Source organism: Oryctolagus cuniculus, chromosome 1, assembly GCF_964237555.1.
Source record: "Oryctolagus cuniculus chromosome 1, mOryCun1.1, whole genome shotgun sequence".
NCBI lineage: Eukaryota > Metazoa > Chordata > Mammalia > Lagomorpha > Leporidae > Oryctolagus > Oryctolagus cuniculus.
The window spans coordinates 216,890,576-216,995,440 of record NC_091432.1 but is presented as its reverse complement, the minus strand read 5'-3'; the positions used below and the strand labels follow the sequence as shown (position 1 = coordinate 216,995,440).

General features: G+C 52.8%; 6 protein-coding genes across 18 annotated transcripts in view; 4 read left to right on the top strand and 2 right to left on the bottom strand.

The window, feature by feature from the left end:
* Positions 1 to 256: 256 nt before the first annotated feature.
* ALAD (aminolevulinate dehydratase) lies at positions 257 to 10,406 on the top strand. The gene is made up of 12 exons (XM_002720421.5): positions 257 to 409; positions 4,947 to 5,137; positions 7,055 to 7,105; positions 7,546 to 7,642; positions 7,994 to 8,129; positions 8,240 to 8,323; positions 8,416 to 8,504; positions 8,770 to 8,825; positions 8,912 to 8,999; positions 9,087 to 9,173; positions 9,519 to 9,648; positions 10,248 to 10,406. The coding sequence occupies exons 2-12, from the start codon at positions 5,025 to 5,027 to the stop codon at positions 10,307 to 10,309; spliced, it is 993 nt and encodes a 330-aa protein (XP_002720467.2). The 5' UTR covers positions 257 to 409; positions 4,947 to 5,024; the 3' UTR covers positions 10,310 to 10,406.
* Positions 10,407 to 19,184: 8,778 nt separating this feature from the next.
* On the top strand, positions 19,185 to 23,377 carry HDHD3 (haloacid dehalogenase like hydrolase domain containing 3). Of its 3 annotated transcripts, none has more exons than XM_008273421.4 (2): positions 19,185 to 19,313; positions 20,757 to 23,377. In XM_008273421.4, the coding sequence occupies exon 2, from the start codon at positions 20,891 to 20,893 to the stop codon at positions 21,644 to 21,646; it is 756 nt and encodes a 251-aa protein (XP_008271643.1). In that variant the 5' UTR covers positions 19,185 to 19,313; positions 20,757 to 20,890; the 3' UTR covers positions 21,647 to 23,377. The 3 variants fall into 3 exon arrangements, with proteins under 3 accessions (XP_008271643.1, XP_069922440.1, XP_017205566.1); XM_070066339.1 differs by having other exon boundaries at positions 19,213 to 19,313; positions 20,305 to 23,377; XM_017350077.3 differs by having other exon boundaries at positions 19,214 to 19,313; positions 20,761 to 21,788.
* A 593-nt stretch (positions 23,378 to 23,970) lies between these two features.
* Positions 23,971 to 42,751, bottom strand: BSPRY (B-box and SPRY domain containing). Its single transcript, XM_051842893.2, has 6 exons — positions 42,479 to 42,751; positions 39,228 to 39,326; positions 35,108 to 35,338; positions 32,148 to 32,173; positions 26,770 to 26,894; positions 23,971 to 25,259 (listed from the first exon to the last, which is right to left on the bottom strand). The coding sequence occupies exons 1-6, from the start codon at positions 42,719 to 42,721 to the stop codon at positions 24,733 to 24,735; spliced, it is 1,251 nt and encodes a 416-aa protein (XP_051698853.2). The 5' UTR covers positions 42,722 to 42,751; the 3' UTR covers positions 23,971 to 24,732.
* A 9,029-nt stretch (positions 42,752 to 51,780) lies between these two features.
* On the top strand, positions 51,781 to 70,205 carry WDR31 (WD repeat domain 31). Of its 8 annotated transcripts, none has more exons than XM_070066306.1 (12): positions 51,792 to 51,921; positions 55,372 to 55,465; positions 60,353 to 60,427; positions 60,541 to 60,690; positions 61,121 to 61,250; positions 63,176 to 63,250; positions 63,959 to 64,103; positions 64,202 to 64,302; positions 65,388 to 65,455; positions 66,402 to 66,543; positions 67,796 to 67,958; positions 69,396 to 70,205. In XM_070066306.1, coding segments are annotated over exons 3-12 (1,137 nt in total). In that variant the 5' UTR covers positions 51,792 to 51,921; positions 55,372 to 55,465; positions 60,353 to 60,425; the 3' UTR covers positions 69,557 to 70,205. The 8 variants fall into 8 exon arrangements, with proteins under 8 accessions (XP_002708198.2, XP_069922407.1, XP_069922402.1 ...); XM_070066301.1 differs by having other exon boundaries at positions 61,118 to 61,250; XM_002708152.5 differs by lacking the exon at positions 60,353 to 60,427 and having other exon boundaries at positions 51,781 to 51,900; positions 61,118 to 61,250.
* A 17,710-nt stretch (positions 70,206 to 87,915) lies between these two features.
* RNF183 (ring finger protein 183) lies at positions 87,916 to 94,104 on the top strand. 4 transcript variants are annotated; one of them, XM_008263668.4, is made up of 2 exons: positions 87,916 to 88,112; positions 93,006 to 94,104. In XM_008263668.4, the coding sequence occupies exon 2, from the start codon at positions 93,032 to 93,034 to the stop codon at positions 93,614 to 93,616; it is 585 nt and encodes a 194-aa protein (XP_008261890.2). In that variant the 5' UTR covers positions 87,916 to 88,112; positions 93,006 to 93,031; the 3' UTR covers positions 93,617 to 94,104. The 4 variants fall into 4 exon arrangements, with proteins under 4 accessions (XP_008261890.2, XP_008261466.3, XP_008262383.2 ...); XM_008263244.4 differs by lacking the exon at positions 87,916 to 88,112 and adding an exon at positions 88,129 to 88,659; XM_008264161.4 differs by lacking the exon at positions 87,916 to 88,112 and adding an exon at positions 88,731 to 89,864.
* A 3,657-nt stretch (positions 94,105 to 97,761) lies between these two features.
* Positions 97,762 to 104,865, bottom strand: part of PRPF4 (pre-mRNA splicing tri-snRNP complex factor PRPF4) — a 16,711-nt gene continuing 9,607 nt past the window's right edge. Inside the window, exons 7-13 of the mRNA XM_070055761.1 lie at positions 104,332 to 104,502; positions 103,817 to 103,940; positions 102,430 to 102,519; positions 99,637 to 99,759; positions 99,421 to 99,528; positions 99,212 to 99,330; positions 97,762 to 98,729 (exon numbers count right to left, since the gene is read on the bottom strand). Of these exons, the coding sequence (XP_069911862.1) occupies positions 98,536 to 98,729; positions 99,212 to 99,330; positions 99,421 to 99,528; positions 99,637 to 99,759; positions 102,430 to 102,519; positions 103,817 to 103,940; positions 104,332 to 104,413 (840 nt within the window). The 5' untranslated portion in view covers positions 104,414 to 104,502 and the 3' untranslated portion in view covers positions 97,762 to 98,535. The remainder of the gene's footprint in view (positions 98,730 to 99,211; positions 99,331 to 99,420; positions 99,529 to 99,636; positions 99,760 to 102,429; positions 102,520 to 103,816; positions 103,941 to 104,331; positions 104,503 to 104,865) is intronic.

Genomic DNA, 104,865 nt, shown 5'->3' with positions numbered 1-104,865 from the left:
GTATCTTCGTCATCAAATTTTTCTTTCAACAACTAACCAGCGCCAAGTTTGCTCCGGGCTAGGACGAGAACCCCCGCCAAGCTCAGCCCGCGCTGGGACTGCCTTGGAGGCAGGCTCTCACGCACTGTCCAGCCAGCTCGGGTCAGGCGCTCCCACGTGGGCTCTCCCCGCCCAAGCGCGGGCCCTGCGCCGGCCGAGCCCGGGAAGGCGGGCCGTCAGGCCCCCTCCACACCCGATTGGCCAGCTCTACTGTTGTGGGCGGGTCCTCCCCGGGGCGGGGCTGCCCTAAGGGGGCGGGCCGTGGGGGTGCTGCTTCCGGGTGAGCTGCCCCGCCCCCACGTGGGCCCCGGGTACTAGAACGTAGAACTGCGGTGGCAGGAGCCGAGTCCGTGATCTCTCCGGGAGGCAGGTGAGCTGAGGGTCCCACCCGGGGAGATGGCGGACTGGGAGGGCGGCTCCGGGGCGCGATGGGGGCTGTGGCACCAAGACTCCCTTGCTCCCGAAGCGCCGCCGGCGGTGCGGCGGGGAAGCGGCTCTCCTGGGACCCCCATCTGGGCTGCAGGGTCCTGCTGCGGGCTCCCCGTTTCGTCTGGGAGATCGCTGGGGCAGTCTCCGTCAGCCCCGAGCCCGAGGCGCTTCGCAGCATGGGGGAGGGAGAACAGTAACAGCCGCTTTGTGCTCGCCGTTGCATGCGTGCCTTGGCCCGAGAACCCCCTATCAGGAGCCCGTTGAGGTCGCCTCAAGCCCTCCCGTTTACCAAATGAGGAAACTGAGGTCCCGCAGCCGGGAAGAGACAGAACCAGGATTTGTGTTCGTCCCACTCCAAAGCTAAACCATCCTGTGTCAGGGTTCCCTCCCCCGCCGCCAGCCCAGCTATGGGGAGCAACTGTGGAATGTGTCCTTAAAGTATCAAAAAGTCGTGCTGAGCATTGAGGACTGGGCTGCTGGAGACAGATCCGGTCTGAATGCAGAGTGACCCCAAGCCAGTGTCTGCCCGTCTCTGAGCCATTTCATCATGTCTCAGTGATGTGCACAGCTGCCTCTTAGCCGGGACGTTCTAAGAGTCTGTGCAGATGGCAGCTCTTCCTTCCAGCTCCAGATGGCTAAACCCAGAGCAGATCAGGCTCATTCGAAGCCCCCAGGACAAAGCCAGAGTCTTGTTTTTCTCTTTAGCTCCTGTGTCTAGCGCGGCACCCAGCACACAGGGTGCACAGTCGGGAAGTGCAGGTGACTGAACAGGCTGCCCAGTCCGCCGCTTCTCAGAACTGTCCAACAGCTGCCGTCCTAGGCCCTCCTGGGAATCTGGGTTTGCTGGCCCCGGCCACCTTCTCCCTAGCTGGCCTCCCAACTGCCTCCTCCGCAGCCAGCGGCAGAGCCTGCCAGAGTTGGCAGCAGCTACCAATCCTCCCTGGGCAAATGCACAGAGTCTGGAATCCTCAGCAGGGCCCATGAGGGCTCAGCCCACCTGGGGCAGCTCTCAGGGCCCGAGTTAGCTGCTGTCAGGTGGGGGATGTAAGGGAGGAGGCACAGGCAGTGTGGGAAACACTTCCCTGCCCCCTGTTCTGTGATGCTGTCCTTGAGCCCTAGAGACAGAACTCCCTCCCACCGCACCAGGGCCACCCCTCTACTCCACGCACTGGCATCTCCTCCAAATAAAATTAGCCACACGTTCTTGGTGCCAGACACATACCTCCTCGCTATCTGTAGTCTTCCCCACAGCCTTGCACATGGGATCTACCCATTTTATAGATTGCATAGGTCGCACAGTGAAGGCCAGTGAGCTTGCACCGAGTTGCACCGCACAGCCCAGCCCAGACCTGGGACTGACTGGCCTGGAAACAGTTTTTCTGTACCGCGTTCCTCTGCTTTCCCGCACCACTCACCTGCCCTGACCGGACCGAGCAGAGGTGCAGGGCCCCATGAGGCTGGCTTCTGTCTTCACTGGGCGCCACAGGATCTTAGTTGGGGTTTGGAAGCCTCCTTAGCTGGGGAGCGGTGCCCTCCCTGCATGTGAAAAAATCTCCCAAACTTCGAGGGACTTTTCACAGAGCAAGGCCCCAGGCTGGACCTGGCCCAGCAGGACAGAGGTGTGCCTTGGGAAGCATCTGGCCGCTCCCCAGGTGTTACTTGAGCGCCTGTGTGATGTGGGTGACAGAGCACTGGGCTAGAAGGCAGAGCCTCAGGGTCAGTTCCCGGCTGTGCACCTCATTGTGTGATCTCAGAGAAGGCCCCCTGCCTCGCTGCACCCCGTTTCCGCGTTCGGATGCAAAGGGCCGAATAGGCTCAGTGTTGTGGGACTTTTACAGCTCTCACCCCCATTTCTGAAATTGCCTTCTAAATACTAGAATTAAAAAATAAATAAATAAAAGGAGTCCTGGTAGATGCTGCTCCCCAGAAGCGCTCTGGCGAGCCCTCCCCAGTTCTTCCTTGGGTGAAATGTGTGAAGCCAGACTGAGACCAGTGACAGGCATTTGTCCTCTCAGCCCCCTGGAAGCTGATGGTGGGGAGTAGAGGCCCCAGGGGTCCAGAAGCTGCGAAGGTTGTGCTCTGGGAAGTGAATCCCAGGCCTGGCTTCAAAACCTGACCCGACTCCAGCAAAATGACATGGACCCCATCACCGCACCTCTTTGAGCCTCCATTGCTCTGCCCCTAAAAGGACAATTCTTGCAATTCAGTGAGATCATTGAAGCAGCCAGTCCAGGGCCCTGTGCATAACAAAACCCTCAGTGTGCTTTTCTGTCACCCAGAGTGGAGACAGTGTGGGCAGTGAATCAAGTGTTTAACCAGCATCAAGGCATATAGTACATAAAACCCTGCATTTGGCATCTAGGACCAATTCAGCTGCTGCCTCGGTCGTGAGCCAGCTGGGTGATCTTCAACAGGCGACCTAGCCCCTCTGAGCTGGGCTTACTCCTGCCAGATGTGGGAGCGAAATCTTACACAAAATGGGCAGTCGGGACCCCCCTGTCTGTTTAGGAGCAGAGACATCTCTGGGGAGGCCCACCCAGGGGTGTGGTAGTAGGGTGGGTCCCCGTGGGGCTCCTGATAATGCCAACCCCACCAAGGAGGAAGACCAGATAAAACGGGGCCCCTGGGCTGGTCGGGGGTCCTGAGAAACAGGAGAAAGTCAGATCAGGGCACTTCTAGAACACAGCAGGCCTCTGGTCCTGCTGTTTTACCCTCTAACTTGCTGGGCGACCTTGAGTAAGTCCCTGCCCATCTCTGGACCTTGAGGTCCCATTTGTACAAAGGAACATCCGGACTCGGGCCTGGCTGCCCGATTTTCCGCTTCTCATTTTCGTTTCCCTCCTTGACTACTGAGTATTCCTTAGGCATCTCCAGAAGGGAGACTCGAGACACAGCTCTGCACCGCCTCTCTGAGCGTGGTCACCCCCCCCCCCCCTTCCTGTCCTTTCATGCTGCCCGGGCCTGCAAGCTCAGAGCATCCGCCCTAAGAGACTGCCTCTTGGCCCTGATAAGAGGGCCCTTCCTCTCCACCCCCACTGACCCCCAGGCCCTGGGCTCACTGCTTCCTGGCTACTCTGCAGTGCTCCATCTCCAGGATTCTTCCTCCAGGCAGGTTTTGGCTAAGCCACGCCTCTCCCTGCTCAGGAAAATTCCCTGGGCTTCAGTCCTGAAGCTCCCCCTCCCTCCCACCCACACACGCGCTCACCTGCTCCTCCCGTCTTCCCCATCTGGCCTTTTCCTTCTCTGACTGCAGGAACCCCATTCTCTTTCCCTTTACCAAGCTAAACCTACCCATGCTGCAAAGCCAAGTTCAAGCCCCTGCCCTCGCCTTCTGGCGTAATTCACACAGGGGAGGGGCCACGGTACATTTGTGGCTGGGCTCTGTCAGCCTGACCTCCCAGGCCTGGAGCACAAACTCAAGAAATCTCAAACTCAAGAAATCTGCATGGCCTGGCACACAGTAGGTGCTCAAGATGTAAGCGCGCACACCCCGGCTCCCTCCTGCTTATGTCACTGAGTTGGCGTGCAGAGCATGTTGTCTTGGGCTTCACGTGATCAAGTGTTTACTGGGCGAGCCAGATAGCCTGGGGGCAGAGTGCAGTGGGGGAGGGGACCTGAGCTAAGCCTGGCCCCTGCCCTGCAGAGGCTCTGTCTCCTGCCCCCAGATAAGACAGGTCTATACACAACTGTTATATAAGAGAGGTTGGGCAAGGAGGATGCCTCCGCAGGGAGGGGAGAACCTGGTAGAGTCGGGTACGGGGAGGTTGTGGAGAAATCACAAGTCTTCCCGGTGCAAGAACCAGGTGGGCAGAGCAAGAAGGTGTAGCTTGTGCTTTGGATGATGCAAGGAAGCTTCTTTGGACTGGAAAAGCTGCAGCAGCCCCGCTGGGTGGTGGCAGGGGAGGGCGCATGCGTGCAGGTGTCTGCGCATGGTGCTGGCTTGTCTCTTAACGTGTGTGGTGCCTGACAGAAGTCCATGTGCCAACATGTGAACGGTGCTTCGGGGGAGAATCACAGGGGAGTTTTCTCTTCCTGCTTATCTGCACTTGCGTCAAGTTTCTGCCTCGAACATGGGTACTTCCCATGCAATAAATAGAATTTAAATGGTGGGTAGGTCCATGATTCTCCGACTATGCATAGGGAAGGATCTGTTCTCTCTCTCTCTCTCTCTCTAACCCACTGAAGCTTTGCTAAAATAAATTACAAGGAAAAAAGTATTCTTTTTTAACAAGCAGTCATATAAAATTTTATACCATGAGATTGTAATTGCTATGAAAGCTTCTACATTAGGCTTACCTTTGTTTCTCCAGTCGTCTGTCATAGACCAGCAGGGATCAGTGAACTACAGGGTGCACAGCTAGACTGGGCTAGAAAGAGGGGAGGCAGGCATCTTGGGAAGACCTGTCTTCCAGGTGTAACCATCTCCTGGGGAGAGGGACCTTGTCTCAAGTGTTCCCCCACTCCCCCTTCGCCGACAGAGCTGAGCAGGCAGCACACGCCCCAGGAGCCTCGTCCCAAGCAGCTGAGTGTCCTGGGCCCCTGCCCCGGCCCACGCCATGCAGCCCCAGTCCGTTCTGCACAGCGGCTACTTCCACCCGCTGCTCCGGAGCTGGCAGACAGCCAGCACCACCCTCAGTGCCTCCAACCTCATCTACCCCATCTTCGTCACGTGAGTCCCCAGGAATGGGCCAGGCCCGTGATGGGGGGGGGGAGGCCCCCTGGAGTGGGCATCGGTATTGCTGGGCACGGTGGGGCAGGGTGCAGTGGACTGTCAGCTTGAAAGTCAAGGTATCGGAAGTGGCCTGCTGGTTAGGGGTAGGAGTCTTAGGACAGAACTCAGGCAGCCCATTTGAAGAATCGGAACACTGAGCCTCACGTGCCATCCCGAGCTTCTGCAGTTACGACAGAAGCTGAGAAGACGCTCTGTGGTTCTAAAGTGCTGTGTCCGTGAAGAGGTGACAGTCGGCTGCAGTGATCAATAGCACCAGGGTACTTCTAATGGTTTGCGGGAAAGGGAATTAAAAAATAAGCTGAGGGGCTAGCATAGATACTGTAGGTTAGGCCACTGCTTGCGACTCCGGCTTCCCATTTGGGAGCCCCAGTTCGAGTCCTGGCACCTTCTAGTCCCATCCAGCTCCCTGCTACTGCAACTGAAAAGGCAGTGGAAGATGGCCCTACTACGCGGGCCCCTGCCACCCACTGGGAGACTCAGGTAGAGTTCCTGGCTTGTGGCTTAGGCCTAGCCCAGCCCTCGCTATTGCAGCCATTTGTAAACCAGTGCATGGAAGGTATTCATTCTCTCTCTCTCTCTCCCTCTCTCCCCCTCCCCCTCTCTCCCCCTTTCAAATAAATAAAATAAATTAATTTAAAAAATGGTAAGTTGAGAGGCAGGCTTGTGGAGCAGTGGGTTAAGCTACTGCTTGGGACACACGAATCTCATGTCACAGCGGTAGGGAACTTTTTTTCTGCCAAGAGCCATTTGGGTATTTATCACATCACTCGCAGGCCATATTATCAGCTTAAACTTTAGCCTGCTCTAGGTTTACTGTATTTTAGGTCCCACCTGTAGTTGCCTTGGCAGGGCCAGACCAAATGATTTGGCCAGCCTTATGTGGCCTGCAGGCCGAATGTTCCTCCCCGTGCCAGAGTGACAGTTTGAGTCCCCGTTACTCTGCTTCTGATTCCAGCTCCCTGCTAATGCACCCTGGGAGGCAGCGCATGATGGGTCACGTGCTTGTGTCCTTGCATGGGAGACCTGGATGGAGCTCCAGGCTCCTGGCTTCAGCCTGGCCCAGCCCCGGCTGTTGCAGGCATTTGGGGTGTGAACCAATGGACACAAATCTCTCTCTCTCTCTGTCTTTCTCTCTGACTTGCCCTCTCTCTCTTTCTGTTGCTGTACTTTTCAAGTAGATGAAAAAAAAAGTTTATTTTGGTACAAAAAATGTTTAAATCCATGCATACAATGGCTCTTTTTTTATGAAAAAACTATCTGGATTTCAAATTTTTTTGCACCAAAGTAAACATCTTCTTGTTTCGTTTTTCCACAAAACACTTGCTGAAGTGCTTTCATGGCAACCACAGGTGTTTCTGAGGCCTTTGCGTGCCAGGTGCTAGGCAGGGCACCCGTATCCAGTCCCGTTCCGTCCCGACAGCAGCCGCCTGAGAAAGGTGTCGCGCTGATTCCCCCTAGAGGGTAACTCATGCCGGAGGGATTTTGTCTGTTTTGTCCGCTGTTGCACCAGCAGAGCCTAGGACAGTACCCGGTGAAGGTCACTCACGAGCGGCTGAGATAGGAAAGCAGGCCCTGCCGACTGCAGAGGCCAAGCTCTCAGCCACGTGGCTCCTTCCTGTGCTTGCTGTTCTTGCGGGTGCAGTTGCTCTTACCGCCACTGTGATTCTTGTTCCTATTATTATTTCAGGCCCTGGGCTTGGCCGGGCAGGGGAGCCAGACACTGGATCCCACCCTCCTCCCGCCATCTCCACCCCCATACTCCTGCCCAGCTTCCCATCCATCCCCCCCAAGTCACCCGCTCGCCACCGGTCCCTCCCACGGCTCCCGATCCATAGCCCACCCCCGCTCTTGCAGGGATGTTCCCGATGACGTGCAGCCCATCAACAGCCTCCCAGGAGTGGCCAGGTAGGAGACGTGGGGGCTGGGGGGCAAGGGGAAGGCGGCGGGAGGGAGAGATTTTGCAGGTGCAGCTGCCAGGAGGTATAAGATGCCAAGAGGCAGACTTCAGGTCAGTCAAGAGAAGGCTTCCCCAGGGCCAGAGCTCTTCTACCATAGGAGAGGCAGCCAGAGGCAGCCTCATAGAGTAACGAGCCGCCCGTCGCCAGAGGCGTGGACGCACAAGGGAGTGGACCTTCAGGTGGGAGGGGAACCTGGGAGGAGCCTGCCCTGGCTGAGTGCCATAGCTCTGCTCCTAGGGGCCGCAGTGCCCCCTCCAGTGCAGTGGGGCATTCCCATCACAGCCTTTCCGGTGGGCCCTGAGTCCTCCTGCTGCCATGTGCACAGGGGCCAGGGGACCCTTGCCCGGCACTTGGCTGCCTTCAGCCTCTCACCCTGCCCCGGCCTAGGTACGGAGTGAACCGGCTGGAGGAGATGCTGCGACCCCTGGTGGAGGAAGGCCTGCGCAGTGTCCTGATCTTTGGCGTCCCCAGCAGAGTCCCCAAGGTGAAGAATCCTAGGGATGCAGGGCTAAGAAGGGAAGCCGGTGGGGCCCAGCCGAGGTTCCACACTGGCCACACCGTGTGCTGGCCCTGGGGCCACAGGTGGAAAGACATGGCCCCTGCCCCTAAGACAGCACCTGCGTTGGGTCAAGAAGCCAAGTAGGGCTGTGACACCCTGATCGGGGAGGCCAGGCTCCCGCTCTGTCCCCCCTGCCAGTAGAGCCAGCCGACTGTCCCTCCTGGGGTGGGTCCTATGGTAAGGAAAGAAATGGAGAAATGGGCCCCTGGCGGCACGTCCCGGTGTCTGCCCGCCGTGCCTTCCCAACACACACTGCGTTGTCTGCCCCACCCCTAGGACGAGAGGGGCTCTGGCGCTGACTCGGAGGACTCCCCGGCTGTGGAGGCTGTCCGTCTGGTGAGGAAGACCTTCCCCAGCCTCCTGGTGGCCTGTGACGTCTGCCTGTGCCCCTACACCTCCCATGGCCACTGCGGTGAGCCCCTTCCCTCCACCAGCCCTTCCACTCCCTCCACCCACCCCGCCACTGCCCACCTCTCCCCAGGGCCCAGGGTGCCCCTCCAATGGCAGCCACCTGTCCTGCAGGGCTCCTGGGTGAAAACGGAGCATTCCAGGCGGAGGAGAGCCGCCAGCGGCTGGCAGAGGTGGCCCTGGCCTACGCCAAGGCAGGTAAATGAGCCCCCTGGGGGCCGGGCACCGCAGGCACTGAGTGGCCACTGGGGGAGGCCCCAGCGCTCTGAAGGCCACCCTCTGCCCCTCAGGGTGTCAGGTGGTAGCCCCGTCAGACATGATGGATGGACGCGTGGAAGCCATCAAGGAGGCCCTCCTGGCACACGGACTTGGCAACAGGGTATGGGTGGGGAGTGCACGGAGGGGTGTGGGGAGGCGGTGAGGGACCCTGGAGCGGCCCCGCCCCCTTAGCCACAGAGAGTCACTGAACTGAGGACAGGCCTTGGGGAACCCCGTCAGCTACTGACCTCAGAGGGGGAAATCGAGGCCCAGAATACAAGGCTAGGCACTGTGCTTGCCGGCCTCGGCCCCCTCCCTGCCTGTCACATCACACTGGGACACCGGAGGAGGGCTGGCTGAGCCCAGACCGCACTGCCTCCTCACAGGTGTCAGTGATGAGCTACAGCGCCAAGTTTGCTTCCTGTTTCTACGGACCTTTCCGGTGAGTGGGACGGGCCGGAGCTTGCAGTGAAATCCCCAGCCCCGTAGCCCAGAGCTGGAGCCCACCCTGCGGCCTCTGCCTCGCAGGGATGCGGCTCAGTCAAGCCCAGCTTTCGGAGACCGCCGCTGCTACCAGCTGCCGCCCGGAGCGCGAGGCCTGGCCCTGCGAGCAGTGGTGAGTGACCGGGCCTGGATTCCCAGCCGGCCCCAGCACGTCTCCTTCCTCGCACTGCCACCGCCACGCCGTTCCCTTCTCCCTTAGGACCGGGATGTACGAGAAGGCGCCGACATGCTCATGGTGAAGCCGGGTATGCCCTACCTGGACATTGTGCGGGAGGTGAAGGTCAAGGTGAGCAGGCAGCAGGGACGGGGCCTGGGAGGGACAGGACAGTTGGGCCACAGACTCGGGACCTTAGGCTGAGAGTGGGGGACCTCAGAGTTGGAAGCGATGTGCCCCTGCCCAGGAATCCCCTCCTCCCTGTGCTGCCCAGGAACTACCATGACCTTTTGGGGCATGACCCACGGGAGCCTTTGAACAGCTGTGATTGATCAGTCCAAGGATGGGGCCAGACTGCTGGCAGCTGTGACTAGGGGCGTGGGGCCTAAGCAGGTCCCAGATTGGGCAGGCAGGGCCCCTCCAGAGGCTCCCCCACCCTCTGCGTCCTGCCGGGTGCTCACCGCGGCCTCCCTGCAGCACCCTGAGCTCCCGCTCGCCGTGTACCACGTCTCTGGAGAGTTCGCCATGCTGTGGCACGGGGCCCAGGCCGGGGCATTTAATCTCAAGGCAGCCGTCCTGGAGGCCATGACCGCCTTCCGCAGGGCAGGTAAGCAGGCAGGGGACGGGTTTCTGACCTGTGCCACAGGGACTGATAGGCACTTTGCCCAGAGAAACAAAGTCACAAGACATCCTGGAGCCTTATGCCTGGAGATTACAGTGCCCAAAGCAGACACAGTTTGACATAGATTGAGGGCAGGCTGTGGGCGACAGAACACGGAGCAGTCAAGAACACAGAGCCCTCTATTACTTTTTCTATGTAAGGGGTTGGACAATCCTCATGTCCTTGTCTAGGAGCTGGGAATGAGATCCCGGGGATGTGGTAGCCCTGAGGATTAAATGAGATAATATGTACATACGTGTGTGACTCCATCAGGGGACACGGGTTTAGTTAGTAGAGTATACCAGCAGGGGAGACAGACTGGCAGCTTAGCTGCTTCCCCCACTGTGCGTTTCCGACAGGGACAAACCGAGGCCCGGAGAGAGAAAATGACCTGGCCAAGGTCTAGAGCAGGCCAAGGCAGGCACAGTGTTGTATTGTGGGCTGCCTGTGCCTTCTTCCTCCCCACCCGCCCTCAGCTATAGACGATATGCGCTCGGCGCCGACACCTGCCTCTCCCCCCTCTGCCTGCCTCTCTCCCAACACAGGGGCCGACATCATCATCACCTACTACACACCGCAGCTGTTGCAGTGGCTGAAGGAGGAGTGACGGAGCAAGTGTGCCAGACCCAAGAACTAGAACTTGAGACAGTTCCCGGGGCCTTGGCAAAGTGGAAACCAAAGTAAATGCTGCTTTTAGAACTGTGCCCTTGTGCCCTCTTCCTGCTCGCATGCTGGCGGGGGCACAGTGGCCCTCCGTGGTTTCTGCCAGGCGCTGCTACCTCTGACCGCTCCCAGCCACATCCTCACCCTACCCTGCGTCAGCCAGCGCTGGGGCTCATCTTTGCCATCCCAGCTCTTCCCGCTGTATGGCTTCAGCTTGAAAGCAGCCATGAGTCCCGGGCTCAGGCGTGGTGGAACCCGGGAGAGGGGCTTGAAGCTTTAGGGGAAGAGGATTGCAGCTGGATCTGGGGTGCTGAGAAGCTCCGGAAGGCTTGGGGCGTCCGGCAGCAGAGCTGGGTGCTGGCACTTGAGGCCTGGGCAGGTGTCCCGCTTAGAGTGGAGCTTTGCTGCAGTCCCGCTGGGAGGCGGTTCCCCACAAGCTGCCCGAGATCTCCACTTTTCCTCCCAGCCGTCAGCCCCGAGGAGAGTCACTCACTAGCGAGCAGAAACATTGAGCACAAAATCCAGAAGCGAAGAGGGAGTCCCTGCATGCTGGAGACGCCACCGCCAGGAAGGCTTTGTCTTCCGGAGGCTGAGGACCTGGGCTCTGTGCCAGGCTCGGTGCTGGGCTCCGGGGCAGAGCAACACAGCTCTGTCTCGGTGGGATTCACATAGAGAATGGGGGAGAGACAAGAAGAGGGCAGACTGAGGAAAGCAGGTGCAAACAGTGCTGTGCTCTAAAAGAAAGCAAAGGTCTGAGACGGAAGCGGGGTTGGGGGGTGGGGCTCTTCTCAAGAGGTGGCCGGGAAGGAAAGACCCTTAGAGAGGAGGGAGGTGCACCAGAGGCTGCGCAAACCCCCGGACAGAACCCCAGGGCGGCTTGTGCAGAGACCCTGCAGTGGGAGGGGCTTGGCAGGGCTGTGAAGGCAGGATGAGGAAGAGGAAAGCGGGGACCAGGCCGGGAGGGCCGGCCAGGCCCAATGCCGCACCTTGGAGGAAGCTGCGATTGGGTTTCGCATCTGCCCGGAGGCCATCTGCAGGACCTCAGCCGGGAGTTGGGCCTGCCCCAGTTTCTCTTGCGTTTGGCTGCGAAGGTGGCAGTGACGGGAAGAGGCGGGTATTTCCAGGACACGTTTGGGAGGCAGAATTAGCAGATATTGCTGACTCGGCAAATCCAGGTGGCGGTTAAGGGGACAGAGGAAGCAAGGCCGCGTGCCTCTCTGGCTTTCTGGCTCCAGCAGCTGGAGCAGGGAGGGTGGTTTCAATTCTTCCAAGACTAACACAGGCATAACATTTCCCCCTAGTGAAAGGTAAGATCCAGCTAGCAAGGGGCCAAGTGCAAGTCCACCTGCCAATCTGCAGAGTGACAGCGAATCCGACCCTAGGGCCAAAGGAACTTCAGTTTGGACCTTAAAGTAGTACAATCCATTTTCCAATTACAATTGAGAAACTCTTGGCAGCTCCTGTACTCAGACCAGTGCCCCCCAGGGCTGTGGCCAGCTCACTTTTAAGAATGATTTCACCGTGTCCTAAGCCTTCTGGAAATAGACCAGCCAAAAATCAGGGCTCAAGGCGACCCAAAACTTCCCCTTCCCCAGGGAGCCTGGGCCTGGTTCTCCCACCCGGCGGCCTGAAGCACACAATGGAGACAAGCTGTGAGGTCGACGGGCCATGGGAAGACCAGACCAGAAACCTGAGCCGTCTTAGCTTATGGACCCTGAACTCTTTCTTGCTGAAAATGGTTAGGTTCTTCAGAGCCATTCCCAGACTCATTGCGGCCAGGCAAATACAGGACCCAGCTCTGTACTAGGGACACTGCCCTGCAGGTACACACCGAAGGAAGCAAACAACTCTGTATCTGTGCCCCTCAGGGAGCAAGTAGTGGACACAGCAGAATGAGGAGTTTCCCTGACCTGAGTGGGTGGGAAGGCATTTGAGCCCAAAGAACTGGCATTTGCCCCCCGCCCCCAAGATGTGCTTATGAAGTGCACTCCAAGCAGAGGAAATGGGTGGGCACGGACTGGGGACTAGGAGGAACTAGGGGAATACACGGCTGGTGTGGCTGGAGCTGATTGGGGGCAGAGACCAGGGCCGCCCTACACAGGGGCTCCAAGGCCACAGCAGCCTTCTGAGACTATTCCAAGAACGAGTGTGCCACGTGAGGATTTGGCTCATGTCACTAGGCCAAGGGCACTCAATAAGTGTGCGACCATGGTGTCCCCAGCCACCATACCATCATCTACAGTGACGGAGCTGAGAGGTCAGCCAGGTAACCTGCGCCCAGAGATTTGCTGTGAGTGATGGGACAGAATGGATCCCTGTCTCCAGGATCACTAAAGCCTAGGATTACGGGGGCTTGTGTTGCAGCCAAGTGGCGAAGCCCACCTGAGAGCAAAGCCGGGCTGACGCAAATACCCAGAGCTAGGAGGGAGCAGTCCTCCCTGAGAGCCTTTGTCCTTGGCCCCAGCCACACCTGTCCTTATCACAATCCAGTTCCGAAAACCAGTCATTTCCTTCTCCACCAGTGAGTTGGTGGAAAATGGCAGAGCTCCCAGAACCTCAGTATGGCTTGCTGTGAGGCCCTGACAGAGGGAACTGGCAGAGTGCACGTGGGGCAGGGAGCAGGTCAGGAGCTCCTTTCCCCACTTGGGAAATTGGTGACAAGCTGTAGTCCAAGCTGGTACCGCTGAGGGGGGAGTAAGTCCAGTCTTGTTCAGTCTTCTAGCTGTGATGCCGACGAGCCTCACCGGATTGTAAAAGCTGAACTCTGCCCAGGGATAAAATCACTACTAGCAAGAGCAGGCTGCATAGCAGGAGACAGACTGTGCAGGAACTAGATCCCACAGGACTACTCAGACCCTTCCAGCCATTACTGTCTCTAGACAAAACGAAGACTGGAGCCAATACCAGGCCAGCACCCCAGGTGCCAAGTCCCCACTCCAGAGGGCCACCACTCCCATAGACCATGATGCCTGAAGGCAACTGGGCCCTTAGGTCCTGGTTCCCATTCCTGGAGCAAATCACAGCATGATGTTACACCCATAATTTTGCTACTGCTTATTGCGAGCTGGTGTGGCACCGTGGTTTAAGTCAGGGGTCGTGGGAGTTGGACTGTCTGGGATCTGACACAATCAAACAGCTGCAGAGTGCTGGCAAGGTCTCAGAGCCCTTACACATGCTCCCCCTTGCCTGGAACGTCTTGCTCCCGGGTATGTATCCGTGTCTTTCTGTTAAGATCTCAGCTTAAGTGTCACTTTCTCAAGACTCAACACTCAACTCTAAAGTCACTCTCTGTCAAGATTCAGGTTTGTTAAGTTAAAGTAACAATAGCTCAATATGCAAATTTAATTCTAAGCTCTACAGGGCTGATTGGTCAGCCACATCCGGTGTGTTAGGGTGGCGTGGGGGGAGGAGTGTCTTAGCTCCTACCCCGCAGTTCTGTTATTCTCAACACATCTTGTCTTCCATCTCATGATCAAAGATGGTGGCTTCTATTTCCTACCACCAGGTCCTCTGTTTAGGCAGCAGGAAGGGGACAAACTGGAGGGCATGACCCTTCTTAATATGGGCATGATCCGAAAGTTACATCATCTTTGTCACATGGCCACACTCATTGTGTATGGGAAGTTGAAAAATAGTTCAAGAGGGCGGCCATAGACTCAGCTACAACCCAGGTTCATTCACTAAGGGAGAGGGAGACGATGGCTCTCCAGGTAAATGGTCATCTCCACCACATCGAACTCCTTGGAATCTTGGGAAGGAAGGGATTATGAAGGGACTGTCTTGGGTGGACTTTAGCTTTATACGTATATGTGTTATCTCTATACATGTTATATATAGCAGGGATTTAGTCATGTGTAGTTGTATAAATAAACGAATCTTGGCAACACACATGAAAAGGTGTTGTCTTCATTAGTCGGTGATGAAATTAAAATTAAAGCCACAGGGAGAAAAATACCACAATGAAAGGCCAGTGTTGTGGTTGGTGCAGCAGGTTAAACCACCACCTGCGATGCTGGCATCTCTTATGAACACTGGTTCGAGTCCCGACCCAACTCCCCTCTACTAATGAGCCTGGAAAGCAGCAGCGGATGACGGAAGTGCTCGGGCCCCTGCCGCCTATGTAGGAGGCCTGGATGATGGGCGTTCTGCGCTCCTGGCTTTGGTCTGGCCCAGCCCTGTATTTTGCGGCCATTTTGGCCATTTGAGGAGTGAACCAGCAGATGGAAGATTTCTCTATAATTCTGCCTTTCCAATAAATAAATAAATCTTTAAGAAAAGTACCATCAGAATGCCCAATGTTAAAAAAAGAAATGGCAATTGTTAAGAATGTGGAGAGACCGGCACCGCGGCTCACTAGGCTAATCCTCCGCCTGCGGCGCTGGCACACCGGGTTCTAGTCCTGGTTGCTCCTCTTCCAGTCCAGCTCTCTGCTGTGGCCCGGGAAGGCAGTGGAGGATGCCCCAAGCGCTTGGGCCACTGCACCCACATGGGAGACCAGGAGGAAGCACCTGGCTCCTGGCTTCAGATCGGCACGGTGCACCAGCTGCAGCACACCGGCCTTAGCGGCCATTGGGGGGAGGGGGTGAACCAACGGAAAAGGAAGACCTTTCTCTCTCTCTCTCTCTGTCTACTCTGTCAAAAAAAAAAAGAAGAAGAAGAAGAAGAAGAATGTGGAGAAACAAACTCAGCGATTATTGGCTGCACCACTTCAGAAACTGGCCCTTTACTGAAGGGGAACATCTGCGAAGCTGACGACAGTGATTTATCCAACAGAAACGTGGACACCTAGGTATTTATGTAGCTGGAAATATACAGGTCTGCTCAACAAGAAACATGCTCAAGAACGTTCATAGCAGCATTTTGTAATATGTGCAATAACCAGAAGCTAGAGCTAACCCAAATGTCCACCAGCGGTACAATGTGACCTGTTCGTGTAATGGAATATTACTGGTATGCGAAGGAAGGAACTGCAACCACACAGCAACACGGACGAATCTTCTAAACAAACTTTGAGCTAAAGGGGCAGGCGATGGAGCACAACGGGTTGAGCTGCTGCTTGGTTGCCTACATCCCTATCAGAGTGGAGTTTCCAGTCCAGCTTCCTGCTAAGGCTCCCTGGAGGCAGCAGATCATGGCCCAAAATTTTGGGTTCCTGCCACCCATGGGGGAGACCTCAATGAAGTTTTTAGTTCTTGGCTTTGGCCTGGCCCAGTCTTGGCTATTGTGGGCATTTGGGTCTGTGTCTCTCTCTGCTTTTCAAATAAATAAATCTTAAACAAACAAACAAAAAAATGCATGCTGTATTGAAACTATGGAATGAGAAGCCATTGAAAGCAAACAGCTCCAGGGTGACAGAAATATTCGTTCTCAGGCCAACACTGTCCCATAGAAGATTAAGCAGCCGCCTGCAGTGCCGACATCCTATGTGAGCGCTGCTTTGAGCCCCAGCTGCTCCATTTCTTTTCTTTTCTTTTTATTTTTTACAGGCAGAGTGGACAGGGAGAGAGAGAGACAGAGAGAAAGGTCTTCCTTTTGCCGTTGCTTCACCCTCTAATGGCCGCCGCGGCCAGCGCACTGCGGCCGGCGCACTGCGCTGATCCGATGGCAGGAGCCAGGTACTTCTCCTGGTCTCCCATGGGGTGCAGGGCCCAAGGACTTGGGCCATCCTCCACTGCACTCCCTGGCCACAGCAGAGGGCTGGCCTGGAAGAGGGGCAACCGGGACAGAATCCGGTGCCCCGACCGGGACTAGAACCCGGTGTGCCGGTGCCGCAAGGCGGAGGATTAGCCTAGTGAGCTGCGGCGCCGGCCCCAGCTGCTCCATTTCTGATCTAACTCCCTGCCTGCGCACGCAGAAGATGCCCCAAGTGCTTGGGTCCCTGCCACCCACATGGGAGACCCTGAAGAGGCTCCTGGCTCCTGACTTCAGCCTCACCCAGTCCTGGCCATTGTGGCCATTTGGGGAGTGAACCAGTGGATGGAAGATCTCTCTCTCCCTCTCCCCCACCCTCCTTCTCTCTCTCTGTCTCTACCTTTAAAAAAAAATTAAAATTCTTTTTTTGCTGTGGGTGCTGCCTGTATGGGATGTATACTTTTTTGCTTTTTTTTTTCTGTGTACTTTTAAAGTTAACAAAAGTAAATAAATGGAAAATTAAAAGTAAAGAGAGATATGTGCCTGGAGGGTTCAGCCTGGGCTTAGTAGTGCTTTCAATATAAAAATCTGAGGGACTGGGGCCGGCGCTGTGGTGCAGCAGGTTAACCCCCTGACTTGCAGTGCCAGCATCCCATATGGGAACCAGTTCAAGTCCCAGCTGCTCCAATTCCGATCCAGCTCTCTGCTGTGGCCTGGGAAAGCAGTAGAAAATGGCCCAAGTCCTTGGGCCCCTGCACCCGCATGGGAGACCCGGAAGAAGCTCCTGGCTCCTGGCTTTGGATCAGCACAGCTCCGGCCATTACAGCCAATTGGGGAGTGAACCAGTGGATGGAAGATATCTCTCTCTCTCTCTCTCTCTCTCTCTCTGCCTCTCCTCTCTCTGGGTAACTCTGACTTTTTTTTTTTTTTTTTTTTTTTTTGACAGGCAGAGTGGACAGTGAGAGAGAGAGACAGAGAGAAAGGTCTTCCTTTTCCATTGGTTCACCCCCCCCCCCCAATGGCTGCTGCGGCCAGCGCACCGCGCTGATCCGAAGCCAGGAGCCAGGTGCTTCTCCTGGTCTCCCCTGCGGGTGCAGGGCCCAAGGACTTGGGCCATCCTCCACTGCACTCCCGGTCCACAGCAGAGAGCTGGACAGGAAGAGGAGCAACTGGGACAGAATCCGGCGCCCCAACCGGGACTAGAACCCGGTGTGCCGGCGCCGCAAGCAGAGGATTAGCCTATTGAGCCGCGGCGCTGGCCCGTAACTCTGATTTTCAAATAAATCTTAAAAAAAAAAAAAAATCTGAGCGAAAATATCCTTATGTACTAATCGTGGTTTCCCTAAGAGAAGTCACTTAAGCCAGCATCCAGAACGGGAACAGGCCAGGTGTCTCCAGAAGCAAGCAGCAGGCCACACCCCCATGAAACACATCAAGGGATGGCACCTGCAGAAGATCGGGCACCTCTACGGAGGAAAACATGTCCAGTAAATGTTCCCACTTATACACTGGCAAATGACAAAGCAGGTTGTTTCTGAGTAGTGGAAACTTGTCACTGACTCCTGTGCTACACAATGTTCATTTTACTCTGCTCAACAAGTTACCCAGGTAAAATGACAAGCAAATCCTGGAGAACGGGGTTAAATCAGGGCCACGCATGGAGGGGGCACCTTCACAGGGAAGTCCTGGAAATGCTGCCTTCCTGGAGGTGGCCCTGGGTCGAAACACTATGTGGCCTTGACCTTAACCTGTCAGGAGTCTCCACTTTCTCATCCCAAAAGAGTCAACATTTACTTCCTGAAGAGCTTTCCCATGTGAGTTCATTGGATACTGATGTAGATATCCTTGTACCCTATTTTCATACTGAGAAACTGAGGTTTGATGGGCAAAGTTAATTATCTTAGAAATTAACCTAAAAGCTCGCCTGAACTGTAGGTGGAAGTTCTTTTGTCCAGTCCCTCCACTTTGCACGTGGGGAGCCCGAAGCCCACAGAGGAAGCATGGAACAGAGGCTTCACAGAGGGTCAGGTGGCAGATCTGGGCCCAGAACCCAAGGGAGGAACCTCAGAAATGCAGATGGACCCCTGGCCTCCCCGTAGTCACCCTGCCCAACCCCCACTCCTGAGAACCAAGCCTGGGGCACAAACCAGTTTGGCAGCTGAGTCCCCCAAGGTCTGAGACTCCACACTCCCAGGCCTGAACCCAGTCAGGTTCCCCCAGAGGTTGTCCCACTGAAGTGAACCCACCCCAGCCTTGGGAGACACAGAAAGGCTCTGTTTTTCCAAAGGGAGGAGTAGGGGTAGAGAGGATGAAGGAAGAAAATCATGTACCTGTTTGTGCGCTTCTAGAAAAATGTCTCGGGCCCCTGTGGCACAGTGGGTTAAGCCCCGGCCTGTGACACCTGCACCTGTGACATCACCTGCATCCCATATGAGCAACAGTTCGAGTCCCAGCTGCTCTACTTCCCATCCAGATCTCTGCTTATGGCCTGGGAAAGCAGCAGAAGATGGCCCAAGTGCTTGGGCCCCTGCACCTACGTGAGAGACCCAGAAGAAGCTCCTGGCTCCTGGCTTCAGATCTGCTCAGCTCTGGCCATTGCGGTCATTTGGGGAGTGAACCAGCGGATGGAAGATTTTTCTCTCCCTCTCTTTTGCTCTGTAACTCTGCCTTTCAAATAAGTAAAAAAATATTAAGAAAGGGAGGGGGATTTTTTACAGCATACATTCATGTCACAACCCCTGGGGAGTGGAATAGGGGTGGAGAAGCCTTGCTTTCCTCCCAGCCCCATGGCCTTTGCTCTCAGTAACCAGGCTGGGGCTCCAGCCCTCACTGTCAGTTGCTCACCTGGAGTACTTGTCCCTTGATTTTCCCCTGCTGCCTCCTTATCAGATCTCTGGTCCTCTCCTGCCCACATCTCCAAGAGAGCCCCACCCCCACCCCGTCAGTCTTATTTACTTGATTTTGGAATGTTTTTGAGACGAGCATGCATTATATTGCAAACAAAACCCAAATCATTTTTCGCCCCCAAAGGGAAAAACAAAATACATCTGGGTAACTGCAGAGGACTCCAATATTAGCAAAATGTCTCCAACTAAACGCAATTCCCTCCTACCACCCTCTGGGGATTGTGAGACCAGAGTCCCGAAAGCGCGCGGATGCGGCAATGAGGAGGCGGGGCCCCGAGGGGGCGGGGCGCCGGGGGCCGGGCCCCGCGGCCCACGTGACCCCGCCCGGCCGAGGGCCCGGTGCGCGCGGGGAGCGCCTGCTGGAGCCGGCGTGCAGCGCGGCGGCCTTCCTGACCCGTTCTTTGCCGGCAGGTGAGTTGAGTTTTGGGTTCAGGGACAGGCGCCGGGCCGTGGGAAGGGGCTGCAGCCGAAAAGGCCGCCCAGGAGCCCGGGCCCAGCTTCATTCGTTGGCCGCTGCGGAGACTGCGTTCACTCAGGGTTACCTGGACTTAGCGTCCGCCGAGCCCAGGGAGGGGGGTGAGCCGGTCGGGCCTGCAGCCCAGGGCCCCCAGCCCCGGCTTCCAGAAGTGGGTTGGGAAGCAGAGCCCTTTGGTGTGGTCTGGGCCGCGCCTGTGACACCCTGAGTGACTTGGAGCAAGTCCCCGCCCCTCCCCGACCCCTCCCCCGCTTCCCCACTTCTGCCCACCTGCAGAACGAGGGGGTCTTTGGCTCCGCCTCCCTCCCTAAGTTGCAGACGGACGGAAACTCATCTGCTTAGCGCTGCTTCTAACACTCAGCGCCAGATTCACCAGCCCCGGTCCGCTCTGAGCAGCACGTCGGCTGCACCCTGAACCCCGGCCCCTCAGGTTCAGCGGGCCGGCAGGGGCCTGTCTGGAACCAGCTCCGGCTGGGGAAGGAAGCCGCAGCCAACTTCTGGACCCCAGGCTGGGAACTGTTTCTTTGTGCTTGGAGTCCAAAATCCCTCCACTGGGGCTCCTCCCACGCATGTGTCGGCCCCTCCAGGAAGGACCAAGAGGCTGGGGACAGCGCGGAGCCGGCTGCTCTCTCCGCTCTCTGGTCCTCACCGAAGTTGTTGTTGTTGTTGTTGTTGTTGTTTTTAATGTCGAAGCGTTTAGAGCAAGGGAGTCCTGGCCTTCCCGGGACTCTGGAAGTTTGGGTTCTACTCCTGGCTGTGCTGGGACTCACTTGTGACCCTAGGCAAGTACCTGCCTTTGTCTGGCTCAGTCTGCCCTGTTAAACAGTCAAGACGTTGTTCAAATGGCCTGTAATAGTCCCCTTATCTTTGACATTACTAATAACAGTAATAGCAGTCATAATTGTTTCCTTATCTTGATTTACAAAGGCTGCCTGAGTTGGCCCCGCTCTATCCAGGACACTGGCCTCTGCCCTGCCTCAGGACCTTTGCACTTGCTATTTCCACTACCCACCTCTGCTTCCTGCAGCTCCATTCCTTAGATCTCCACTGAAGCTTCTTCACTTGCTTGGGAAATTCTCCGACAACAAAGACTGGATTGGGTCTCTGGATTCATATCCACATGGTCCCTTCTGACTTCATTGGCTTGCACAGTGCTTTGTCTAATAGCTGTATCTCGTACTCTTGCTTGCCCGCGAATGCCGTGAGGTTGGACATCTCCCATTCCCCAGCATCTAGCTCATAAAGGGGCTCAGAAACCGAGCGCTGTTGGAATGAATGAGTCCTCTTCCATGAGACAGGGGTTCAGAGAGGGACTGTCCTGGGCTCACAGAGCGGGCAGCACCACAGTCGGAACCTTCACTGGCTGTCTCTCATTCCAGGAAGACGTCCCCAAAGGTCGCATGTCAGCCAGCAAGTCTGACCCCCGACGCCTGGAGAGCAGAGACTGGCAGGCCGTGGAGGAGTGCCACTGTCCAGCTTAGCTTGCTTCTGGGCCGTGGACTTGGCCTGCCCCATGGCTCGCAGGCTGCAGATCCGGCTGCTGACGTGGGACGTGACGGACACACTGCTCAGGCTGCGCCGCCCCTTGGGGGAAGAGTATGCCGCCAAGGCCCGAGCCCACGGGCTGAAGGTGGAAGCTGCAGCCCTGGGCCAAGCCTTCAGGCAGGCCCACAGGGCCCAGAGCCACAGCTTCCCCAACTACGGCCTGAGCCAGGGCCTCACCTCCCGCCGCTGGTGGCTGGACGTGGTCCTGCAGACCTTCCACCTGGCAGGCATCCAGGACGCTCGGGCCGTGGCCCCCATTGCTGAGCAGCTGTATGAGGACTTTAGCAGCCCCTCCAACTGGCAGGTGTTGGAGGGGGCTGAGGCCGCCCTGAGGGGCTGCCGTCGGCGGGGTCTGAGGCTGGCGGTGGTCTCCAACTTTGACCGGCGGCTGGAGGCCGTACTCACGGGGCTGGGCCTGCGGGAGCACTTCGACTTTGTGTTGACCTCTGAGGCTGCCGGCTGGCCCAAGCCGGACCCCCGCATTTTCCAGGAGGCCTTGCGGCTGGCTCACGTGGAGCCCGCAGCAGCAGCACACGTCGGGGACAGCTACCGCTGTGACTACCAGGGGGCGCGGGCTGTGGGCATGCACGGCTTCCTGGTGCTTGGCCCGGAGCCTCTGGAGCCTGCGGTCAGAGATTCCGTCCCTGAAGAACACATCCTCCCCTCTCTGTCCCGTCTCCTGCCTGCCCTGGACCGCCTAGAGGGCTCCACCCCAGGGCTTTGAATGTGGTGAGGGCCGTGGTCCTAGGCCACTGGAGACGAGCAGTGCCTCCTTCCCCCCACTCCTGGACTCTGCCCCCCACAGCCTGTTCTGCCTATAAACAGTGAGTGCTGGCTTTTAGCCCTGCCCGCTGCCCGGTCCGGGACTGTTTGCTCATTCTCTTTCACACCTGTGTCCCTTTGCCACCATGCATCCTCCTCCCCTCCCCCGAGATTCACCCAGGGCCAGCTAGCTTTGAAAAACTGGGCATCTTCAGATTTTGTTTTAGCAACAGGGTCCCTATGTCGGGGGAGAGCTGAAATGCAAAACCCGAGACATGGCTTGAGTCAACACAGGAATCCCAACGGAGGCCTCTCCTGTAGCCCCTGCGACGCCATCTCCCTGGATGTGAGAGGTCAGAGCTGCCTGAAAAACCGGGGTGCAAAAGCTGGGCTGTAGGGACCCCGTCCACAGCCCCCCAGTCTGAGCAGATCTGAGGCAGAACATGGCCCGGCACTGTTGACCTGGCCTGCCCTGTGTTTGCGTGTTCAGTTCATGATAGGCGTACGTAACCCTCCAAACTACTAAGGCACAAAAGTGCGCCTCCCGCTTTGCAAATGAGAGATCCAGGCTTCACTGCAAAGCTCCAACGCAGTGGAGGTCCTGAGAGAGCAGGGAAAGACACCCCCGTCTTGGGGACAAAGATGCGCCCAGGGTGGCAGGAGGGGCAGGTAGGGGGAACAATGAGAGGTTAAAGCCGTGGGGTGGGTTTTAAAGATGCCAAGACAGGCACACACAGTGCATGTTCTAGTGCCTGCAGCCAGGGGGAGCCCTGGAGTGGACCCTGAACTGCGGTTGGCTGCAGGGAGTGGCGACGAGATGGGCAGAGAACATCCTGCAGCAGGCCGCTGAACTGTGGACTGACGGCCACTGCGGGGAGGGGGACATGGAGGCCTTCAGGTGCCAACTGGAGGAGCTTGACTTTGAGCCAGACCGCTGGGCCGTGGCTGCCCAGGCAAAGGCAGGGCTGATACATTCAAACTTCACCAAAACCCCTGTTTGTCTGCCTGGCGCCAAAGCTGGTGTCGCAACAATAATTCCTGAGCTTCCAGCAGTGAGGACGCTGGTCACAAGCTGTGTGGTCTCAGCTGCCAGGGCCTCCAAGGTCATTTCAACCCGAATAGTTGTTAACAGGTGTTCTTTATTTTTACTGTTTCTTGGAAAACAGAGACAGAGATATCCTCCAATCATCGGTTCACTGCCTAAATGCCCACCATAGCTGGAGCTGGGCCAGGTCAGAGCCAGGGGCCTGGAACTCAATCCAGGTCTTCCACATGGGTGGCAGTACTTGAGCCATCACCTGCTGCCTCCCAGGGTGTGCATTAGCAAGAAGCTGGAATGGGGAAGGAGCCGGGACTTGAACCCAGGCACTCCAGTACGGAGTGCGAGCATCCCAGGCCGAGTCTTAACCACTGCCCCTCAGTCGGAGTCCTGTGGACTGCAGTTATGTGCCCAGAGTTTGAAATAACTTACTGACCAAACTTAAACATCAAGAGATTTCACGTAAAAATCAGGAGTGTTTTCAGTTTTTCTCCAAAGATCTCTGTTCCTGGCCATTCTGGGTGTGTGTGCCTGCATGGCCGGAAATGACAGGCTGTGGCTGTCCCCATCCTGTGCTGTCTCAGTCACTGACTGTTGACCCTCACCGTCTTATGTTGTGGCCTCCCCTGATTAAACAGTGGTTTCTCTCTTTTTTTTTTTTTTTTAATTTATTTATTTGAAGGACTTAGTGACAGATCTTCTATCTGCTGGTTTACTCCCCAAATGGCCACAAAACCCAGGTTTGGGCCACGCTTACGCCAGGAGCCATGCACCCCATCCAAGTGTCCCACATGGGTGGCAGGGACCCACAGAGTTGACCCATCCTCTGCTGCCTTCCCAGGTACATTAGCAGGAAGCTGGACTGGAAGCAGAGCAGCCGGGACCCAAAACTGCACTGTGGTACGGGATGCCGGTGTTGCAGGCCGTGGCTTAGCCTGCTGCACCACAATACCAGCCCCAAACAGTAGTTTACAAACTGCTATGAGTCTCCCCCCAAAATAGAGTGGGGAGGACTCTGGCTTTCGCCCTCTTTGGGCCCAGGGGCCTGAAGCTGTAGGTGACAGTGCTTTTGAAGACATTCCAGGGTGCACAGCTCATGGAGGAAAACACAGTGGACTTGCCCTTGGTACTTGTAAGGTCTCCAGGCTGTAGCTACATGGACCTGCCGCCCTGAGAGAGTAGACGAGAATCAGGAAGACAGGGCCGGCACACCGTATCTACCCAGTGACCAACAGCGTGGAAGAAACTTTCAATCTTTTGAAACCTTTAATGATGTCTGTGATCCATAAGGCCAGCCCTCGGCTCTGTCTGACCTGGAGCCCTCATCTCGGCTTCCACTGTCGGTGGGGACTCCACTCAGCCGCCAGGTCTGAGGCCCAGGCTGATGGCACTCAGACCACCTGTTAATGGGACACTTTGGTCCTCCGCCTCGGCAGAGGACATGACCGCCAGGCCAGCCCTGTGTCCAGCCTGTCCTGTGAGCTACACAAACATTGCTCTGCATGCCATGTTATGAAAGAAGCCCGGTTTTGTGCTTTGCATCCTAAGAGGCCGGAGGCATCTGCCAGAGAACCTCTTCTGCTCACTGACGCTGGGGCGGGGATTCACAGTGCTACCCCGGAGCCTACCACGTCCCCCAGTCACTGTGCAGCCCCACCTCCCCATCTGTCCATCCATCCATCCATCCATCCACTCACCTCATTCTTCCTGCACTCTACACGCCAGGCACCATGCGGATGCCAGAGATAAACAGCCTGGGAGTGGCAGGTGCATGGTGGTTTTGGAAGACGAAGACCCAGGAAGCAGCAGGTTCTCCCCGGGTACCCAGCACTTAAACACTGGGTCCAGCTGGGTCACATCGTCACCCCTCCCGGAGCTAACCAGTGGGCCTGGGCCTGTTTCCCTTAGCCACACACACACACACACACACACACACACACACCATTTGAGAAAGAACAGTGCCCCGAAAGGGTGCGGCGAGGAGGAGCTGGCCTCCCTGTGGCCAGAGGTCAGTGCACGAGGGAGATGGTCTGGTCGGCCACCGCGAAGACGGGGAAGAGGGGCGCGGGGAAGGCGGCGCGGTGGGTGTAGAGCACAGCGCCCGACGCCGGCTCGTAGAAGAGCAGCTCCTGCGCCTGCAGGTCCAGCAGCACGCCCAGCTGGGCCGGGCCCCGCAGCAGCCCCAGGGGCTCGTGCTGCCCGTTGTGGGAGAAGCGGAAGTCCTGGTCGTAGCGGGAGAAGACCCAGGAGAAGGTGTTGTGGCCCAGACGGCAGTCATTGCCAGAACCCTTGCGGGGCAGCTGGCCCGAGGCCACGCCCACCTTATAGGCGCAGCTGCTCTGCACGTTCACCACCCAGGCGTGGAGCCCGGCCTGGAAGGAGGTGGCAGCCAGGGCATTGGGCCAGTGGTCAAAACGCTCCGGGCCGTCTGCACAGACCTTGGACTTCTTGGTGCTGAAGGTCAGGGTCCTCCGGTCATCTGACAGCTGCAGGAAGGGGCTGACAGTCCGCTCATCAATCCGTATGTCCTCTGTGCCTGCCGGAAAGAATTCTCCGAGTTGCCTGGGCCCACGCTCAACCCAAACTAGTCCTGCCGGGGGGCACTCACTGGTGCAGCGAGACCTGAGGCAGACCATTTACTTTCCCTGAGCCTCCGTTTTCCCATCTGTAAAATGGAGCTCACACTAGGACTTAGTGCAGTGTAGACATGAAAATTAAACAAAATGATACATGTTATGTGCCTAGCATAGAATAAGTGCTCAGTACACTTATTGACCCTCACCTGTAAACTCTGATAGAAATACGGCCCAGAAAGGACTAGCCCCAGACTACCCACTGAGTTGGTGGCAGGATCCAAATGAAGACCCATCTTGTTGCTGCAGTATGACCACAGGTCATACTGCTTTCTCGCTGTCTTATCTGTGGCCTCCATACTCCTCCCAGGGATGGAGGCCCTGAAAGTTCAGAAGCGTAAGATAGACACTTGCCCGCAATTAACTAAGCGGGGTGCTGATAAACCAGGCACCATCTGATGCCAGCATCTAGTGTAAGCAAGCTGAAGCTTGTTCCGAAAGTTTAAGACTAGGCAGGGGAGGGTTAACATTGAGGGGGGGGGAATCAATGTGTTAACCCCGCTTTTCCATGACTTGTGCCAAGTCTACCACATGGAAGCTTCCATGCAGCCAGGGAAGAGCCTGCTTCGAGAACCTCTGTACGCAGTGGGAATTCCCGGAGGCAGGAGACCGGGTCATGTTCACCTCTGCAGCCCTGGCGTGCAGCACAGGGCCAGGCCCACAGGCGGCCCAAGCCAACATTTATTAAATGAACGAGAGAGGGCACTCCAGGCAGCTTCATTCTGGGTACAGAGCCGCTCCGGTTGTCCTCCATTACTACTTTTTTTTTTTTTTTTTTTTTTTTTGACAGGCAGAGTTAGACAGTGAGAGAGAGAGAGAGACAGAGAGAAAGGTCTTCCTTTTGCCATTGGTTCACCCCCCCAATGGCTGCTACGGCCGGCGCACTGCGCCCATCCAAAGCCAAGAGCCAGGTGCTTCCTCCTGGTCTCCCATGCGGGTGCAGGGCCCAAGCACTTGGGCCATCCTCCACTGCACTCCCGGGCCACAGCAGAGAGCTGGCCTGGAAGAGGGGCAACCGGGACAGAATCCGGTGCCCCGACCGGGACTAGAACCCGGTGTGCCAGCGCCACAAGGCGGAGGATTAGCCTAGTGAGCTGCAGCGCCGGCCCCATTAGTACATCTTCTTAAAGAGAAACTCGAGGCCTCCCAGAAATAATCCTGAGCTGTCCCGGGAAGGCAGGACGTGAAGAGGATGTGATTTACAGGCACGAGATTTATCCTAGACCCAACCTCAGCAGCGTGCTGTGGACGGGAAGGACTCGGCCCAGCTTCACAGGCTGCGTCCAGCATCACTGGCTGCTTCCACTGCCGTCCCTGCAGCACAGGTGCCCGGTGGCACCCAGTAGCGAACCCCACACAGACAGACAGGAGCCCGCTTGCTCCTAATGGAGCTAGGCTCTGGCAGCTCCTAACCTGAGAGGGAGCCAAGAACGGCCGTCGCCCAGAGTTGGGTCAGTAGTGGGCTCTCGGTGCACTTCTCATTGAAGTTTAACTTCTCTGAGTCCTGGGGATCCAAAATGCCCTCTGCTTCCTCCGACCTTATGCAAGGGGAAAAAAAATAGAGTCAGGAAGGTTCTAGAAATATATCTGTATCATTAAATATGGAAATGTATTTAATTATATTTCATATATTTAAAATTAACACAATAAAAGAACCAAAAAGGGGTCAGTGTTGTGGCATAGCAAGTTAAGCAGCTTCTTACAACACTAGCATCCCATATTGGAATGCTACACAAATCCCAGCTCCTGCACTTCTGATCCTGCACCTGGAAGGCAGGGGAAGCTGGCCCAAGTACTTGTGTCCCTGCCACCCATGTGGGAGACCCGAATGGAGTTCCTGGCTCCATTGTGGTTGTTTGGAGAGTGAACCAGCAGATGGAAGATTTCCTTTCAAAAAAGATTTATTGTACTTATTTGCAAAGCAGAGTTATGGGGTACTGGGGAGGGAGATAGAGATCTTCCATCTGCTGGTTCACTCCCCAAATGGCTGCAACAGCCAGGGCTGGGCCAGACCGAAGCCAGGAGCCAGGAGTTTCAAGTAGGTCTCCTCCGTGGGTGCAGGGGCCCCAAGCACCTGGGCCATCCTCTGCTGCTTTCCCAGGTGCACTAGCAGGGAGCTGGATGGGAACGGAGCAGGTGGGACTGGAACAGGCACCCATATGGGAGCTGGAGTCACAGGCAGTGGCCTTACCCACTATACCACAACACTGGCCCCTAAATGAGTGATTTCAATACCTCTCTCTCTCTCTCTCTCTCTCTCTCTCTAATAAATAAATAAGTGAATCTTAAAAATAAAAAAGAACAAAAACAGATCTCTGGCAGAGCCCCACTTTGCCCTATATCCCTTTGAGATTTCATTTCATATCAAGGAAAAAATTATGCTGCGTGGTGCCTGTGCTCTGTCCTGGGTTTATTCTGTTTTTACATGCAGGCAGGACTCGATTCCAGCTCTGCTTTTCGACTGAGTGCCTTCTCTGAATCTCTGCTCTCTCCTGTCAGATGGGATAACTGCCACCTCCCCCCAGGTTATAGCAAATTTTAGTTGCAATTCCATAGAGCAAACAGCAAGCCCAGGGTCTGGCTGCCAGGCCAGTGGCGACCCTGCCCTTCTAGGCATCCCATGTTCTCAGCTGGCCTCACCCACGAAACCCAGTCCCCAACTCTGGGTTCAAAGTGGGAGGGAGTTTCGGGGAGCAAAGTGCTAAGACTAATTTGTGGCTGGGGTGATGGCTGATGAGCCCTTCCTGGGGGGTGACCCCCCAGGGTCACACCTCTGCATGCTAAGAGCAGAGGAGTAGCTCTACCTGCTGAGCAAACCAAGGGAACATTACTGCTCCAACAGTTCTTGCAGAGAGGCGAACTGTTTCCCGGGCACGATGATGGAGTGAGGAGACTGGCACAGGGGCCTCCAGGGGGCTCCCAGAGGCCCAGGTCCCGGTCCTGGCTCTGCTCCGTCCTGACTGAGGGACACTGGCGAGTTGCTGCTCCCCTCAGAGCACAGCCCCTCCTGCTTTAATACTGGCACCAAGTACACCCCTCCCTGTAAAGTGTCTTCGATTGGCTGGATTCAGGCTGGTGGGGGACACAGGAATGCCCACCTTCCCTTTTAGCTCAAGCCCCCTTTAGCAGCCCATGCATGGGGTTGGCTGCCAACCCGGTGTCACCCTGGTGGAAAAGGATTTTACTTATGTTCTCTTCCTCTCTCTATTTGAAAAGCAAAGAGATCTTCCATCTCCTGGTTCACTCCCCAGAGTCCACCACAGTGGGGTCTGGGCCAGGCCGAAGCCAGGAGCCAAGAACTCAATCAGGGTCTCCCACATGGGGAGCAGCAATTCAGATACTTGAGCCATCACTGCCGCTTCCCGAGGTGCGCCTTAGCAGAAAGTTGGAATTGGAAGCGAAGCCAGGATTTGAACCTAGGCAGTCTGATATGAGATGCGGGCATCCCATGTAATATCTTAATCATGGCACCGAATGACCACCCCACCATGGAGTTCTGCAGCTGCCTGCCATGGGTCCTGAAAAGGAGCTTTCTCACCGCCTCTAACCCCAACGATAGCTTTGAGATCGGGCAGCAGTGCTGAGTACACTCTGTCTCCCCAGACCTCATGACTGCCCACAAATGAATCCAAGGACAGAAGGTGGGGCATGTCCCCTGGTGGAGGCAAGCTCTTTGTAAGACTGTCACCAACTGTCCCAGCTTGGGAGGAATGAGGTGACCAGGGCTGGGAGCAGACTCAGGAACAAAGGCACTTTATGATGAGGACAAGAGAGAGTCTGTTGGGATCTTCTCAAAGCACAGTGAAGCCCCAGCCAGCGGGAGGGGAGGAAAGAGGAGCCAGTGTCGGCAGAGCCAAGTGTTCATCCTGGGCACATCTGAGACCGAATGCAGACACCAGGCTCTGCAAGAACCAGCTGGGCTGGCCACTCCAGGGTGCAGAAGAGAAAACCCATGACCCTGCAGGAGTGGGAATCAAGTGGGGTCCGCATACAGCAGGGCCGTGGCTGGGATCAGGGTGCCCTGTCTGCAGCAGGATCTGTTGCCTCGTGGGTTGGAGCTGAGCCCAGCTGTGGATGAGGAAACAACACTGGGGCCGACAAAGGCATTTCTCGGGGTTCCACAGCAATGAGCATATGCACCCTCAGCCTGTGGGCACAAGAAACTAGAGACGAGTCTTAACTGGACTCAGTTTTGCCAAGAGTGGTACGGGCCTAGCAATTCTCAAACAACTTTGTGTAGTGTTCGATGCAGCAAACGAATTATATATCTCTGCTTACTGGGAGCCAGGGTTATCACTGTAAAAGTAGAAAGATACAAGTCTGGAATGGGGGAAAGCAAAGGAAAAGCCCTCTGGCATTTGATTGGAATTTTAAGTTATAATACAAGCTCGTGCATAAGAAAGTCACACACACACACACACACACACACACTTCCTAGCCCTGAGTCCACCAAGAAGGCCTGAGTGCAATGCACTTTAGTAGCAACAGGCACTTATATTTTCCAGGTCTTGGCTTCCATATATCATTCCCGATTAAAAGGAACCAAGAGCCCTTGGAGAAACAGCTGATTCCAGGGCTAGGGCAGGAAAAGAATGAGTTGGGGGCCGGCGCCGCGGCTCAATAGGCTAATCCTCCACCTAGCGGCGCCGGCACACCAGGTTCTTGTCCCGGTCGGGGCGCCAGATTCTGTCCCGGTTGCCCCTCTTCCAGGCCAGCTCTCTGCTGTGGCCCAGGGAGTGCAGTGGAGGATGGCCCAAGTGCTTGGGCCCTGTACCCCATGGGAGACCAGGAGAAGCACCTGGCTCCTGGCTTCGGATCAGCGCGGTGCGCCGGCCACAGCGTGCCTGCCACAGTGCGCCGGCCGCGCCGGCTATTGGAGGGTGAACCAACGGCAAAAGGAAGACCTTTCTCTCTGTCTCTCTCTCTCACTGTCCACTCTGCCTGTCAAAAAAAAAAAAAAAAAAAAAAAAAAGAATGAGTTGGACCTGGGATATCTTTGTGTGTCATAAAGTAAGGAAGTGCCCAAAGAATGACGGGGACCTGCTCAAGGGATACACCATCCAGCTGGAAGCGTCTGGCCAAATCTGGGACAGTCTGAACATCAAAATTACTGATGGCAGCTATAGCTTATAATGCACTGAACAAAATAAGAACCCACGATAAATGAACCCAAATAAATGAATGAACAAGCAAGCAAATAAACAAATGAATAATTCAGGCAGGAATTATAAATGGAAGCTAACCCTATTGAGTGAACGTTTAAAGGAGAAGAGGATATACACACCCAGGATGTATCTGCTCACAAATTGTTCATTCCTTGTCAGAGGAGAAATATAACTTTATAATGAAGAAATCTCGTAGACACTTCTTTGTTCAAGTGATCGGAATTAACATCCATAAGGGGCTAGAGTGATATCCTGGGCCACTAGAGGTTCCCAGATAGGAGAGATTGAGAACACTTTACTCACAAGGTATTCCTATCAAATACATCTAGCCCAAATCCAATCATGAGCTGTCATCAGACAAATTCAAAATGAGGGACAGCCTGGAAAACTGGCCTTGACTCCTTAAAAATATTAACAACAACCAAAAAAGCTCAGGAACAATTCCAGATTCAGAAAGACCAGATGAATGAGGAAAAACCAAAACAAAAAAGCACTGGCAAGATCATTGTGAGCGTAACTGGCAACATCTAGCTATTAGATATTAGTGTCATATCAACATTAAAGCTCTTGAATTTTGTGCTACAGTTACATAGGAGGATGTCTTTGTTCTTAGGGGATACGTGCTAATTTAAGGATGAAAGTGTGTGCTGGGGCCGGCGCTGTGGCATAGCAGGTTAAGCCATTGTCTGCAGTGCTGGCATCCCATGTGGGCGTTGGTTCGAGTCCTGGCTGCTCTAATTCTGATCCGGCTCCCTGTTAATGCACCCAGGAAAGCAGTGGAAGATGGCCCAAGTGCTTGGGGCTCCACACCCAGGTGAGATACCCAGATAAAAGGTTCTTGGCTCCTGGCTTCAGCCTGGACCAGCCCTGGCCATTGCAGCCACTTGGGAAGTGCCTACCACTTGAAACACCTGCATCCCACATCACTGTTCCTGGGTTCAAGTCCCAGCTACACCACTTCCGATCCAGCTTCTTGCTTATGTGTACCCTGGGAGGCAATAGGTGATGGCTCAAGTAGTTAGGGCCCTGCCACCCACATGGGAGCCCTGGACTGAGTTCCTGGCTTCAGGTTGGCCCAGCCTTGGCTGTTGCAGGCATTTAGAGGAATAAACCAGATCTCTCTCCATCTGTCTCTCTGCCTTTCAAATAAAATGAAAATATATTTTTAATGAAAAATTTGAGTGGTCACAGAGACTTAAGTTTCAAAGCTGATTTTATCAGATATAGGGGAAGTGAAGTGGAGGAGACAGTACTGGGGCAGGTGGCAGGTGGTTGGGGCTTAGCCCAGCCCCCTCGCTCTGAGCCTCACAGCATTCTCACTGTAGATGGCAGTGATAAAACCCTGAGACAAGTCACTGTGTCTTTAAATAGGTTCATGTTTAGGAAAGCCTAGGACAAGCCTCCGGTAGTGAGTAATTATGTCCCGACCTCCCGCACGGGGCTAGCACAGCTCTCCAAGCCAGGGACAGGAGGACCCCTGTCCATCAGGCCAGGCCCCAGAGAAACCACACACTGCATGCCCTGAGATTTCTCCCAGCAGCAGTGAGGGCTGATCAACTATGTGGAGGCCAGAGGGGCTCCATGACTGCCCGAGCAAATCGCCTTTCAAGAGGGGGCCGTACTCACCTCTCAAAGATGTCCTGCTCCTTCTCCTGGGAGGAAAGAACAGAAAGTCAGGTTTGGCCCAGAACCCAGCAGGTGGGAAAGACTAAAAACTCATCTCAAAGACTCCATCTGGACATAGATCTAGAGTTAAAACTTCCACTCTTCTGTAAGAGCCAGCTTAAAGCTTTGAAGCTCATTCTTCATACATACACACACACACACACACACACACACCACCTCCATAACACACACACCCCTCCATAACACACCACAACACCTTCATAACACATACACCCCTCCATAACACACACACATCTCCATAACACACACACACACACCTCCATAACACACACACAAAACACCTCCATTACACACACACCTCTGTAACACACAACCCCATAACACACACGCCTCCTTAACACACACACACCTCCGTAACTCACACACCTCCATAAAACACACACACAACACTTCCATATCATACACACACAACACCTCCATAACACACATATCTCCACAACACCTCCATAACACACACACACCTCCGTAACACACATACACCCCTCCATAATACACACACCTCCATAACACACACACACTACCTCCATAACACACACATACCCCTCCATAACACACCCCCACACACATCCATAACACACACACCTCCATAACACACACAAACACCTCCATAACACACACACACACCCCCATAATACACACACTTCCATAACACACACCTCCATAATACACACACTTCCATAACACACACCTCCATAATACACACACTTCCATAACACACACACAATACCTCCATAACACACCCCCCACACCCCTCCATAACACACACACACACACCTCTGTAACACACACACACCTCCATAACACACCTCCATAACATACAAATACCTCCATAACACACACACCTCCATAACACACACACTTCCATAACACATACATACCTCCATAACACATACATACCTCCATAACACACAAACACAACACCTCCATAACACACACACCTCCACAACACACACACCTCCATAACACATACAAACACATACAGCTCCATAACATACAACACCCCATAACACACACACATAACACCTTCAGAACATATAATACCTCCAGAACACACACATACAACACCTTAATAACACACACAACACCTCCATAACACACACACATACACACACAACCTTTCCATTACACACATACACTTCTATAACACACACAACACCTCCATAACACACACACATACACATATAACCTCCATAACACACACAACACCTCCATAACACATGCGCATACCACCTCCATAACATACACACAACAACACCTCTATAACACACACACACACACATACCCCTCCACAACATACCTGCCCCAGTGTCAGGGACAGCATGTACTCCAGACACGGAACCTGGATGACTAAGTGAACGCATAATCTAGGGCACTCATGGAAACTGCCCTACTTGACAAGGCAGTGGGATGGCTAGGTTGTTTTACATGTTCCTGCCTCTGCCTGGCATTTTACAGTCCCCTCAATACTGGAGGCATCCACAGATCTGTACAGAAGACCTTGAGGGGGCCGGCAGTGTGGCATAGTAGGCTAAGCCTACGCCTGTGATGCTGGCATCCCATATGGGTGCTGGTTCGTGTCCTGGCTGCTCCTCTTCCAATCCAGCTCTCTGCTGTGGCCTGGGAAAGAAGATGGCCGAAATGCTTGGGCCCCTGCACCTGCATGAGAGACCCGGAAGAAGCTCCTGCTTCAGATGGGCCGGGCCCAACTCTGGCCATTGCGGCCATTTGGGGAGTGAACCAGTAGATGGAAGATCCTTCTGTCTCCCTCTCTCTGTCTGTAACTCTGCCTCTCAAATAAACAAATAAATATTTTAAAAAATAAAAAAGAAGAAGACCTTGAAAGGCTGCACACGGGGCAGCCCTGGCTGGTAGGACTAAGGATGAGCTCCACATCGTCGCATTGGAGCTTTCACCAGCAGCCCTGAGCACGCTGTTCCTGCCTGCTCTTGAACCCTTTCCACCTCCCCACTGCCTGCAACAGAGCTACTCTTAGCTTTCAGTATCAGCTTCTAAGCCACTTCATCCAGGAAGCTCTCCTGAACCCTCCTCCCTACAGTGTAGACTGCAGGATCCTCAGCTCGGAGAGATTTCCTATGCCAGCACACAGCCTTCCTCATCCTAACTCCCAGGCAATGAGTTTCCCTCGTTCATAAGGTTGGGGAGCGGCTAGCTGCTGTATCCTGTAACTCTACCCCTTAGCGCAATGCTTAGGACCTAAGAGGCACTCAGTAAAGTCTGCTCCCAGTGGAAGAATATTGTTATTGGCTGCCCCAAAAGATCACATACTTTTTATTTGCCTGCATTATGTTATAGAAGAAACTACATGATAATTGGTAACTCGTGGTAAGTGAGATTTTGTTGGGCACCATCACGATAAGTACATGACCACTGCAACAGGGTCTTGCAGTTGGGGACAGAGATTTGGGCTCAGCTCTGAAAACAGAATAGGCAAAAGGGAATTAATTAAGAGCTAAGGAGCAGGGGGCAGAGGAGAGACAGTGGCTGTGGATGGCAGTTACTAAGAGGAAGTATCAGGGGCAAGGGAGATTCTAGCTAAGCTGACCTAGCAGGATTCTTGCTGAAGACAGGCGGAGGAGGTCAGACATCTGATTTGGTAGCAGCTGAGGAACCTGAGCAGATAAGAAGGGAGATCAGATACTGGGGATAGGGGTTCTGGCCACACTGACTCAGCAGAGTTATTTGCTAAAACTGGATTTGGCAAGGAAGTGCACAGATGTTACAGTCTAAAGAAAGGGTTCAATGAAAAGTTTGGCCAAGAAAAGAACTTGTGTCACTTGTCTCTGCTGCAAATGCTTATTTCCACCCAGCTCCTACCACAGACACGGTCAATGTTTTCAAACGTTCGTGACGTCTGGCCAGCTGGGCAAGCCCACACTTACAATCAGCTGCAGGTCATCCAGCTGGGTGAGCATGCCCACCAGGCTGCTGCGGATGGCGTCAAGCTTCTGCAGGGCCTCGGCCCAGTGGACTCGCTGTGTCAGGATGCTCTGGTGGGCCCGCTCCTCTTCACCATGCACCTGTTCCAGTAGCCGCTGCTCCTCACTCTCGCACAGGCTCCTCACCAGACTCAACCGCTGGATAACCAGTTCCCTCGCTGCGCTGGCCATGCTCTGACAAGGGATAAAATGAGGAGTTGAGTCCTGGCAAAGCCCTAGTCAGCATCGGGAGGATCTGAAATCAGTGGGGAGGAGTGTCGGGGTTGATTAGTGATGTCTACCACAGGTATAGTCAGGGGAGGGGAGGTGTTACAGCACTTAAACCATACTTTGACATCCTGCCCTGAGACTTCCCAAATATGGTTTAGGATGTAAAACATTTGAGATCTGGGCAGCCAGGCCGCATCAATCATGGAGCCATGGTCACAGAATGGAAGAGCTGGGCAGAGCTTAGAGATCTGCTGGAATCACCTGCTTATTTCACTACTGGGAAAACCAAGACCAAGGACGCAAGGTCAGAGGATCACAGAGCTATCAGGCAGAAGGGGCCTCAAAAGTCATCGCCATCAGCAGGATCCACACCAACAGTGGTCCAATGGGTAGTTCACCGTGTCCGGGGACCAAAAGCTCATTATTTCTAACACTGTTCATTCAAAAGGGTTCCATGGTAGGAACAGAAGGGGCCTACAATCAATTCCCAGCCAATAAGAAATTAATGAGCATTTTCTTTTAACTCCTAGAACAGTGCCTGGCATATGGTCAAGTTCTCAGCTTCCAAGAGAATGGATGTTTCTTCCGACTTAGCCAAAAATCTCTTGCTAGTGCCCATGTGACAGTGGCTCAGTGACAGAGCTGGGACGAGAGCCCAATCCTTGCCTTTCCATCTAGCACTATTCCACTACATCAGATGCCAACGAGCAATGAATTCTCCCCCAAAACATCTGTCATAGAAGCCACCTGTACTTGTACTCTTGGCAAACGAGACGGTAGAACCGCCTTCTTCACGTTAGAAAGTCAGGGATAGCCATCCACCCTCCCCGTGTCCTGTCCCTGAGGACTGCTTTCTACAGTTCAGGGGGCAGTCGACCCTGCTTCACAGAAGAAATTGAGACCCACGATTGGCCCTGTACAGAGGAAAGAGTAGGTAAGTAACTGGCAAGTGGACCGGCTTGGGTGCAAACCACTCTCGTCTCCCGTCTAGATTCTTACAGTGGCTTCCTAACTGGTCTCCCTGCTTCTACTTTTGCTGCCTACATCACTTCTCAACATAGCATTGTACTCTGCTCAAACATCTCCAGTGGCTTTCCATCACACTCAACAGAAAAGGCCACATCCCTTTGTGGCCAACGAGTGTACAACCCAGCTCCCTACTCTCCTAGGCCTTCTCAGCTGTTTACTCTGCCTCAACCTCACAGGCCTCCTGGCTGCTTCTTCAACATGCCAGGCCCACTCCCACCTTAGGGCACTTGCCATTCCCTTTTTCTGGAATAGTTTTCCCCTAGATGTGTGGTCCATCTCCCAAGTCTTTGTGCAGAAATCAACCTTAATGAGGTCATCCCTGATTGCAGTCATGTAATTGCAACCCCAGTTCTCAACATGCGCTATTCCCCATGGAGCACCCTCTGACACTGTGTGTTTTATTTATTATTATCTCTCTTCCTTGAGAAAAATATAGGCTTCATAAAAACAAGACTTTTCATATTTTTTTAAAGATTTATTTATTTGAAAGGCAGAGTTACAGAGAGGTAGAAGTAGAGGTAGAGAAAGGTCTTCCATCTGCTGGTTCACTCCCCACATGGCTGCAATGGCCAGAGCTGGGTCAATCTAAAGCCAGGAGCCAGGACCTTCTTCCGAGTCTCCCACACGGGAGCAGGAACCCAAGGACTTGGGCTATCTTCTGCTGCTTTCCCAGGCTCATTAGCAGGGAGCCGGCTTGGATGTAGAACAGCCAGGACTCGAACTGGCACCCTTATGGGATGCCAGCACCACAGGCAGTGGCCTTGCCTGCTATGCCAGAATGCCTGCCCCTTTCATGTTTCAGTCACTGTGGAAAGCTTGGCCCATAGGACAACAGTGCCTGGAACGTGATAGGTGCTCAAGAAGGATCTGTTAAATCAATAAATGATGCAATACTGGAAGTTTTCCCCTTAGAGTCAAGATCTGTTACAGAAGCTTCTATTTGGCATTGTATAAGGTCATAGCCAGTCCAGTAAGACAAGAAAATCAACAGGAGGGAGGGAGGGAGAGAGGGAGGGGGAGGGGAAGGGGGGGAGGGGGAGAGAGAGAGAGAGAGAGAGAGAGAGAGAGATATCATCAAGCAAAGTGAAGCTGAGATGGACACAGAAGGGCTGCCTGGACTCCTAACAACTTTCTGGTTCCTGGTTCAACTGGGTTCTGTTCCGTGTAATTAAAAGAACTTGCACTAAGTCAATGCCAAGCTTACTCCATGTACTATGTGGGAAGGACAGAGAGCTTGTGCAGAATTAAGTGAAGACATACGGGGCCAGTGTTGTGGCATAGTTGGTTAAGCCACTGCCTGCAATGCCAGCATCCCTTATGGGTACCAGTTCAAGCTCCAACTCCTCCACTTCCAATCTTGCTCCCTGCTTATGCACCTGAGAAAGCAGAAGATGGCCCAAGTGCTGGGACCTCTGCACCCATGTGGGAGACCCAGATGGATATCCAGACTCTTGGCTTTGGCCTGGCCCAGCCCCAGCCATTGCATAACATTAGAGGAGTGAACCAGCAGATGGGAGATACCTCTCTCTCTCTCTCTCTCTCTCTCTCTCTCTAACTCTGCCTTTCAAATAAATAAATCTTTCTTAAAAAAAAAAAAAGGAATGGAAAGACAAAACAGTGGCAATAAGTCCACCAAATAAAGATCAGAGTGGGATGCAGCAGCAGGAGCGCTGGCCTGGGAGTTAGAAGCTCTGGATCACAGAACAGACTGCCAGGAGGTTGTGGGGCCTTGCGCAAGTCAATCTCTCTAGGACCCATTTCCCATCTGTAAATGGGGATATTACTGCCACCTACTGCACAGGCTTGTCATAAAGCACAAGAATTCTACCACCTTTCTTAACCCAATATACATACCCAAAAAGTCATTTCCTGGTAGAGTCTTCGTACCCAAGAGTCTGGGAAGAGGCTCACTTGAAGAGATGGGAGCCCCTCTTCCTGGACATTCAGCTTTGCTAGTTGCACAATGAGTCTGTGAGGTTGAGAAGGGACCCTGGACTTGTTCAGGCCCCTAGAGGGCTGGGGTCAGATCCTGGGAGGGTGTCTACAGTAGAGGGGAAAGAAGAATTACCGGGGCCAGCGCTGTAGCACAGTGGGTTAAAGCCCTGGCCTGCAGTGCCAGCATCCCATATGGATGCCAGTTCAAGTCCTGGCTGCTCCACTTCTGATTCAGCTTAGTCCTGGCTGCTCCACTTCTGATTCAGCTCCCTGCTAATGCACGTGGGAAAGCAGCGGAGGATGGCCCAAGTCCTTGGGCCCCTGCACCCACACGGGAGACCTGGAAGAAGCTCCTGGCTCCTGGGTTTGGCCTCCGATCAGCTCAGGTCCGGCTATTGTAGCCATCTGGGGGAATGAACCAGTGATGGATGACCTCTCTCTCTCTCTCTCTCTCTTTTTTTTTTTTTTTTTTTTTTTTTTGACAAGCAGAGTTAGTGAGAGAAAGAGACGAGACAGAGAGAAAGGTCTTCCTTTCTGTTGGTTCACTCCCCAAATGGCCGCTATGGCTGGCGCACTGTGCCAATCCGAAGCCAGGAGCCAGGTGCTTCTTCCTGGTCTCCCATGCGGATACAGGGCCCAAGCACTTGGGCCATCCTCCACTGCCCTCCCTGGCCACAGCAGAGAGCTGGACTGGAAGAGGAGCAACCGGGACAGAACTGGCGCCCAACCAGGACTAGAACCTGGGGTGCTGGCGCCACAGGCGGAGGATTAGCCTAGTGAGCCGCGGTGCCAGCCTACCTCTCTCTCTTTCTACCTCTCTCTGTAACTCTTTCAAATAAATAAAATAAATCTTAAAAAAAAGAAGAAGAAGAAGAGGAAGAGGAATTACCACTGCTCTCTGGTTCTTCCCCGGCAGGACCTCGGCCACATACTTGGTTATGCCAGCACTCTGTAACTGCAGCCGCTCGCACTGGTCCACGATCTTGTTCTGCAACACAAACAACACTCATGGCAGCCTGACCCATGTATATGAGCCATCCCCTCCATTCCAATGATTCCTTCCTTTATCCCGCCTGAGCCACCCGCACCCGTGGTCATAACCCAGAGCTCAGCACTATCAAAAATGGTTCCGGCTAGCGCCGCGGCTCACTAGGCTAATCCTCCACCTAGCGGCGCCAGCACACCGGGTTCTAGTCCCGGTCGGGGAGCTGGATTCTGTCCCGGTTGCCCCTCTTCCAGGCCAGCTCTCTGCTGTGGCCCGGGAGTGCAGTGGAGGATGGCCCAAGTGCTTGGGCCCTGCACCCCATGGGAGACCAGGAGAAGCACCTGGCTCCTGGCTTCGGATCAGCGTGGTGCGCCGGCCGCAGCGGCCATTGGAGGGTGAACCAACGGAAAAGGAAGACCTTTCTCTCTGTCTCTCTCTCTCCCTGTCCACTCTGCCTGTAAAAAAAAAAAAAAAAAAAAAAAAAAAAAAAAAAAAGTTCCACGTCCAAAGTCTTCATTTCAAGGACCGCACAACCTTGCAGCTCAGCGACTCATGGGGTCACACACACTGGCTGTCCAGCACCCTCTTTGGTGCCTTCACTTCCTTCCTTACCCTGAGGACCCACGGCCCATCGTTACAACTGCTTCCTTGCGTGCACTGCCAACCTTCCTTCCTTTCCAGCTCCCTGACTCTCCCCACCCACACAGGAGCAGAAGCGGGCTCCCCCACCTGCTCTCCCCGAGTCACCCCCATTCATCACACAGCGCCATCCGTCGGGAGATTCTCTCCAGCCTCACCTACGGGCAAGTCCTATCAGCCCCATCTTCACAGTGTCCACTTCTGGACACACACACACACACACACACACACGGTCCGCTACAGCTGCTTTTGGTAAGGAAATCGAATCAGGTCGTGCCCCTTGCTCCGCGCCCTCCGGCGCCTTCCCAATCCACTCCCAGTGAGATCAAGTTTCCCGCCGTAGGCATTAAAGTCTCCCTGATTCTCCAGCCTCACCTCCTGCCATTCTCCATGCTGACCCTCTCCTTGTTCCTTAAATACACCTGCCTTGTTCTGACTCAGCCTGGGCACCTGTTGTTCCTTCCGTCTCCATGTGTGCGTGTGTGCACGTATGCTATATTTTGCTGCTCCGCTCCATCCGGCTGTCACCTCTCCAGAGAGGCCTTCCCTAGCCATCCTCACCCCCTACTCTTTCACTTCGCCTTATCTGCCCTCCCTTGTGCTTCTGGCTCTCTGACTACACACGAGATGTTTGTTCTCTGCTCTGTGTCTCTGCCCACTGCTGGAGCACCACGACTTTGACTTGTTCTCTACGACCTAGTGCTCAGAAAAGCGCTCCTGCACATAGAAGGCCCTGAATAAATATTTGTTGAATGAATGAACAGCCACCACCGTAGCCATAAGAGGTTAGGCTGTTCACAGCTCCCAGGGCTGCTGGCGGCCCCGTGGAGGAGCGCAGTGGACAGTTTCAGAAAAAAGACAACTCAGCGACCTCTTCCAGGTAACCCCCCACTAAATCCTTACCCATCTCCTCCCTGCTCCCCGACAAGCAGGAATGAGTCTTACACATCACAGGTCCAAATCCAAAGTCACAGAGGTGAATGGAAGCTTCGAGAACTGCGACTGCTCTCTGCGAGAATCCAGGTTAAGAGAGCAGTTGAGCCGGTGCTGTTTTGCTCCCGCTCAGTAACAGTCTTGCCCTGGGGTGAATATCTTTGCTCGCTGGAGGGATGGGAAGGTGTGCACAGAGATAGGATCTCCTCGAAACGAGGCAGGGGGGCACCACTCAGCATAGGCGATAACGTGCGTAGGGCCTCAGTGCGGCTGGGGCAGGCTCCCGGGAGTGCATTCCAGAACAAGCACCAGGCCTGATACCCTACACCCCTCACACGGCTCAGCTCTGGCCTCCACGGCTGCCCTTGAATGATTTCATGAAATTCTCAGTCCCTTCAGCCTCACTTCCTCCCTCCAACCACGGAAGCCACTAGGGGACTTCCTCGTGCCCAGGCAATGAATGCCAGCCCAGCGCCTGAGCATTAAGGATGCTGGCGGTGTCACTGCCTTGTTCTGGGCCTCAGTTTCCTGATCTGTAAAATGAGACAGGCAGGACCTCCTTCCAAGGGTTCGGAATGTGTAAGGTTTCTACCCATGAGGCAAGCTGATTATACCACGCCATCCAAGCTGCTGTTCATAATGACTGTTATTGATAGTAGTAATGACAGGTAGGACCAAACCAGGAGCTTCTTGGTGTCACTGATAACTGAGCCCCTCCTGACTCCAGCACCCTGTAAGGTGTGCTTATTACAGACAGGTAGGCGCACCTGAAGTCCCATTCCCACCCCCACACCTACCCCGGGGCAAAGGCCCTCAAGCACACAGCAGGGCTGAACTCCAGGGTGCGGTTGGAAGAATGAAGCCATTTCATCAAATTACAAGGAAATCCCCAGAGGACACAGCTAGAGGAAGCCCGAGGGGGTGACCTGGACTGTCCCACTTCCGAAGCTCCCCTGGAAGGTGACCGGCCCGCACTAGCTCCAAGTGGAGGTGGGAGGGAAACCCTGAGTGACAGGAGACCTCCCGCTGCCTCCCACCCTCTCCGTGTATCCAATGGAGCACAGTGCAGGCCAGTAGTGCAAAGGAAACAGTTCGCCTTGCCAGGAAGCAGGAGCGGAGGGGGCTGAGGGGTGAGGAGGGGCGGGTTCTACCAGAACTCAGCTTCCACGCGGGCGGGCGGGAGCTGGAGCATACCTTGCACTGAGCACCTGGAGCAGCTGGGACTTTTACTGCCCCAGGCTACCCCAGCTCCCTCAACGATCCTGGGGATCCGCCCCTACGTGACCATTTTACCCATTATCTTACAGCGCTAATAGATAACTGCTATTATTATCAGTATTATTACCCCCAAACACTGAAACCAACGAGGCGCCACAGCGTCACGTGACCCGCGGGGCGGCCAGAAGGGACAGGGATTCGAACTCAGGGTCGGCCTAACTCCAGAGGCCACACCCTCAACCGCCCAGTTCCACGGCCAAGGCCACTGAAGAGCCGGCGCCAGGCTCCCAGGTCCCCGGCGGCCCCCGCCTGGCGCGTCGCCTCGGTTCCGAGCCCCCAGCCTTGCCGCACCCGCTCTCGCTCACCCGCAGCTCCTCGGCGCGCTCCTCGGCTGGACGGATGCGGTGCCCCTGGCAGCGGCCGCCCACCCCCGCGCAGGCGGCGCACACGGGCCGCCGCTCGGAGCCGCAGAACCAGTTCAGAGCCTGGCCGTGCTCGGGGCAGAGCGGCCCCGGCTCGGCCCCGGGCCCGGGTCCCGGCCCTGGTCCCGGCCCCGGTCCCGGCCCCGGCCCCGGCCCCGGCGCCAGCCCCGCACCCTCCGCGGACATGGCTGAGAGCCCGGCGCCGCTCGCTCCACCTGTCGCAGGTGGCTGCTGGGCGGGGCTTCCTTGACCCCGCCCCCGGGCCCCGCCCGGGGGCGCCCTCGCGCCCAGGCCCCGCGCTCGCCGACACCCAGCCCCGCACCCCGGACCCGAACCGGCCAGGATCCCGCCCTCTTCATCAGCCTTTTGGATTCTTCAATGAATTAAACCGCATAGCACGCGTGTTTGTTTTATAACAAGCACAAAGCACCAAATACTGCGACCATAGGAAACTTTATTGAGCACTTATTAAGCGCCAGACTTTGTACGCTTCCCGCATTCTCACAGCAGCTCCGCACAGAGTAGTTGGAGGCTAGCGCGGGCGTGAGGCTGCCCAGACTCAACTCCCACTCAGCCAGACCAGGGCTGAGCACCCCCACCCCACCCCGGGGGGCCTCAGGTGTCAAGTGTCGAGGGGGTGGGACTGAGCACTCAGGACTAAGAGAGGCAGAATCAGAATCTGGCCGTGGCCGTGGCCGCAACAGCTAAGTGGCTGCAGATAGCAGAGGAAGGTATTCTTATGATCCCATTGTTATGGAAGTAATTTGCCAGTTACTAACACATAGCAGAGACACTGAAACCCAAGCAGTTTGATTGAGGTTTACTATAATAATTTTTAATTGCATACTGAAATGAGGAACGTCTGTGGGGGGGGGCGATTGTCCCCAAACTATTTGCATCCAGATGGCTCAAATTTGAATATCTGGATTTTTAAAAACCAATATTGAAAACAGCGATGTATGTTTATTTTAAGAAAATAGACCATGCACATAAGCTCTTGGCTCCATCCCAGGCGAGCAGCCACTAGCCTGAACCCGAGGTGTTTTAGGGACTTTCCCACCAGCAGCCCCTGTACCCAGATGAGCCCAGACTGAACCCTCTGCGGGGCAGCCAGTCCCAGCCATCCGGGCCAGGGAGGAACGCGCTGCTCCCCAACCCGGAACTCTGCCTCTTGGCACAGAACTGAGCAGAAAACTCAGCCAAAGGGGGAAGGGTCCAGGTCCTGAGTGTTGGAGAATGTTCGGAGTCCATCAGAACTGGACACAAAATCTGAAAGCAAAACATGACATCCCGCGACTCATGGGGACCCAGGCACATTGACCCCAAAGCTCCTCTAAGTCACGGTGGATCCCTTCCCTTCTCAGTGCCTTAAGGGGTAAGAGCAGGCAGCAGCTCCGGAGCTGCCCAGAGCAGTGCTGAGTGATGCCATCATCCAGTGAGGACACATTGTCACTCCAAATAGATAAACATTGCCCCGCGTGATAGAACACAGCGTGTGATAGACGTCTGTTCCATGCCAGCTTCACCACTGACAGCTACGGAACCTTTGTCAGGTCTCTTAATCCCTCTGCGCCTCAGTTTTCTCATCTCTAAAATGGGGTCAGGGGTGTGCGTTGTGGCACAGCGGGTTAAGCCACTGCTTGGGACCCCCACGTCCTGTGTCAGTGTCTGGTTCTGGCTACTCTGCACTTCCAGTCCAGCTCTCTGCTACTGCATCCTGGGAGCAGCAGAAGATGATCCACATACTTGCGTTTCTGCCGCCCACATGGGAGACCTGGATGGAGCTCCTGGCTCCTGGCTTCGGCCTGCCCCAGCCCTGGCTGTTGTGGCCATTTGCAGAGTGAACCAGCAGTTAGAAGCTCTCGCTCTCTCTCTGTCTCTCTGTAACTCTGTCTTTCAAATAAATTAAATATATATATATGTATATTTCTTTAAAAAGGCAGCTTCTGGTGCATCCCGGCAGGAGAGTGATGGCCCCAAAAGGACATCTTCCCTCCTCTGGGGTTGGGAGTGGAGATAGGTCGGTAATTAGAGACTGAGGTTAGAATTTTTTGCTCTAAGGAGTGGCAGTGGGGAACTATTAAAGCTTGCGGGGGGGGGGGGGCAAAGAAAACAGGAGGTGCTTTTTGTAGGAAAAAAGAGAAAAGAAAAGAGGCTGTGGGGACCCAGGGGAGGAGGGAGAGGCTGAAGTCCTCAGGGAAAGGGGCCCTTTCTCTGGGTGTGGCCCTGGGGCAGGCCCCAGGAGGCTGGAGCGCACAGCTGCAGCCAAAACCCCAGAGGTGCTTCCGGGCAGAGCGGAGAGCTGGGACTGGAGCGGATTTACTGGTGTAAACGTGGGTTCCTCTGTTCCCCGCTGAGCTGAACTGGAACAGGAAACCCAGCCCTTCCCTCAACGTGCCTCAAGTCCTGCGGGCTGCAGGTCCTCTCTGTGCCCGAGGACCCTCGGCCACTCCCAGGCTGTAGCTCTCAAGCTTGGTGGGACTGCTGAATCGATGGGGTTGCAGGCTAGGAAGCCTCAAAGAAAGGGGGCTGGTCAACCTGCAGACCCTCCTGCAGGCCTCTCATCCAGAGCCAGGGTCTGCATTTGTACAGTTGCCCCTTGATCAGGATGGAAAGAACCCTCCCACCCTTCTAGAACCTCTGCCTTTGGGCAGTGGCAACCCTTTCTTAGGTGGGGTTATCCACTCAGGAGAGGAGAACGGAGGGGAGGGGAGGGAAGAGGAGGGGAGGGGAGGGGAGGAGAGAAGGAGAGGGGAGGAGAGAAGGAGAGGGGAGGAGAGGAGAGGGGAGGAGAGGAGGGGAGAGGAGAGGGGAAAGCAGGAATCGAGGGAGAGAAACAAGGGAGGGGAGGAGAGGAGGGGAGGGGAGGGGAGGGAAGGAGAGGAGGGGAGGGGAGGAGAGGAGAGGGGAGGAGAGGAGGGGAGGATAGGAGGGGAGGAGAGGAGGGGAGGGGAGGGGAGGGGAAACCAGGAAGTGAGGGAGAGAAACAAGGGAGGAGAGGAGGGGAGGGGAGGGCAGGGGAGGAGAGGAGGGGAGGGGAGGGAAGAGGAGGGGAGGAGAGGAGAGGAGGGGAGGGGAGGGGCAGAGAGGAGGGGGGAGGAGGGGGAGGAGGGGAGGGGAGAAGGGGAGGGGAAGAGAAGGGAGGGGAGGGGAGAAGGGGAGGGGAGGGAAAGGGAGGGGAGGGGAGAAGGGGAGGGGAAGAGAAGGGAGGGGAGGGGAGAAGGGGAGGGGAGGGGAAGGGAGAGGAGGGGAGAAGGGGAGGGGAGGGGAAGGGAGAGGAGGGGAGGGGAGGGGAAGGGAGAGGAGGGGAGGGGAGGAGAGGAGAGGGGAGGGGAGGGGAAGGGAGAGGGGAGGGGAGGAGAGGAGAGGGGAGGGGAGGAGAGGAGAAGAGGGGAGGGGAGGAGAGGAGAGGGGAGGGGAGGAGAGGAGAAGAGAGGGGAGGAGAGGAGGGGAGGGGAGGGGAAGGGAGGAGAGGGGAGGGGAGGAGAGGAGAGGGGAGGGGAGGAGAGGAGAAGAGAGGGGAGGAGAGGAGAGGGGAGGAGAGGAGAGGGGAGGAGAGGAGAGGAGGGGAAGGGAGAGGAGGGGAGGGGAGAGGAGGGGAGGGGAGGAGAGGAGAGGGGAAAGCAGGAAGCGAGGGAGAGAAACAAGGGAGGAGAGGAGGGGAGGGGAGGGAAGAGGAGGGGAAGAGAAGGGAGGAGAGGAGGGGAGGGGAGGACAGGGGAGGAGAGGAGGAGAGGAGGAGAGGGGAGGGAAGAGGAGGGGAGGAGAGGAGGGGAGGAGAGGAGAGGAGAGGGGAAAAGCAGGAAGCGAGGGAGAGAAACAAGGTCAGAGTAAGGTGTTTGGTCGTTTCGGTTACATTCCCTGGTATATGGTTAACATTTATGGGAGGCTGTTGCTCTGGACTAGCCCCTTGCACCAGGCCCCATCAGACCAGAGCAAGCCACAATGGAGTCACTCACACTCACGCGAAAGCTCCAAATTATCAGAGTGAAACCCAGTCGTCACCAAAGCTAAATTGTTCATCTGACCATCAGAGAAATCAGAAGGCGGAGGAAGGGCGGGGGTGGGGGCGGGACACAGCCAAATCCCTGCAAAGGGCAGCTTTAGCTGGCAGGGTAAGGAAGCCCTCCCTGTTTTAATCCGATATGGAGAGTAACTTTGAACCTAGCTGATTTATGCTTTCTTCAACCCTTTCCTGCCTCTTAGAAAGCCAACGTCCTCTGTTCAGCTCACTGGAATACCCTCTGTTCTCTAGAATGAGGTGCTGCGTAATTGTAGATTTATTTGTGAAAGCCAATTGGATCATTTAGCTCCGTCGACTGACCTTTTGAACCTGTGCATATATGTAGCCGCTTTGAGGAGAGAATGCATTTCTTTCTGAGGATTATGATCAAAAAAAAAAAAAAAGTTGGAAAACTGCTCAGAGCTCTAAGGGGACCTGGGGAGCTGTGATGGGGTGAGGGTAGCTGCTCCTGCCCCTTGGTGCTGGCCATAGTCCACAGTGCCAGCATCCCATATGGGCACCAGTTCATGTCCGGGCTGCTCCAATTCTGATCCAGCTCTCTGCTAATGTGACTGGGAAAGCAGCAGAGGATGGCCCAAGTCCTTGGGCCCCTTCATTCATGTGGGAGATCTGGAAGAAGCTATTGGCTCCTGGCTCCTGGCTTCAGCCTGTCCCAGCCCTGGCCGTTGTGGCCATTTAGGGAGTGAACCAGCGGATGGAAGACCTCTCTCTCTTATCTCTCCTTTTCTCTCTGTAATTCTGACTTTCAAATCAATAAATCAATCTTTAAAACAAGAACAAAGTCTCCTTTCACACACAAATAAAATAACTGGCTACGTCATATAATGTCAGTGGTGACAAGCGCTATGAAAAAGACTCGAATATTATAGGAAAGGGGGCAGCATGGCGGAGGTGCTGGTCTGGGAAGGATGACCCAACAGGGGCTCAGGGAAGCACGGGAAAAACCACAGCAGGAGAGTGTCTGGGGCGGGAGTGTTCCAGGCAGAGGGGCTGGCAGGTGCACATTCCTTTTTCTGCCATGCACTGTGCTCTCTCCTTGCCAAAGACCCTCACCCAGTTCACACTGTGTGAACACCTGCTCCAAGGAGAGTCACAGACCCTCACGCATACGTTCACCCCAGTGTCAAATCCAGGCAGGACTGTGCTTGTTTTTGTAAAACTGGGGTGATGTGTGCCTCCTGCCCTACAACCTGCCCTTTCACCTGCTATGACACTTGGTTTTGGTCTTTTTAAATTTTTTAGACTTTTTTAAATGCACATTTTGGAAAGTACCATCCTCCCCCAGGCTTCGCTCCCTGGGCGGCAGACCCATCCTTGTCTTTCTGATGGGTGGGGCCCTGGCCCAGCTCTGCCCTGTGTGGCCCCTGAGCCCCGTCTGCCAGCCAGCGTCTCCAGTGTCAGGACTGGAAGTCTCCTGACTGCCAGGGGTAGCAGTGACTGTCAGCACTGCGGCTTCTTCTCTTCCCGTCACTTTTCTGCAGCACAACCAGTTTCAACCATCACCCTGAAGACAAAGTCGGCAGCCAGTCAGAGCAGGCAAACTCAGACCACCTGGGTCCCCCAGGATGAAGTCCAGGCCCCCCAGGACAGAATCTTCTTCTCCGATCAGGTCAAACCGAACTGGATGAGCCCAGATTTTGTCTCCAGAGGGCTCTTAGAACAAAACCACATCAGAAGAAGGGCATTACCAGACAGGGCCATGCCCAGAGAAAGCACTCGACCCAGGCGAAAGAGCCAAGAACAAGGATGAGATTTATGGAAGGCAGAGTGGCAGGCAGTAAGTTTTCTTACTTTAAGAAAAATAAAGATTTATTTATTTGAAAGGTAGATTTACAAAGAAAGAGAAGGAGAGACAGAGAAATCTTCCATCCACTAGTTCCACTCCCCAAATGGCTGCAACAGCTAGGGTTGTGCCAGGCCAAAGCCAGGAGCAAGGAGCTTCTTCTGGGTCTCCCAGGGACTTGGGCCATCCTCTGCTGCTTTCCCAGGCACATTAGCAGGGAGCTGGATCGAAGTAGAGAAGTCAGGACTGGAACTGGTACTGCAGGCCATGGCTTAACCTGCTGGGCCACAGTGCCGGCCCCATATTCAGGAATATTCACTGAGCATCTTGCACTGTCCAATACCATGGCCCCTAGCCTCAGATAGCTACTTGAAGTTAAATTAAATAATTAAAATACATAAAATTTAAAATTCAGTTTTTCTGTGGCACAATAACATTTCAGGTACTTCATAGCTTTGTGGGGCTATTGGCTTGAGTATTGGACAGTGCAGACATAGGACATTTCCATTGTGATGGAAACTCTACGGTAGTACTATGCTAGGCCCTCTGTTAGACATCAGCTGTCCGTGTGTCCATCAGTGATTGCCCTCACGGAACCCACAGTTGGGTGAGAGAAACAGTAAGTGAAAAATCACACCACGCTGGGGACAGTGTGGGGGCAGTGGAAACTCGGAAGGATAGCTGAACCAGTCTGCGGGAGGAGAGGAATGGTTGGGGAAGGCTTGGAGGTGGGGAGGGAGATGGCCTCTAAGGTGAGGATAAGTAGTTAGCCAAAGACAATGAGAGGACATAATGGAGATACACTGGGCAGAGGGGTCAGTGGGTGCAAAGATTCAAGGATGACAGGCAGGCCCCTGACTCAGAAGGTAACAAGTGCATCATCCCGGAGGCAGCGTTGACATGGACTGGAGGAGCCCGCGGCAGGGATGCTGCGGAGGAGATCCCTTCCCTGGGCTGAAAGGTGGACCCGAGGGCCAGCCCTCACACTCTGCGGAGGCAAAACCCCCTCCCCAGAGGTGACAACTAGCACGGTCAGTCAGGAAGCTTCAAGTCGTCTAGACCACTGAACAAACACTCTGTGGGTGGCAGAGGTGGAAGATGAAGTTAAAGGGATGTAGACTGGGCCGGCGCCATGGCTCACTTGGTTAATACTCCACCTGCGGCACCGGCATCTCATATGGGCACAGGGTTCTAGTCCCGGTTGCTCCTCTTCCAGTCCAGCTCTCTGCTGTGGCCCGGGAGTGTAATGGAGGATGGCCTAAGTGCTTGGGCCCCTGCAGCCACGTGGGAGACCAGGGGGAGGCACCTGGCTCCTGGCTTCAGGTCAGCGCAGCGCCAGCTGTGGCGGCCATTTGGGGAGTGAACCAATGGAAGGAAGACCTTTCTCTCTGTCTGTCTCTCTCACTGTCTTAACTCTATCTGTCAAATAAATAAATAAAGAGAGATGTAGACCAAGCCTTATAGATCTAATGAAGGAGTTTGGACATGATGATCCTTGGATATCAGTTGTTTATTGTGTATAGCAAACCACACTGCCGTTTAGTGGTTTAAAACAGGAACTGTTTATTTGCTCAGAAATCTGTGGGCTCATAAATTGTACTGAGCTGTCCTTTCTATGATCACTCACGTTGCTGCAGTCCTTCGATGGCTCATCCAGGACTGGATAGTCTTACTCACATATCTGGCATTTGGTGACAGCTATTGGATGGACCGTGTGTCTCTCAAAGAGAGTAGCCTGGTGGTCTTCCTATAGTGCATCGTTCCAAGAGGAAGATAATAGAAACTGCAAGGCCTTTTGGGACTTAAACCTAGATATCCCATAATGTCATTTTCCCTATTTTCTGTTGGTTAAAACAAGTCAGAAGGCCAGCCCCAGTAGAAGAAGCCGCAAAGAATTTGAAGTCATTTTTAATCAATCACACACTGGGATGATGATGATGGCTTGAAGCAAGTGGACAGCATTTTGTATTTAGGAACATTTGGGAGGCAGAATTGAGACATCTTGGGAATCATTCTCCAACAAGGAAAAAAAAAACCCAAGAAATTACAAAAGACTCCCAGATCTTGGGGTTGCATAGTTGGTGAATGGTAGCACTCGGCACTGAGAGAGAAAAAGAGGAGAAACAGGTTTAGAGGGAAGAGGATATTTCCAGTGTGAGTCACATCAAGAAGGAGGCGTCTGGAGCTAGGTGGGGCTGGGTGGGAGGCAGGTGGATATACAGGTCTGGCTCTGGGAGAGCGCTTCCTGCTGACCCCAGCTGGGGAGGCTCAGGTGCCTTAAGCCTCGAGCCCCTCCCTGGAGGCTGTCTCCCCAGAGCAGGAACACCTGAGGGCAGGGACCTGGCAAGCATGTAGCTTCCCTGAACCTAGCACAGTGACCCATGACAAAGCAGTTAAGTCTACCCTGGTGTGCCTTGCCAGCCTGTAATAGGGAAGAGGGATTAACTTTGCAGAGAGAGCCCTTAGCTCTGAATTTAGGTCAATACTGCAAGGGGCAAAGAGGCAGATCCCAGCTCCCTGCCAAGAGGAAATCTCCCCAAAACAAGGCATGGACTCGGAAAGTAATGAGTCCATCATCATGGAGGCAGTGGCAGCAAGGGCTGGAGGAAGCCATCAGCGGTGCTGTGGAGGGGATGCCCTTGCCCTGCTGCCTGCCAGGGGTGGGAAGGGGTGAGGGGTGGAAGATACAGACACTGGCCAACCCTGATATTCTTTTGTTTGCTTGTTTGATTTTATTTCCAACCCTGATATTCCATGAAGGCAAGCTTCTCTTGCTACCCTCACTCCTCACACAAGCACCCAACTTTCAGAAACTTCACAAATTCTCCTTGAAGAAAGTGTTTCTGGGAGACAGAGCAGAACCACAGGAGGTGCAAAAGAGATATTGGCTTGTCATTCATTCATTCATTCATTCAACAAGCTCCGACTACATACTAAAACCAGGGCTGTGTACCAGGAATACGGAGAGGAATTGACTTTGGAGGCGATGTCACTGCCACCTTAAAAACTGTGCAGCAGCTGCCGTTAGTTTTTGGAGCCTGCTTCCCATTTGGATCCTAAGAAGGTACGAAGACAGTTTCTTGCCGGACTGTAACAGTTTGATGAAAGAATGAAAGGAGCCAGTAGGGGACGAGGGACACGTCCCAAGGAGGGATCTCTCTAAAGGGTTGGAAGCTGGAACGACTTCCAAAGAAATAAGCAATACCTCTAATAATAATTAAAACCATGACATTTATTAATTGTTTTCTCCGTGGCAGTTACGTGGTACTTGCTTGCCTTGGATTCTACGGATGCTTCTAGCAGCGCGGTCTTGAGCACATCCGTCCTGTTCTCTGTACCCCAGCAATGCATTGTTCCAGGAAAGGCGCCCTGGGTTCCGTTCCTGGGAGACTTCGGGCGAACGGAACCGTGGTTCGGCGCCCAGCGAGGGCGCCCGGAGGCTTTTCGCAGGGACTCTCCCTAGCAACGCGCGCCTCGTTGCTAGGGGCGGAGGCGCAGAAGGCTGCGGAGCGCCAGGACTTCGGACGCCCTCTGGCCTCGCGTCCTGGCTGGCCCTAGGTACAGCTCGGCCAGCCCACGGTGGGTCTGGGATCCAGGCGGGAGAAAGGGGCGCGGCAGGCAGACATGGAGATGGAAGCCTTCGCGCTCTCTGTCCGCAGCCGCCCACTTGGCCGAAGCCGATGGAGGGCAGCTGTGGACTGGGAGGCTGTAGGTTTCCATTTCTCATTTCTATCCCTATAGATTAAATAATAATAATAATAATAATAATAATAGGCTGCAGCCGTCGGTATAATGGCAGAGAGAGGGGGCATTCGTGATCTGAAGAGCCAGAAAGGGAAAGTGCTCACAGGTTGTCCTCAGCCCCGGGAGTTCTGGCCTCGTGCTGCCTACCTGTGTGACTCTGGGCGAGACCATCTAATTCCCTGGGCGGCAAGCTCCCAGATCGGTATCTTTAAGGGTCGGAGCAGACCACCCTTCTGGTGCTTCTGCCGGGGCTTGCGTTTCTCTTCTCGTTGAGCGCTGGTTTGGACGAGGGTAGGCTAGCTGTGCTCAGAGGGAGATCTGGAAGAGGAAGGGAACTAGGAAGCCAGCACTTGCAGGGACAGTGGACCAGGGATGACCTGGGAAATAAGGTGCAGCCTACGCAGCTCTGCCCTGTGACCTTCAGCGAGTGCCAGCCCTTGCGTCCCCAGTTTCTTGATGGAATCTGACAGTTGGCTATGTAGTGATGTGTGTGGAACACTATTGCACTGGAGAGTTCAGAGCGAATTCTCTGAGTTCCTCTTTAGAGTGACCGCCGGGTGTCTCCAGGCGTCTGGGAAGCAGACTGGACACGAATGGGCCCTGGATTCAGAGTCAGGCCTGGTTTCAGGAGGAAGCAACAGAGACTTCCAGAACCATAATGGGATTCACAGCCCTCCCCAAACCCTCCGCAGGCCTGAGATCTGGGATGACTCCACTCGGGATGATTGCTCCTGGAACGGGACACTGTGTTGCTGGGTGTTTTAAAGGGCCTTTAGGTGTTTGGGTCTTTTTTTTTTTTTTTAAGATTTATTTATTTATTTGAAAGACAGAGTTGTGCATACACACAGAGAAAGAAAGGGAAATTCTCCATCCACTGGTTCACTCCTCAAATGGCTGCAATGGCCAGGGTAGGACCAGGCTGAAGCCAGGAGTTAGGAGCTTCATCTGGGTCTCCCACATGCGTGCAGGAGCCCAAGCACTTGGGCCATCCTCTGCTGCTTTCCCAGGCACATTAGCAGGGAGCTGCATTGGAAGTGGAGCAGCCAGAACATGGACCGGTGCCCATATGGGACGCCAGCATCCCAGGCTTAACCCACTGTGCCGCAACGCTGGCCCCAGTGTGTTTGTGTCCTTAAAAAGCTCTCCACACAACACACTCTTCCTCTTAGTATGCCATTCATCCATTCCTGTGTACATTCTGCCAGCCCTGCTCAAAGCATAGGTATAGAAATGGACAAGACATCGATTGCTCCTCAAGTATATTCCATGTTCATATATAACATGGTGAAAAATAACTGAATAATATTTTCATAGATTATTCTACTGGCCGGCGCCGCGGCTCACTAGGCTAATCCTCCACCTAGCGGCGCCAGCACACCAGGTTCTAGTCCCGGTCAGGGCACCGGATTCTGTCCCGGTTGCCCCTCTTCCAGGCCAGCTCTCTGCTGTGGCCAGGGAGTGCAGTGGAGGATGGCCCGAGTGCTTGGGCCCTGCACCCCATGGGAGACCAGGATAAGTACCTGGCTCCTGGCTTCGGATCAGCGTGGTGCGCCGGCCGCAGCGCGCTGGCCGCGGCAGCCATTGGAGGGTGAACCAACAGCAAAAAGGAAGACCTTTCTCTCTGTCTTTCTCTCTCTCACTGTCCACTCTGCCTGTCAATAAAATAAAATAAAATAAAATATTAAAAATTTAAAAAAAATAAAAATAGATTATTCTGCTCATAATTTTACAAAAAGATAGACATTTTCCAAGTACTTTGTTCCTGGGATTTGTTATTTGCCTTACTGTATTGCATAATGAGTGCTTGCCCCTATTGTGGTCAGTCACTCCGTTCAGGGGATGCAAGTGGCTTGAGTTTAGTGTCCTCCAGCCTCATAGGTCCAGTAGTGTAAGGTCTCTGTGTGGACTAGCTGGTGTGTATGTAATGCACACATGCACCCCGAGCAGTATGAGTAAGGGTGAAATTGCTGCTTCCAGTGTTACACTGCTAGTGTTGCAGTCGTGCTGGTAACTGCCACGGATTATTAACAGTTGGCTGGGGGCTTCAGGGCACTAGCACTTGTAGATGTGCAGCATAGCAGTGTCTGTGGAATAGGACCGCCTGGATTAGATTAGAGTTTTAACTCTGCAACTTACTTGCTGTGTAAATTAGAACAAGTTCTGTAATGCCTCCTAGCTCATTTTTCTCATCTGCAAAATGGTATGTAACGGATACATACTGGTGTGTATAAAGAATCTAACAGCACCTACCAGTACCTCAGAGCCTTTTGGAATAGATGACATGAGTGAGTACAAAGTACCAGGAGCAGTTCCTGGCACATGTTAGGTGCTAGTTCTGGCTCACAGACGTCAGTGATAGAGTTACTCTCCCGTTTTACACGTAAGAATCCGAGGCTCAGGGAGGTTAAGCAGCTTGCGCAAGGCCACAGTGGGACTATAATTCAGACTAGGAGACTAGTCCTAATTTGGACACTAATGCACTTAAATGTTATTTGCACTATTCTGTACTACTTTTCTTTAAATAAAGAATTATTTTATTTATTTGAAAATCAGTTACACAGAGAGAGAAGGAGAGGCAGAGAGAGAGAGAGGTCTTCCCTCCGCTTATTCACTCCCCAAATGACCACAATGGCCAGAGCTGAGCTGATCTGAAGCCAGGAGCCAGGAGCTTCTTCCAGGTCTCCCACACGGGCGCAGGGGCCCAAGGACTTGGGCCATCTTCTGTTGCTTTCCCAGACCATAGCAGAGAGCTGGATTGGAAGTGGAGCAGCTGGATCTTGAACCAGTACCCATATGGGATGCCAGCAATGCAGGCTGTGGCTTTAACCCACTGCGCCACAGCGCCAGCCCCTCTGTACTACTTTTATTTCTCAATAATAAGGACTTCTTTGGGGGTAGGCATTTGATGTGGAGCAGCGAGGACTAAACGTGTGCTTTAATGTAGGAGGCCAGCACTGCAGGCAGTGGCTGAACTCCCTGTGCCGCAGCAATGGCTCCCGGAAGTACTACAGTATCAGTAAAAGCAAAATGTTGAATGGTGCATTTAAATCTATTTTGTATGTTTAAAAAGAGATGTGTAGTTAACATTGTTGTATACTTTCTCTAATTGTTGAAAATAATGATAGTTATAAAATCTTGTATTTTTGTTAGATATGTATTTCTTTGTGAAGGAAAACGTCGCTTAATCTTTAATTAAACGAGTTCCTTATTTACCTTATAAATCTCGTCAGTGCCAAGTGCTTAGACAGAACGGAGATTAACTGGAGCATCTTTTCACGATTATAGAGATTAGAAGTGGCTGCTGAACTGTTTTCCAAAGGATAAACATTACAAATCATTGACTATGGCAGCTCACTAAGAAGACCCTATTGCTTTGTGGGTAAGTAGTTCTGAAAGTAATCTTTTCTCTAGAATGTCCTAGGACTCCGCTCCATTTGGGAAGCCTGGCTCTCTGGAGATGACAGCTAAGAATCCAATCAGGCTTAGAAGGTCCAGTCCATTTATAGTAGCTGCAATTTCCAGTGACCTAGATCTGTGGATGACATGTGTCTTTAGTGTGATGACAGTGCTGAAAAAAATGGGTTAGTGTGGCATTTAGGAAGCCCCACACCCTCTGTCTATAAATAACACAGGATCCTAAGCTTTTTGAAAATTATTCTGGAATTTTCCCTCTTAGCACATCTTACATGAGCTGTCCCAGAGAGCTGTACCGAGAGTGGCTGAGCTGGAAGGGACCTAGGATCCCTAGCAAGTGTTTCAGTTTACTCTGCAAGCCTCTCGGGGAAGAAGGAGAATACTGAGGGTCCTTTTCCTTAAGGGACAGATAGTCCACCACAACGCTTTTCATCCGGCATCCTAATGTTGCAGAACGGGAGGCTGAGGCCCAGAGTGGGGGGCGGAACCACTGACGGATATGCTGACAGGAGGCAGGGCTGGGCGAGAGCTCAGGTTCCGGATGCTAAGCACAGCGCGCTTGCTACTGCGCTGAGCACTGGTGCTGCTTCCCTGTTCTTGTCAGGAGATCAGTTCTGGCAGCTCCTCAAAACAGAGGCGGGCGTTTTCCCGGAAAACCATCTTTAGTACTGAGGGTATGAATGAGAGTCCTGACGTGGTGGTGAGTTTTAGCTGCTGTTCTTTCTGTAGACGGTTCTTTGGAGAACTAAGCTGCTCATGCCCTCAGGAATTCTTTCAGCAGAACCCCAGGAGAAGTGGGGACCGGGTACTCCCACCACCCCGTTAACTTCCCTCGGCCCTCTGGCATCTCGGGGAATGGCTGGTGGCAGAGGACACCAGACCTGGAGTAGCTGAGCTGGGGCCCTGGTCCGATTCCTTCAGTCCCAGCCAGTATTTGTGCTGGCCACATTTTAGGCTTTGCTCTTTTTCCTTCTGTTTCATGGAACAGGACCTGCACAAATGATGTGATTTGGGGCTGTTTGCTGAGTGAGGGAGTGGATGAGCATCTTTGGAGACATTATTTTTTCTCTTTCCTTTTATTTCTAACCTTGTGAGTTCATGCAGACAATGCAAGTAAATCTGGAAACATTTCATTATTGTTTTATTCTCATCAATATCAAGTATTAACGTTATTTAATTTCTAGGTCAGTAGCTGTCAAGCTTTTTTTTTTTTTTTTTTGACAGGCAGAGTGGACAGTGAGAGAGAGAGACAGAGAGAAAAGTCTTCCTTTTGCCGTTGGTTCACCCTCCAATGGCCGCCGCGGCCGGCGTGCTGCGGCCGGCGCACCGCGCTGATCTGATGGCAGGAGCCAGGAGCCAGGTGCTTTTCCTGGTCTCCCATGGGGTGCAGGGCCCAAGCACCTGGGCCATCCTCCACTGCACTCCCTGGCCACAGCTGAGGGCTGGCCTGGAAGAGGGGCAACCGAGCTGTCAAGCTTTTTAAAATTTTTTTAAAAAAATTATTTACTTAAGGGCCAGCATTGTGGTGTAGCGGGTAAAGTTGCTACCTCCAGTGCCAGCATCCCAAGTGGGTGCCAGTTCAAGTCCGGGCTGCTCCACTTCCGATCCATGTCTCTGCAATGGCCTAGGAAAGCAGTAGAAGATGGTCCAAGTCCTTGGGCCCCTGCACCCATGTGGGAGACCCAGAAAAAGCACCTGGCTTCGGATTGGCACAGCTCCAGCTGTTACGGCCAATTGGGGAGTGAACCAGCAGCTGGAAGACCCCCCCCCCCCGCCTCTCTTTCTCTCTCTGTGTAACTCTGACTTTCAAATAAATAAATAAATAAATCTTTAAAAATATTTATTTGAAAGTCAGAGTTACAGAGAAAAGGGAGAAACAGAGAAAGATAGATCTTCTATTCACTGGTTCACTTCCCAAATAGCCAGGGTTGGGCCAGGCCGAAGCCAGGAGCCAGGAAATTCTTCCAGGTCTCCCACATGGGTGCAGGAGCCCCAACACTTGGGGCATCTTCTGCTGCTCTCCCAGATGCATTAGCAGGGAGCTGGATCGGAAGTGGAGCAGCCCGGACTGAAACCCGTGCTAATCCCTTGCCCTATGGCACTGGTCATTGAAGCTTTGTTTCTTTTTTTTTTTTTTTTAAGACTTATTTTATTTATTTGAAAGGCAGAGTTAGAGAGAGGAAGAGAAATCTTCCATCTGTTGGTTCACTCCCCAAATGGCTGCAACAGCCAGGTAAGGCTGGGCCAGGGTGAAACCAGGAGCCAGGAGCTTTATCCAGTCTCCCATGTTGGTACAGGGGCCTAAACAGTTGGGCCATCTTCTGCTGCTTTCTCAGGTGCATTAGCAGGGAGTGTATCAGAAGTGGAGCAGCCAGGACTCGAACTGGTGCCCATCTGGGATGCCGGCATTGCAGGTGGCAGCTTTACCTGCTATGCCACAACACCGGCAATGAGCCTTTTTTTTTTTTTTAAGATTTATTTGAAAGTCAGAGTTACACAGGGAGAGAAGGAGAGGCACAGAGAGAGAGAGAAAGAGAGAGAGAGGTCTTCCATCCACTCCCCAAATGGCTGCAATGGCCAGAGCTGTGCCGATCTGAAGCCAGGAGCTGGGAGCTTCCTCCAGGTTTTTCATGTGGGTGCAGATGCCTAAGGACTTGGGCCATCTTCCACTGCTTTCCCAGGCCAAAGCCGAGAGTTGGATTAGAAGTGGAGCTGCTGAGACACACTGGTGCCCGTATGGGATGCCAGCACCGCAGGCAGTGGCTTTACCCGCTACGCCACAGCGCCAGCCCCTGTCTTTTTTTTTTATTTCCTTTTTTTAGAAAAGATTTATTTATTTGAAAGGCAGTTGCATAGAGAGGGAGAGAGAAGAAAGAAAGAATGGGAGAGAGAGAGAGAAAAAGAGAGAGACAGAGACAGAGAGAGAATCTTCCATCTACTGGTTCACTTCCCAAATCTGCAATGGCCAGGGCTGGGTCAGGTGAAGCCAAGAGCCAGGAACTCCAAACAGGTCTCCAATGTGGTTGCAGGGTCCCAAGGACTTAGGTTATCTTCTGCTGCTTCCCCAGGCACGTTAGCAAGAAGCTGGATTGGAAGTGAAGCAGCCAGGATTTGAACCAGTGCTCATCAGGGACACCAGCATTGCAGGTGCCACAGCACTGGCCTCAGCTGTCAGGGTGTTTGGCTAAAATTTCATTTCACTCTTAAAAAAATTACTGAGGATTCCAAAGAGCTTTTGTCTATGTAGGTTATAAACTGGGGACAGATTTCTTCCATTTGAGATTAAAACTGAGACATTTAAAAAATATTTATAGTTGGTCCTCTACCTCCATGTGTTCCATGTCCATATATTCAACCAACTGTGGATTGAAAGTATTTGAAAAAAATAAACATGTCTTGACTTTTTTCTTGTTATTCCTTAGTCTAACAGCTAGTTCCATAACACTTACATTATATTAGGTATTATGAGTCATACATATTAGGTACCATAGGTCACTGGAGAAGATTTAAAGTGTACAGGAGGATGTGTGTAGGCTATGTGCAAGGCTATGCCATGTTACGGACGAGAATTGAGATTTTGCTGTCCGTGGGACCCTGAGACCCATCCACTGTGAACACTAAGAGGCAACTGCGCTTACTAATTTATCACAATGATAAGTCTACTCTATTTTAACATAAATAGCGTAATTTTACAAAAAATAAAACAAAAGCAAATTAGTTAGAATGGCATTACTTTGCATTTTGCACATCTGTTTAATATTTGGCTTAAACACAAGACCCTTGTGTTCTCGTATGTGCTTTGCGTTCAGTTCATTGCACTATATTGTTCGGAGTGAAGTAGAACAAAAAAATCAGGTCTTGGCAAGAGACATAGCTGGAGAAGAGGAGCCCTCCTGGGCTCCCTGGAAAGCTCTCGGGGATCTCCCCGAGTCCTCAGATCGCACAGGGAGAACTGCCAGTCTTGGTCATGACTGACATGGTCTCCTGTAGTGTCATTGTGTCTAGTGCTTCCTTCTTGTTACCCAGTCGCTCCATGATCTTGGTGCTCGGATTTAAGGCAGCACCTCAATGAAAGTGTTTAAAAACATCCAGCAAGCAAGGAAGGCTGCAGCCTTTTAGAATAACCAAGGCTCTTTATTTTGAGCAGCTTTACCAGTGTAAATTATTTTGTATGTCAATTACATGTATTTTATTGTAGAATGCATGTAAGATTTGCCATCAGTGATACTGAATACATAGACGGGGCTTTGCAACCATCACTACTGTCTCGTTCCAGAACATTTCCATCACCCCAAAAGGCAATTTCTGTACTTATAAAGTAGTCGCTCCCCATCCTCCTCCTCACCCCAGCTCTTGACAACCACTAGTCTGTTTTCTTCCTCTGTAGATCTGCCAGCTATGGACACTTCTTATAAATGGAATTATATTTTTCTGCGACTCGCTTCTTTTGCTTAGCGTGCTGTTTTCCAGGTCCATCGTGTACCAGTATTTAATGCCTGTTCATGGCTGATTAATACCCATTGCATGGCTAGATCAGAGTTTGTGCATTCCTCCACTGATGGGCAGTCGAGTTGTTTTCCCCTTTTAGCTGGGAACTGTGCTACCAGGAACATTTATGGACAAAATTTTGTGTGAACATTTGTGTTCAGTCCTTTCGCCTGGATGTCCAGGAGCAGGATTGCTAGATTGTGTGTTTAACTTATTGAGGAGCTGCTTAGTATTTTTTACAATTAATTTTTTTGTTTATCTGTTGGTGTTTTATTGGAGGCCACAGTCCCAGGGCCAGAAGAGTGAAGAGGAAAAGCAAATGCATATAATTAGCCTTTTTTTTTTTTTAACACATCTCCAACAGATTTATTTTTTAAAGGAATGAATTGAGAGAAAAAACATGGGGAAGACAAGTATGGAATAGAAAATAAATATAAATGTAAGCTGTTTGCCTAACAATTAGCCTTTTTTTAAAAAAGGGTTTTTAATATAGCTAAACTGTCATTATTGTGCTTCACAAAGTGAACGGCACGTAATCTTTTTCCTAAACAGGGACCACAGCTTTCAGAAGCAGCCGCAAGGGATGCTGTTACGCAGGTGCCAACCCAAACAAAGCCCACCTCGGGAGGTTTTCTGTAGGCTCTGCACCAGGATGGGGAAACTGCAAAGCAAACTCAGACACAGTACCTGTAACAAATACAGGTACGGCGCTCCCACCCCGGCAGCCCGGGTTTACCTTGCCCCATCCCAGCCCTCCGCTAGGGAAAGGAAGGCCCGGAGGGAGTATTGATGACCTCCCTGAACCGCTGGGTCTGTTTTCTCTTGGATAAGAACCAGTCAGCTCAGTAGCCCGCGCAGCCTGCGTCCACTCCCACGCGTGGAGGGGCTGCACATCTTTGGAATTAGCCTCTGGTGGCCGCAGGGACTCCTGGCTTCAAGACTCGGCTTTATCAGACGCCAATCACTCAGTCATCCTGGGGTTTTCTGAGTAGATAGTACCGCTGCTCGCCATGTCCATGGGTCTCCTTCTCTGCTGCGTTTCCCTTTACCTTAGGCCACACAGTTCCTCGCCTCCTTCCCCCGTCCACTCCTGGGCCACGGGGCCTCTCGTTTCCTATCCTGTCGTCAGCAGGCCCGATGGAATTACGGAAGAGAGAGTCCAGACGAAAGCATGTCCAGAGTACAGCCCTGCTCACACAGACGCCGTCTCTGCCGTCGCTGCTCTGAGCTCAGACATTTGTGTCTCCGGAGGAAAAGATAAGGTGGGGTTTGCAGGAAGCCAGCTGGCTGCAGGGAAGAGAAAACACTTTTCCAGGAAGCCTGGGTTTTGTATTTCTCGCAGCAGGGCTGATGGGGGCGAGAAATGCGGCTTTAGAGTTTAGAATCCTGCTCTGCCCGTTCCTGTTACTCTGGGCAAGGCTTGACATATTTTGAGCTTGCGTCTCCGTACCTGTTAAGTGGGGTAACAGTGGCAGCCTTAGTATTAATGACGGTTGTGACGATCACCCGAGAAGACAGCGCTAAGAGCCTAGCGCTGCGCCAGACCACCCCCTTGTGTTTTATGATGGCAAGCATCTTTATTCCTGCTGCTCCCTTTTTACACCTGCACACAGGCACCGAAGTTATGTGTCAACGAAAGGAACTTTCTAGTCTCTTCTGTGCCGCTCTTTGGACAAACTTCTCTAACCGTGTGCATCAGGATTCCTTCTTTTTATATTTTTGCCCTTCTTATGTTGTCATTTGACGCTGATTGCCTTTTCTCCTTCGTATCTGGGTCTGTCATAGCACTCACAGCTACGATATTGCTAGCAAACATGCTGATCCTTTTTGTAGAGATTAATCCTAATAATGCCTCTCATTTTCATTAGGCCTTGGAATCTCCAAGTTCTACTTGCATAGTAATGTATTTCACGGGTTCCATGACGCACAGGTTTTCACTCTAGCACCTCTGAAATCAGGATGCATCTAAGTATCAGTTTAATTGTCAGCATTTTGTCTTAATATCTGGATCATCGTAGATGTAAATATTTTTATTTCGTGCAGTGCTTCCATCTCTGTGAGGGGTAGATAGGGCAAGGATCATCCTCTCCATTTTGCAGATTGCTGGTATTTAGGTCAAGCACAGCAGGGTCTGAGTCCATTATGATAGATAACTCCATGCTCTCTAGCAATGAACCATGGAGACCAGCTGGAAGAGGCTTTGAAAATCCTGTTTAGGGAGAGAAATGCTTACAGTAAAATATTCGAGTGTACACCTGAGAAAGGCCGGAAAACTTTAGCAATGATTCTCTGTGGCAGATGGAATTATGGGTGAGTTCTTTTGTAAAACAACTGTGAAGTGTGCTCTGTTTCACAACAGTGTGAATCTACTTAACGGTACTGATGAGCCGAACACTTTAAAATTGAAATGACCAATTCAAAGACAACTGAAAAAGTACACTCCAGGTTTGTGTTTGGCTCAGCAGTTAAGCTACTGCTTGGGATACCCATATCCCATTTGGGAGTGCCTGGGTTTAAGTCCTGACTGCCCCCTCTAGTCCCGTGTCCTACTAGTGAACACCCTGGGATGCAGCAAATGGTTGGATCCCTGCCACCCCCTTGGAGACCTGAACAGTTTTAGACTCCTGGCTTTGGTCTGGTTCGGACCTGGCCGTGCTGGCATTTGGGGAGTGAGCCTGCAGAGGGGAGATCTCTCTCTCTTTGCCTTTCAAATAAAGAAAATAAATAAAAGGTTAAAAGAAAAAGAAGTAGGGGCCGGCACTGTGGCATAGCTGGTAAAGCTGTCACCTACAGTGCTGGCGTCCCATATGGGCGCCAGTTCGAGACCCGGCTGCTCCACTTCCAATCCAGCTCCCTGCTAATGCTCCTGGAAAAGCAGTGGAGGATGGGCCAAGTCCTTGGGCCCCTGCACCCGCACGGGCAACCTGGAAGAAGCTCTGGGCCCCTGGCTTCAACCTGGCCCAGCCCCAGCTGTTGCGGCCATTTGGGGAGTGAACTAGTGGGTGGAACATCTCTCTCTGCCTCTCCTTCTCTCTTTGAAACTCTGCCTTTCAAATAAATAAAAAAATAAATCTTAAAAAAAAAAATGCAGCAACGGGAGGTGTGGTGCCGAATGAGTAAAGGCTGGTCTCATTAGGTAAACACTTAGGTGAGTGATTGAACTGAAATATTCTAATGCCTCTCCCAGACAGTGGTGGCCTATAATTGGAAAACTGGAAATGTGGTGAAAAGGTTCAAAGGACATGAACGTGAAATCACCAAGGTAATTGTCAGATGATTATTGTTATGCATTCCATGTGTGTCTGTCTCATGGGCTAGACCTCTCTTCAAGGGGGCTGGGATATCTGAATTTATAGCTTAGCATAGTACCCACCCAACAATATAAAGGTGTTATTATTAAGGGAGAATAATGGGCACACTACTTGCACTGTAATGATATACCACATAAAGAGGGGAGAATAGCACAACATGGAGAAAAAGTGGAAATTTGAACTGAATGGGTTTCCCATTCATAGATTCCAAATGTGGGCATTTGAAAAAGTGGGTATGGGAATGTTTGGCCTAGCAGTTGTAATGTGAGGTTGGGATGTCTGAATCCCATATGGAAGAGCAGGGTCTGAGTTCTGACTTCTCACCCGATTCCAGCCTCCTGCTGATGCAGACCCTGGGGAATAGCTCAAGTAGTTGGGTCCCTGCTACCCACATGGTTGCCTTGGATTGCGTTCCTAGCTCCCAGCTTTTGCATGGCCCAGCCCCAGCCACTGAGGCCATTTGGGGGATGAGAGCTCGCTCTCTCTGCCTGCCTCTGTCTCTGTCTCTCTCTCTCTCTACCTCTCAAATAAATTTTTTTTTCCTATAAAGTGGGTATGGGGCACGAGTTAAGCAAAGCCACCATTTTCATTTTCAAGCCTAAAGCTACAAGCACACAATCAGAGTGACTTCTGGCTTGGTTTTGGTTTTCCCTGAGCAGGTAGCCTGCATTCCCAAATCAAACCAGTTCTTCAGTGCCTCTCGAGACAAGATGGTCATGATGTGGGACCTGCATGGCTCCACGGAACCCAAGCAGCAGCTGTCTGGCCATGCCATGGTGGTCACCGGCTTGGCTGTGAGTCCAGGTAGAGTAAAGTAGATCTCCTCCCAACAGCTCTGGCTTCCCCTGCAGCCCTGTGCAAGCCCCATCTCATAGGCTGTATTCTTGCCATTATTTCCAAAGACTCGTCACAGCTGTGCACTGGCTCTCGGGACAACTCCCTGCTTCTGTGGGACGTGAGGACTGGACGGTGTGTGGAGAGAGCATCTGTCTCCAGGAACCTGGTATGAACTCAAGCTTGGCACAGGGCAGGGCAGCGGAAGAGAGCATGAGACAGGGAAGGAAAGGGCTTGGGAGAGAGATCAGGAGACCCACAGCAGGCAACAGAGCCTTGGGTCCTACCTGCTGCCTCCCTACAGCCTTCTGTGAGACCCTGGTCTCTTGGGGTTATTGGGTAAGATGACCCAGCAGATCCTGCCACTGGTTTATATTGGGTTAGTGAGCCAGGACAGTTCCTGTCTTCCAGGGGCTCACAGCTAATGCTGCTGTGTGTTTTTCATATGCCACATCGTGCAGAGAAATAACCTTACCTTGTGCTTTGTGTATAATTTGCTCTGTGTTTGAACAGCAGCCGTTTCTGGTAGCAGATTGGTATTTAAAATGTTTAGCCTTTGGGGTGTCAGTCATGCCTGGCATCAAATCATGGCTGCATCACTTGTTAGCGGTGTACCCCAAGAAAAGAGCCTTAGGCTCTTAAGAGTTTGTGTCTTCATTTATAAAATGGGGACAGCTGTATCGTCTGATAAGGCTCAGAGGGTGAAAGGAGATACTATAAGTGAGACGCCTGCCGTTACGCCTGGCGCACGGTAGCTGTTCCTTTAGGAGCTGTCCAATTTCATCATAATCATCTTTTCTGATTTCAAAGACGACTCTCCGTGGCAGGATGTGTTTGCCCCCTGCCTTCCATATTTGTGGGGGTTGTTGGAAGAAAAGAAAATCCTGTTACCTGGGTTGTTCAGAGAACTCTTCCATGCCCTGCAGTCGGGGCTCAGGGTTAAAGAGGACCCTCCCTCTCTTCCTGCTCCCGTGAGCTTAGAGCTCCAGGGCTCTCAGCTTAGAGAGGGGCTGCCACCTGGCCAGCAGTTCTCTGCCACCTTGCTGGGGCCTCAGGGACTCAGGGACTCTGCCCCATTGCTTCCGAGGCACAGCAAAACTGATCGGCATCCACAAAACATGAAACCACTCTAAGCCAAACTTGCCAGCTCTACATCCTCGAGAAGAGGCAGAGATGGTATTTAGCAGAGTTTACGGGCAGTACAGCGGAGGAATGACTGCTATGGGGACGTTTTAAGAAGTGTGCTTTCTGCAGGTCACACACCTGTGCTGGGTCCCCCGGGAGCCGTGTATCCTGCAGACCTCTGAGGATAAAGCCATCAGGTGGGCTCACCGAGCAGTGGCGAGGGTGGTCCTGGTGAAGGCTGTGGCTCCCATGCTCACGGGACCGTTCCCACTCAGCTTCTCCGCACTGCTGGGTGCTTCCCACGGCCTCCCGTGCTAGGGCCTCTCTGATCAGGTCCCCTGGGTTCGAGGTTGGATGCCAGGGGATCAGCCCAGAAGGAAGCCCCAGTTCTTGATGCTGTCGAATCCACTGATCCGGCCCCTGCCCGCTGCGCCAGTGTGCTCGCTCAAGCCCGGGGTCAGTCACTGGCTTGTCCCACCCTGAGGCCGCCTGGCTGTGCTTGCTCCGCCTCCCTCACTGCTGGTGTTGGTGTGCTCAATCACCAGTCCTTGGCGGGAGCCCTCCCAGGCCAAGCAGGGGGTGGGGGTCAGCCTCCCGGGAGTCAAATGACGCCAGTAGTTCTTAGATGGAGAACACGACTAGGAACTTTGGACCTCAGAGGAGATCCTACGTAACGATAAGAATGGTAGGATAAAGGGATTAAAAAAAAAAAAAAAAGTTCCCAGTCTACCCTATGACCAAGTGTGGCCAAAGCCTATGAATCTTTTGTATCTGATCCTGGAATGATAGCTGCTTCTGTATCCTAAGTATCTTTTTAAAAACTTAAATCCCAGGCACAGAAATATCCTGTCATTAAAGAAATGCCCTGAAGGATTAAATTAGTAAGTTAACCTCTGCCGTGGAGGCACTTGGTCTGAAATCCTATTCACTGATCTCAAAATAGAAAGAACTCAGATGTCATTCACTTTGCTACCCTCTTAACAGCTTTAGATCTCGTCTCGGACGCTGGTGTGGCTTAGAAGGCGTGACATCCCACTGTGGCTGCCCTAGGCAGCCAGGAGCCGAGGCCTTCACATTAGCAGGAGGGGCAGGAGCGTCTCAGACACATTTGCCCAAGCTCATTTCTGCTTCGCCCTCTTTCAGGTTATGGGACAGTCGAGGGCTGCAGGTGGCTCACGTGTTTCCAGCCAAGCAGCACATTCAGACGCACTGCGCAGTCAGTGGGGACGGACACACGTGCATCTCCTGCAGCAGCGGCTTCGGCGGGGAAGGCTGCGAAGCCACGGTAATTGTGCGGGTCCAGGTGTCTGGTCGCTAATGAGCAGGTTACCGCCTCTGGCCTCCTGCTGTTAGAGGGACTACACAGGCTCCGCTCCGCCAACAGCTCAGGCCAGTTTCAAGTGTGTCCTGGGAGTGATCCTTTGCATGTCCATTAACCTGGGGCTCTCTGAATAGGTAGCAGACAAGAGGACTGGGCTGACAGTGAAGAGAGGGCAAAGCCGGACACAGAACCAGCTTGCTGCTGGCACAGCTTAGGAGAGGGGCTGCTTGAAGAACCAGATCCATTCCCACTGCACAGGTGGCCACAGTAAAGGAAGTTCCACTCTTTAGGAAACGGGGCCCTCCCCGGCCCGTCTCGCACTCTCCCCGCAGTTCACTCTCAGGACGGGTTGCCGAGGCTGCTCCCCAGCACCTTACCTCCGCACTCGTGGAGTGTCAGCCAGCAGGAGTGTCTGGTGTCCTAATAGGACAGCTACAGCCCCCATTCTGTCACGCGCTTATCACGTGCCAGACACTGCGCTGAGCACACTACACACTTTCCCATGTAGTCCGCAAACCCCGTGAGTTGTATTCTGTTAGAATTCCCATTTTACAGATGAGGAAATAGAGGCATGGCAGTTGAAATCTCTCGCACAAGACCACCCTGGCAGGTGGTGGATTGGGGGCTGCAGGCTTTGGATGTTGCATCTCTTCTCCAAACTAAGCGTTTCCGGCTCCTACAGCCGGAAACTATTCCTTGAGTGACATGCTCTCCAGCGACTTCATTGTTTTTTGGACACAGTTGCATGAATACTGTTCTACAGGGGTGGTCTGATCTGAATCAGTAAGGGTGGGCTGGCAGGACCCTCGCTCCCCTTGGTGAAGACACTAGGTGCTAAATCACATGTCAGTAGCTCTGTGTACTATGAGAAGGTGCTCTTAATCTCGGGGTCCCCACAGATGCCAAGAGCTGATTTAAGGAAGCTCTTGAGTTGTCTTGGGAAGCAAGTGTTACTCCGTCATGCTGTAGGCCAGGGAGCTGTTACTTCCCCAGCCGGGACTCGGGCAGCAACCCTTCCATCGTATCCTTAACCAGGGCTGTCTGGGACATGGCTGATGCGAAAGTAATCGCTGGATGTGTAGGTGGTTGGGTGTACGGGATGGGAAAGGTAAGGCGTCCATATAGCAGTGGGGGCAGGGGCGGGGGCATGAGTACAATGCACAAAGCATGCGTGGTGCTCAACCTGTGTGATGAGCTGGCTCCTGTTGCTTTGCAGTTGTGGGACCTAAGGCAGACACGGAACAAAATATGTGAGTATAAGGGACATTTCCAGACTGTTGCTTCCTGTGTCTTTCTACCAAGAGCACTGGCCCTGATGCCTGCAATTGCTACCTCATCCCATGACTGCAAGGTGAAGATTTGGAACCAAGATACTGGAGGTAAGGAACCTGCAGCCAGACTCTCTCCTTCAGCTCTGGCTAGAAGCCATCACTGTGTGTCCCCTGGTGCCATGATGTGTAGACACGTTCCTAAGGGCTCAGATGTGTTTAGTTCTTATGCCTCTCCTACCTGAGCCTCCTTGTCCGTGTCTGGGAAAGGGAATAGGAATTCCCTCGGCGCCCGGTGGGGTGGGAGGAAGCGAGGCTCGTCCAGACCCGGCCCTGTTCTGACTCTGTAGGAGAACTTTCAGGTCACCACAAGGTCACGGCGCTTCAGAGCACCAGGAAAGGTGATGTCTGTGGCACTGACTCCCCAGAGGCCTCGAGACTGGAGCCAGCCCCTACTGGCCAGCCACTAATTATTCAGAAATTGTTCAAGCTGGTGTTAAACCTTTGTTAGCTTAAAATATGCTCATGGTGGGACTGTTTACTGCCCCCTTGACACAGGGTTACACCAGAGACAGGGATAGCATTAATTTAGAGAACTCCAAGCCAGATCGGTCCTATAGCAATCCTCCAGAAAATTCAGCCACCACCACCCCCCCATCCCCCTCCGGGGGAGGTGAGGACAGGGTGGGACCGTGGGCAGTGGCACTTTGCAGATGGCTGCAGCCACAGGCAGACGTCCCCAGTAAGACAGCGTGCTGTCCCCTTGCCTGGAGCTGGCTGCTGGAGCTGCCCGGGTGTAACGGCTGCAGGTGGGCGGGGAGAGCTGATGTTAATGACCGTGGCCTAAGGCCAGCAAGAACCAGCTCTGAAACATTGAGCTGACGGCATGGCACCCGTGCCCTGCCAACTGTGGGTGCACCTGACATCCTTGGCAGAGGTGGAAGGAGACTGAGTCAGCTGGAAACCCATGAAGACCACCCTGCAGGTACCCCATCCTCCTTTATCTTGAAGAGAGCTAGCGGCTGCAGGTCGGTCTCCTTAGCTATTTTCCCTGCCCTGGTCGCTGCCTGTTCTCTGGGCAAGAAATGGAGGGCACCTTTTCAGCATGGCCCTTGTGCAGTAAACAGCCTGTTTGGCCTGGGTACCACCCTCTGCTGTAGACATTGTGGGGTTGACCCAAGTTCTGACTTCCCCATGGGTGCGCTTTCCTTTGAGCAGGCGGGGCCTCTCTTACGTGGTTAGATTCACCTTGTGTGCAGCGCTCGCTTTATTTCCTTGCATGGCTCGTGAAGACCTTGTGTTTCAAAATACAGTCAGGCACCATATAATGGCACTTTGGCTAAAAACAGACCCCGTATATAATGGTATTTACCATATAACCTAGGTGTGTAGTAGGCTACACCTACACTCCATGATGTTCGCACAATAAGGAAAGCACCTGATGGTTCATTTCTCAAAATGTGTGTGCCTCTCCCCTGCCAAGGGTTAAGCCGTGGGTGATGTGTTGTCCTCCGGGCCTAACCTGCTGGCTCCGCTCTCCTTCCCCAGCCTGCCTGTCCACCTTGCCTCTGGATGGATCGGGGCCTTTGACTTCCCTGGCCGTTGGTGACACCGTCTCCTTACTGTGTACAAGTTTCAACAGAGGAATTCACTTACTCAGAGTGGACCGCAGCCGAGGACTCGAACTGCGGGAAGTGGCAGCGTTCTGAGACCGAGAGACTCCCTGGACAACAGCGGACCACGGCCCGCCTTCCCCAGTGTGGCGTTGTCTTTTCCCAGTGGGCTGGGGGGAGCAGGTGTAGGGCTGCAGGTCTTTGCTGGTGTTCAGTTGGGCGTTAGATCAGTGGTAGGAGTCGTCTGAGGTCCTGTGGTTCACAATCAGGTATCGAGGTACGAAGCCTGGACCTAATTTTGGGATTACTCTTCAAAACGCTGACCTGTGGGTGTTAAGAGTGGTCGGCCTCTGTCTGAGTCAGCGTGTACGGCCTGAGTCTGTTACTCTGTAAGATGAAAAAAGGTGAAAGCTAATCGGGATGGGGCCTCCATGGAGGAAATGGGTTGTAAACAAGGAGTTTAAGCGATAGTCGCTGCCTGCCAGCAATGGGGAGAATCAGAGTTAGGGCAAGAAAGCGACAGCCTTGGCTCCACTCCAAGTCTTATAGTGGTATACTGCTCCTGGTATGTTCCTAGACCGTGCTGGTGAGCTTGCAGGAAAGGACGCCCTCAGATGGCTTGAAGGGGCCGACAAGTTCAAGGGCATTGCTGAGAATTATAGGAGTTACCAAACCTGTTCCATGGAGAAGAAAATGCAGAAGCTCAGGGATTACGGCTAAAAAAAGAGTTCATTTGCAATGTTAATACTTTTTTCTCTAGTGAAATATTAATTCCCGGGCACGGCCAGAGTGAGACAAAGGAATCTCTGAAATGCCGTAGAGACATAAAGAAAGGGGTGAAGTCAACTAACTGTGCCAGCACTGAGCCCCTTCCGAGAAGGAGGGCCAGGGTGCTCAGGGCTGCCCGCGTGCCCCTGCAGGCAGCCCCCAGCCTGGTGCTCAGCAGCTCCCCCCGCCACCTTCAGACAAACCCCGACACGAGGCAGCCGAGGCCAGGAGAGTCCCAGCCAGGGGCGGCTTGGGTTTGTCTTCCCTGGTCCCAGCAGCCACAGCCACCCGCCTTGTCCCCCTCCTGCTCCTCCTTGAGCCCCAGGGATGGGCAGTCACCCCTGAGCGTGAATCTCCACACCTCCATGTAGCTGGCTGATCTGGGACAGGCTGTGGGGTCGCAGTTCTCTCACTGGAAGCCCTCGGGGGACTGGGCAGAGCTGTAGTAGATGCCAGGCAGGGCAGTGGCTGCTGACTGGCAGCCCGAGCTAATTATTCTCCTCTCTGTCCAAGCCACGGTGTCTTGTCCACACTGCCATCTGCCGGCCCTTCACCCATCCTTCCTGCATTGCATTCTCCGTCCTGTCTGTCATTGTTCATCCTGCCTTTGAACTCTTCAGCTGTGGCTCTTTGAGCTCTGGAAGGGGGGAGAACTAACAGGAGAGGAAGTGACGTCATCGAGCACCAGCGAGGGCTAGTACCTGTATTCTCTCTGCAGTTCTTGGTATTTCCGCTTCACAGGTGAGGAGACCGAGACCCAGAGGCACGCTCTGAGTCATGCACATGGAAGGGGAGAGCTGAGATTTGCTTCTGGTTCTGCCCGACTCAAAGCCACACCTTTCCCTTTCTGCCTTTGCATTGTGTCACAGACCTTCTCTGTGCATTTTAAAAATGCATAGATGATGGGAGCAGTGCTGTGGCGAAGCAGGTAAAGCCACCGCCTGCAGTGCCGGCATACCATATGGGCACCGGTTCCAGTCCCGGCTGCTCCACTTCCACTAAGGCCTGGGATAGCAGTAGAAGATGGCTCAAATCCTTAGGCCCCTGCACCCACATGGGAGACCCGGAAGTAGCTCCTGGCTCCTGGCTTCGGATCGGTGCAGCTCCGGCAGTTGTGGCCAATTGGGGAGCGAACCAGCGGGTGGAGGACCTCTCTCTCTCTCTCTCTCTCTGCCTCTTCTCTCTGTGTAACTCTGGCTTTCAAGTAAATAAATCTTTTTTTAAACATTGTTTGTATTTTTTATTTTATTTTATTTTTTTGACAGGCAGAGTGGACAGTGAGAGAGAGAGACAGAGAAAAAGGTCTTCCTTTGCCATTGGTTCACCCTCCAATGGCAGCCACAGCTGGTGCGCTGCGGCCGGCACACCGCGCTGATCCGAAGGCAGGAGCCAGGTACTTATCCTGGTCTCCCATGGGGTGCAGGGCCCAAGCACTGGGGCCATCCTCCACTGCACTCCCTGGCCACAGCAGAGAGCTGGCCTGGAAGAGGGGCAACCGGGACAGAATCCGGCTCCCCGACCAGGACTAGAACCCGGTGTGCGGGCACCGCAAGGTGGAGGATTAGCTTAGTGAGCCGCGGCCTGTATTTTTGAGACCAGTTCTTCACTTCTTGACTCTAAGGGAGTCCCCGGGCCAGGTGCACAGGGGTAGCAGACACGTGTCTCAGGGAAGTTTCTAGCGTGCGCTGGGTTATTAGTGCTGCAGCAGACACTCTTAGAAGAAGGGCAGGCAGCAAGAGAGGAGCTCCGAGGGAGTGGTTGGGAGGGGTCCTGGGGGAGGGGGCAGCCACGGGGGGGGGGGGGGGGGGGGGATGGGAAGGCACGTTCAAACGAGAACAGAGCAGGTCTCTGGTCAGGTAGGAGGGTTCTGTTGCCAGTGAACTTCCCCAGACTCTGCCTGACGACAGAATTCCTTACCCGCACATTTTTCATTAGAGAAGACATGAAGAAATGCTCGTGTTAGTAGAGCCCCCCCCCCCCACCCCCGGTCTGAGAGGCGCAGTCGGATACTCTGAACACCTGACATCCAGGTCGCTAAAATTCACTCCCTGAACTCTTCATGTCAGTGGCTGCCCCTCCAGGCTCACGCAGGTCTAAAGGAATTTTCCAGAGGCAGCTGACGTCTTCCCAGGAAAGCCTTCGGAATATGGTCTATTATATATGCAACATTTTAGAAAACCCTGTACTCACATGGTTATCACTTACATGTATTTATGTGTTTAAGGAAAATAAGTGGTAATTAGTGGCCTTCACTTTGGCCCAGGAATTAGCCGTAAAATGTTGAATTCAGGTCACTTGGCGTTTTTCATCTTCTGACACCGAGAAAAAAAGAACCTTAACTATTCTTGAGCCGCCTTTTGAAGACATTTAAGCGCAGCTTCGTCCTGAGACATGTGGGGGACCCTTGGTTGTTTCTCTGCAATTGGCACATCTCCGTGGCACAGGCTGTCCAGCTGCACTCCAGGCCCAGCTAGGCACTCGCGAGAGCATGGCGGGGCGAGGGTGGTGGACGTGGTGTGGGTAACCTCCGCAAGCTTGGAAGGAGTCCTCCCCACCGGCCAGAACGCAGACCGCCAAAGCCAGTGTCCGCTGCTCAGCGGCCGTGGCAGCAAGGTGGAGGCAGCGGGGCCCTGAGGAACCCCGAGGGCCGAGCAGCTCCTGCAGGCTCGCTGCCTGCCAAGGAGCAGGCGCTGTGCACTCCTGAGGCTCGGCCTCCCAGCCTTTGTGGGTTCTGCTTTCCCCTTTTGGAATGCTGCCTTGAGGTCACGTCTGGAAGGGGGCCTGGGCCACATGGACAAGAACCGAGCACCCCAAGAACAAGGTCATCGAACAAGAGTACCTTCGGTCTTCCAACCCAGCCAACTCTGCTGCTGAATTCAGGCGTACAGATGATCTCAGGTGCAGCCAGAGGAGAAACCGCATTGCTAACCCACAAAAGCGTGAGAAATACGTCATTGTTGTGTTAAGACACTAAGCTGTGCAGTGGTTTCCTATGCAACAACAGATTTCAATGAAGCAAGCACTCTTATTTTTGGTCAGGCTCCTTTGGCTCAACATGCTGATGAGCTGCATTCATATTCCTGCATGTAGCTAAATACCACTCATTGCTAGACGGGATTCCGCCATGTGGAAATACCATTTGTCCATTCAACTACCGACGGGCATCTGGGTAGTTTCTAGTTTGGGACACCTACAAACAGTGCTGCTATGAACATTCTAACACGGGTCTTCTGGTGAACATATGCCATGTGTCCCTGTTCACTATGCAGTTAGCAAGGGGCCTGCTGGGCCACAGGGTAATTCACATGGTCAGCTTTAGTAGATGCCACCAAAATATTTTCCCAAAAGGCTGCACCAACTTACTTCCCATCACCCGTGCAACACAGTTAATAGAATTTCCGTTGTCCACACCCTTACTAATACTTTATGCTCTCAAACTTTACAACTCTGTTTTAGAGATGGGTGTGTAGATGGGGAGTGCGCATGAGGGTGTTTGCTCCATGAGCCAACAGAAGCTGGACCAACTGGTTTCCGCTTCTACCCTTCTCCCTGACACCTCCAGTTAAGAGGTAAGAACTTAGAACCTTTGTCTACAGTGCCCTATATTTCACACACTGCTTTCACAACCATCATCTCATTGAGTCTTCCAATAAAATAACACAGATAGGCAGCATGGAGAGTATTCTGCCAATAGAAAGAAAAGTGACTCGCCCAAGGTCACATGGTAAGGGCAGAGCCCAGATGGGAGCTCAGGTCTTGGCAGTGCTAAGTTGGTTCTCCCCACCAAAGCCTTCTACTTTAGATGGCACCCTGCTGGTGGTGAGCATTAAGGCTGAAGTGGGGCTGGCACTGTGGCTTAGTGGGTAAAGCCGCCGCCTGCTGTGCCAGCATCCCATATGAGCACCGGTTTGAGACCTGGCTGCTCTACTTCTGATCCAGCTCTCTGCTATGGCCTGGGAAAGCAGTAGAGGATGGCCCAAGTCCTTGGGCCCCTGCACCTGCATGGGAGACCCAGAAGAAGCTCCTGGCTTCAGATCGGTGCAGCTCCGGCCGCTAGGCCATCTAGGGAGAGTGCCAGCGGATGGAAGACCGACCTCCCCTCCCTCCCTCCCTCCCTCTCTCTCTCTCTGCCTCTCTGTTACTCTGCCTTTCAAATAAATAAATAGATTTTTTTTTTTGACAGGCAGAGTGGATAGTGAGAGAGAGAGACAGAGAGAAAGGTCTTCCTTTTGCCGTTGGTTCACCCTCCAATGGCCGCCATGGCTGGCACGCTGCGGCCAGTGCACCGCACTGATCCGAAGGCAGGAGCCAGGTGCTTCTCCTGGTCTCCCATGGGGTGCAGGGCCCAAGCACCTGGGCCATCCTCCGCTGCCTTCCCGGGCCACAGCAGACAGCTGGCCTGGAAGAGGGGCAACCGGAACAGAATCCGGCGCCCTGACCAGGACTAGAACCTGGTGTGCCGGCGCCACTAGGTGGAGGATTAGCCTATTGAGCCGTGGCACCGGCCAATAAATCTTAAGAAAAAAAAAAAAGAAAGGCTGAAGGGGACAAGTAGGAGGTATTTTCACCTGTGGAATAAGCAATGTAGACTTAAAAAGGAACATCTAATCCATTCCCCAGTGTTGTCTCTGCAGGGCCCAGAACATTAATCCCACCTATGCCAGGTCTTGCACACACATGTTGAAGAGGCCACTGTGGGTGATGGGGGTGGGTGCCAACTGGTACTGCAGGTCGATGCCCGACTGTCAGTTCCATAACTGGATACGTTTACATGACGAAGAACCACGCGGATGAGGCTTCCTGGAACATTGTCCATGAGTCACCCCAAGTGGGAAACACAAATACAACGCATCACCATACAGCATCATCCTATCTGGGTAAAGATGTGTCTGCACCTTCATAGACAAAGGCCTGGGAGAATATGGCAAAAATATTGGCAGTGTTAAATCTGGGTATTGAGTTTAAAACTGAGTTTATTTCCTACTTTATGCCTTTCTGTATTAATTTTTTAAAGATTTATTTATTTATTTGAAAGTTGGAGTTACACAGAGAGAGAAGGAGAGGCAGAGAGTAACAGAGGTCTTTTATCCACTGGTTCACTTCTCAATTGGCCACAATGGCCAGAGCTGTGCTGAGCCGAAGCCAGAAATCAGGAGCTTTTTTCCAGGTCTCCCACGCAGGAGCAGGGGCTCAAGGACTTGGGCCATCTTCCACTGCTTTCCCATGCCACAGCAGAGAGCTGGATGGGAAGTGGAGCAGCGAGTCTCCAACCGGCGCCCATATGGGATGCCAGCGCTTCAGGTCAGGGCGTTAACCACTGCACGACAACGACCGCCCCTCTGTATTGATTTTTAAACTTACTTTTGAAATGGAGAATATATTCACATAGTCACAAGTGCACAAAAGGTTACACATTAAAAACTCTTGGGGCCGGCCTTGTGGCACAGCGAGTTAAGCTGCCACCTGCCACGCCAGCATACCCTATCAGAGTGACCGTTCAAGTCTCAGCTGCTCCACTTCCCATCCAGCTCCTTGCTAATGCACCAGGGAAAGCAGCAGAAGGTGGCCGAGATGTTTGGGTTCCTGACACCCACATGGGAGACCTGGATGGTGTTCTGGGCTCCTGACTTCAACCTCACCCAGCCCTGGCTGTTGCAGCCATTTGAGAAGTGAATAAGCAGATAAAAGATCTCTCCCTCTCCTCTCCTTCTCCTCTCCCTCTCTCCTGTCACTGTTGCAGTTATTTGAAAAGTGGACAAGCAGATACAAGATCTCTCCCTCCCCCTTCCCTGTCTCTCTGCCTTTAAAAGAGATAAAGACCCTGCCCTCCTCCCTTGTCTGCCTTCCCTCTGGCTCCCTCTGGAGGCAACAGGTGTGACCAGCAACCGGTTTATCCCTTCGGAGAGATTTTATGTATTTACAAGCAAATGTGTGTATTTTCGTATATCTTTATACAACCAAAAGAGGATAAGACTGTCCATTTTAAAGAAGAGGTTTAGCAGGCTATTTTGTGTTGTAGGAAGGTGATTACGTGGAAAAAAAAGAGGCCACAAAAATGGTCCATAGAATGCAACTGGAAACCATTATGCTTGGTGAGATAAGCCAGTCCCAAAAAGACAGATTCCATCTGTTTTCCCTGATCAGGGCTAACCAATAAAGCACCTGAAATGTGATGTTTTGGAGTGAAATGGACATTTTGAGATTCGATGGTTGTGTACAGCCCTTGTCTCTTCTGTTGAGGAACAGCGTTTTGTTTTGTTTTCTTCTTCATACTCTTTGTTGAACTCTTTTACTTAGTGTAGAGTTAACCTTACAATCATTTAGTAAACTGAACATAGGTCTCTGTAAAAATTAAGAGTAGGAATGGGAGAGGGAGGAAGAAAGGTTGGAGGGTGGGTGGGAGAGAGTATGTTCCTAAAGCTGTATATGTGAAATACATGAAACCTGTATAACTTAAATAAAATGCTTAAAAAACAGAAACATATTCCACAGACTATGGCATTTTATAGTCATGTGTGAAAAACGTTTTTCTGTATTTAAAAGGCAGATAAGCAGAGAGCTCCCATCTCTGGCTCATTCCCCATATGCCTGCAATAGCTGAGCCTGAGCCAGGACAGAGCTCGGAGCTGGGAATTTGGTTTGTGTCTCCCACAGGGGTCGTAGGAACACAATTACTGGAGCTATCATCTGATGCCTCCAAGGGTGCTTATGAGTAGGATTCTGGAAGTGACAGCAGGGGCTGGCCGCGTGGCGTAGCAGGCTAAGGGTCTGCCTGCAGGGCTGGCATCCCATATGGGCACGGGTTCGAGTCCCGCTTGCTCCTCTCTGATCCAGCTCTCTACTATGGCCTGGGAAAGCAATGGAAGATGGCCAAGTCCTTGGGCCCCTGCACTCACGTGGGAGACCCAGAGGAAGCTCCTGGCTCTTGGCTTCAGATCGGCGCAGCTCTGTTTGTTGCGGTCATTTGGGGAGTGAACCAATGGATGGAAAGCCTCTCTCTCTCTCTCTCTCTGCCTTTCAAATAAATAAATAAATCTTAAAAAAAAAAAAAAAAAAAAAAGGAAATAGCCGGCGCCGTGGCTCACTAGGCTAATCCTCCACCTGCGGCGCCGGCACCCTGGGTTCTAGTCCCAGTCGGGGCGCCAGATTCTGTCCCGGTCGCTCCTCTTCCAGCCCACCTCTCTGCTGTGGCCCAGGAGTGCAGTGGAGGATGGCCCAAGTGCTTGGGCCCTGCACCCGCATGGGAGACCAGGAGAAGCACCTGGCTCCTGGCTTCGGATTAGCGCATTGCGCCTGCCGCGGCGGCCATTGGAGGGTGAACCAATGGCAAAAGGAAGACCTTTCTCTCTGTCTCTCTCTCTCTCACTGTCCACTCTGCCTGTCAAAAAAAAAAAAAAAAAAAAAGGTAATGACAGCAGAGTTTGGACTTAAACCCAGGCGCTCCAATATGGGATGTGGGCACATTAACCACTAAACCAAATCTCCACCTTAACATATCGGAACCAGGAAGCCAGAGGCCTTGCCTCTCTCTCCTCTCCTGTCCTCTCTTGGTCTGCAGACTCTCATTTCTATTCCTCTTCAGGCCTCCTGATCTCTCACCTTTCCCAGGCACATTGCCAGGGAGCGAGATAGGAAGTGGAGCAGCTAGGACTCGAACCAGCACACACATGGGATGCCAGCTTCACATGTGGCGGCTTAACCAGTTACCGGAGAAAGAAGGGTTCTTGTCTTCGTGCAAGAAAGAATTCAGGCATGAGACAGAGAGCAGGGGAAAGCAACATAGCAAGATTTACTAGGGCAGGGACATCTGTAAGAACGGATGGGCACCTCTCCAGACAGGACCTGAGAGAGAGTGCCCAGTCGCTCAGACTGGGGGAGAGCAGGGTTACATGGTTAAGTGGAGAGGGTACACCTGGCCGGCCAGGCGGGCAGCTCAGCAGAGAGGCAGAGGGCTGAGCGTGCAGTCTGGTTGAGGCCGGGGGTTTTTAGGGGGATGGGTCTTATCTTCCTGGAACAAAGGACTTTTTGGATGTAAATACAAAAAATTCCTTTCTGAGTTTCCCCCCTGAAGTTATCAGACAGGGGGAAGCCTGGCTGGCCTCGCCCTGGTTAGAGGAAGGATGGTTATCGGGAAGAAGGGGCAAGACGTCTGAAGAGCAGATACTGGGCTGCACCTGGAAGGTTATCGGATGACTTTGAGATGAGGATGCTGGACCTGGATGCCAGTGCCTTAGGCCTTTGTCACATACACATAAGCTCATTTCTGACTTCCTACCTGACAAACCCACTGAGCCATAACACCTGCTCTATTAATCCCTCTGAATGACCTAATCACTTCGAAAAAGGCCCCACCAGCACTCAATACTCTCAAGGGCAATCAGACTTCAACATGAACTTTGAAGGGGCCAAACCATATGGAAACCGTAGCATCCTGACTCTGCTCCTTCCCCAAACTCCTAGCCTCACAGTGAAAAATGCAATCTTTCCACCCTCCAAATTCTTAACTTGTTCAGCACCAATTCAAAAGTCTGAAGTCTGGTCTCTGAGCCTGTGAAATCAAAACAAACTATCTGCTTCCAAAACACAACAGCAGGACAGGCAGAGGGTAGACACTCCCATTCCAAAGCCACAGGAAAGGGGTGACAGGTCCCCAGCAAGCCGGAAATACAAGAGAGCAGGTGCTGAGTCTCCAAACTGAAAGATGAGCTTTCACTCCAAGGGCTGCGCCCTGGACACCCTTGGGCGGTCTCTGAGTTTGGATCCTCAGAGCATCAGCAGCCCTGCCCAGCTGGCTTGGCTGAGTTTGGTCCACGCTGCTTTTCTTGGGTTGGGGTTGTACACTGGAGCCTGTAGCTTTCCCAGGTCAGGCAGGCACATGGCAGGTGGCTCTATCGTTCTTGGAGGCTGACTGGGGAGGACTCTCTGTGACTGGCCCCGCCCCTGTGTCCGGTTTCTGTCTGGCCCCCAGGCTGTTTCACAGCATCCTTTGAAATCTAGGAGGAAGCTATACTCCCACAGATTTTTTTTTTTTTTTTAACTTTGTGCACCTGCAGACTTCATTCCGCATGTACTCAACCAACTTACTGCTCATGCTCTCTGACGCCATGGCATGAGTCACGCCTGAACTCACTTAGCCACAGCTGAGTCAGTTTCAGGGTGTTGGTGCTGAAACACGGGGGCCAGTGTACAAAGGCAGGTGTGGGTGGCCAGCCTGGGAGCCGGTCCCTGAAACCTTGCCACCCTCGCAGGCCCCTGGTCGGGGACTCGAGGCACAGCCTCCCAGATCTCTGAAATGCCTTCAAGGCCTTCTCCCCATTGCCTGATGCATAATCCCTGGCTTCGCTTTAGCCATGCTTGGGTCCTTAGCCAAGGGTTTCTCGGTCACCTTTAGGCATGCTGCTGCTTCTTTACATGGCCAGGAGGCAGATTTTCCACATTTTTGCACTCTGCTTCCCTCTTAATTATAAATTCCATCTTTAATTTTTGATTATTCGAAGAGCAGGGGAAGAGAGAGAGAGCTTCCACCCACTGGGTTACTCTCAGATGCTCACAACAGCCAGGGCTGGGCCAGGCAGAAGCTAGAGACAGAAACCCCATTCAGAGTTCTCACGTGGGTGGCAGGGACCCACTTACGCAGGAACCAAACTCACTTGCTTGGGCCATCATTTGCTGCTTCCCAGGCACTTGAGCAGGAAGCTAAATTGGAAGCAGAGGTGATACTTGACCCCAGGAATTCCAGTATGGGGGGTGGGCAACCCAAGAGGTGGCTGAAACAGCTGCCCCACAGCACCTGCTCCTAAATTCTGTGTTTAAATCATCCCTTCGCTCTGTCATTTCAGTGTTGAGTAGTTCAAAGCAATCATGCTATATTCTGCTTAGAAATTTCTTCTACCATGGGGCCAGTGCCATGGCTCACTTGGTTAATCCTCCACCTGCGGCACCGGCATCCCATATGGGCGCCGGTTCGAGACCCGGCTGCTCCATTTCCGATCCAGCTCTCTGCTATGGCCTGGGAAAGCAGTAAAAGATGGCCCAGTGCTTGGGCCCCTGCACCTGCGTGGGAGACCCGGAGGAAACCCCTAGATCCTGGCTTCAGATCGGCACAGCTCCGGCTGTTGAGGCCATCTGGGGAGTGAACCATCAGATGGAAAACCCCCCCCCCTCTCTCTCTCTCTCTCTCTCTGCCTCTCCTCTGTGTAACTCTGACTTTCAAATAAATAAATAAATCTTAAAAAAAAAAAAAAAGAAATTCCTTCTACCTGAAATCCTCAATGCTCTTGAGTTCCACCTTTCACAAAGCCCTGGGGAAGGAACATAAGCAATCGAATTCTTTGCAGTTGTATAACAAGGACGGCCTTAACTCTAGTGTCGACAATGATGTTTCTTGGGGTGGGCATTTGGTGCATTTTGGGCATTTGATACAACAGTTAATCTGCTGCTGGGACACTCCCAGCCCATATCAGAGTATCTGGGTTCAAGTCCTGGCTCCACTTCCCATTCCAGCTTCCCGCTAATGTGCTGGGAGGCAGCAGGTGCAGGTGACAGCTCAAGTACTGGGATCCTGAGATTGAGCTTGGTCCAGGCCCAGCAGCTGTAGGCATTTGGGGAATAAACATGCAGATAGGAGATCTCTCTCTCTCCCTCTTGGTCTCTCTGCCAAGCACTTGGGCCATCTTCCGCTGCTTTCCTAGGCACATTAGCAGGGAGCGGGATCGGAAGTGGAGCAGCCGGGACACGAACTGGCGCCCCTATGGGATGCCAGCGTTGCAGATGGCGGCTTAGCACACTACACCACAGCGCCAGCCCTACTGAGCTTCCTGTGAAGCCCTCACCCTGCTTCAGTTGGCTTCGGGAAGCAGAAGGGCAAATGCGCATGTGCAGGAGACACAAGCAAGAGAGACTGCACCTGCTTTACAACACCCCCAGCCCTGCCATGAGCACGCACTCACTCCCCTGAGAAAAGCAATAACCCCTCTCTCCTAATGACCTAATCACAAAAGCCCGGCTCCCTCTCAACACTGCTACAAATGGTGATCAGATTCCGGCGTTGTGTTTCAGAGGGGACAAACCCTATTCAAATCACACAGGTCACTTTGCCAGGGCTGCGGGCTGGGCACACAGGAGCAGAGATGGGCTCTAGCCCAGTCGACCTAACGCTGGCGTTTGGGGGAGCTCCCTGAGATCTTCCTGGACGCTCCATTGCAGAGAACTTCCAGCCAAATCGTTGCCAGCGTCTTCCTGATGGGGCTCACCAGGAGAGAGTCTGAAGGGTAGGGGTGAAGACGCATCTGACAGACCCTGGGCCGGCTCACCCCGAGGGCTTTCTGGGGGCCAGGTGCTGCCACCCGCGTACAGTTCTGTATTCTTAACCGTACTGGCCGGCAGGGACGGCGGCACTTCTTTTTTGGTAAATTTGAAGCGGGGAGGGGGAAGTACTCCCACCCGCTTCAATCCCCAGATATGTGCCATGGCTGCGGCTGGACCAGAGCCCAAGCGAGGAGCTGGGAACTCCGTCCGGGTCTCTCCCATGGGTGGCAGGGACTCAGCTACTTGAACCGTCGCTTCTGCCTTCCAGGGTCTGCACGCTCAGGATGCTGGGGTCAGGAGCCAGAGCTGGGAATTGAACGCAGGTTTTCTGCCGTGGAGCATGAGGCCAAATGGCCCCTGCCCTCTGCTGACATGGTGTGGACACTGAGAGGGAAGAGCCCTTGTGCCCAAGCGCTCATGCGCACGGCCCTGGGGCAGGCAGGCAAGGGAAGCACTGGACCAAGAGGCAGAGGCCCGGGGCTCCAGCCTCAGCTCTGATGTGCAGTTTGCTGGGTAAGTGGCTTCATTTTGCCAAATGCAAGTGCTCCTCAGAGAGTCCCATGACCACGCCAGATGTGGCCTGCAGGATCAAAAGAAGGATGTTCGAAGGGACATCCAGGGCCGGTGCCGCGGCTCACTAGGCTAATCCTCCGCCTTGCGGCGCCGGCACACCGGGTTCTAGTCCCGGTCGGGGTGCCAGATTCTGTCCCGGTTGCCCCTCTTCCAGGCCAGCTCTCTGCTGTGGCCAGGGAGTGCAGTGGAGGATGGCCCAGGTGCTTGGGCCCTGCACCCCATGGGAGACCAGGAGAAGCACCTGGCTCCTGCCTTTGGATCAGCACGGTGCGCCGGCCGCAGCGCGCTGGCCGCGGCGGCCATTGGAGGGTGAACCAACGGCAAAGGAAGACCTTTCTCTCTGTCTTTCTCTCACTGTCCACTTTGCCAGTCAAAAAAAAAAAAAAAAAAAAAAAAGGGACATCTAGAACTTAGAGTTCCTGCTAAGTCTGAGGTTAACAAAGGCCAGAAAATACTTCTGAGTGTTTCTAACTCTATTCAACTGACACAGCCTAAAAGTAAGATTATGTAATCCAACAGTCCTCGACCCTTATCCATTGTCTTTGAGTTTGGTGCCAAAACTTGACCTGATCTGGTGTTTTTTTTTTTTTTTTTTTTTATTCTTGCGGGTGTCAATATTCATACTACGCTGCAGAACATCTAAGTGTATAGGATTCCAAGGTGTGGCCTGCTGATGCATCTCTATGCCTTTCCAAAATAGGACCAGTGCTGAATGCTGAAATACATTTGCCACCCCCCCTCCTTTTTTTTTTGACAGGCAGAGTTAGACAGTGAGAGACAGAGAGAAAGGTCTTTCTTCCGTTGGTTCACTCCCAAAATGGCTGCTACAGCCAGAACTACATCAATCCGAAGCCAGAAGCCAGGTGCTTCCCCCTGGTCTCCCATGCGGGTGCAGGGCCCAAGCACTTGGGCCATCCTCCACTGCCTTCCTGGGCCACAGCAGAGAGCTGGCCTGGAAGAGGGGCAACCGGGACAGAATCGGGACAGAATCTGGCACCCCAACCGGGACTAGAACCTGGTGTGCCGGCGCCGCAAGGCGGAGGATTAGCCTAGTGAGCCGCGGCGCACACCCCCCCTTCCCCCCCCCCCCCCCCCCGCCCAGCCCGCAAGGTTTTGAGTAGGGGACTGTGCTTTGTGGAGCGAATCCTGATAAGGCGTGGAGCGTGAGGTGGAGGTGGGTGGATGCCCGTCCCCAGACTGGGGCTCCCCCAGCACTCCCCAGGTGGCAGGTCCTTGGGAAGCCTTCACCTACAGATGAGTAAGCTCAGGGTGAGCCAGGCAGTGGGGGCACAGTTTCCTAAGTCAGTACTCTTCACACTTGAACTTGTCTCCGAATCTCCAGGGCTCCTGTCCAAATGCAGATTCTGCCCCCCTGGACCTGGGATTCTGCATTTCTATCGATCCCAGGAGACACCTGCGCTGCTGGGACTCCCCTGGACGCTGGTCTCAGGCCAGGCTCTGAGGGATGGTGGGTGAACGTCTCCTTGTCCTTGGCCGGGGTTTGCTAAACCCTGACCGTCACCTAATCAAAACCGGATCTAGGCACCGCCTTTTCTGCATCCTCACTGCTCCCCCATCTGCCTGCCTTCGCCTCTTCCTTCCCAGAAGTCTGGCTCACCCTGCGCCTCTGCTCCAGCTCTTGGCTGGCCTCCCCAGCGTCTTATGACTTCACTCGCAGGGTTCCAAGGTCCTGCTTACGTGGGGCATTTTTCCAGCCGGCTGAGCAGCACCGGCCCCCACAAGCAGGAGCTAAATTAATTTAACTCTCACATTCCTGAGATGCCTCACTATCTCTCCTGTGTATCTCCACAGCAAAAAAAAAAAAAAAAAAAAATTTCCACTATTAAAACAAAGCACTCCTTGGCCTTGACCACCCACAGACATTACTGTAATGCATTTACTCGCTAGGCAATGAGTGATCCGGAAAACTGTCAGTGTGTGTTTTATGTTTATTTCACTAGTTGCAATACCCTGATTGATGTCTTTATTGTTATTGTTTTTTTTTTTTTTTTTTATTTGAAAGGCAGAGCAAGAAACAGGCTGAGCTAGGATGAAGCCAGGAGCCAGGAATTCGATCAAGGTCTCCTACCTGGGTGGTAGGGGTCCAAGCACTTAAGCCATCGTCTGCTGCCTTCCCAGGGACATTAGCAGGGAGCTGGATCAGAGGCCTAGGAGGTGGGGCTGGAACCAGCAGTCTGACATAGGATGCTGGCATTGTAAACAGCAGATGGCCAAAACCAGGAGCCCAAAACTCAGTCTGGGTCTCCTACGTGGGTGGCAGGTACGCAAGTGCTTGAGCCATCATCTGATACCTGGCTGCACGTGTATTATCAGGAAGCTGGATGAGAAGTGGAGAAAACGGGGGGCTGATGCGGTGGTATAGTGGGTAAAGCTGCCGCTTGTGATGTTGGCATCCCATATGGGTGCTGGTTCGAGTCCTAGATGCTCCACTTCCAGTCCAGCTCTGTGTTAATGGCCTTGGGAAAAGCAGTGGAAAATGGCCCAAGAGTTTGGGCTCCTGCTACCCATGTGGGAGACCCGGATGAAGCTCATGACTTCTGGCTTTGGCCTGGCCCAATCCTGGCTGTTGGGGAAGTGAGCCAGCAGATGGAAGATATCTCTCTGTCTCTCTCTCTCTCTAACTCTGTCTTTAAAATGAATTAAAAAAAAAAAAAAAAAAACTCTTAAAGAAAAGAAGAAGTGGAAGAGTTGGGACTTGAACCAGGCTCTCTAATAGGGGATGTGGGTGTCCCAAGTAGCAACTCAGCCACAGTGCCAGATGCCTGCCCTGGCCTTTCAGTCTACATGTATTTCACTTTACAAACTCTGGCTCACGTTACATCCAACACTTTGCAAACTGCTGCCTCTCCATTTATAGTACACCGTGACCACTTTACAAGTCAATAAAAATTCTTCCACTACATCATTTTAAATGATCATGTAATTTTCCACGTAAGAGATGGGCTTTGGGGTTGTTATTAATCATTTCTGGTTAAAGTAAAACTGCAGTGAACATCATCACTCAACCAAAAGGTAGCTTGTGGATGCTTCCGGGGAACTGTATTGTTAGGTCAAAGTATATGGACTTGTGCATGGTTTTGCAGCAGCGTTGCCAAACCAAAAAGCTGCCTTCCAAACTCTCAGATAAACAGTGGATCCTTTGGACAATTCCAGAAATTGGTGTCTGGAATCCTTGGTCAATCAGCCTTGAAACTGGAAAGCAGAGACTTCCAGAAGTGGGAGGAACGTGGGGGCCACACCTGTCACATCCCTCCGTTTCCAGCTCAGAAAGAGGTGCAGATGTGCTTAGAGATCTGTTTTGGAGATCTAAAACCGTCCGAAGGCCAAGATTTTATGTTCCCACAATTCTAGGCTAACCTAAAACCTGTAGTTATCTCATCGTTTATCCTCTCGCCCAATATTTCTATATTTAAAATGAAGAGTTTTGGGGCCGGCGCCGTGGCTCACTAGGTTAACCCTCTACCTGCGGTGCCGGGATCCCATATGGGCGCCGGGTTCTAGTCCTGGTTGCTCCTCTTCCAGTCCAGCTCTCTGCTGTGGCCCGGGAGGACAGTGGAGGATGGCCCAAGTGCTTGGGCCCTGCACCCGCATGGGAGACCAGGAGGAAGCACCTGGCTCCTGGCTCCTGGCTCCTGGCTCCTGGCTTTGGATTGGTGTGGCTCTGGCCGTAGCAGCCATTTGGGGGGTGAACCAATGGAAGGAAGACCTTTCTCTCTGTCTCTCTCTCTCTCATTGTCTGTAACTCTACCTGTCAAATAAATAAATAAAAATCTTTTTAAAAAATGAAGAGTTTTGATTAATAGGGTATTGGTTATTACGGTACAGCCAGCCGACGACTATGATACAAGCATTACAATCTCTCTGGGTACCGATACAGAAGGACATCTCAGATATATGTGAGAGAGGCCCGGGCAGCGTCTACAATATACACGTTTGGATAAAGAGGAAGAAAAGGAATACATCGACATTTTGCCATGGACGTCTTGGGGGGGGGGCATAAAACATCTTTGGAAAGGTGCATAAGAAACTGATGCTATAACTTTTCGTTTCCAGGGACATTAGGTGGCTGGGAAAAGAACGTTTTCACTGCAAAACCACACCTTTCACACGCTGAGCCATGCACGTGTATTACTTACTCTAAAGTAAAATAATATTAATTTTTTAAAAAAACATGCATGAATCCTGCAATTTTTTCCTATTTTTAAAAAAGACTTATTTATTTATTTGAAAGGCAGAGTTACACACACAGAGAGAGAGTGTGTGTGTAAGAGAGTGTGTGAGAGAGAGAGAGGTCTTCCATTTGCTGGTTCCAAATGGCCACAATGGCCACAGCTGAGCAGATCCGAAGCCAGGAGCCAGGAGCTTCTTCTGTGTCTCCCGTGTGGATGCAGGGGCCTAAGCACTTGGGCCATCTTCTACTGCTTTCCCCGGTGCGTTAGCAGGGAGCTGGATCAAAGTGGAGCAGCCGGGACTCATCTGGGATGCCGGCGACACAGGCAGCAATTTACCCATTGCGCCTCAGTGCTGGCCCCTAAAATAACCTTTAAGAATCATAAAATGTGGCCGGCGCCGCGGCTCACTAGGCTAATCCTCCGCCTAGCGGCGCCGGCACACCGGGTTCTAGTCCCGGTCGGGGCACCGGATTCTGTCCCGGTTGCCCCTCTTCCAGGCCAGCCCTCTGCTGTGGCCCGGGAGTGCAGTGGAGGATGGCCCAGGTGCTTGGGCCCTGCACCCCATGGGAGACCAGGAAAAGCACCTGGCTCCTGGCTCCTGCCATCGGATCAGCGCGGTGCGCCGGCCGCAGCGCGCCACCCGCGGCGGCCATTGGAGGGTGAACCAACGGCAAAGGAAGACCTTTCTCTCTGTCTCTCTCTCTCTCACTGTCCACTCTGCCTGTCAAAAAAAAAAAAAAAAAAAAAAAAAAAAAGAATCATAAAATGGGGCGGGCACTTCCGGACACTTGATTATATTACCAGCTGGATATCTGCCTGTATTTATTTCTGCCTGTTCTCCAAATGCCATCCAAGAGATCAGTAAAGGAATAAAGAGAGGACTGTCGTGTGGCGAGGCTGTGGATGGGTCACGTGAGCTCACTTTCGGAAGGTGGCGAGGCCGTTGGCACCACGGCACAGCCTGGCTGCCAGCCCTGCTCTCCACACTTGCCTCTCAGGAGCTCTTGAGTAAATAAGCAAACTCTTTTGCATTCCTTTCTTTCTGGGATTTGCCTGATGATATAAAAATAACAGGTGTGGTCAGCATGTATGTTACAGTGTGCCAGGCACCGTGTTCCATCTCTACGTGGATTATCTCATTTAAACTGCAGATCAAGCAGGTGGGTCTTCATGCCCATTTTAGGAGAGGAAACTGAGGCACGGAGGCGTCACCTCACGCGCTCAGGTCTCCATTACTAGTGGGTAGAGTGTGGAGTTGGAGCGAGGTCCCAGCTCTGACCTGGAAGGCTGCCCTGCCGGAGAACCCTGGCTCTCCCTGCTTTTGCCCGACTGTGCATCACCCCCCGCCCCCCCCCCATACACATGAACTTCTGATGGACTGTTTGCCTTTTCTCCGTATTTCCCAAGAACTCTGTGTTCGGGCTGTAGGGACTCTGAGTTGGAAGGCTCCGTCTGGACTGTGGGCAAAAGAGGCCTTAGAGATGCTGGCCTTCCAGTGATGGCAGGTCAGCCCGGGGAGCGGAAGTGATGGCAGCAGGCCGACCCAGCGGAACGGGATGGAGGTCTGTAAGGGTGAGTGCACTCAGACCCCCGCGGAGAACCAAGAGTGACTCACTGGGGGAAGACAGGAGCCCGTAGCTCGCGGGGTGTGGCAGACAGTCCAAAGTCGTCCAAAGGAAGACGAGGTGAACCTGAAACAGAGACAGCTGGCCAAGAGCTGCAAATCAGATCCGCCCCCAGCTGCCAGGAAACCAGAGCCCAAGCCCTTGCTGCACTGGCTAAGGGGAGAAGGAGGCGACTGGAGGGAGCAGGTAAGGAGCCGAGGGGGTCACGGAGGGACCGGTTCTGGGCCCCAGAGGGTGAGCTCCGGGAGGCGGGCCCCAGCAGGCATCTTTGAGCTGTGAAGCCTGGAGTAAGCCACTTCCCCCATCGTGGCCTCCCCATCTGGGAACAAATGGGCACCAAAATAATCCTGCTGGGTACCAAGCACTCGCTGCGTTCTGCTGGACGCATAGACGACTCCTTCCTCACAGTCTCTTTGGAGGAGGAAAAGGAAGCTAAGAGAGGGGCCCAGCTGTTTGTGCAAGACCAGCATGGAAGTTTCAACGCCTGAAGGCTTTCCACTCCCCGGTTCTGCCTCTGGCACAGAGGCGTGTGAGAGGATCAAACAGCCTACGTAAAGAGGAAAGGTGGTAAAAGGCAACATTATCCTCTCTGGATATGCTGCCACACTTAGGTCCTGGCGAGGACAGGAAGGTTCTAGAAATATGCCAGTTCTCCCTCTCTACCAGCTCGGGGTGGAAAGCCCTGGGCTGAGGCTGCAGCTACTGTCTGGTGATGACTCGCTCATAACCCGAGGTGAGGGCTTTGGGGGTGGTGCCCGGAATTCTCTGCAGCTGAGATGTCCTGGCTTGAAGGTGTGGGTGGGAGGGTGGGGTCCATACACAGCCAGAGTCTCTCCTGGAGAGACAGGACTCCAACCAGCTGCAAACACGGGGAGTGCCTGCGGGCGCTCGTGATCATCCCTGCCCTGAAACTGAACCGAACTCTGCAGCTTTGGCCATGCGGCTTCGAGAACGTGGTTCTGATCCGCAGTGGGAGGAGAGACGTGTAAGGGTAGCAAGACAAGCTTGCAGCAGTAAAGTCAGAAATTCCAGAGAAGAGAACTGGGTGGGGGGAAACGGGGGTGCAGAGAAGTCCAAACCTATAATCTTGCCCCCAGAGGTAACCACTGTGAACATCTGGTTGTTTATCTTTCCAGATCTTTTTTCTATTGGGTACATGTTTTTGAAAATTGGATTGTGTTGTAATTTGGTTTTATTACTGGTTCTTTTTCACTTAATGACATTATATTAGAGGCAGATTTCTATGTTAATAGGTGTTTTATCACATCATTCCGAAGGCTGCAGAACGTCTCTTCTTGAGGATGGAGCAGAACCCCCTTGTTAATGCCCGATTATTGGCTAACGAGGTTGTTCTCTGTGCTTCACTGGGCCAGGGCCTCCTTGGGCTTCTTCGTAATCACATCTTTGATTATTTCCATGGCTAGATCCCCAGTGAGGGGACTGCTGCGTCAGGGTTACGTACATGCTAAGGCTTTTTTTTTTTTTTTTTAAAGATTTACTTATTTGTTTGAAAGGTGGAGTTACAGAGAGGCAGAGGCAGAGAGAAAGAGAGAGAGAGAGAGAGAGAGAGAGAGGTCTTCCATCCACTGGTTCATTCTGCAGATGGCCACAATGGCCAGAACTGCGCTGATTTGAAACCAGGAGCCAGGAGTTTCTTCTGGGTCTCCCACGCAGGTGCAGGGGCCCAAGGATTTGGGCCATCTTCTGCTGCTTTCTCAGGCCACAGCAGAGAGCTGGATTGGAAATGGAGCAGCCGGGACTCAAACCGGCACCCATATGGGATGCTGGCACGGCAGGCGGCAGCTTCACCTGCTACGCCACAATGCCAGCCCCATGCTAAGACTTTTGAGAAATATTAGCAGGCAGCTTCTGACACACACTCTGCAATCCAAGTGCTCCTTCAAGCTCCGTGCAGAAAATGTTTCCATGGCTTTGAAGGTAACCGTGACCCTACCTCTCTCTCAAGTCCATTTGCAGCAGTAATGCTGGCCGCCTCATATTTAAGACTTTCCTGGGTGCCAGGCTCTAGCTAAAGGCTTTACCCTCCCTGCTCGGGCTCTATCTAAAAGCTTTATTACTTTTACCTTCCTTTTTGCAAGAGGAAACGAAGGCCCATAGAGGTTAAGTGATGTGACTGGAATCAGTCATAGATAGCCCTAATAAGCAGTGCGTCTGGGATCATGAACTTGGACAACCTGATTCCCAAGAAGCCCACTGCTTCTTAGAAAGTGGTTTTGATTCTGTCTCCAGGGATCTCTTTTGCACCATCCTCTTCTATCTTCGCCACCAACTCCCGACCTACAGACATCATCCATGACCTCACAGCCCTGGACCACACTGCTAGGGCCCTTCGCTGCTCATCCATGTCCACTCTCGTCCCTTTTCAGTCTGTCCTCTGCTCTGCTGTTTTAGTAATGGAAACAGGAGCAGGTCACCCGCCCACTCCCCAGATAAAATCCAGAGAGAAGTCCCTGCACGCACAGGTCCTGCCTCCTACCTCTCCGCCTTAATCCCGAGCCACGTGCCCAGCCCAGTCCCGCTCTCCATGCCTGGGGCACCCCGGCTGCCTTCCGCTTCCTCACCTCTGCCCTTTGTCAGATGCTGTTCCCTGGACCCGAGATGCTCTCCCTCCCCTCTCTGCACCCCTGGGTTCCTTGCATCCTTCAGTCTCAGCTTTCAGGGCACCCTTGGGAGAAATCGTCCCTGGTGGTCTCCTCATAAGCAGGCAGCCCCTCAAGCCTGTTTTCCCTGTGGGCCTTTACAGCGTGCATAACTTAGTACTTACTTATTGTTTAAGATTTATTTTATTTATTTGAAAGGCAGAGTTACAGAGAAATATATATAGAGAGAGAGGTCTTCCATCCACTGGTTCACTCCTCAGACGACTGCTATGGCCAGAGCTGTGCCGATCCAAAGCCAGAAGCCAGGAGTCTCCTCCGGGTCTCCCATGTGGGTGCAGGGGTCCAAGGACTTGGGCCGCCTTCTACTGCTTTCCCAGGCCATAGCAGAGAGCCAAATTGGAAGAGGAGCAGCTGGGACTAGAACCAGTGCCCATATAGGATGCCGGTGCTTCAGGCCAGGGCTTTAACCCACTGCTCCACAGTGCCGGCCCCGCCCATTCCTCATTAAATATCTCCTTGCTTCACCTGACCCTGAAGGGCTGTGAGGTCATGGATGACGTCAAATTTTTTTCCTGGTTTACTCAATGCCTAGCACACAGTAAGCCCCCAGTGACTGCTGCCTGGACGCCTGGTACGCAGAATAAGGCGTGGATCCTGGGTGAACCAAGCTAGCTTTGGTGAGGGCTGTGTCCTCTCCCTCCGCCTGTCTTGTCTCCTTTTCCCTGTTCAGAGCAGTGTCAGGCCTAGAGGAACAGCCCCAGGGAAGAGAGACTGTAAGTAGGTTTTTCTTTAGGGCCCAGGGGCCAGCCACCGCCCACTCCCCGGGGGCACAGCGCCTGGATTCCTCCTGGTCAAATACAGCACTGTCTAGCTCCAAACACGTGCATCCAGCAGGTGCACTGACTTCATGACGGCGGCGTGGAGGTGGAGTAGGCGTTCAAAGGCACAGGGCCCAGTGTTGACCTTGACCAGTTGGGTGACTCTGGGTGAGTCACCTCTCCTGGCCCATCTGCAAAGTGAATATTTAGGAGGAATAAGTGGCCCTAGTTGAATATACCCCCCTCCCACCCCAGAAGCTCAACTCTTTAAACTTTTCAAATGACCGATAAGAGAATCAGATAAAGGTCACATGTTTCTGGGTGCAATGGGGAAGCAGGGATGCAGCGCTCCTCTCCAGCTTCCTCCTCTGAGTCTACAAGTTTGGGGAGATGGCCAAGTCTTGGACTGGACCTCTCCGCAGAAGGGGCCCGGATCAGATATTCAGAGCGTTTAGGTGTTGGAGAACATTTCACAGCAATCGAAGTGCAGAGCAGGCAGCCCCTTTGTGCAAGGAGGAGGCGGCTCTGGCTATCCTAGAAAAGTGATGAGGGCCCAGGAGAGAGGAAGCCCAGAAGACTCACCCTCCTGCCTTGAGAGGAGGAAGTCACTACGCCTACCTCTCAGGCCAGGGATTTCCCGTCTGAAGGGACAGCCCCTGGAACATACAGATAGCTCGGCTTCCAGGTCCCGTGGGTTGCCACGCCCTGGGAGGGACTCAGGTCCCCCACATCCCCACCCCACCACCCAGGCCGCTCCCTGGCCTTGGCTCCAGGTAGGTGTGCTCTAGAGGCTGCAGCCGGGGCCACCTGGCAGCCCCAGGTGCTGTGCGGGTGCTGCCATGGAGACAGCCTCGGGGTTGGTGACGAGAAAGAAAGCAGTTTCCCAAAGCATTGCAGGTTCAGGTTCAGGAGAGGGAGAGGCAAGAGCCCCAGACCTTCAGTGTAGTCTGCCCGACCACTGGAGCCCACGGAAGCCCAGGTGGGTGCCCAGAAGGTTTCTCAGGACAAAGGGATGGAGGGGGTGGGGGTGTGTGGCTGAGTCCAGGGGAGACGCACTGGGGCTGATCTGGGGACCCGGGCAGGGAATCTCTTCAAGGCTTCTAGGTCAAGGAGAAACATCGGACAATGGGTCCCCTTGGCAGGCAGGGGCCCCGGGAGCCAGCTCCGAAGGGTTGCCCCTCTGGCCCTAGGGGCTGAGAGAGAGGGCCTGCACTGGTCCCACCGAGGGGACCAGAAGATTCATGTAGCCCATGGCTGCACTGGTGAGGGATTTAAGGCGGCCAGGAAGGAGCTGACTGTGCCTCACTCCCCTTCTCCCTGGATTCAGAGCGGCCAAGGGCAGACACAGGGAGCTCCAGGGCCATCTCTCTGCATCTCTGAAGTCCGGGGGACATCCGTCTCCTCTCAGGCCAGCTGCTTCCGGTGCTGCTGGTGCGGGTGGCTCAGCCCTGCCCCGGATGCTGGGGAGACTCACTCAATGGCTTAGGAACGGGGTGATCTGGAACAAAACGCTTTGAAGCTGCCTTCTCATCTGTCGCCTGTGGGTAATATCTTTGAACATCCACAGGGTTCCTAGCCTCAGTCAGAGCGCAGGGAGCGCGCTTACCGGTGTTCCTTTGCCCCTTTTTCCTCTCTGCCAGGACACCTGCGGGGCAGTCGCCTGGGCATGGCGGAGCAGCAGGGCCGGCCGCTGGAGGCCGAGTGCCCTGTCTGCTGGAACCCCTTCAACAACACGTTCCACACCCCCAAGGTGCTGGACTGCTGCCACTCCTTCTGCGTGGAATGCCTGGCCCACCTCAGCCTGGTGACTCGGGCCCGGCGCCGCCTGCTGTGCCCGCTCTGTCGCCAGCCCACCGTGCTGGCCTCGGGGCAGCCTGTCACGGACTTGCCCACGGACACGGCCCTGCTGACCTTGCTCCGCCTGGAGCCCCACCACGTCATGCTGGACGGCCGGCAGCTCTGTCTCAGGGACCAGCCCAAGAGCCGCTACTTCCTGCGCCAGCCTCGGGTTTACACACTGGACCTGGGCCCTGAGCCTGGGACCCAGACTCAGGACGTGGCCTCCCAGGATGTGGCCCCTGCCACGGCGTCCGTGCCCATCCCCCGTCCCCGCCGCGACTCCCTGCGCAGGTGTTTCCGCAACCCTCAGTTCCGCATCTTTGCCTACCTGATGGCGGTCATCCTCAGCGTCACCCTGCTGCTCATCTTCTCCATCTTCTGGACCAGGCAGTTTCTTTGGGGGGTGGGCTGAGCCCTCTGCTCCCAGGCAGGAAGCGTTTCTGGGTTGCGGCTGGACAGAGCTCATTTGCTGTCATCCTCAGAAGCATAGGTCGTTTTACAGCCCGGGGAGCCCTTACCCTGGGTCGTCGCTCCTGGCGGGCCCTCCTATGATGTCAGGGGAGAGGCGGAAGGGTTAGGAGACGTGGTGAGACCTGCAGGTGTGACCTCGGGGGTCACAAGGGCAGAGAAGCCGTCTGACTACACAGCAACCCAGCAAGTTGTGCCAAAGGACTGGGCAATGGTACCCGGGTTCCAGACCAGCCCCACAAGTTACATTTCCCACAGGAGCTGCTTTAAACTCAGTTCATGTGTTGTTTTTACTTCGTTCTTTTTTGCTGTGTGTTGCTAAAACATTTGGAAAGTGAGCTTCCGTTCTGTGGGCAAATGTGCCTGTCTCCTCTTTCCAGCACTTTCTTTGGCTGTCTTTCCCCCAGCCCCAGTAAAAATGGTCTGCATTCATCCGTTGACTCCCATATCCATTCTACGACCGTTGACTGGGCTGGGGCTAGAGCCGGAACTGAGGGGACAGAGGAGGAGACTATGAGTATGAGGCTGGGAGCGTCCTTCCCAGCAGTCCCATGGGCATTCAGAATGCAGGGTGACCCTGTGTCAGCGGAGTTCAGAGCCACAGGAGTAAAAAAGTCTAAAGGTCAAAGAATCAGGAGCCAAGGGCTAAGAGAAATCTGGGCTTGCGGGGTGGGGGGTGGGGTGGAGGGAGGTCTTTATCCCTCTGGGTGGGTGCAGAGGCCCTAATAGGAAGGCACTAGGAGAGCTCTGGCTCCACTCCCACAAGCTCTTCACGACATGAGAGCGAAACCCTGGGCAGAGGCAAAGCATTGGCTTCTATCGCAGGCTGCAGTAGTAGGTGCGGGACCACATCGAATCCAGGGACCAAGGGAACGAGATAGAACCTGAATGCTCAGAGGCTTGGCAAGTTGTTGCCTTGGTATTGAACACTTGGATTTCTGCTTCCCTGGTTTTATTTTTCTAAATATTTATTTGAAAGGCAGAGTGACAGAGAGGGAAGGAGGGAGAGGGAGGGAGGCAGGGAGGGAGGGAGAGAGAGAGAGAAAATCTTCTATCCACTAGTTCATTTCCCAAATGCCTGCAAGAGCTGGGGCCAGGCCAAACCAGGAGCCAGAAACTCCACTCAGGTCTCCCACACAGAGACCTGGAATCCAGAACTTGGGCCACCACCTGCTGCTTCCTGGGCGCAAGAGCAGGAACGCTAGATCAGCAGTGGAGTGGCTGGGACCTGAACCTGCGCTCTGCTATGGGGTGCAGGAATGCCACGTGGCAGCTTCAGCTGCTTCTCCACGACACCCGCCCCCGTTTCCCTAGTTTTAACCTTGCCTGGTGGCTCAGGGCTCTGAAACAATCTCAAAGTGGTTAAAACACCATCACATGGGGGCAGTGCTGTGGCTTAGCGGGTTAAAGCCTTGGCTTACAGCACCTGCATCCCACATGGGCACCAGTTCAAGTCTCGGTTGTTCCACTTCTGATCCAGCTCTCTGCTATGGCCTGGGAAAGCAGTAGAAGATGGCCCAAGGCCTTGGGCACCTGCACCCATATGGGAGACCTGGAGGAAGCTCCTGGTTTCTGGCTTCAGATCAGCTCAGCTTTGGCCATTGTGGCCATTTGGGGAGTGAACCAGCAGATGGAAGACTTTCTCTCTCTGCCTCTGCTTCTTGCTAACTGCCTTTCAAATAAATAAACATTAAAAAAAAATCACAATTATTTAAAGATAACCTTTTTAATTTGTAGAATAAGCTTTCAGAGGCCAGAACTAGTTTGTCTTATTTGCTGTAAATAGGAGTTTAATGAGACTAGCTTCCATAAACTCCTTTAAGGGTCTTAATATCATATTCTAAAATAGCTAAGGCATGAATTTTGTATTGAGTAAAACCAAGTGGTTTTAAACTCCAACATACAGAAAATTTCCGATTGCAAAACCGGAAAGTTGCCCACATCACCCACCAGGGGACCGGTGCCTACCTCTCCGTTTGCGGCATCCAAGATAATTACAGTGAAGCTGGGACTCAGCCTCCCCCCACTGACTTCATTCCTTTACACCTCTTTGCTCCTTAACCTTGCGGCAGGGCAGCCAGGCCAGGATCCCATCACGTTCTCTGAGCAGAGGGACAGACGAGAGCTGGGGGAGCCCCAGGAGAGCGCACTCCCCTCTGCACAAGTGCCCCTGCTTCCAGTTACGTGCGCCTCATCCCCACTGCATAGATGAACAGAAGCTCTGTGACCTGGCCCTTGCTTTCTCAAGGTCATCCACTAGGTGTTGTTTCAGTCAAAACAGAATTCCTGTTTGTGGAGTGGTTAATTCACCACGCAAGTAAGGAAAGACTCAGGTCTGACAGCCTTTGGATAGGGGAGGACACACTTCACCCTAACAGCTGTTGTCACTCTCAGATGCGCTAAGCTTGGGATAGTGCCTTCCTCAGGGGGCACTCGTTAAAGCATCGTTAGTACTCAGTCAACAGGGGTCATGCTCCTGACGCTTAAGGCTCTGAGGTCAGGGACACTAAGATGCATGCGATGTTCCATGAGATGTCACCTATCCTAAAATGCAGTTATCCCACTGGACAAACACAACTGGTTCCTCGTAAGGTCACGAAGCAGGAGGAGCTCATCTGCTCCACTTGGCATGAAGCCAAGATGACCTGCCAAAGGGGCAGTGCCTGAGATGGAGTACGGACAGGCTGGCTTACGCAGGGCAGGTCACGCTGGCTGCGCTTGTCTTTTTGCCTGCGTGGTCAACGAACTCGACAGACCTGTGAAATATTTTCATGGGTCACAAATGGTCAGACTGACTGGGGTTCAAATTAGGGTGCACCATTTACTGAGTAACTCTGAGCAAGTTAGTTAACTTTTTGAGCCTGTTTTGCCTGTAAAAAGGCAATAAACTCATGAAAGTGTGAAGGGTCAACACGATGTGTCAATGTGCCTGGAGCAGTGTAAGTAGGTGCTTCGTTAACTGACAGCACGACATGGACGGGCACTGACGGCACTGACCGCTAGGGCTAGGACGTGCAGCTCACCTTGATCGTGAGGCGCCACTGCTTCTCAGCTACCCACTTACAATGACATCTACTTTCTGTGGCCAGGAGGTATCTGTTCTGCCAAAGGCGGGGACGAAACGTTTCCACTCAACTGCTACCTCTTGGAACAGCATCCCAAAACAAACAAGAAAACATGCCTAAGGGAATTAATACGACAGAGATAGTAATGAAAAATAATTTCTGAAAAGAATGAATTCCCTATGAAGGAAAGAGAGCTTAGTAAATGCCATAACATACCCAACAAAGGGAGACCTAGGCCTCAGAAGCTGAGCCACACAGGAAATGCAACCCTTCGGTTATACGTGAGAACAGTATGTTTGATCATCAATTAAACAGACTCCAATAAAGCCAGCCCCTCTGGAACAGTGAATAAAAGGATCTGGGGCGGGTGGTAGGCACACTGGTTAAATTGCCGCATAGGACACTCACATTCCCCATGAGTTGCTAGCTCCAGTCCTGTTTCCTGCTAATGTACCACTTGGGAGGCAGCAGGTGCCGGGTTGAGTGCTTGAGTTCCTGCTACCGCCGTGGGAAACCTGCATTGAGTTCCAGGCTCCTGATTTTGGCCTAGACCAGGGCTGGCAGTTGCAGGCATGTGGGGAATGAACCAACGGAAGAAGCTCTGTCTCTCAACTCAAAAAAGGAGGGGGGATGGTGTTTTAAACATCCAAGGGCAAGTCACCATGTAAATCCTTACTTTTCCTCTACACACGATACTTGTTTCCACCAATCCTTACTTCTGTGTGAACTTACTATGTGATTTTGAAGTTCAGAGGCTGTGTCTTCGTGGTGGGAAGAGGTGAGGGTACTGCTAAATGACTGATGACTGACCGTCAGACACACCTCACTGGGAGCCTGGCCCACATGCAAACAGCCCTCCATTTTATTTAAAACATTGTCCACAGAGGGCTTCCGGAGGAGACAGAATCTGGAGTAATTCATAGGTGAGATCATCTGCTACACTCCAAGCTAAAAAAAAGACCTCTATGGACCAGTGACTGGGATTCAGAAAATATTTAACTGTAGAAAATAAATCTTAAAAGGATAGTTTTCAGAATAGGGTTTTACTCTTAGCCAGTGTGTAATAAAGAAAAAGAAGTTTATGCTTAGGACTAGACATTAGGGATTTTTTTGGTTACTTTGACAGAAAATTCTATCAAAAACATGAAGCACATCCTTTAAATAACCAACAGAAAGAAGACTGTACAAAAGACCCCACTTTGCTTTCTAGAAATTTCTTTGACTCCTGACACAACGGCCTTGCTGAACTTCAGAGCAAAGTGGAAGAGAGTTCCTGACAAGGCACACGTTCAGTTCTGATGCAGCTGGAGCTCCCAGAGCCCAATGGGGTTCTTTACTGCACAGCGGCGCCGGCGGCCCTGTCTCCTGTCTCCCAGAGAGGAGAGGTGCTGGCTGCCAGGCATGGGCTAACCAACGCATGGGGGAGCTTCCATAGTCCAGCCGCCTTGCTCTCTGGGTCACATGTGGTCCTGAAGCACGTACCCTGTTACAGAAAGCCAAGTTTCATGAATTTAAAATGGGGAGAGTCAGTCACAATGCTGAGTGCTGTGAAGGAGGTGACAGGGCAATCGGACCAAAGCTTAATAAGGTCTACACAGTTTGTGCTTTGTGGCAACCATGAAAGGGGTTCAGCTGCCTGCCCACAGCGGGGGCTGGCATGGGAATCCAATTCTATTGAGGGCCTATGCATGGTAATTGGTGGGAAACATGATAGAACAAAATACATCAATTCTTTTCTTTTGAGGGAAATGGCTCCTTAGGAGAGCTTGAACTCAGAGTCCTTTGTCCATCGCCTTGTCTACTCAGCCATCCAGAGCTTGAAGGTTCTGTCATAGGAGCAAGTGGCTATGAGCTGCCCGTCAGAAGAAATGTCTAGGCCCATCACTTTGCCTTCGTGACCAGCCAGAGTCTTCAGCGGGGACCAGCCGGGGTGGGTCCAGATCTTGGCTGTGTTATCATAGGCACCGGTGAGCAAGAAGTTCCCATGGATAGCTGCAGGGGAAGAGGGGAGAGCCGAGGGATCTGAGAATTCAAAAGAGCACAGGAAAGCAAAGGCAAAAAAATCTGCAAAAACACACTATGTAGAAAAAGGCTATTTCTACATCCAGAAAGCTTTCAGATAAAGGGGACAAGCACAGGCAGACGGAGGGGAACTGTAACATTAGTAAGGTCTTTCTGGCTCTTTTCCTGCCAGATAATCCTTAATCCTTTCAGAGTTCTACTAAGGATTCAGCGCTTAGACTGTCCATGGAAGAAAGCAGGAAGCCAAGCATTCATGGGGCCCTCCTCGGCTTTCCAACAATAGACGACAAGCTTTGCCGTGGTTCTAAAGGCCTCAGAGGGAAGGAAGTTTTCTCTTTAACAGAAGCCAAATGCTCTCCAAGGTAAAGCCTAGCCTGTCTTCTACGGAAGTTCAATCCTTGTCTGTCTGTCGTCTGACTGTTGTTTAAGCCTAAAATAAGAAGGCAGCTTACGCTCAAACTTGACCCCAGTCACCAAGTTCTGATGGGCAGGGATGGTATAGACGCAGCGCCGCTGTCGCAGGTCCCACACTTTGCAGGTGTTGTCACCGCTGCCAGTTGCGATGTGGTAGCTGTGGACAAAGGCAGTACTGTAGCTGGAAGCCAAGGGCGCCTTCTGGCCCAAAGCCCTCTCCACCCCCTATGCAGCGAGTTTACTTTACCCATTGGGGGAGAAGTTTATTCCATAGATTTCCTTGAGGTGGCCTTCTAGGAACATGATACACCGTCCTGTGCGCAGGTCCCAAACTCGACCGAATGCATCCAGTCCCCTGACAAAACCATTTATAAATGAACAGTCTGAAGGCAGTGGTCTGTGGGAACAGGAATACCTAAGGGGTGGCCTACCGAGCTGCCTGGCCACGTGGGAGGGGCCTTACCCAGTGCCGGCCAAAGAGCCATCTTGGTGGAAGGCGATGTCGTACACACCCATGCTGTGGCCTTCCTGATGCAGGATCTCCTCTTGGGCCTCCAGGTCCCATAAGCGCCAGGAACGGTCGTAACTACAACAAAAACAAAATGCTAGCGATTCTTCAGCAGAGAGTTATTCAACTTCTAAACAGTACAAAGTACTATCAACAATTGTGGCTTAAGTTATTCTGTTGAAACTAGCCATATAAGCATATCAACAAGAAATTCCTCTCTGGGATAAACACCGCCTCAACTGCTAAGCTTTCTGTTTGGGGCTAACAGGGAAACCAGTGACTATTTTAAGATCAGACTTCTTTAAAAATAACTCAGGAAAGATTCTGTGGTTTTCTTCCTTCCTCCATTCCATTGTTATTTCCCTGCATTCATCACACATTTATATATTTATTGGGCTCTAAACTGGATGTTGGAGCTACAAACAATGTATCACATGCAGAGATGAATGGAACAGAACAGAGAACACAGATGTCAAAGGTTTCAATAGGGCACCAAAGCCCGCTTCAATAATGGTGGTGGAACTGGCTGTACACAGGACATGAAGTCAAAAAAAAAAAGCCAGTCAAAAGCTTCTTGGAAGTTTTTAAGAAGTTCAGTATATATCCACCCCATGACCCAGCAATGTACTCCTGGGTATTTACTCAGGAGGAAGGAAAGACAGACACATTCTACAGAAAGCTGTGCATAATAATGATGGCAGCTTCACCCTGACTAGCCAAAACCTGGAAACAAGCCTGTGTCCACCAACAGAACATAAATAAACCTTAGGACCGTCACACAATCAAATACCATTAGCAATAAAAAGGAACTACTGACAGATGCTCACAAGAGTGAATCCTAAAAACGTTATGCCAAGTCAAAGAAGCTATCCACAGATGAGTTCACATGGTATGGACAGAGTGAACTGAAGGTGATGGAAACCAGATCGGGGCTGCTTTCAAAGTGCAGGTTGATTGGGAAGGGGCAAGAGAGAACCTTCTCAGGCAACGGACACATTCTTGCTACTGCATTTGTCAAGACTGAGTGAACTGCACACTGAGAATCCACTCCACTGTATGTAAGGTACATCTCAATGCAAATGATTCTGGCCTCACAGAACTGAAAGCATCCGAAAGGGAATCTCACTTATTGGCAGGGATTACAATACAATGTGTGGCAAAAACAAACAAAAACCAACCAACAAAGATCCGCCTCTGGAAAAGGTCAAAAAAAGAAGCAGCACTGAAAATCCTAGTTTTCTAGAAAGTAATCATTGAAATTTCAGGGGCCGGTGATGTGGTGTAGCGTGTAAAGCCGCCGCCTGAAGTGCCGGCATCCTGTATGGGCACCACTTCTGATCCAGCTCTCTGCTATGGCCTGGGAAAGCAGTAGAAGATGGCCCAAGTCCTGGTCATCTGCACCCGCGTGGGAGACCTGGAAGAAGCTCCTGCCTTTGGATCAGCACAGCTCCAGCCAACTGGGGAGTGAACCAGTGGATGGAAGACCTCTCTCTCTCTCTCTGCCTCTCCTCCTCTTTGTATATAATTCTGACTTTCAAATAAATAAATAAATCTTTTATAAAAAAAGGTAGGGGGGAGAGGCCGGCTCTGTGGTGGAGCAGGTAAAGCCAACACCTGCAATGCCGGCATCCCATATGGGTGCCAGTTCGAGTCCTGGCTTCACTCCGATCCAGCTCTCTGCTATGGCCTGGGAAAGCAGTAGAAGATGGCCCAGGTCCTTGGGCCCCTGCACCCACGTGGGAGACCCAGAAGAAGCTCCTGGCTCCTGGCTCTGGATCAGCGCAGCTCTGGCCATTGGGGCCATTTGGGGAATGAACCAGCAGATGGAAGATCTCGTTCTCTCTTTGCCTCTCCTTCTCTCTCTGTGTAACTCTTTCAAGTAAATAAATAAATCTTAAAAAAAAAAAAATAAGAAATTTCAGATTAATTGCAGTCTAAAATACACTTAGCCCTAACTATATCACACTCACCTTTTTATTTATTTATTTATTTGAAAGGTAAAGTGACAGGGAGATCCTCTGTCTGTTGGTTCACTCCCCAAATCTGCAACAGCTGGAGGTGGGCCAGGCCAAAGCCAGGAGTTTAGAACTCCATCCGGGTCTCCAATGTGGGTGACAGTGACTCAAATACTTGAGCCATCATTCATTGCTTTCTTAGGGGCATTAGCAGAGACCTGATAAGACTCCAATAAGGGATGCTAGTGTTACGAGTGGTGGCTTAATGTGCTGTGCTACAACACTGGCCCCAGGCCAGTGCCGCCGTAGCTCAATAGGCTAATCCTTCGCCTGTGGCGCCAGCACACTGGGTTCTAGTCCCAGTCGGGGCGCCGGATTCTGTCCTGGTTGCTCCCTTTCCAGTCCAGCTTTCTGCTGTGGCCCGGGAGTGCAGTGGAGGATGGCCCAAGTGCTTGGGCCCTGCACCTGCATGGGAGACCAGGAGAAGCATCTGGCTCCTGACTTTGGATCAGCGCGGTGCGCCAGCCTCAGCAGCTACTGGGGGGTGAACCAACGGCAAAGGAAGACTTTTCTCTCTGTCTCTCTCTCATTGTCCACTCAGCCTGTCAAAAAAAAAACCCAAAAAACAAAAAACAACACTGGCCCCAGACACTCTCTTCTGATTCTGATTTACTGCAGCCCAAGAAAATTCTACTTGAAGATATCTGCTCTAAAAATTTAACTTGCAGACAGCCATAAAGGGAAATAGGATGCCACAGGCCTGGATGGACAGAACAGTAAGAGGATGGCTTACCAGGTGGTGCCCAAGAAGCGTCCTGATGGATGCCACATAACTCGGGCCACACGCACTGTGTGGCCTTCAATATCTGCCACTGGTTCATCACTGGAAAAAGCAAAACATAGACAAGTAAATAATTTTACAGAATATATGATATTCTTTGAATTTACTAGCTGTTGTGCACATACAACCTTTCTGTACAGTTTGAGAGGCTAAACTGTAACAACACTTACAATGTATTAAAACTTCTAGGTTAAGAGTAATTTAAGCTACTCTCCAAAGTTTTAAAACATTTGGGACACGTGCCCACAGGACAAACTGAGCACCACCTCAATTTGCTGTGTTAATAAATTCATAATGCTGTACCACTTAGGATTAGAGGAAAATTAAATATTTCAGCCTGCTAAGTAAGCCAGTCACTCTGCACAAAACAGCGCTCAGATTCTGTAAAGAAAACATGCTTCAGTGGAGATGTAGGTACACATCAGGTAGCTTCGACAGGACTGGGTTACAGGTATTTCTTTCTCCATTCTTAGCCTGTTCCAAGGATCCAGATGGAAATAGAAACCCCTAAAGAGACAGAGGCTTGGGCTCCTTTTGATGGCCGTTAAACTGTAACCCAGCAACCACAGAAAGGTCTGAAACACGGGAGAAAGGAAACAAACATGAACCCTAAGGAGGGCAATTAGGAAGGGAACTTTGTCCGTGTGCATACACAGAACTAACCAGAGCCCTAGGGGAATAAATGCTGCTGAGTATTACCAAAGCCAATTAAAACTATGCTCATACCCGAGACCCTATCTGGCCTAGACTGGAGGACACGAATTAGCTCTATAAAAACTCTGGAATAAAAACCTTCCTGTGTGTTCCCAAAGAAAGGAAAAGCAGCATCGGATTTCAGATGTCTTTCAGCCAACAGGGTACTCCTAAAAGTTCTGGGGGAAGCAGGCGTCATAACCACATTTTCCACAGCTTTGTTGTGGCTGGGAAATCTATCCTAGGTAGGAAACCCCACTGGGAGGAGACAGCCTCACCTTCCTCTCCCCTGGGGCTCTGTGCTAAGAACCAACAGGCTGCCCAGAGGATTCCCTTTACTCCACCAACCAAATCCGGTACTCCTCTTTGTTTATCGATCTTGTAGGAGGTAGGCTGGATCCTTCCAGAATAACTGGAGCCAGGAAACAGTGGCCACTTTGCCCAAAGTTAATGGGGAAGAAAAACCTGGCACAACTCCACTGGTGACAAAAGGTCTAAGAAATCTTCCATGCCATTTTCATGCTAAGTTGCCTTCACTCTTAGAGCAGCTCTGATGTTAAATGCCAGATTTTTAACCCAGAGGTCCCAAGTGCCAACCAATCAAAGGCTGGTGCCGACAGAGTAGACTGCAAAAGAGTAACCCGACCTTTCAAGGCTCCAAAGCTTCACAGAACCATCAGCAGCGCAAGAGGCCAGGTTGACATCTTTTTGGTCTAAGGACACGGTGGATTTGGGATGGAAGACGATGGCTCCTACATTTGTGTTATGGCCTGCAGGAGTGTAAGAGATGAGAGATACTGAATAACACAGTGTGTGCGTGTGTATACATATGCATATATACATTCCATATCAGGGAACATGAGACATAGTAAAGTGACTACTCAAGGATTAAAAAAAAGAACTATGTTAATTTAAATCAATATTTTAGTTACATTAAAAAAAAGGCAAAACACAAAAACTTTGTTTTTTGGTGTAGATTATAAAATGTCAGAGTATGGGTAGATATAAGAAAAAAGTTACACGTGTATGAAGTCATATTGCAGCCTTACAGTCAGAGAAGACCAGGCAATTCAAATCGCAGCAAGAATTACACTGTGTGTCATGGATCTGAGCACCCGGCAGTTCTGCCAAACAGAGTGCATACTGGGAACGCTCTCTTACCTCGCAGAGTGTGAAGGAGGTTACAGTCAGGAACGGACCAGAGCTTGCAAAGCCCACTCCTATCAAACACAAAGGAAAGCATCTCAGCCAGGGTTGGTCTGGGAAGGAAAAGGATCTTGGTAACATCACTAATGGACAGTCTCTTCCCACCCGCAACAGAGAAAGAAAAGGCTATAATGCGAAGGGCTACAGAAGGGCTAGCACTGGCTCTTAGGCAACTAGAGGATCAGTTTGCAAGGGAAGAGGGGACAAATGATCTAGTAACAATGGTACCACCTTCTTAAATACTAAGTAGTATCTTGCCCCTACAATTCTTTAAAAAGACTTACTCTGGGCATTTTCCAATAAACCACCTATTATATCAGGTGATCTCTGTAAGAGACCTGTGAGGCGGACGAGGCAGGAATGACCACGCTGACTCTGCAGGGACGGTCACCCAGGCCGGGAGGGCTGCAGCGAGGGGTGAGTGCCTCGGCATTCTCCTGAACCAAGCCTCAGCCTCCAGTCCTGCGGTTCCCGTGCACCCAATCTTAG

Bases quoted from the DNA above. Each gene is read 5' to 3' on its own strand.
- ALAD (XM_002720421.5), top strand. From the start codon at position 5,025: ATGCAGCCCCAGTCCGTTCTGCACAGCGGCTACTTCCACCCGCTGCTC. The intron at 7,643-7,993 runs GTGAAGAATCCT...CCCCACCCCTAG, and splicing joins TCCCCAGCAGAGTCCCCAAG to GACGAGAGGGGCTCTGGCGC. The intron at 8,130-8,239 runs GTGAGCCCCTTC...CCTGTCCTGCAG, and splicing joins CACCTCCCATGGCCACTGCG to GGCTCCTGGGTGAAAACGGA.
- HDHD3 (XM_008273421.4), top strand. From the start codon at position 20,891: ATGGCTCGCAGGCTGCAGATCCGGCTGCTGACGTGGGACGTGACGGAC.
- BSPRY (XM_051842893.2), bottom strand. From the start codon at position 42,721: ATGTCCGCGGAGGGTGCGGGGCTGGCGCCGGGGCCGGGGCCGGGGCCG. The intron at 35,339-39,227 runs GTAATTCCTCTT...ATCCCTTGTCAG, and splicing joins GGAAGAACCAGAGAGCAGTG to AGCATGGCCAGCGCAGCGAG. The intron at 26,895-32,147 runs GTGAGTACGGCC...CCCTTGCATAAG, and splicing joins GAGCAGGACATCTTTGAGAG to GTCGGAGGAAGCAGAGGGCA.
- WDR31 (XM_070066301.1), top strand. The intron at 66,544-67,795 runs GTAATTGTGCGG...GTTGCTTTGCAG, and splicing joins GGGAAGGCTGCGAAGCCACG to TTGTGGGACCTAAGGCAGAC. The intron at 67,959-69,395 runs GTAAGGAACCTG...CTCCTTCCCCAG, and splicing joins TTGGAACCAAGATACTGGAG to CCTGCCTGTCCACCTTGCCT.
- RNF183 (XM_008263244.4), top strand. From the start codon at position 88,569: ATGCCAGTTCTCCCTCTCTACCAGCTCGGGGTGGAAAGCCCTGGGCTG. The intron at 88,660-93,005 runs GTGAGGGCTTTG...CCTCTCTGCCAG, and splicing joins TGACTCGCTCATAACCCGAG to GACACCTGCGGGGCAGTCGC.